General features: G+C 40.5%; 3 protein-coding genes across 3 annotated transcripts; all 3 read left to right on the top strand.

Annotated features, from left to right (window-relative positions):
- The first annotated feature begins 25,377 nt into the window (after window positions 1-25,377).
- wdr81 (WD repeat domain 81) lies at window positions 25,378-42,224 on the top strand. Its single transcript, XM_039818897.1, has 13 exons — window positions 25,378-25,656; window positions 26,429-26,936; window positions 28,307-31,869; window positions 31,954-32,061; window positions 32,212-32,411; window positions 32,541-32,722; window positions 33,000-33,165; window positions 33,506-33,671; window positions 33,794-34,621; window positions 34,768-34,913; window positions 35,050-35,232; window positions 39,214-41,719; window positions 42,142-42,224. The coding sequence occupies exons 2-12, from the start codon at window positions 26,575-26,577 to the stop codon at window positions 39,538-39,540; spliced, it is 6,231 nt and encodes a 2,076-aa protein (XP_039674831.1). The 5' UTR covers window positions 25,378-25,656; window positions 26,429-26,574; the 3' UTR covers window positions 39,541-41,719; window positions 42,142-42,224.
- Window positions 42,225-42,363: 139 nt separating this feature from the next.
- serpinf2b (serpin peptidase inhibitor, clade F (alpha-2 antiplasmin, pigment epithelium derived factor), member 2b) lies at window positions 42,364-45,150 on the top strand. Its single transcript, XM_039789268.1, has 9 exons — window positions 42,364-42,417; window positions 42,536-42,610; window positions 42,882-42,908; window positions 43,058-43,301; window positions 43,476-43,619; window positions 43,785-43,973; window positions 44,164-44,306; window positions 44,446-44,650; window positions 44,798-45,150. The coding sequence occupies exons 1-9, from the start codon at window positions 42,364-42,366 to the stop codon at window positions 45,148-45,150; spliced, it is 1,434 nt and encodes a 477-aa protein (XP_039645202.1).
- Window positions 45,151-46,568: 1,418 nt separating this feature from the next.
- On the top strand, window positions 46,569-79,422 carry rpa1 (replication protein A1). The gene is given in 18 exon segments (XM_039818908.1): window positions 46,569-46,736; window positions 47,158-47,205; window positions 48,212-48,290; window positions 48,662-48,712; window positions 48,715-48,769; window positions 48,950-49,038; window positions 49,220-49,294; window positions 50,506-50,620; window positions 51,410-51,512; window positions 51,649-51,717; window positions 52,042-52,234; window positions 54,524-54,660; window positions 56,101-56,249; window positions 64,294-64,420; window positions 66,621-66,797; window positions 70,254-70,361; window positions 70,677-70,763; window positions 78,614-79,422. Coding segments are annotated over 18 exon segments (1,797 nt in total). The 5' UTR covers window positions 46,569-46,706; the 3' UTR covers window positions 78,719-79,422.
- The last annotated feature ends 64,757 nt before the right edge of the window (window positions 79,423-144,179 follow it).

Below are 144,179 nucleotides of genomic sequence, written 5' to 3'. Positions count from 1 at the left end.
CAGTAATGATTGTTTGAACCCGGCTTATTGGTTGCATTTAAAATACGTTTGGTAGCCAATCAGAGTTCTATGGAAGGCGACGGCAACTTTAAATCAGCCGCCCTCTCTGCTCGCTTGTTGAAATCCGGAGGTGGGTAGCATCTGCGTGAGTGTGTGACAGTTAGCACCCTCTACTGAAACGCTCCAGCAATCAAAGCACCGTAGTAAAAGAACATCCTGCCACCGTTGTTAGCCGTTCCTTTACACATCCAGGAGAGAAGCAGTAGGTAAAGACGTCTTGGTCCTATTGGAACACGACTGTCCCGAGTCACGTAGACACCGGTCCCGAACACTATCCTGTGACTACAGACACTGCACCCGTCCCAGACTCCGTGACTCCGTCCGCGACACTCCAGACACCGGTCCCTGACACAGAGACACACTGTCTCGACAGTCAGACATTGAGACAAGTGCGCATCGCGGTTAATGAAGAGAGAATGTTTCAATGTTGTCCAAGCCGACAGAATTTCGTTATCTTTGAATCATTGGTAAAGCATCTTTGGAACATCAAAAACATCTTGTTTTGTTTTAGATAAAAAGATGTAGATTGTTTTAGATTTTTAATTAGCAAATTGTAATGAAAGAAATTGTTAATAAATCCATAACTGTGCTTTTTAATTATAGTTCTGAGGGCTATTTCACAAAAGCAAGTTATCCCAATTCAATTTAGCCTTCGACTCGCTTTCACAAAAGCAGAGGCACCTGGTTACCATGGATATTTATTCTGTATTGTTAGTTCGTCCAGGAGCCCGTTGCACAAAGTAGAATGAAGATATCTGGTGATAAACAAAAGCGCAGCTTGACTTTAGGTGATTCCGCTTTATCGCGGGCTTAACTGTCGTTTGTTTATTTCTTCAGGATCAGATCGTAGTGAAGCGTATAATGCTTCAGGTGTAGATATTGGATAAGTGCTCGCTCACAGCTTTCTTGCAACAGACCAAGGGTATCGATCACAGATTTAGGTCAATATGCAGAATGGAGAATATAAGGCAAGGCACATTGCTTCACCTGCTGATAGCAAACTAATATGGAAAGTTAGAGGAGGTGGTTTACAATACGGTTAGCAGAAAAGGGCAAAACACAGCCGTTGTTACCGCAACCGAAAGTCGACAGACAATAGAAGGCTCCAACTTTTTTATTATATTATTTTAAAAATCTACTTACTTAGTCAATTCACATTTTATAAAGTTGTACATCTTGTTTTAATTGCTTTTCATTATGCTTGTTTTATGTGTTGGTTTCATCAGCTTTATTCCGGTGTTTTTAATGTGCTAAATGTTGGTTTTTACTGTCTTGAAGCCTGTACTGGCAAAAGCACTATATAAATTAAATGTTATTATTTAGTCATACTTTGCCATAAAATTGAGCAGAGGAATTAACAAATTCTTTTGGGAAATTTTAATCTTTAAAGACTAGGCTTAATTTCAAACCCTTATTCACAATGCGTAGAATATGTTTTTTCAACCATTTGTATCAAATCTCTATGTGAGCTATGTTCTCCAGTTCTAAATAATATCTTCTAAGCAATTAATAATGATCATACAGGTCGCAAAACATGACTCTGGCAAAACTAGAAAAATAAGTGACTTCATCAATACCGTAAGCATATCTGTAAAACAATGTAGCTCATTATTCATGTTTTTTATTGTCACCCCAAGCTCAAGATAAGTGACAGCAACCAAAATAAAAAAGATACAGAAGCTTTGAACACATTTTCAATTCCATCCGTAAAATAATGGATTATCAGGTGCCATTGTCGTTGTTTCAGGAGAGCAGCTGAAAGCCCATTTCTGAGTCATCCCACTTTTTCTCCATACAGGTGCCAGTGCAACCATTTTTACCATCTAAACAACCGTAATAGAAGCGATCTAAATCAAACTCATGACATAATAAGTGCCAAGCAATGCACGCTAATAAAAATAAAGTGGAACACATTCGAAGACACCGACAACTTAAACGCTAAACACTCGAGCGCAGCCAGATTTTAACACACATAAGACTCCAGCGGATTAATCTTAGCCTGCTCCGTGCCAGTTCCAGTTCGAGCAGCTAAGCTGCAAAGAATTAACGCCATGGTTACTTGGTTGGTTTAATTCAATCTCCAAAGCGAAAATCGAATAGCAGATAACTTGACATCTCTGGCTTAATTCCTTATCCCCATTTTTGTGCAATAACAGGCCCCAGACCAGGCGCTACCAACCAGGGATTTATTAACTCGGAGCCTTCCTGTTCATCAGCAGTGGTTTTCCCATATTGTTATCGGGGCCAGAGGGCTGTTGCATCAAAACCAGGATAAGGGATTAAGTCGGATATTCAAGTTATCCCTGGATGAATTTAGCTTTAACCGTATTGCACAATAGTAGAGGCACCTTTATTTTCATTAGTTCGGTAATAAAAGTCACAACCGGGTATACTGATGTTCAGTTAAAGGAATACACCAATCGTTTGTTGAAATACAGTTATTCACCGCCTCTAAATTCTATATAGGTGGGTAACGATTTTTTCAGTGCATGTATTGTTTCTAACCCAGCTGCAACCGTGGCTTAGCTTAGCTTAGCATAGCAATGAATAAATACTTTGTTTCCATTAGCATATCAAGGTGGAAGTATCCCAACAACAACAACAACAAACAAACCTTAATTAAAGCTGCTGGAAAGCAGCCGGCGATCTGGCCCCTCTTTGCTACAGCCGTAAAGTTACCGCGACGCCGGCCTCCTTTGCGAATCCGGTAATTTGCGTGGCACTCAGACACCGCAGAAATCGTCACCAAGAAAAAAGGGAATTCTCACGACAGTAAACACCGATATCTAGCTAAAAGACTCCACGTCATGTGTTCATTATCTGTGAAAGGGGGTAATGGCCAAAGCATAGGGCGTGGGCCAAACCATCACCAATTGTTAAAAAGGGGAGTTCCTGCTGAGGTCTATTGATACCTCACACAAGACTCCCAATCTTTAGATGGGTCAGCATTTACAGCGTAAGGGAGTGTGGCTAAAACATAGGGGGTGGGCCAAACCATCACCAATGAAGAAGGAAGTTCTGCTGAGTTCAATATGATACCCTCACCAATAAGGGTCTACATCAAACGGTCTTTAGTTATGTACAAAGGGCGCCTAGGAGCTTAGGGGAGGGTCATCAAACCATCACCAATAAAGAATGAAGTCTCTGCTGAGTGCAATGATACCTCACACTACTGCTGGGTATATACCTTTAAACGGTGGAAAAAAAGTTATGAAAGGAGGCGTGGCCTGGAGTAAATGGCGTGGTCATATTATAGGGGCGTTCCGTGATCGCTACGTGTAGACCACACATTCTGAGTTCTTTCATGTAAATTTGGATGATGCGTTTGTCATATAAGGCGCATTTCCTGCTGCCAGCGGTGGTCGCTATGACCAAAGTCAACTTTGCCTGTGGGTGTCCCTTGTGTCTGGACCCCTTGTCAATCCTAAGAAATATCGGCAGATACAACAACGTATGCTCGCTACAACAACTTCTTTGTTCATCGGCTAAACACTCAAATGGTTGCCACGCTCACACCATCTGATGAAAAGTTTTTCTTTAATAACTTTTTATCGAGCAAGGTGTTGGGATGGTACAGACCAAGTTTGAAGTCCAACGGATGAAATCTCTAGGAGGAGTTTTCGAAAGTTAAAGTATAGCACCTTGACTTTTAGGGCCTACTTTGTTGCGCCACTTAAGGGCGCGACTTTAAGGAAATATCGGCCTTATTTGTCCCTTAGTGGTTGGACTCCTTATGAATCCTGAAAAAGTTTCTGGAACCAGTTGGACAATGCACACTGAAGTTACACCCACTTCCTGTTTTCGCGCAACACATAAAATGGCCAGCCCGGCCAGCCTGACGCTTCTGACAAAAGTTTTTCTTAAGTTAAAAACCTTTTCATCTTTAATGTCTTAAGTTGGCACAGACCGGTTCTTGAAGTTGGATCTGATGAAATGTCTAGGAGGAGTTAGTTAAATTACTTGAAGTGGAAATGGCTTTTAAAATTGAACTAATTTTCAAACTTTGAAATCAACAAATGGCGGACTTCCTGTTGGGTTATAGGGTGTGGCTCTCTACATGGAAAGCTCTTTTTGTACATCTGACATTGCGGCTACATATTACTTCCTGCTTCGAGTCTCACGTTAAACACACTGTGGAGGGGCTCAATTTTTTTAACTTTCTAGGGGGCTTAGTGAGCTTCTCATTTTTGAGTTTCTTGAATATGTTATGCCCCTAAAAAGTTTCCCACTTCATTTGCTGCTGAAAAAGAAAAATGATAATTCCCCTCAGCTTCCCCTCAATAGGGCCTCTGCCGCGTCTCTAACTCTACTGTGGCCTCGCATTCACATGCAATGTAGTAAAAAATCAACAATGCAGAATTAAGACTAGATGATTTACTAGAGCAGATATTGACTTGAGATAATTTTATTGGATGGAAAGTAAGCTGCATGGTTTTCCCAGCCACTGCTGCCTCCGGCGCCGGTAAGAGATATAGGGCAGTACCTCCTGGAGCTCCGCGATCACCGTTTTAAAGTCACTGTCTTGAGCGGTTAGCCATCATCGTAATGCCGCTGCCCTGACGCTCTGCAGGGCTTCGCTGGCTACATACACTGTTACTGACATTTAACATGAGAGATTACATTACAAGACATGATAGACATTACATGATAGGTGACATTACACTTACAAACATTACATTAGTCAGACATTTCAGACATTACATAACAAACATGACATTACATTACACAGACATTATATGACAGACATAACATTACATAGACATTACATTACAGATAGACATTACAGACATTACAATACAGATAGACATTACACACATTACATACCAGATAGACATAAAAGATAGAAAATACACAGGCTTACAGTCAACACTCACTTACAGACATAACATTACAGTTAGACACTACAGATAAAATCATTACATTACGCAGATAGACATTAAAGGACATAACCATCATGCTTATATTAGTATATGAGCTGCACAGATATTAGCAATACAGATAATCATTACAGATTGACATTACAGCAGTAGATTATAGTAAGACATTACTTGCTACGGGAACCCTTACGACATTATGCTACAGTTGGACCTTTGGAGCCACATTACATATACAAGCAAATTACCAGTCATTACAGAACTACTTGCCAGTATAAAATACAGTGGACATTACATTACAGATAGACATTATGCTAACATTACATTACAGTTATACATCACAGTATAGCATTACATTACAGAAACATTAACAGACATATTACAGTTAGACATTACAGACATTACATTAGTTAGACATTAAAGATAAACATTACTGCTATGCAATAAACATTACAGACATTACATTACAGTTAGACATTACAGATAGACATTACATTCCAAACATTACAGTTAGACACTACCTCATCATACATTACACACATTACAGATGACGTATACAGACATTGTATTACAGAAAGATATTAATACTTGCATTACACATATATTATGACAGACATAAACATCACATACTACTACATCATAATAATATTAAAACTACAGGTAGATCGCTACAGCTTACAATAGATTGATAAGACATTACATCACTAGATAGTACACATGATAGAAAAACCACGACAGACATTACATAGATTACATTACAGTTAGACATTACAGCACATCTCACATTGCCCAGATATCACACGCATTACATCACCCTATCACAATACACCGATAGTACTATCAAAGATAGAAAACACACCCCTACATACAGTCAGCATCTACACCCCCTCATTATCACATTACATTACACCACTACATTACAGCATTACAGTTAGACATTACAGATAGACATCACAGACAAATCACAGACGACATTACAGATTATAGAATCAGGAGATATTTACACACAGACATTAATTAGAGTTAGACACAAGCATTACAGATAAACATTAACATCAGATAAAACATTACAAACATACTACAATTAGGCATTACATACACAATTAGTTAGACATAAAAGATCAACATTATGTTGCACATATAAACATTACATTACACAGTTAGATACATTACAGATATTACATTACAGTTGTAGAGTCACAGATAGGTATTACATCACAAACCCTACACTTCAACGATACAGCACCACATAACAGCAGATATATACAGATAGACATTAAAACATCTCCATCACAGCCGACCTATTACCCAATACACCCACATGGCGTCATAACATTACAGTTAGACACATAGTTGACATTCACAGCTAACTACTACAGACACATACACTACAAACATTACAGCTAGACATTACAGACATTACAGACATTACAGCTAGCATTACAGACATTTCCGGTTGGACATTTACAGATAGACTCAGTTAGACATACAGCTAGACATCACAGTGATTACAGTTGACATTAAACAGAACAACGTATAAATTACTACATTACAGTTAATATACAGACATTACAGCCAACTCACAGACATTACTAGTAGATATTATAAGACACGACAGCTAGACTCACAGGCATAACAGTTGCGGACATTACAGTTGACATCACAGCTGATCATCACATTGACATCAGTAGATGACATTGCACTACAGCCAATAATTACGACACACGCTTACAGATAGACAGGACAGACACTACAGTGACATTACAGCTGAACATTGGCATTGACATCAAGACATCACAGCTGCATTACACCGACATTACAGACACGCAGTTGACATTACAGGTTGGATTACTGCAGCTGATCATTGTGCGAGACACTACAGACATTACAGCTGACACACCCACATTACAGTTGACATTACAGCTGGACATGTATCACAGTGGACCCACACTAGACAATTACAGGTGACATTACAGCCCATTACAGTTGACACAGCGGACATCACAGGGATACAGCCATTATCAGTGGACCACATTACAGACATTACAGCGTGGCATCACAGAATACACTTGACATTACAGACATTACATTATTACACATCTTGACATTACAGACATTACAGCTGACATCACAGTTGATTACAATCTAATCATTATAAGGGACATTACGCATCACAGCCACTTACGACATATCACCTTGACACAACTATCACAGCTAATCATCATTATAACACCATAGACAACAGTTGACATCATTACAGCTGGACATCGATACCGACATCACAGCTAGACACAAGACATTATGACACACATTATCACAGACACGACACACTACATAACACTCATTAACATCATGACATCATTCCACAGTTAATCATGTTAAACGACAGTCAGACCTTATATAATGTTACAGCTTACTCACAGTGACATTACAGTTGACATCATAGACAATCACAACATCACAGTTAGATATCATTACATCATCAAGACACGATGATCATCACTTGACATCACATTGAACATCATATGGACATCAAACATCATTAATTAGATCATCAAACATACGGTTAGATCAACATCATTAGACATCATTAGATCATCACAGCCAGATTATCATCACATTGACATCATACATCATATGATCCATCACAGCGACATCACCATATCACAGCCGATCACGCACATCACATTACATACTACATCATTAAGACATCACACACATCATTGACATCACTACGGACATCACAGACATCACATACATCACCAGCCCATCACCATATTAGACATCACAGCTTGACATCACATCGAATCAATCCACATCATTAGGTGACATCAACTCATCACAGCGATTAAAAACATCATTATCGCGACATCAAACATCATTACATCACAAAACATCACAATACATCAAACATCATCATACAGGATCATCACACATCAATAGACATCATTAAGATCATCATTGATCATCAATTAACATCACATAACATCAATAGACATCATCGACATCATCAATATCAATCCATCATTATACATCATCACATATCGTTATCATCAAACTACTATACATCATTACATCATCAGCGAATCATTATCAGCCATCATCATCAAACATCTATATCAGACCATAAATAACCATCAAATCACATCTACATCATCATTGACATCGACGATCAACATCACACACATCACATCATCATATCAACATACATCACAAACTGATCATCACAACATCACTACACATCATTACATCATATCACTCATACATTACACATCACAAACATCTCACATCACTTCATCATACACACATCAACATCATACACACATCAAACATCACACTCGCATCGCCATCGACATCACACATCGACCATCAAATAACATCACACCTATCAATAGCATCACTATCGACATCATTAACCTCATCACAGCACATCAAGTCAGACATCAATCATACAGACATCACATCAATACAACAGACCACGATCTCATACGAATCGCCACCATCATCATGACATCACGACTAAGACATCACACGGACATCAATATCCACCGTACATCGTAATAACAGCGACTTACAGACATCGACACATACATTACAGCATCAATATCATACAACATACATTACGACATCATCAAGCATATAAGACATCACGTTAGACCCACTGTCACCAGCTAGGCATCACAGTTGACGATCAGTTGGACATTACAGCATCACAGCCGACATTACAGCATCACAAATAGACATTATCAATCATCATTGAACCAGCATTACAGCTGAACATCATAACATCACACAGCTTGACATCACCAACGGTGGTGAAGCAAAGCAACCACATCAATGATAAACAAACTTTTACATCCACCTTCTGGAAACAAAATAACATTTTAGAACCTACATCTTGGAAAACAAAACATCTTTGGAAAACAAATTTTACATTTTAGAAACAAATTTACATTTTGGAAAACAAAAACATTTTAGAAAACAAATTTACATTTTGGAAAACAAATTTACATTTTCAAAAAAAATAACATTTTCGACAACAAATTTACATTTTAGAAAACAAATTTACATTTTGGAAAACAAAAATAACATTTAGAAAACAAATTTACATTTTCAAAAACAAATTAACAGATGCAAAACACTTTTACCAGTCCCTAAACAAATTTTACAAATGACAGATTCTTCAAGGAAGGAATGTACCACACATCACCGGAAGTGAGAGGTTTTGTATCATAGCCTTGACTACTGCAGTTATGATCTATGGCCAATAGAGCCGCCATCTTGAACAGGGGAGGCACTGCCTTATATCCTGTCTATGGGTCGCCCTTAATGCATCAGGCCAATGTAGGTAAAGGTCTAACGGAAATAAAATCACTATAAATCGGTCAAAATCCTTCATCGCGATGTCTAGTTTTTAAACAAAAAGACAAAGAGACTCAATTAATGTGTTAATACAAAGAATATTTATTATAATCAGTTCACAGATATGAGTACAAACGGAAAACTCTCACCCCTTCTTGAACTAAGAGGTTCTGCTTCAAAGTGAAAGTTTAAACAGACTGAAATGTCCAGGCTCACTCCCCCCACTAATGATTCATTTATTTCTGCATGTATTTATTTATTTAACGACCTTTAAGTCGGTGTCATTGGCGTCCACAGTCCGAGTCCCGCCAGACTCCCCTTTAGGAAACCTGTGATTTAAACTTCAGCAGGCTGTGACAGTCCGCCTCCGCTCTGTCCTGATCTGATTCTCCTGGGGCCTCCCCTTCCTCCAGCGGGCTCCAGCACACGGGCTTGGTCTCCAGCCGCGGGCGTGTCGGTTTTGGCTCCCAGGAATGGGCAGTGAGCTCCCAGGTCCTGCAGCTGCAGACGGACTCCAGCTGCCCCCTGCTTGTAAGCTTCCATCCGCCGCGTCTGTCGACATACGCTTCCCCTGTGAGCTCGGCCAGGTCCGCTGGCCATATAAAAACTCCAAACACCACCAAAACGTAAAGTCACCATAAACTTCATCTACCCCCATAAACCCCTCACTCACACACAACACAAATTGACCGGTGCCACCAACAACACCTCATCACTCCGCGTATGTGGTACATTCCCTTCCGTAGGAAGAATCTGTCATTTGTAACCTTGTTTCGGACCGGTAGCGGTTTTGCATCTTGTTAATTTTGTTTTCTAAAATGTAAATTTGTTTTCTAAAATGTACAACTTGTTTTCTAAAAGTTATTCTTTTGTTTTCCAAAATGTAAAATTTGTTTCTAAAATGTAAATTTTTAGGTTTTCTAAAATGTTATTTTGTTTCTCCAAAATGTAAATTTGTTTCTCAAAATGTTTTATTTTGTTTCTCCAAAAATGTAAATTTAGTGTTTTAAAATTTATTTTGTTTTCTAAAATGAACTGTTTTCTAAAATGTAAATTTGTTTTCCAAAATCTAAAATGTTATTTTGTTCTTCCAAAATGTTAATTTGTTTTCCAAAATGTTATTTTGTTTTCCAAAATGTTATTTTGTTTTCCAAATGTAAATTTTGTTTTCCAAAATGTAAATTTGTTTTCCAAAAATGTAAATTTGTTTTCCAAAATGTGCCTATTCTTGTAACATTGCACTTCCCCGCCACCGATGACTTAAAGTTTTGACATTACAAAAATTACAGTTGGACATTACAGAAACACAGTGAGGCATTACAGCATTACAGTGACATTACAGACATTACAGTTGGACATTAACGGATGGATATACAGACATTACAGTTGGACATTACAGACATTACAGGTTGGAACGCATCAGTTGGACCTTACAGTTAGACATTACAGACATTACAGTTGACATTACAGACATTACAGTTGGACATTAGCAGACATTACAGTTGGACATTACAGTTGATATTACTGAAATTACAGTGTGACATTACAGACATTACAGTTGGACATTACAGATATTACAGTTGACATTACAGACATTACAATTGGACATTAGCAGTTGACACATTACAAGACATTACAGTTGACATTAACAGCTTAGACATTACAGACATTACAGTTGGAAATTACATACATTAACAGCCCCCCCCCCCCTTGACATTACAGTAGACATTCACAGACATTACAGCTGGACATTGCCAAACAACAGCTGACATTACAGCTTGGCATTACATTACGTTGACATTACAGAGACAGTTGACTTACGACATTACGTCTCCTTACAGTTGACATTACAGCATTACAGTCCGCGCATTATAGCTGACAACCAGTTGACATTACAGTGACACCAACACATTACAGTTGACATTACCTTACAGGTGCATTAATTACAGCTTAACATACAGTGCCCACATTACACTTACAGCGAACATACAGACATAAAATTTGAATATTACAGACATTACAGTTGACATTACAGCTACGTGGCACTACAGTTACATAACATTACATCTAACAGTAACACACAGTCATTACGTTGACATCACAGACATACAAGTTACAGCTACACATATCATAGACATTCACAGTTGACATCACAGTGACTTACAGGAACACCACAGTGCATACAGTGGCCTTTACAGATGGATCCTTTACGCCGTGGCAGCACAGCACGTTGACTACGCTCAATGCCATCACAGACAACACACAGTGGTATCACACCCTGGACCACAGCACACAGATACACAGTGACATCACAGCTGATCATCACAGTTAGATCATACCATCACAGTTGACATCAGACACATAGCCGATACTTAATCCAATCACCAGTGACATTACAGCATTAAGTTGTTGACGCTAAATACACCTGGACCTACAGCTACACAGCATCACATTACAGAGACACCAAACATTAATCATACACATTACAGCTGACAACACACACGAGTGTACAGATCACTGAATCACAGAGCCAGCTCAAAAGCGAGCATACAGTTGATCATCATATACATCATATCATCACAGTTGGACTCCCGCCCGCCGCCCCCCCGCCGACATATTACATTGACATCACAGACACTCATAGCTCATCATCTTAGACATCACACATCTCACAGCCAATATCTCAAACATCCAGCGACATCACTAACATCTCTCACCATCATCATATCATCACAGTGGATCATCATTATCATTACATCATCATCGACATCATTAGACATCACAGCTACATCTATGTCAGCATCACACATCATCATAGCCGATCATCCTCATCTCGCCGTCATCAATATCATCATATGGATTAACAGACACACCACCATCTATCCATCATCATCCATCATCATTACATCATCATATATCATCGACATCACGCCATCATCCACACCACAGCCCATCATCATCACAGCCCATCACACTCCACCCCACAAGCCTCATCACCCCCATCTCACACACCCCACATCAACTCACACTCTGCATCCCACCATCCACGCCACCACCCTACATCATCACACATCTCACCATCACCATCTCATCGATCTCACATTCCATCATCGACATCTCAATCGATCATTACTCTCTCATCTCATTCCATCACATCATCATCTTCTTCATCATCAACACTCATCATATCATCATGACATCACGTATCAGATCATCCAATCCCATCTTATCATCACATCATATCATCTCATTCATCATGACTCCCATCAACATCCACATCATCACATCTATCATCATCTCGATCATCAATTGACACATCATCATCACAACCATCACATCATCATCACCATATATCATCATCGACACATCAATATCCATCAGTACATCATTACATCATCACAGCTACATCACAGTCCATCAACATCATCCACATCACATCAATATCATCATCACCATCATCACAAGTCACAGCCACACATCAATATCACATCACACAACGACACCACAATCTAACACAGCGGACATCACATCAGATATCAGCATCACATACAGCTACATACAGACATCACAGCTCACATTACGCACACAGTACAAGCTGAACATACAACATTACGCACATGTAGCGCATTACAGACAACAGCTGACCAATACAAACATTGCAATACAGCTGACAACATCACACAGCCGAATACAACATTACAGTTAATACATGCACAGACATTACAGCTGACACAGACATTACAGTCCAACATTACAGCTAGACACTACAGACATTACAGCTGACACACAGCTGACACACAAGACATTACAGTTGACAAGACATTACAGCTGACACTACAGACACTTACAGCTGACACAACTGACAGACATTACAGTTGGACACACAGTTGACATGCACACAGATTACAAAAATACAGCTAGACATCACAGACATTACAGTTGGACATTACTAAAGTTAGATTATCACAAGACATTACAGTTGAACAATACAGACATTACAGTTAGACATCACAAGACATTACAGCTACACTTATCACCTACAGACATTACAGCTGACATTACAGCTTGACATCACAAATCATTACAGATTATACATAGACATTACAGCTGACATCACAGACATTACAGCTGACATCATTACAGACATCACAGCTGACATCATAGAATTACATGATTACATTACAGCTGGATTATCACGAGTTAACATCACAGACATCACAGTTGACATCATACATTACAGTTGACATCATCACATATAGATTATCATAAGACATCATTGTCAGACATCGTTACATCACAGTTGGACATCACATTGACATCACAGTGGACATACAGTTAGATTATCACAGACATCACAGTTGATTATGACATCATATTGATTATCATATAGTAGACATCATTAAGACATCACAGCTTGACATCACAGACATCACAGCTGATATCACAAACATCATTAAGACATCACATTGGATTATCATTTATCATCATATTGACATCATTGACATCACAGTAGACATTACACATTATCACAGTCAATAATCACAGACATCATAATCCAACATTGACATCACAGACATCACAGTTGACATCACAGCCGATTATCATTAAGACATCATTGACATCAATAAGACATCAGTGACATACATCATACATCATATATTGATATATTGTATCTACACATATCTAACATTATCTTACTCACACCAGACATCATAAACATTATACATCACAACATCATACAAGTCACCATCAGTCATCATTGCATCACATCACAGTCAGATATCATCATGCATCATTATTGACATCACAACCACAGACATCATTGCATCACAGACATCACATCCAACATCATATCGGACATCATACATCATTGACATCACAGCCGATCATCATCACATTGACATCATAGACATCACAGCACATCATATCATTGACATCACAGACATCACAGTTGATCATCATTGATCATTAAACATCATTGACATCATTATGATTATCATATTGTTACACATCATAAGATCATCACAGTGACATCATTAAACATCACACAGACATCATACATCATATATTGATCATTATCAATCATATATACATATATTACATCACAGATATCGATCATCATGACATCATGACATCATTGACATCACAGACATCAACATCATTCAGACATATAAACATATTTATATTATTATTAGACATCAACATCATCACATAACGACATATATCGACCACATATATATATAATCAATACATCATATATCATCATGATTATCATATTGACATCATTATCATCATCATCATTGACATCATATCATCATTATCGATCATCATTAAGACATCATTGACATCACAGACGATATCATCACATTGACATCATTAAACATATATCGACATCATTGACATCATATTGACATCATTGACATCATTATACATCATTATCACATCATATCACACTAAGACATCATTGAATATATAACATCACATCACATTGACATCATATCGAACTATTACATCACATCATTGACATCATTTATCATCATAGACATCACATCATTATCGACATCATACAGCTAGACATCATCATACATCATCATCATCATTGACATCATTATTACATCATTATGACATCATCGACATCATCCATCATTATCGATATCATTGACATCATATTACGACATCGACATATTGACATCATAACATCCATCATTGACATATTATCATCATATTAAACACATCCATGACATCATTGACATCATTGACATCATAAGACATCATATCGATATCATGACATCATCACATATTATCGGACATAATAAGACACATCATCGACATCGACATCATTAAGACATCATATCGACATCACAAGACATCACATTGATCACATTCGAATCACTATCGACATCATATACATCGATCATTATCGATCATTAAGACATCATTATTCGACATCATAGACATCACATTAGACATCATCGACATCACATTGACATCATATCATCACATCGATCCACAAGACATCATCGACATCACATCAATAATCGACATCACATTGACATCATTAAGACATCATATCATCATTATTAGACATCACATCTTGACATCATCATTCATACATCATTATGACATCATCACATTCCAGACATCAGACATCACATCGACATCCAGACAAGACATCATAACCGACATCATATCACATCATCATCAAGACATCAATAGAACATTACATCACAAGTCAGACATCACATAATATTACATCGAACATTAAGACCAATAAGACATCACAGCTCGACATCACATCGACATCATCACAGCTCGACACTAACATCATCGACACCAGTCAGACATCACATACATCAGCGAACAGAACTAGTTTACATCACAAGTTACATCATCACATCATCAATAACTTCCAGACAGTTAGACATTACAGGCATTACATTTAGACATTACAGACATTGCAGTTAGACATTACAGTTGGACATTACAGTTAGACATTACAGACATTACAGTTAGACATTAGAGACATTACAGTTAGACATTACAGACATTACAGTTGGACATTACAGACATTACAGACATTTCAGTTGGACATTACAGACATTACAGTTGGACATTACAGACATTACAGTTGGACATTACAGTTAGATATTACAGACATTACATTTGGACATTACAGACATTACTGTTGGACATTACAGACATTACAGTTGGACATTACAGTTGGACATTACAGTTGGACATTACAGATGGACATTACAGACATTACAGTTAGACATTACAGACATTACAGTTAGACATTACAGACATTACAGTTAGACATTACAGACATTACAGTTGGACATTACAGTTGGACATTACAGACATTACAGTTGGACATTACACACATTACAGTTGGACATTACAGTTAGACATTACAGACATTACAGTTGGACATTACTGTTAGACATTACAGACATTACAGTTGGACATTACAGACATTACAATTGGACATTACAGACATTACAGTTGGACATTACAGTTGGACATTACCGTTGGACATTACAGTTGGACATTACAGTTGGACATTAAAGACATTACAGTTGGACATTACAGACATTACAGTTGGACATTACAGTTAGAAATTACAGACATTACAGTTGGACATCACAGACATTACAGACATTCCAGTTGGACATTACATACATAACAGTTGGACATTACAGTTAGACATTACAGACATTACAGTTGGACATTGCAGACATTACAGTTAGACATTACAGTTGGACATTACAGACATTACAGTTGGACATTACAGTTAGACATTACAGTTGGACATTACAGTTAGACATTACAGGCATTACAGACATTTCAGTTGGACATTACAGACATTACAGTTGGACATTGCAGTTGGACATTACAGTTAGACATTACAGACATTACAGTTGGACATTACAGACATTACAGACATTACAGTTGGACATTACAGACATTACAGTTGGACATTACAGACATTACAGTTGGACATTACAGTTGGACATTACAGATGGACATTACAGACATTACAGTTGGACATTACAGACATTACAGTTGGACATTACAGACATTACAGTTAGACATTACAGACATTACAATTAGACATTACAGACATTACAGTTGGAAATTACAGTTAGACATTACAGACATTACAGTTGGACATTACAGACATTACAGTTGGACATTACAGACATTACAGTTGGACATTACAGTTAGACATTACAGACATTACAGTTGGACATTACAAACATTACAGACATTCCAGTTGGACATTACAGACATTCCAGTTGGACATTACAGACATTCCAGTTAGACATTACAGACATTACAGTTGGACATTACAGTTAGACATTACAGACATTACAGTTAGACATTACAGACATTACAGTTGGACATTACAGTTAGACATTACAGACATTACACTTAGACAGTTAGACATTACAGGCATTACATTTAGACATTACAGACATTGCAGTTAGACATTACAGTTGGACATTACAGTTAGACATTACAGACATTACAGTTAGACATTAGAGACATTAAAGTTAGACATTACAGACATTACAGTTGGACATTACAGACATTCCAGTTGGACATTACAGTTGGACATTACAGTTAGACATTACAGGCATTACAGACATTTCAGTTGGACATTACAGACATTAGAGTTGGACATTATAGACATTACAGTTGGACATTACAGTTAGACATTACAGACATTACACTTAGACAGTTAGACATTACAGGCATTACATTTAGACATTACAGACATTACAGTTAGACATTACAGACATTACAGTTAGACATTAGAGACATCAAAGTTAGACATTACAGACATTACAGTTGGACATTACAGACATTACAGTTGGACATTACAGTTAGACATTACAGTTGGACATTACAGTTAGACATTACAGGCATTACAGACATTTCAGTTGGACATTACAGACATTAGAGTTGGACATTATAGACATTACAGTTGGACATTACAGACATTACAGTTGGACATTACAGACATTCTATCGCTAAAGTGCCTTTGACCATTCTATTGCTAAAGTGCCTCATTTTGCAGTGCCCCCAAATGGCCAAATATGGCTCCCTGTTGAAATGGAAACCTGATTCAAATAACACAGATCTTCAGTGTCCCATTCATGCCCAGCATGTCCATATATATCCTGAAATTATGGAGATAACCCAGCTCCATAGAAAACAAGGTATAGACCATTCTATTGCTAAAGTGCCTTTGACCATTCTATTGCTAATGTGCCTCACTTTGCAGTGCCCCCAAATGGCCAAATATGGCTCCCTGTTGAAATGGAAACCTGATTCACATAATACAGATCTTCCGTGTCCCATTGATGCCCAGCATGTCCATATCTACCCTGGAATTATGGAGAAAACCCAGCTCCAGAGAAATCAAGGTATCGACCATTCTATTGCTAAAGTGCCTTTGACCATTCTATTGCTAAAGTGCCTCACTTTGCAGTGCCCTATATAATATCTACCCTGGAATTATGGAGAAAACAAGATTTTGATGATTTTCTTGCTAAAGTATCTTTGACCATTCTATTGCTAAAGTGCCTCACTTTGCTGTGCCCTCAAATGGCCAAATATGGCTCCCTGTTGAAATGGAAACCGGATTCACATAACACAGATCTTGAGTGTCCCATTGATGCCCAGCATGTCCATATCTACCCTGGAATTATGGAGAAAACTAGATTTTGATGATTCTATTGTTAAAGTGCCTTTGACCATTCTATTGCTAAAGTGCCTCACATTGCAGTGCCTCCAAATTGCCAAATATGGCTCCCCGTTGAAATCGAAACCTGATTCACATACTACAGATCTTCAGTGTCCAACTGATTCCCAGCATGTCAATATCTACCCTGGCATTATGGAGAAAACTGTTCTCCAGTGAAATCATGGTTTTGACCATTCTATTGCTAATGTGCCATTGACTTTTCTAATGCTAAAGTGCCCCACATTGCAGTGCCTCCAAATGGCCAAATATGGCTCCCTGTTGAAATGGAAACCTGATTCACATACTACAGATCTTCAGTGTCCCACTGGTTATCAGCATGTCCATATCTACCCTGGAATTATGGAGAAAACCCTTCTCCAGTGAAATCAAGGTTTTGACCATTCTATTGCTAAAGTGCCTTTGACCTTTCTATTGCTAAAGTGCCTCACTTTGCAGTGCCCCCAAACAGCCAAATATGGCTCCCCGTTGAAATCGAAACCTGATTCACATACTATAGATCTTCAGTGTCCCACTGATGCCCAGCATGTCCATATCTATCCTGGAATTATGGAGAAACCTCTACTCCAGAGAAATCAAGTTTTTCAATCAAAATCAATTTTGACCATTCTATTGCTAAAGTGCCATTGACTATTGCTAAAGTGCCTCACATTGCAGTGCCTCCTGTTGTGATATTTAAACGATCCGTCATCAGCGAAATAAAAGCCTCTTATTTACGGGGCTTACAGCGGGGTCGCCGAGTGTGACTGGCCGAGCTAGCGGCCCCGGCAGGCGCAAGCTGGCGGCCGCGTCACTTTATGGAGCTCCGAAAACTCTGGAGCAAATTGTCAATTCGGCAAAGATTTTCGCAAGACTGCCTATATTCGAAATATAAACCACTCATTTCTTGCCTAAAATGTTCTCAGAAGTGAATTCAGTGATTAATAAAATGGCGTTTTTGAGCTGTCTATGTACTGTAAATCCGACCATCGTTGAATGCCGAAATGAATGTTGGGATACAGGTGCTGCGAAGTTCATACAAGTTATCATCCAATGCATCCTCGGTAAAATGGGCGTGTCAAGAACATTTCCGAGAATCTTATCTGTTCTTGGTGAAATGCGAACTTGTGTATTGGGACAGTACTTTGGCAACACGAGATGACGTTTCACAGGGACACAAGACTGCCCAGCTCTGATGTGTTACACCTGTTCCTTTCCCTTGTGTCACCTGTTCCTTGTTTTACCTCATTACCCTGTGTATTTAGTTTCTGTGTTTCCTTGGTGTTTTGTCAGATCATTGTTCTGTATTGTGGAGTTCTGTCATGTCGTGGTTTCGCTTGTCTGGTATGTTTGTTGTCGGTGTTCCAGTTTGTTTTTGTACTTTTGTAATCTCAGTGTTTTTCAGAAACATATTTTGCCTGTTGCATCAGGACACTTTTTGTTGTACCTTTTCCTTAAATTAAATCTTTGAACGCTACTCTGCTTTTGTCTTCACTGCATTTGGGTCCAAGCCTCACCTCCCCCGTGACAGTTTAGCCAGACTCATTTCACCTCATAGTGATAGTACACAACCCCCAGACTGTCACTCGGGTAATATCGGACCATTCTGATGTAGGATTTTAAAATGAAAGGCTTTATAAATGTACTGTTGAAGCTATATTAACTATAGCTATAACTTTTTTTTTTATTTTGCTGCGAATTAAAGCTAAATTTTAACTCTTTTTCAGAATGCTCTAAAATCAAAACCTCCTGTATTAGCCAGACTCATTCCCCTCAGAGTGAGAGTGTACCACCCTAGACTGTCACTCAGGTGATATCGGAGCATTTCTTTTTTTTTTAAGATTATTTTTGGGGATTTTCTCTTTATTTTTGAAAGTGGATAGACATGAAAGGGGGAGAGAGATGGGAGAGGACACGCAGCAAAGGGCAGCAGGTCAGATTCAAACCCTACGCCGCTGCAGGACTCTGTAGGACGCTCTTACTGGGTGAGCTAGAAGTCGCCTCAATATCGGAGCATTTCTGATGTAGGATTTTAAAATGAAAGGCTTTTAAAATGTCCAATTCAAGCTATATTTTAACTCTTTTTCAGGCTGCTAATTAAAGCTATATTTTAACTTTTTTTTTTTTTCTTCAGGCTGCTCTAAAAACGAAACCTCCTGTTTAGCCAGACTCATTTCACTACAGAGTGATATTACCCCACCCCAGAACGAGCATTCTGATGTAGGTGCCTGGGTAGCTCACCTGGTAGAGCATGCGCCCCATATACAGAGGCTCAGTCCCGGCAGCAGGTTCAATTCTAACCTGCAGCCCTTTGCTGCATGTCGTTGCCCCGCTCTCTCCCCTTTCATGTCTAAGCTATCCTATCATATAAAGGCCTAAAATGCCAAATAAAATTACCCATATCTCTTTCCACTGTGGTTGACACTACAATTGTAGCCTACAATTGACTACTACTTCTGCTCTATTAAGTTACCACAAAAATAATGTATGGTGTTTAATTTCTGGAGCTAATGAATGACTCAATTGTGAATAAGACATGGTAATCTGAATGGCACTATTCAAATTACAGGGAACCATGGAACCTGTCTTTGTGAACCTTATGGTATCAGAGACTGAATGGAACATGTGCTTGTTAGTTGCAGGAAATAATATATCAGAGAGATTCTTTTATTCTGGCTGGTGTTTACATCCCACCTCCGGCCTGTGTTATTGAGGTGTTATCACACCTGGCTGATAACTAACGTGGAGAGAAAACATCCAGAGTCCCTACTCATTGTTCTTGGTGACTTTAACATTACAAACCTCAGCAAAGAACTTCCAAAATACAGACAGCACATTAAAGGTGCTCTAAGCGATGTTGGGAGACGTTATTCTTGTTGACGTTCAAAGTATTTTCAAACAAAACGAGACTAGCTCATCCTTCCCTCCTCCTAATCCCGTCCCCTCCCCCTCCCTTCCGTGCTTCAGCGAACTAACCCCCCCAACCCCAACCCTAAATCCTTCTTGTCGGTTATTGGCTGAACGCTGGAACACGGTTTGTTATGTTTTTGTGGTCCTGAGGCCTGTAATACGAATCCAGATCAACATGCCCTGGATTTCTTTCAGTTGTCCGGCTTCACTAACCCTACCAACCGCGTAACCTGTGTCACGATGCTGGTTAACAACTAGTTTAGTCAACCCAGGGTTTCCCAATCCAGCAGCGCGTGCGTTCACATAAAAGAGGCAGTGTTTGCGCACCATGACCAATCACAAACATCTATCAGAGCCGCATGTTTTATATAAGAAGAGCAAACTATAATTCTACATAAATATGAAAAACACAAACACGGTTTTACAGGCAAAATGCAGGAAGGAAAGCTGGCAAAAAAAGCCGACGCTGTTTTACATAAATCACAACGCTTATCCTATCAATATCACTTCCAGTGGTGTAGTCTATGTGATAGTAAGCTCCAGGATTTCTGTATAGGCTACCCACTTAAAAATGCCCAATGACACGTAACAACATAGTCTACATATATATCTAACATTATATTTTTGATACATTTTGAATTGTCATCCGTGCTTTTTTCTTAACATCTATAGGCTGAATAAAGGTATTTTTACCGTAAATTTATGCATTAAAGTGTATCGGAATGCAGGAAATGAAGTCGTTGATGCTCAAAACTTCCCTGGGGGAGGACACCCAGGCCCCCCCACTATGATATGCCCCCCTCCTCCCCCAAAGGCAGATTCTGGCCAATATACAGTTGGCTACAGTACACTCACTATAATAGCCTACATTAGACTACACTGGTCATTCCCCATCAGTCAGGCACAAGATCTCACCATAATTACACTTTTGCTTTTTATGAACTGTCGCTGCTTTAGCCTTTTATTTCAGTTGAAACCCTGGCAGTGGTAAGCGATCGTGAGAGAAAATAAAAAATATCAAGACATAATTCTAACCGATGTGCGTAACACACGGCTGAAGAAGCCGACAAATAGCCTATATGTAATTCCCTCCTCTTAAAATCTATATCTTTCATAAAGGGAATGTTTACGGGGTTGTCGGTCTCTACATTATTTAACTTGTATGATTGCACCCTCTCTCTCTCTCTCTGTGCACCAAGCTCCGCCTGATCTTCTAAGAACGGTGACACCATTATCAATCGAGTATTGATTGGTCAGTAGGTGGTGCTTTAACACCGGTTGATGTCTGATCTCCAACTTAACCTGCTCCCAACCAGGTTAGGTGTTCAGCATGAGTTACCACGGCGATTGAACCCGATAACAACTGATCCACCTTCGTGGTACAGAAAACCCTGGGTTGAACCTGAAGTTAGCTTGTTAAATCTTGCTTCGTAGTACAGGCCTCAGGTTGGCCACTTTGTTTTTGTTGGCGTTTGTGGACCCTGGACCCTATGCTAAGCCTTTGGTCAAGACTGTGAAAAGCAAAGCTGGAGTTACAGGCCTGCTTTCACTGCACTGATTGGAGGGTTTTTGAGGATGCAGCTACTGATCTGGATGAAGTAACTGACACTGTGACATATTACATCAGTTTTTGTATGCCGATTAAAACCTTCAGCACATACAGCAACAATAAGCCCTGGTTCACAGCAAAAGTGGGAACAGGCCAGAGACACACTGAAGTGAGACATCTAAGTAGCAAAGACAAATATACTCTGAAAAGCTGAAAAACAAGTTCTCAGCCAACAACTGTGTGTCTGTATGGAGTGGTCCTATAATACATCCATGGGAGAGGCCTGCCAGGCTTTACCACGGGGGTAAGCTTCGCTTCAGAACCTCCTATGGCGTCATTTTGATGCTACAAAGCGATCACCTCCAGTTAGCATTCCATTGACTGCCATTCATTTTGATGTCACTTTGACAGCGAATAACTTTACATCTGAAGCATTTAAAGACTCTATTTGTCCATTGTTTATTTCTAAAGAAACACAACAATGTATAAAAGGCTCCATTACCTTGTACCTCACGTTATGGCTCCGTAGCAGACGTTTTTGTAAAAATAGGCTAACGATTGTGTCATAACCAAGCGACTTACTGTCGCATAGTAGAGGAATTACCGTATAGTACAGGAGAAGCTCGCAGACAGTTTCGACTTACGTTAGCTGTTTAGGTTTAATTACTAATGTTAACTAGTATTTTAGTTAGCAATAATTAGTCTGTGCCCATGTTATCTCCTTACATATACCTACGTTCTCCGTCTCTGTAAGATTGGGAATGATTGAGATTTCTCTTGGCACAGCTACCAGAAGACTTACAACTTTCAGACAGGTTGCTCACGTCACATTTACGCAGTAACGCAGTAACGCAGTAACGCAGTAATGCTCAGCCCTCACCGGAAAAGTGCTTCTAATATCCTTCACTGGTCTCCGTCCAGAGCACTGGGCTCTGTTGGTCCATTTTATATATGTCACTGGGCTTTACCTCCCCACTTAATGAATACCCCCCCCACACACACACACACACACACACACTGCAAGACCCATCAACTGGCCGACAACCTGAATGGGTGTTACAGGTGTGAGCCTACATTCACACCCCTCACCCACTGATATATCTGCTGTTGTTACTAGAGATGTTACCCGTGAACCCCCTGATTCGTTTTGAGATAATCACATGACCAGTGACGTTCGAAGCTTCGTTTCACACACACCCACGTGACTGCATCGAAGTTGAACGCAAAGCTTTAAAAATAGTGTGACACAGGGCGCGTATGTGTGGGTTGTTGCACTAGGAGAGTCAGGAGAGTTAGTGAATATAGAGATTATTATAGTGATTATTATAGCGAGTAGAGAGTTCATAGAAGGTTTATAGCGAGTAGAGAGTTTATTGCAGGTAAGTTTATAGTGAGTAGACAGTTTATTGCAGGTAAGAAAAGAAATAGCCTAGGCTCAGCCTTGGAACAGTGGAAAAAAATCTGTTTCTGAATAAAAATGACATTTGATGTCTATTCCCACAAGCATTTGTCACCAAGCACAATAATATCCCCCTGACCTGTCCACGAGCACTGTTATTGTCCATAAGCACCATCACTGTGCCAAAGTATGTCCTTACCACTGTAAAAGCACTGCCCCAATCAACTGACTCAAACTATTTCTATAAACGCCACACTGGCAGTAGACTACATGTCAGATTGCTCATATGGCGTATGCCTTCTGCACTGCCTTTCTCACCTATTTGGCTGAGGAGACAATGTTGCTCTAGGCTACGTACTCAATATAATCAAAGAAACGTGTGTACAATGTGCAATGTGTTATTTGTATGTGTAATTTCCCTCCAAAATGTATGTATTTGTTTACAAACACAAGAAACGTTCACAACCAAAATCCTAACTTTATAGTTTTATTTTGTGGAGAAAGCAATAACATTTTCATTGATGCAAGGTCACATAGGCTTAGTTATTTATGTCATTATTTATTTATCCATGAATTCATACACAAAATGTACTCATCTGTTTTATTTTTGTTGTGATCTAATATTTTTATTTATACAATTAACAAACAATACACTGGGACATAACAACCCAGGATTCCTAGGAGTACCTGTGAAAGTTTGTGACACAATACTATTCTTCCTTTCACCACTAGATGTCCTCATAGAGTACTGAAGCTTCGAATATTGAACCTTTTTTCGATGTTCAGAAAGCTTCAGTTCGCCATCACTAGTTGTTTCAGCTTCCATGGGAGAAAAGAACCATGTGGAGAACAGGGCTGATGGGAAACATCTGCCAAACCGGACACTGTAGGAGTTCACTAACTCCAGAAGATGGCAGTAATGCAATACTAATAAGGATGCCAGCTGCCGTTAAACTCAAAGAAGAAGGGCAGCAGCAGTCACATGAGATGGGGTTGGTGTTGTGTCACGTGAGGTGTCTCTTCTTAAACATGGCTCCTTCAACTAGCACATAACAAAAACAACATCGGCTGACTGACTGTCGTCTGTCTGCTGACATGCATCAGTAAACTTTAGAAAAAGGGAGGGAGCAAATGTGGCCCCGCTGTATGTCCTCGTTTATCGAGTTACAAACTCATCATGCGTGACACCGGTGGTGCACCGTTAGCTTAAGGCTAGCTAGCGCTAGTTGTCAACTGCTACAAGTGGTGAGAGGTAAGCAAAATACTAAACAGTGAGCGCTGTTGTTCTGTAATTACAGTGGAGTTTAACCAGTATGGCTGCTCCCGTTTCGCTTTGTGTCAATGATGCTAGTAACTATATGAGGGCTTTCTGCTTGCTTGAGTGGGTTATCGTAACGTTAGCCACTTCGATAAGCTAGCTAACTGTCAAGTTGACGTTACTTCCCCAATAGTCTTCTTAAACTCCCAACTCACTTTCTCCGTTCCGATAAGTAGCTAGGCCTATAACGTGAAATATGTTGTCATAACATTTACACGTGTGGTATTTAAGCTTGCAATTTTTATAGTCTCGGTTGAAACTGGGCGTTTTGGATGTTGGCTATCTATTCCAGACAGTTAACGTTAGTAGCCTAGCTAGCTAACATTATAATACATATCCATTCAAACTTTGAACTACTTGTACTGTATTACCGTCTTGGGAACTTGTTGTAAAGTGTGTTGTACATTTAGTAAGCCAGTGAGTAATAGTTTGCTTGTGGTAAAGTTACTGTTTAAATCCCTTAACTTGAGACTTTTTAGTAAACTTGCCACCAAATAGAGCAAATGTGCTGATGGGGCAGAAACAGTCATGTGAGCAGAGTTGAGCTCAAAATTCAGGGACTTTAAGGACAAGTACTCCATGTGCATTCACCAACATCACATAACTCCTTCATTGCAGCGACCTGCTTTTCAGCAACATTACTGTTAATGAACTACGAAAGAAGCTTATCTAATTATCCATTTATGCTTTTCAATTATTTCCTCAGAGGAATAGGAAGAAGAGGAGATTAGCTCTGCTTTTGATGACTGTGATTTCTTCCTCCATGAATGTCTGAAAGCCATCCTTGTGGAAGACAGCAAGGCATACGTGGCAGGACATTGTGTGTCTCATAACAAGCATTGGAGACTCACCATGGATTGGCTGATGCATACAGTTGAGAAAGACTTGGGGATTGACCGGCGGCAGCAAGGACCAGGTCCTCGTCCCAGGGAGGTCATAGCCCTTGTTCCAACGCGCTGGGTGTTGGGCCTGAGGGAGAGGAGGATCATGCGCTGTGCCCGCTTTGACAGCATCAGTGAGGCAGAAATTCGCACCTACCTTCAGTGTTCCCAGGCAAAGTTGTCTCCTGGCTGGACACGAGTCTGCATTCAGGGTCTGAGGAAAAGCAAGCTGAGCTACAGATTGGCCAGAGACCCATGTCATCAACAAATGGAATTCATGTCACAGGATTCTTATGTCAAAACCATGCAGTGTGTGTCGCAACATAATGTCAGGTACTATACAAACTTTGATATTCTGTGTTTATATATAGTCTCATGTGGCTATGCGTGTCACCATATGTCTCAATCAAATGAAAAAAATATCCTTTTTAAAGACCATGTCATTCCCATGTCAATTGACTGTTATTTGTGAACATTAATTGCTCTCATACAAAGAGCTTAAAAAAGCTTTTCTGCGATAATTGTAGGTAGAGCTGAAACAATTAATTGATTAATCGATAAATTGATCGACAGATCTTTAATCTGCAACAATGTTTAAAAAGGATTGCTTGTAAAATTTATTTATCCAGCAAAAATGCTGCTTTACTGCTTTTGTACATTTTATATTGAGATAAAATGTATCAATGTACGGTCTTTAGGCAATTTTTACTACTTTCTGACATTTTATAAAGTAAATGATTGATTAAAAACCTTTTTCAGCCCTTCTGAGTTTGCAGGTATTTATGAGGCAGTTCACTCTTGCTTGTAGCTTTTGGAAGATTCCCATAGTCAGAAAGTCAAACTATTCTTAAAGTGATGGTGAATTTCAGTAATTTCACCCTAGGGTCCTTTGCAGCCAAACAACCCCCCAGAAGCTTTTTTTCACCTGGATCGAACATTGGGAGAGTTAGCGTTATCAGCTGAATAGCTGATAGACGAGTGCTTAGGGACGTCTACAAATTACAACACCGAAAAGAGATACAACAAACATATTTATTAATTTAATGATTAAATAAGGTAGTGTCTCCAAACTTACCTCAATTATAACTTGTCTCCTGCTAGTTGTACTACAGCACTTACTTTTAAAAAATAAGTTCAATTAATAAATATTTTTGTTGTATCTCTTTTCGGTGTTGTAATTTGTAGACGTCCCTAAGCACTCGTCTTACTGCCGGTAGCAGCAGAGAGCAGAAGCCAGCAGGCAAGTGTTATTTAAATAAACTCCTGGTGTACTTACAAACTTTCCAATCAATTGTTTTATGAGTACATAACCTATTTGTACTACTGTAGTAGTAGTTTGGTATCATTTTGAGCATTATTAGTGAGGTAACTTACGAAATACACAGTTGGATCCATTAGCGCCTGCACTAAGCTATTCAGCTGATAACGCTAACTCTCCCAATGTTTGATCCAGGTGAAAATAGCTTCTGGGGGGTTGTTTGGCTCGAGGTCATGGTGCAAAGGCCCCTAGGGTGAAATTACTCCGAACCATCACTTTAACTATCTTCGTAACTTAACTAATTGAATTCTTGGGATAGATGTCCATTAAATGTCTTGTTTGCAGTGAATTTAAAGTTCACAAGTGTAAGATTTATGTATGAATATAAATATCTAATATATTTGTGATAGCAATAATTCAACTATGTCTTTTCTCTCTTTTTCAGGAATCTGTGGCATGATGCTCATTACAAACTTGTGCAGGCATATGCCGGAGCCAATGAGCAGATGCATGTTGCAGCTGTAGATGCAGTGCGTAATGCTTTACAGAAGCTCTTCAATTCCACCTTCATCTCATCTGACAGAGTGTCACCATCCCTTTCTCCGGCCAGAGAGAAGGAGAAAGAAAACTACTTGCCAACCAGTTCATCTTGCTCTTCCACGTCCCAGTCAGACCATCTGTGTCCTAATGTTCTGCCTGCAGAATGTCTGCTGGAGACAGCAGAAATGCTCTACGTGATTCTACCTTATACTCAGTATTCACTCCATGATATTGTCTCCTTCAGCCCAGCCAAGCTTGCTAACAGCCATGCCAAAGTTTTGTTCATTCTCTACCAGTTACTGATAGCTCTGCAGGGATGTCATGCAGCAGGTCTGTCTTGTGGAGAGCTCTCCCTGCAGGACGTAGCTGTAGATGAGCAGCTCTGCAGCCGCCTCAAGCTCAACCTAGCCCATTATGAGGAACTGGGGACGGAATGGGATGCAAACAGCGACGTTACAGGCAGACAAGTGCCGAAACATGTCCTGCCAAGGAACAATTCATGTGTGAGCCAAGAGAACAAAATACTTTGCAAAGACTGCTTTGATGAGCTTAAGAAGTTGGTTCTGGACTGGGTCCATGGACGAGTCAGTAACTTCCGCTACGTGATGGAACTCAACAGGTTAGCAGGACGGCGAGAAGGAGACCCTAATTATCACCCAGTGCTGCCTTGGGTGGTTGATTTTACTGTGCCATTTGGAAAATTCCGAGACCTCAGGAGGTCAAAGTTCAGGCTGAACAAAGGGGATAAGCAGCTGGACTTCACATATGAGATGACCAAAGAGGCTTTGGCTGCTGCAGTCGGTAATGGGGTTGGTGGTAGCGGTGTAGGTGGAGACCTTGGTGGCTCTGTAGGTGCCGGCGGTGCTGGACAGTCTGACCATCTCCATGTACCTCACCACATATCTGATGTGCTCTCAGACATTACCTACTATGTCTACAAAGCTCGACAGACACCCAAGTCAGTGTTGTGCAGCCATGTTAGATCCCAGTGGGAGCCGAACGAATACCCAGCCAGTATGGAGCGCATGCAGAGCTGGACCCCTGATGAGTGCATTCCAGAGTTCTACACAGATCCCTCCATTTTCCGCTCCATCCACCCCGACATGCCAGACCTGGATGTGCCTTCCTGGTGCAAGTCGTGTGAGGAATTTATTGAGGTCCATCGACGCCTTCTGGAGAGCAGAGAAGTGTCCCAGCACTTGCATCACTGGATAGATCTCACATTTGGCTATAAGCTGTCTGGTAAAGAAGCTGTCAAGGCCAAGAACGTGTGCCTCCACCTGGTGGACAACCACACCAATCTTACTACCTATGGTGTAGTTCAGCTCTTTGACCAGCCCCACCCACAACGCTTATCTCCTTCCCAGTACGCCCCAGCAGAACCTCCTCTCCTTGGCCTTGCTGCTCTTAATGTGCCTTCTCTACACATCCCTCAAATTGACAGTGGGGCTGACACTGTGGATGAAATGGTGCCAGAGTCTACAGGGTGTGAGTCCAGTGGCTGGACCATGGTAGACAGAGATGAAGAGCTTGAACAAGGTATGGAAGCTCTGGACTCATTAGCATCTGCTGGCTCAACCAGTTCTGCGCCCTGCTCTGTGCCAATGCCAAGCATCAGTACGGCTGGAGGAAAGATGGGAGGAGAGCACACAGCACTTAATGTATCTCAGTCCCCGAGTTCATTCCCTGGTGACTTCACAAGCGGCTTAGGCCCTGGTTTACGCAGTGCCATGTTACAAAGAGGTGGGTCAACGAACAAAAAACATGGGGAGGTTAGTGTTACTGCCACAAATGCAGAGGATATCAAGATCGTCCTCCCTGAAGGCTTCAACCCATTGCAGCCGTTGGAAGAGCTGGAGAAGTTGAATAACTTCCTGGTAAAGAGTCTGCACGCTGAAGTATGGCATCCTGCAGGATCTACTGACTGCATGAAGGATGGTGTCATAATTGAATCTCTACCCTCTCTTACACAGCTCTACCAAAGAGACATGCAGGCCCTTGGTGTTCTCATCGCTGAGATATTCCACTCCTCTAAACTGAGAGGACTGAAACCAGGCACCCCCCTGAGACAGCGTTTCCAAGCTGTAATGAAGCTATGTTCTGCCAGCCTCCGTGATGTGCCACTGTCTTTGCATCATGCTCTTGAGATACTGCTTCTAATAGAGAAGCACTCTGGAATAGCACAGAAAGAAGTACCAGATTGCCCACATCCACTTCTTTTCAAATATGAACCCATCTGCGATGGTCTCCCTCCCCCAAACCCCTGCCAATTATTGAACTCAATCATCACCCCCTTTCCTTTCCCTTCCTATTTTGCAGCACTTCATAATTTTATCTTTTCCTACCATGCCAAGATGGAGACCACATGTAGTCTTCAAGGAAGAGATGTTGTCTTTAACTTGTGGCAGCAGCTTGAGACACTGTTGCGGGGTAACATCACAGCTGAGGGTCTTGAAATTCTCTTGCCCTTCATTCTAGCCCTCATGCTTGAGGAGTCCACTGCTGTCTATGCTACTTGGTACCTTTTCGAGCCCATCTCTAGAGTACTGGGTCCCAGAAATGCAAACAAGTACCTACTGAAGCCGCTGATCAATGTTTATGAAAACCCTCACTGCCTAAGGGGACGTTTCTATCTCTACACTGACTGTTTCATTCTGCAGCTGATTGTGAGGCTCGGCCTGCAGGCCTTTCTGTCCAGCCTACTCCCCCATGTGCTGCAGGTCATCACTGGCTTTGAAAGCTGCATCTCAGGCTCGGGCGGGGAAGCTGGCAAAGGGTTGAGGAGTGGCACATGTAATCTAGAAGAGGAAGAAGACTATCAATGTGGCGAGGTGCAGCAATCTTCTGCATCTGTTAGCGGGAAAATGGGAAGTGGCGGTGGTGCAAGTGGAGGAGTCGGCGTGGTGGGGGAGTCGGGTATGGTCGACTACTCCTCTGGCATCAGTCTCAATGACCAGGTTTTTCTCTCAGAGGCAGAGGACTTTCAGAATGAGTTCTATGTCAACAGTGGAGCAGGGGTGGCTGCTGGGAAACCGCAGAGCCAGAACTCTGCAGCCAAGGATCAAGACCAGGAATCTCTAAGTGTGGGGAAACTAAGTGACAAAAGCAGCACAAGTGAGCTCTCACTGGGTGATGGAGACTCAATGCGGGATAGAGCTAGTCTCAAATCAGCTGACAGCAGCCAGGACCTGAAACACGCTAGTGAGGGAGAGGAGGGAGGAGAGCTGGAGGAAGAAGAGGTGACCGAGACTAATGAGGGTAAAGAGCGGACAGACGACCCTACTGTTGCCAACCTGGAGCTCTCTGGCTGCACAGACGTTTCAGGCGCTACAGTTGCCACTCTGGAGGGTGAGTTTATGAATGGAATGGCACTGGAAGAGACTGATAAAGGCATTGTGGGAGAGCAGGAAGAGGATGACCATGATCCATCAGAAGAGTCTCGGGAGAAAGAGCAAAAGATTCTTCTAGGTGAGTGAATGATTGAGGTTTATGTAAATTTGTTTATTAACTGATAATGTCTAATGATTTTAATCATGTCTAATCCACACACAGACACAGTTTGCAAAACCGTTCGGTGGCTGTCAGCAAAGCTTGGACCGACAGTGACGGCTCGATACGTGGCCAGAAATTTGCTGCGATTGCTCACAAATTGTTACATTGGTACGTAAATATATAACATAAAAACTTTAATTGCTTCATGTATACATGATTAATATTTGAGCAAACCATTTTTGTATTTCAAAGTGGGTGTCATGTGTTACTGCTCGTGTTTTCTTCACCCCTTTTCCTCCTCATGTTCTCTGCCTGTAGGGCTTGAGAAACACCAGTTTGTGACCGTTGCATCTGAGGAGTGCAGTCTGGAGAGTGTGGGAATGGGCAGTGTTTATGAGAAGAAACCTGTTCTTGGTGACCAGACAGCAGGGCCTGTGTTGGACTGTCTCATCTACATAGCTCAACTTTATGGAGAGCCTGTACTCACTTACCAGTACCTGCCTTATATAGGATATCTGGTAAGGCAAATGTACACTAGCACACATGCTGTAAAACCTCCTTTGGCCTTTTAAGCTGAATTGCTGTTTTGTGGAAAAATTAAATATGTGCCAAATGTTCTTTAATTTCACAAATATGTTTGTTTCCAGGTTTCTCCACCTTCTTCGCAGCGTCTTAACACGCGTAAGGAGGCAAGTCTGCTTGGAGCTGTTGCACTTACGCAGAAGATCATTGTCTTTCTTTCTGATACCACTCTAATGGACATGCTTATGAAGATCAACCAGGATGTGCTCCTGCCACTACTGGACTTGCTCACCACCCCCCGTATGGGGTAAATAACACACATACAATGACGCAAATACTCTAGATGTATGTTAAGGGAAATAGCTTATGATGGTGCATAATTATTTGAGCACAGCATGTCAACTAGTAGTAATATTGTAAAATATTGCAAACATTGATTTTCGTTTTATTAAGTGAACTGTTCATATTTTTGAAATGCATTGTGTTTTTCATTTTTGTGTTGAAATAGAGTATAATCAGAAAACCGGCTAAAATACATCTGTCATTCATCCTCTGCTTGGTTGTACCCATTCTGCTGTACTCAGGTTCCCCAGCGGGGTGCAGACACGCACTGCCGTCTGTCTCAAGACACTCAGTTTGATGGCTCTCATCTGTCTGCGCATCGGGAGGGAGATGGTGCAACAGCATATGGCTGACACTCTGCATCGGTTCTTTGCTGTTTTCTCTCTGCTGCATTCTCTGCAGCCCCAGGTATTCACACACACACATGAAGACTGACGAGCGTGTTGTCAGTTTATTTCTAGAATGCTTTCAACAAGCAGTCACAAAGAGCTTTACAAAAACAGATGACAGAATGCCAGATGAAAATATGGATGAAAATAAAAACGAGGCAGAAACTTGGAATACAAACTGTATTCCAAGTTCTGACAGACAGAGCAACTGAAAGAGTACTTGCATTTGTGAGCATGGCAGGATGGTTTTTCTTGTTGCATCAGATAATTTTTAGAATTTTCTTCATGTAGTTACACCTATGTCTTTTGAGAATGGAATTGGAAATACACACGTGTTAACTGTCTCTTTTACACTGTAGCTGGACAGCGCTCCTCGCAGAGTTGTGGGAGAAGTCACGGTTGTGGACGTCTTCACACCAGAAGAGTCGAATGTGACCTATGAGTTGGGGGTATTGGAGGAGCTACAGACTGTATTTAACTCTGAGATGGCCCATTCCTCATACATCCCCTTCTACTGCCTCATTGGTAGGAAACTGCCAAACTCAAAATGCCCTGTCCAGCAGGAAGAAGGCAGTATACTCTGCTAAAATCAAATATATTTTTAAACTTCAGTGGTATAAATCAGTGCTGTATTGTGATTTCTGTAGGTGACATGGCTATTCGGAAGCTGGTTCCCAACCACGAGCTGGTCTGGCAGTTGGCCCAGTCCTACCATCAGAGTTTGCGTCAGGGGAGTACAGAGACAAACCTTACAACAGCGTCAAGGGTGGAGTTACCTCCTACTTCCATGGGTCTCTCTGGTTTCGGCAGACATGTGGGTTGCAGCCCATTCCCTGCACCCTCGACTAGCTCCACCTCGCTAGGAGACTCCCTACCTGAGTCGGGCACGTTTGGGAGCCACCTGGTAGGAAACCGCATCCAAGTGTCCCGGGACACTGATTATGATGGTAGCCCGACCCTGGGCTTGGCCAACTCTTGGGGTCGCTCTAGCCATACCACCCCCATCATCACCACTGCCTCCACCTTCACCACTCCGTCAGTAGGCACAGCTTCCTTCTCCTCCTCCTGGGTGACAGGCCCCACCCCAGAGGACAGTGTCCTGAAGCAGGAGCTCCCTCGCAGTGGCCGTTCCCTGCAGGGCAACTGGCTGGCCTACTGGCAGTATGAGATTGGCCTCAACCAGCAGGATCCACATTTTCACTTCCACCAGATCCGACTGCAGAGCTTCCTGGGCCACTCAGGCACCACAAAGTGTTTGGCACCGCTGGCAGGAGAGGATTACTTCCTCTCTGGTAGTAAAGACAAGACTGTGAAGCTTTGGCCTCTCTATAACCATGGGGATGGAACACAGGAGGTGGAGCCCAGGCTGACGTATACTGACCATCGAAAGTCAGTCTTTTATGTTGGACAGCTAGAGGCTTCACAGGACGTAGTCAGCTGCGATGGTAATGTGCACCTGTGGGACCAGTATACAGGTAAGAGAGACAGTGCATTTCTGCTTATTAGAACTGTGCATCTAAAATGTATCATGTCATTTTTTTCATGAGGACATGAGACTCAAATGGAATGAAAATAATAACCGTACTATTCTATATAACTACACTCGATCTTTTGTCCTTAGGCAAGCAGATCCGCTCGTATGAAGCCGTGGATGGGAAGAATCCCATTACAGCTGTCACCACCATGCCAGCACCACACTGCAGTGTTGTGTTTGGCAGTGCAGATTCTATTCTCCGCTTCATCGACCCTCGCAAACCTGGATTGCAGGTAGCAGATTACATTTAGGAAGCTCATTCTGCCATACAAGATTCCCCAATTATATTTAAAAAATGGTAGCACCTTTTACACTTCTCCAGTATAGTTATTTCAGACTTGACTGTGACCAATTCCCCTGTGTCCCCAGCATGAATTTCGTCTGGCATACAACAATGTGAGTGCTGGGCTTATCCGCTACCTGGCAGTGAGCCCTTCAGGGCGTACTGTGGCTGCAGGTTTCTCATCCGGCTTCATTGTTCTGCTAGACGCACGCACAGGACTTATTCTGAAGGGCTGGCCGGCTCATGAGGGAGATATCCTCCAAATGAAGGTGTGTGTGTGTGTGTGTGTGTGTGTGTGTGTGTGTGTGTGTGTGTGTGTGTGTGTGTGTGTGTGTGTGTGTGTGTGTGTGTGTGTGTGTGTGTGTGTGTGTGTGTGTGTGTGTGTGTGTGTGTGTGTGTGTGTGTGTGTGTGTGTGTGTGTGTGTGTGGTGTGTGTGTGTGTGTGTGTGTGTGTGTGTGTGTGTGTGTGTGTGTGTGTGTGTGTGTTCTTGTGTTCTTAGTCAGTGGTGTTCAATACATTTGTAGTCTGGAAAATGTTCTACCATTGACAGTAAAAAGATTCCATGGTTTGACTGTTGACAACAATAGTTGCAATGAACAAGTGCATTTCTTTATTTAAATAGCAGACAACCTTGAACCTTGGATGTTGCAACTACATGGACAAACCTGTAGGGAGCAGTGCACCCCTAAAGTGCATCTCTTACAGGATTAATTTGAAATAGTTATTTCAACTATTTGGGGACACTAGTCATATGTTTTTCATGTTTTCAAATTGTAACATTTGGGGTAGTTACATTAATCTCAATATATTTGTTGAATGCATAAGTAAATGAGTGCTTTCAGAATAGTATAGACCAGAGATCTTCAACAGGGGGTCTGAAACTTAGTCACTGCTGGGGGGCCTCCAAATTATTGTTGAATTTTTGTTTTGTTGTTTTTTCAAAAATGAAAAGGTCTTTACATGAATCCAACATATTATTAGCAAATATAAATCCCCACTGATGATGGGCTTACTTGCCTATAGGTTACGCTGTCATTAAGGTAGCCATCCACAGATACAGTTAATCCCAAAGGATTCACTGTGCCACATTTATGTTGAGAATTAAAATATTATTTATAAAATCATGCCAACAATTATTATTTTGATAGTTGTATTCTATGCACTAAAAATGTAACTATAAAGGCTTTAGGCTGCCCTACATGTTATTGTAGGCCCAGTTTAATATCCAACTTCATGTTCAATATATGTAGTAGGGGGTCCCTGCTTCATCTCTCTCTCAGTTAAGGGGTCCTTGGCTTAAAAAACGTTGAAGACCCCTGGTATAGACAATTAGGTGGTTGGTTAGGCTATGTATCAAAACCACTGTTGGATGCGTAGGAGACTTCAGAGAAGAAGGGAGGAAGAAAATATGAAAAACTCAGAGTGGCTGAATACTAACTACTTTTGTGTGTCCGTTCAGCTCGGAAGGAGAACAGAAATATCAGTGATTTCCTGATAGTAAGGAGAAACATGCCTCGCTTTTTTTTGCTTTAGAAAATGATACCTCACAAAAAAATGGTGGCCAAACACTAACTTGAACCCTTGTTACACCACGCACCAGTATTTTACATGTTTCCCAACACCGGCTGATGTGCGGGATCAACAGTCAAATTGTTGATTTAAGACGTGGGCAGGGGGGGACGCAGCTCATGCAGTGTGTCAAATAAATGGGCAATTGCTCACTATGCTGTAGTCAAACTTTGTGTTCTATCAGATAAATTGTAGTTAAAAACAAGTGGACCACTTTTCCAACATGACTCCATTACTTTGAGTTGTAAGCATGGTATAAATTCTGAAATAATAGAAGGGTTGTATGGGTTTGAGATGGGTTGGATGATTGGTATATGATCAAATAGAACAGGCAGTGTTGTAGTCAAGAACACCTAAACCAAGACCAAGTCAAGACCAAGGCAGGGCGAGACAGAGTCTAGACCAAAACCAGACCAGTGCGAGTCCCACACTGCATGGCACGATAAAATGTGGAAAATGCTAACCGTAGGCAATCCTCAAATTGATCGGAAAGATCCACATTCCCATAAAAAAACACCCACAGAAAACAAATTAATTAATTACTTCTTCATTCACAATTTGGCTGAAATCTCCCAGACAGCCAGAGCTTCTTCTCATGTCTCCTGTATTCACTTTCTTGGGAGTGTGTGTTAAGGGGGTGGGGAGAGGGGGCTACCAGTAACAAATTTAAATTAGAAATGAGTCAAGCTGTTGGTTGCAGGACGTTTTACATCCAATCACAGTAATGATGTTAACACATAAATCAGACAATGCACAGGCAATTGAGTGATATCTCTGCAGTTGTGGTCATGACTGGTTTTGAAACAAATCCTGAGTCCTCTTTAACTGAGACACAAGACAGAGAAATTTGGTCCATACCGACCACACAGACCTTCAGAAAGTGGTCTTGAGACTGGTATGGAGACCAAGACCGATCTTGAGTACTACATCACTGATAAAAGGCCTATACAGTAGGCTTTTACTGTTAGGAAGATCATATCTTTCTGTTGATTTGTTGTTAGTCAGTGTTTAGGTGCATCAAAAACAGCATCCGAATCTGGTGGGTAGTAGATCACTATCAGGCTTCCTGGTAAACAGTGGGAACTTTTGGATGACAACAGCTGTGGAAGTCACAACCCACATAGTGTCAGCCAGTTAATCACTTGTCACTTGTGTTTACTCTTTGACTCTGAGCGACCCACATTACATCCGTATGTCTGACCATGACACCTGGTGTATTGCCTACATGGGTTATAGAATCATTTTACATTGATAAGTGACCTGCTTTTGAATCAGGTTGAGAGATCTTGGTGTAAAAGGGGCATCGGTGATAATTTGTAAACCCCACATTGCCTCCCCCTGATAAAAATGAAAACATGCATTTTATTAAATGCAATAAGTTTGCAATTTTCAGGAAGAGGAATATTTCCGTTTAAGGTGTATTCAGCCTGTAGTGTTAATTTAGTTTCATTTATGTAAAACACCTGAGCTATTGCATGACAGAACTGTCCCCCCAAAAATGTGACACGGTAAAGCCTATTACTGTATTCTTTGACCACATCACATACTTGAGCCAGAAGGTGTGGCTGTTCTCTTCATTAGGCATGTGATACATATTCAAGAAGACGTTCAGCCAAGGGCTTTTTCTTTTGACATTACCCAATGGTAGTGGTTGAGCTATACTAAGCGGTGCAGAGATGGTGAAAGTTGTACCCAGAAAGTCTGTTGTCAACAGTACGCAAGGATGAGCAAACTTTATTTAACCCCAAATTAGGTCAAGGATTGTCTCTCTAGTTTTAAAGGCACAAGTTTAGGCAAATATGGACACAGGTTACTCATTAGAAAGACCACAGTGGTTCCCATTGGCACATTCATATTACTCAGACATCCCCGCAATTCTTGTGTGTAGCAACCAGTGGCTGTTTTCATATTAAGCTGGGTAATTAAAAACAAACTGTTTATTATCTTATTTTGAAGAAGGGGGAAAAATAGAGTAAATTATTTGTAGTAAATAAAGATTATCAAACAAACTGTAATTAATCCCAACTAAAGTTTCTAAGTTTGTGGGTACAGGAACACTACAGGTTTTTATTATGTTTCATTACATTCCAAGCTATGTGCTTTAGAGTGTCAGTAACTGTAGACAATATGAGAGTAAGAAATGGATATACTGTACATAGGCAGTTTGAGGTGTCTTTATTTTAAAAGTATCATATTTAGTTCATTCATTCTCTTCTCATATTCTTTTAGTTTCACGATACTCTGTAGTATTTAAAGCTATAGTGCATAGTTTCTGTCTCCCCCATGAGGAATTCTAAGTAATGACAACAAAACTGCCGGCCTCCACCCCTCCTCCACACAGTTGCTAGTAGCCAAGGAGGACACTGAGGATTAAAAAAACATGATGGACTCTTCCGAAGAGGTAATTATCTTCACTCAAGTTTCTGCACGCGAAAGTCGCCGGACGCCACAATCTTCTGAACATAGCCATACTGAGAAATACAGAGAGTTTTGTGTGGAGCTGATAGTTTTTAATTAGCATTTGGCAATGGCTTAAATGTAACGGACGTTGATTAATATCAAAAATGTACGCACTAAAGCTTTAATCCCAAATCATGAAAAAAGGGTGTTGGAGACTGGCAGAGTTTACTGGGATAAGACATCAGCAGTTGGTGACTTCCTTTCTTGTTTTACTTTTCAGGCTGCAGAAGGAAACTTGGTCATCAGCTCCTCCACTGACTACACACTCGCTGTGTGGAAAGATTTGGAGCACAAGCCTCTTCGCCAGTACAAGTCGCAGTCCGACCCCATCCACGCCTTTGACCTTTACGGCTCGGAGATTGTGACCGGAACAGTGGCGAACAAGATCGGGGTGTACTCCATGGCAGATATCTCCCTGAGCCCAGTTAGCAGCACAAAGCTGAGCTCGGAGAACTTCCGCGGCACTCTGACCAGCCTGGCGGTCCTGCCCACCAAGAGGCTTCTGCTGCTGGGCTCTGAGAACGGGGCCATTCGGTTACTAGCTTAGAGGAAATCAATGGCTCCCAGCTATGCTAAACACTCTTACCTTATTCCTGAAGACACCAGGTGTCTGAGCTCTCGCTGTCCCATATGCTGGGCTCGAGGTGTACTCCTAGGGCAGTCACTCTAAATTGCTTTTTGAATGAAGCAGCACAAGTAAAGGCTTATTGCCGAATCTTGCCACTCTGGCTGTGACGGAATTTGATGAACAGGAAATGCCACGCAGTTAACATTCATGTACAGTAAATCCATGATTTTTTTTTTTTTTAAAAGCCTGTAAGTATAGAAGTATATTATGGGGTTTTCCTATCTTGACTAGGTAATTTATTCTTTTGACTAGGTCAGTTATTCTGTTCAAAAGAATGAATGAGATGACATGCTCAGGAAAGGTGGAACCAAACCTGGTTCTTATGTAGTGTTTACGCTTTCCAAATGGATGCATAACAACACCAAAAAAACATTGACCTCAACTTTCATTTCCCTCGATGTTAGAATACATGCGTATGCAAATGCACTGATTAAACTATGCAGTATTTGTAGATCAAATCATTTGTTTGTGTTAGTGTTAACGCCGTGTTTCGTAAAAGTTGTTTCACAGTAGATTGTTTATACATCATGAACATAGAAGTACACCCGCTGTTTTGGTGCATTTTCTCAGAGTGGAGACGCTTCCGATGTCGTCGCTTTTAAAAGTCAATTACTGATGCACAGCCTTTATTCTACTGCAGAAGTATGGCCAGAATTGTAACATTTAGATTCTCACTCAGATTTTAAATACTGAATGTTTTTATCCACTAATACATTACTTGAAGTTGCTTTGGGATTTTTAAACCGTGTTTAGAAATTCTTGATTTAGCAGTCAGAACCTGTAGCAACATTACACGGGTAGTGTATCTAGGCAAGTGCCACTTTGACTGGGTATGCCAGTTGTTAGACTCACCACTCTCTAATTTCTGTCTACAAAAGCTGACATTGGAACAGTCAATGCCAAGATAAACAGTTTTGTATTTTAACATTTGTATGTAACTGCATATGAATATGTTGAGAGGGAAAAAAAAGGTCAATAAAAAATGTGGTTTAACTTGCTCTTTATTGTGTAATGCAAATGAATATATAGTAGAGATTCCCACAAAACTCGTAATGCCTCGGTCAAAGTTTTCACAGCCCAATAACATCCAACAATCAAAACTCTCCCCTTTTGTATGATTTTCTCACTGCCATGTTGTAAAACAGTTTGCCTACTTTTCTAATTATTTGCCCAAAGCTCAAAATGCTCTGACAAGTGTCTACTACACCTTTTTTGATATTTTGTGTTTTTTGTAAACCAGGATTGAAAGCTCAATAATCATGAAACAACAAACTTTGTTTTTGAAAAGGAAAATTTGTAGTTGCAATTGGTTATGATTGTTCCACTATCTCTGAACAATTTTAAGGAAAATCCTTCAAAGCTTATTTATTAACTGGATTAATAAAAAAAAAATTCCTTGTTTTGTTGTTTGTGTTTCAGTTCTGTGTGATTCACCTGGATTCATCATGATTTCCAGCTTTGCCTCCTGATCTTGGCTGTCACTAGAGCTCAGATTGGACAAAGTCCCCTCTTGTGTTTGCACACGGCTGTCATGTGATCCAGCAGATATCGCTTAGTGGTGAAATGTGACCAAATGCACTGAAAAGTTTTTTTTTTTGTAATTTTTCCCTCTCTTCAGTATTTCCATATCGCAACATAAAACCACAGTTTCTAGACTTTGCAGAATGATCACATCTTTTCTTTGAAGTTGGTAATAAATCAAAGCCAGGGTTCTTTTTGGGGGGAGTGTGGGCTTGTGTTCTCTGACATCAAATGTGTAATTCTGGTGTCGGCAAGCTGTATTTGTTTACCCACACAAAGTTTGATTAACCACAATTTTGCAATTAATCATGTTTTTCTGTCAGACTTAGTTATGTCATATTATCACATGCCCATTCATATGCAAAGTAGATAAGCATATTTAACCCTGAAATTGTCTCGGTAGCCACATTTACAAATAAATAGTGGCTTAAATGAGGCCCCAATCAATGTAAGTTGATGTTTAACTGTTTGCTGAGCAGGCGCCAATCTTTACTATCAGGAATTCTGCCATCCACAGTCACTTAGTCGCTCCTTTTTTGGACTGGACAGCAAGTTTTTTTTCTAATTTAAATTTAAGGTAAGATCACGTTTATTTTATTAAACTTATTGGGATACTATTGTACATCTGAAGACTTGGTGGAATATACTTAATACTAAGTTATTTATGGGTTTTTCATGTTTATGTAAGGTCTGCAGAAGGGTATGGCGCTACAGTTAACACTTTTTTTTTTTTGACTTTCGGACATTTAAAGTTAATTTGAATAAAGAATGTAGACACCACAATGCACTGATATTCAAAATAGTTTCTGCCACAAGTGGATTTTCTGTCCCACAAAGTGCATAGCCTATAACAATGTATTATTGAACAATAAATCTGCAATGTTAGGATGTGGTTCAAGACAGCCTGGATATCATCTTAAAGCACACACTTTGCACTTAGTGTGTGGAAATCTTGGTGCAGGGTCTACAAAACATTTTGTGTGGCTCCCATATTTCCAGATGATCTGGGTTCCTTTCAAAGAGAAGGCAACTAAGTAAAACGAAAGTGTTTGAGACCTGCATACAATACAGCTAAGGAACTATAAACAAAAGGAGAGAGTGTTGCGTTTTAAGAGGTTGTATACACGAGCGGCATATTTGTTTCATAAAAGTGACCAGCTAGGCCACACATTTTTTTTCAGCCAGCATAATTTCTCTCTTTTACAGTTCCATTCTAAGGGCATGGACCTTCGTCTGACACTCCTGTTGATCTGTCTCTACAGCCAAGGAGTCACTGTAAAGCACTGAAACTCCTTATAAATCACTTTTAAGATTATGCTAGATGTTTATAATCTCTGCTGGTTATATAACGCTTGTATAGATTGTTGTCTTATACTATCTTTCTTCTCAACAGAATGCTGAGGTGGCAGAAAATGACTCAATCCCTTTGGTGCCACTCATTCCTTTGATGCCCAGCCACCCCAGAGAGGTTAGGGGCAAAACACAGTTTGGAAGTTTTTTGCCCCCGCACATTGTGCTTGTTGTGTTACTGTTTTCTGGTCATTTCACATTTTTGAAAATGCGCCCTTGTATCTCTCCCAGTCAGACTGAAGCAGCCCTTGCATCAGTGTGTCTGTTCCTGTTGCTTTCTTTCTATTGTGTTTATTTCTTTTGAGGATGGAGGTCTGGTAGTCTAGTTTTCGCAGCTTTGTTTCTTTGTGGGTTCTCCCAGGCTTCTACCCTTCTTTTGTTCTTTTTAGCCAGACCTCCAGACCCCCATAGATTTGGTAAAATCTTCGGTAGTCAACTTATGTGAATATAATTACTTTACTTAAACTAATCTTTGGACATGGTGTTCTTCAATATGTTGACGGTCACAGTTGAGTTTTTTTTTTGTTGCCATAACATTAACATCTTCTCCTATTCCTGCCTTTAGAAAGTAGAAAATGAAAGTGCAGTACCACCAGGAACTACACATACCCCAGAATCACCTCTAATCAACGGGAACTCATCAGAGGAAAAACAAGTTTGTATGTCTGTACAGGCCAGGGAGGCCATCGCTGCGGCCATTCAGAAACTGGGTGTGCAGCTTCTGCAGAACCTGGAGACAACGCCAGAGCAGCCAAACGTCATCATATCTCCTTTGAGCATATCATTAGCACTCTCCCAACTGGCTTTAGGTATGCATGTCCTGCTGCAGTTTTTGCATGACACATTGTACCTGTATACAGCTTGTTCTCAACATATATGCAATTACCACCTCTGATGAATTGTGCTAGCAACTTGCCCAAGTTTATAGTCGTCTGGAGACTGTCATCCTTCTCATCATATAATTGCACCCCTCTTCTTTACAGGTGCAGTAAATGAGACAGAGAAGCTGCTGATGCATCATCTCTTTGTAAACACTCTCTCCTGCTATCACGAGTCTCTGCATAGTATCTTAGGGAAGCTCAGAAACAGCGACCTGCAAATTGCCACACGTATTTTCCTGCGCCAAGGTTATTATTTTTCCCTGGAAATAATTTTTAACTCTACTAAAAGTTAAGACTACACAGCTCCTGCAGGCAGAAAAAATCATTTTCTTATAATTTATTTTCTTATTTATTCGTGCTGACCTAAAGAGTAGTAGAGCCTGACAGAGTGTGTGTTTATATGTGTTTCAGGGTTTGAGCCAAAGCAAGACTTTGTCCATGAATCCCAGCGCTTATATGACTCAGTACCAGCAGTCTTGGAGAGCCTGCAGCAGATAAATGACTGGGTAGAAAATGCAACAAAAGGAAAGATGACTGGCTTCCTGTCTTCTTTACCACCCAATCTGCTCCTCATGCTCATTAATGCTGTTCATTTCAAAGGTGAAATGTTATCATATTCATATAATTAGCCTATTTTCTAAAAAAACAAAATGTTGAGAATACTCATTTCCCAAGATCCCAGTGGAAATAACCTATGAAATCTCCTGCGTTTGCAAGTTTCCCTTTTTCATAAGCTACTTTATGTTGGAATTATGCTCCTGCTAAAAACTGAGACCCATGTTACCCACAGGAGAGTGGAAAGCTCGATTTGACCCGCGCTTTTCCTCTCGAGGTGTGTTCTATCTTGACGACAAGCACATGGTTGACGTTGAAGTGATGGAAGATGCCAAACATCCCCTGAGTTTAATAACTGATAATGAACTGGAGGCTCAGGTAAATACTGTTTCATCATTTACGCTTTAATAACTGTCCCCAAAATACACTTGCCTCTCGTCATACAGTTTGGAAAGATACATAAGTACCTGACATTACCTCAGTTTAATTACAACACAATTTCTTCTTCCGTGTGCAGGTAGCACGATTTCCATTCCAGAAGTCCAAGAGCTTGTTGGTGGTCATGCCTCAGTCCGGCCAGGTGAATGTGTCTTCACTTTCCACAAAGCTGAATATCTCCGACTTGTATCATCGTCTGCCCAAGGAGAGAGCTGTTCAAGTTAAAGTCCCCAAGTTTAAACTGGAGTATGCTCAAGACCTACAGGAGGTTTTTACCAAATTGGGTAAGACCTCATCATTTCTTTGTTGTTGTGGTCTTTGTTATGGTAGTTATTTTCACCACACATACAAATTTGTATTGCTCAATGAAATGTTTTACTATAATATACATGTTGTCCCTTGAATTGACTCTGTCCTCTGCTCTGTGTTAGGCCTCGGAGGGATGTTTTCCAGTCCCAACTTGACTGGGATTGCAGACGGCCCCCTGCTGGTCTCCAGTGTGATGCATAAGTCCTGCATGGAGATAAATGAGGAGGGTGCAGAGGCTGCAGCAGCCACCACTGTGGTCATCTCACGGGCATCTAACCCTGTTTTCCACCTCAGCCAACCTTTCTTGTTTGCCCTTATGGATGATATGACTCAAGTACCAATTTTCATGGGTGTCATTAACAACCCAAATCCTGGAGCTCCTATTTTGCAGAGAGGAGAATTCGGGAGCAAAGATAAAGTGGTATTCCCAATTGATAAGAATCATGTTGGCTCATTTGGAGGCCCACCTAAGTAGGGACTAATACATGCACTGCTGTCCCAGGGAAAACCCAGACCAAGATCTCTGACTGTACATATTAAATGTACAATATCACAGAGTTGTATCAAAATGTGTGTGTGAAAACAGATGCTTCATATATGTCTTTGTTTTATTGTAAAATAAACACACTGAGGAACCGAGTATCCCATGTAAAAAACAAATATTTCTTTACAAATATTACAGTTTTGCTGCATTAGATGGCATGTCCTGGTCAAGCAACTCTGAATAGATACAGGATATTAGATAAAATAAATGGTTTACACCCATGGTCAAATCTTCATCTTTAATTGATTTAACTTTAAATTTCAAAGGTATCAAAATGTAAGGCCAATGTCACAGCATTACTGCATCATTTTGTATCTAGTTGAATTTTTTAATTTATTTTTAAAGATGTCATCTAATGGCCTAATAAATGTAATTGATTTGAATCACAACATGTCAAGGTTATGAGTTTTATTGTCTTCTTGAATGAAGTGAACTGTTATTGTAATGCATTCAGGGGCGTAGCACAAAATTCTGGGCCCTGTAGAAAGGCATTTTCTATGGGCCCACACAGCTATTCATTCTAGCATCTTTTTGGGCCCTCCTCACATGAGGGCCCTGGTACTCAGTCTCCTTTTTTCCCTCAGTCCGACGTCCCTGAATGCATTGACAAAACTGGGAAAAGATTAAACGGAGGCCATTTGTAGAGAGCTGGTAGCAAGTTAACATAGATGAGTGGCACTTTTTTTATCCAAATGCCAGCGATTTGTGGTTGTAGCTAATAGACTTACCCTTTCATGTATTTTGGCAAGTAGGCCTAACTACTGTAACTGGTATTTGGTGGTCCTTCCTAGCCCACCAGTTTTTTCCTTATCTCTGTGACTAAAGTGATTGAAAGTGGTGCCATAGTGATTAACCAAAAGATTGGAGTTAGTCACTTAATGTATTTTTGTAAATACGTTTTTCCACCGGCGTTTTGTTTATATTATGTAACGTTATTGTTAATTATTATTTCCACAGTGAGTTTGTGATGAAATAAGGGAAAAGGTTACTTATTGCATAATTTCCTCATAAACTAATTTTGTCAATGGTAATTAGATGTATATAAGCGTAATCTGATGACCACAATAAAAGGGCATCCACTATACCATATTTCAAAGGTATTAACCCAATGTTAATCATTAAAAATGTACAGCCATCCAAAGTGGATTCTGAACTTCCTAATTTCCTCTGGCTGTGAACGTATCGTAGTAAGCGCCTGACGTCACGTTATGTTTGGCGCTGACATTTATGCAGCTGATCTCCGGTCAGTTTTACAGTGTTTACCATCGATAGATTCAAGGGGCTGACAAACTGCAAACTGAATACAGATCTGTGAACGGAAACGGAAACCGTAACAGCACATACGACGCTTCGCGCGTTTGTCCAAGCTGTTGGCGCCACTGACACAATCCACCGAGTACTGTCAGTGGTAGAAGCATAGAGTTGGCTGTCTTAGTGTACATTTCAGTAAAGTTGTCTTTTTGTAGCTAAACCAACTCCTTACAGACATGACGAAGCTATCAGAGGGTGCGATAGAGGTAAGGCTACGCTTTTCCGTGTAACTAATACGCTAAAACATGATTTTCAAAACGAAAACCTGCCAAAGTTAGTTGTAAGTGCAGTCTTTGTTAAACGTTAGCTGTAGAAGCTAGCTAGCAGTCATTTGTTTGCACTCCGAGCTAGCTAGCTACTTTCTGAAATTAACGTTACCCTAATGTAACATTAGCAATGTTGTTTACGTTCGTTAACTGACAACACATTACAGCCACCTCTCTGTTGTCAGACATAACATTAGTAGAAAGTGAACTTAAAATTAACGTTAGATAATAAAATTGAGTTATCTTTGAGAAAAGAGTAATTTTCGAAATGTTTCCATCTGTAACGTTAACATGATTGAATGTAGAACTTGACCGCAAATGGCTTAACCAGTTAACGCTAACGTTAACCATTTGTTTCTAGGCTCTATCAAATGGCACCGGTGGCAACGACGCAGTGCTTCAGTTGGTGGTGAGTATAAAAAAAAGACTAATATCACACAATCTTTTCTTAACGTTATCGTTTAACCACTAGCTATATCACCGTCACCAACCTTTCCTGTATTTGGTAACAATTAATTGAGCTAAAATGGACAGCGCACACGCACACACCCTCCTTGTCTCCTCAACAGTTGCATTTGTTCGAATCAGATTGAGAAAGCATTCTGCAAACCAAAGCTGAATCTTCAGGGTGGAAAACCTTCTAAAACTAGCTACATTTCAGACCAAGACACAAAACCTATAATTGAAAATACTACAATATTATTAGTTAGTAGCTCTTAAGGGCTGGGTACCACTACACATATTTAACAACAGGAGAGACTCTAGGAAACCGATTCTGTCCTAACATAATGCGGCTCACTGTATAAGAAGTGAAGAGTTTTAACAAAGGAAATAGAATGGACTAACATAGGCAATATCTTATGTACTTCCTTCTTTGAATGTACCATACATCAAACTATACAAAATTAATGCGTTATCTTGTTTGTTTTTCTTTCATTCTGTTTTTCCCTGTTTTATACAACGAATGTTATTACTGTATATTTTTTGTCTTAGAGCTACCCAAGCGTGGGTCACCTCTACTTGTATGCTGTACTGTAGTAGCTCAGTAGAGCATACTTATGAATTGTGTCTCTGTTTTAACATTTACTAATGAATTGTCCTGTTTTTCTTTTCTTTCGTCATGTTTTACTCTGTTTTATATAGCAAATGTTACTACTGTATATCTTTTGTCCTTTTTATTGTAATTTCTACCTGCCTAATGGACTACAAGATGGAAAGCCCTTGGTCTACAATCTGGCACTTTTTAGTGTACTGCTGTACATGTTCATGAAATGTGCATTGTCCTGAAATAATAAATAAAAATAAATAAATGCTGTCATAGGATGCAGAATCAGACGATTAGACAAACATTACATTTGGGAAGACGACCCTTTTTTTTTTATTGAACCGTTTCACTTGTATATCGCCTATTTAAGAACATCCGCAAGATTGATGGAGGAAGCGGTCTACCTCGCTTTCGGGTGATGATGAGCGATGGAGTGCACACACTGTCCTGTAAGTTTTTTTTTTCTTCTTTTGGAGTACATAATAAAAAAAAAAGCAGATTTGGATCGTTAACAGACAATGTGATATGTAAAACAAGTTATTGCAAAATATTGGTGTTTGTTTTGACTGGTTTTATAGGTTTAATTTTCTGATTGTTTATGAACAAATAGTAATGTGGTTGCCAGTATTCAGATGGTAAACCATATTGAAAGATTTTTCTGGATCTTGGATCTCCTAAATAGGTATTATCTATTTAAAACGTGAATGTGGTTGCCATTTAATGTAATGTAGGTTGGGTAGGGTTGCAGACTGGCTGTTTTAGAAGCAGTTATTCTCTTGAATGAACAGCCTGTCTTATTTTCTTTTCTACACATTTGCAGCCTTCATGCTCTCAACGCAGCTGAACTTCATGGCTGAGGAGAACAGACTGGCCCGAACTGCGTATGCATTCTCAAGAAGCATGTAACTAATATACTGAAGGATAAACGGTATGCAGTTTTTCTTTGCATTTATTATCTTCATATCAAGATTTTGCCCACTTTCTGTATAGTTGTGTTAATAATAATAATAATAATAATAATAATAATAATAATAATAATAATAAGCAAATTTAGTAAATGTCTTCCAAAACTAAATGGATACAATGCTATTTTCTGCGGTTATTACAGACGGGTAGTGATCATCTTGGAAATTGAAGTCATCAAGAGTGCTGAAGATGTTGCTGGAAGAATAGGTGAACCCACTCCTTACACTGAGGGTAAGCCTTCAAATCACATTTCATAATATTGGCTACTTACTGAATAATTAATGTTTGTCTTGAAGCAGTGGTTAGTGAATATGTTTATGAAGTGAGATTGATATTTACATATACATCAGTCATAAGTAATCAAGTCACAGTGTCACTGCAGGCTAATACTAATGTCAAATCTTCCTTGCAGGTCAGGGCAAAGGCTCGCAGTCAGCGCCAAACCCTGAAAACCGCCCTCCACTACAGCAGCAAAATAGAAATGAAGGCGAGTGCAGGGTTTTATTTTAACTCTTGAACACAAATTGAAAAGGGTGAACATTCTGAATTTACCTTTTGTTGAAAACACTGTGCACAAACTAGTTCATCAATAACCACAAGAGGGCAGCATTTATCTGCTGTTTTTATAGTTTATGTGACTCAGAGATCTACAGAACACAAGCAATTTTGACAGCCCCATTGAGAAACACTCATTTTTAGCTTTCTCAAGCCTTTCTTGAGAGTTTTTTCATTGTTACCGACACTCAAAATTCTCCGTAGCTCCCCTTTTTCATGTGAACGGTTGGTATCATAAACGTTAACAACTATGAGCATGTGTCTATGGGTAGCTGTCTCTGCCTGTCCCTGTCAATCATTGATTTTTTTTTTTTACGCACAGTAGAATACACAAACAAATGCATAGCAGCACCTGGAGAGTGTATCTTAACCGCATGAACAAACAGATTTATTTTTCAAATGTGTTCATGTCAAAGATAAGCAGTGGATCACAGCAACGCAAATAACTTGGACCAGCAGAGATGTGCAATCCGGCTGTCAGAGGGGTTTTGCAGTCTTCTAGTTTGGGTCATAGCAGGTATTCATCCCTCTAATCTGCCGTGTGGGAATCGAGGTTGTGGCAAGCACCCTCCTCATCAGCACAGTCATTGTTAATTTCTCTGTGTGTGCTGGTTGATCTGGGGGCTTAATTTCCAGAAGTGCAGTGGTTGGCAAAGTGGGAGGACTTAAGTGGACACTTTGAACTCTAATCCTCCACGTGAGACGCACACAAATCAAATGTGCGGCGCTTGTTCAAACGGCAAATCTCAAAGTCAGGCAGCACAGCTCTCCTGGGGAAGAGCAGCTCCAGTTTGTTATAGCATTTCACACTCTGCCCTGATTCTGCAAAATGTGAATCATCCTCACCAAAATGCTGTATCACACATCTCCACCAACTTGACGAGATTTTTGTTTCTTGTAGGATTCTTTCCTCTTGCTTGACTCGAGAGCCAACGGTGGTGAATTTACTTACATTCGTTAGGTATTTCTTTTATGAAACTTTCCTCATGGAGTGAGATAATTACAGTGACCAAGCAGTTGCAATCCAAAGAAATTGGATTTTTGTAATTTGTCTCTGATGAATAATGTATGTGCCACTCTCTTGACTTCTCTCCATCACTGCTCTTCATGGATCATTTATTTCTCTCTTTATTCCTCCGACAGGGAACAAAGGTTTCAATAGAGACTTTGGGAAGAAGGCCCCATCTGCTATGCCCAGTACTCCAGGGGACAGCTCCAAAGTTGTGCCCATTGCCAGCCTCAACCCCTATCAGTCAAAGTGAGTATGTAACCCAGTCAGTGGGAAAAGCCATGTCAGAAGGTTGTGTATTTGCCACGTTTGGGACAGTTACAACCCATCACTGCATAAATTTGTTAAAAAAAACCAGTGTAAGTAAATGCAACAAAAACCTATGAAACACACCAGCAAAACCATGTGAAGTGTTGCATATTAAAGCTAGAAATTGAAGACAACAGAAGGTAGGCACAATATCATGAATGGCAATATAATTTAATGCAATTCTAGTACTAACAGTCCTGCCACATCTTTTTTTTAAGCTTTTGTATTGTCAAGACTATCCAAGAAATGCTGAATCAACTCTGCCTTTAGGAAATATTTTTTGCATTTATCTGTACTAGTGCAGTGGAACGTGCCTGTTCGGTACAATTCAATTGCTTGTCCTGTGCTACTTGCAGCTTTCTCGAGAATCTCTTATCCACACATCTTCACACTTAACACTGCGCTTCCTCCGGTCCTGAGCAATGCTGGAGTACATGCGTCATTTGCTATCAGCTAGCTATTTGCGACCAGTGTATTTCCGGGGAAAAAATTGTTCATTCTAAAAGTTACATCGCGGAGGCTTAAAATGTTTGAGTTTGCTGCAATGCAACGTACATAAGTGTCTAAAGCCCACAAAGGGGCAAATTGTTAAAAGGGTTGAGGTTGGTGAATAAAAGCATAAATTAATACTATAATAATGTGTATGTAGGGTTACATTCTGGGTCCATGAGGGGCTCTCAAATGAACAATGCTGACATAAATAACCTCAGACTTTTCTCTGTCCGATAGGTGGACCATCCGTGCCCGTGTAACCAACAAGAGCAGCATCCGTACATGGAGCAACTCTCGTGGTGATGGCAAACTCTTCTCCATGGAGATTGTGGATGAAAGTGTGAGTGTTACTGTGGTCCCACTGTTATTTTTTTTTTTTATGCTTTTGTAAATTAACAGAATATCATGAGTTTGAAATCCTGTGCTGTCCCTGACCTACTTTTAATATATTAACCACAGTTTATATTTTATTACAGGGAGAGATACGTGTGACTGGTTTCAACCAAGAGGTGGACAAGTTCTTCAGCCTTGTTGAGGTTGGCAAGGTGAGACGCTCCTCCAGATAATGATTCAGTTTGTCGTAATTATCTGTCAAAACAGTTTTTCACTGTGCTGTAAAAGATGGATTTGGCCGCAGACTGTTCTATCAACAGCTGCCAGTACTTTGTGAGTTAAACCACAGAGACTATGAATGAGTCCTCTGCCTGCACTGTAGCCATACAATAAGCGGCTTATGATCATCTGCCAGCCTTTGTTGATCCTCCCGACTGTCTAAAGTCATATCTTGTTTGCACCATTCAGTCAGGTTAAATGCTCCCCATCTCTGATCTCTCTGATTAACACGTGGTTCCTCCATCTGTATGGGCCAGGTCTACTATGTCTCCAAGGGCTCCCTGAAGATTGCCAACAAGCAGTACACATCAGTGAAGAATGACTATGAGATGACTCTCAATGGAGAGTCCAGCATCATCCCCTGTGAAGATGACTGTGATGTTCCTGTGATGCAGTGTGACTTTGTTTCTATCGGTGACCTGGAGAACAGAGAAAAAGATGCCATCGTTGGTAAGGAGCGCAAGTAATGATCTACACAGGCATTTCTGAACCTAACCTGTGTCCTTAAATCCCCAGAACACTGTAACCTATGTTTTTTTATTCTCATGTTCCCTTACTGTATTTTAAGATGAAAATACTGAACAGCCTGCAGCCCCAACTATATATACAAAGACATAGCATACTGTCAAAAATAAGACATAAAGCCCTATACATAGCCCTGAAATTTAGCAGAGTTCAGCTCGAACCTGATGTCTTTATTAGAAAAGTTCAATTAATGTTTCAGGTCACAGACCTCCAAGCACAAGGTTTTGGCTGCTGGCAATTATTATAGGTGCTTTTAGATATGTATAGAGTGAGATAGTGGATGGAATAAATGAGTGGTACTGCCAGCTTTAAACCTTCTAAGTTAAATGTTATAACAAAGAACGGCTGAATAAAACATTTAAGGACTGGCCACGTAAGATGTTAACAAAATCTAGCCTACAGTCCTTACCGGATGAAATATGTGCTGGAGGAATATACATATTGGATCTGTTCATCCCTATTTGGCTTGTTTTCTCTGAAGCCGGCTCAAAGTATTTTTTTTTTTTTTTTTTTAATGGGCCTTAATATGGATAGTTGAAGCCCCTTTTATTCTTCCCAACCAGCCCCTCTTACAAAAAAAGTCTTATCTTGCACTGTAAAATATTGTATACAAATGCTAGTGAGACCAATACATTATTTGAGACTAATTTAGACTTTTACTATTGAGAAACCTTTCAAGCCCTACTACACACTGCCACATTTCGCCCATTTTATGAGACATTAGTTTTGATGTTGTCTTATGTATTTAGTGCCCTAAACTAATGTACAGAGAGCAGAGTTGTGTAACATCGGGTGTGCACAGGGGATTGTTAAAGTCATCACCCCTCTGTGAATGTACCATGCACCAAACTACGGGTAGCTTATGTTTGCATCTGCTATGATTCCTGTTTATGAGTGCCAATGTTTTTCCTTTATAGAGGACTTGGGCTCTATGAGGCCTAAACACATCATAATTCTCTTAAGCAATAGTGTGTTGCAAAAAAGCACTGCCAACCAACAGAAGCTCAGAGCCCAGCTCCTACTGAGGTGTTCCCAAGCAGCCAATAATAAGCTATCATAAGCAGAGGATAAAGTTTGTAGCAGAAAGTAGAGCCGGATATGCTCTGAGGTTAAGGTAATTACATCATACGAGCAGAGAGATAAAAGTGGTATTAATAATACTGATGACAGTAATAGCCTGTAGTGCAGATTGACTTTGGGCCCTGTGGCAAAGCCGATGAGAAAATGAGACCCTGCTGTCACAGGTAAAATGAAGTAGTAATAAGGAGTCTGCTTGTAATTCTTTTAATGAAGACTGCAGCTTGTACTGCTGCTTGAGTCATTTCTCTCCCGCTTACCAGTTGGCATCAAACGATAAGTTTTGTTCCATCATGGTTAATACATTTAAAATCCTTTTTACTCAGCGGGGGAGGGGGTTTATAGACAATGAGTAATGATGGTGATGCCACTATTGCACCTTAACAAACAAATGGCATCTATCATGCTTGATTGCATTAGTCAAAAAAGTATGCTTGATGAAGTACTTCGGTGGAAACAATTAAAGCCGGCCATTTCATGGATTCTCTCCTACATTATGGATGTAAGTGCCCAGTACGCAGGCCAGTGACCTCACACACCTGATTTGAAATAAATGAATCCCTTATTTCCCATGAGCCAATTTGTGTCGGCAGCCATGGGACCTAGAGTGACCTGTGGGCGTAAACACCACAATCAATATTTATGATATGTATATTTGGGAACAATCGGGGGAATTCGTGGTGAAAATAATGTGGTCATAGTCTCCTCAAGACTAAGCTGTATATTAATGCTATCCAGTGTTTTCCCTAGGTTTGTGGAAGACTTAGGTGCAGGGGGTTTAGGGGTCCTCTCTCAAGAAAATGGTACGTTTTTCAATAAAGAATATGTAATTTCACATTATTTAGGACCATTATTATGACCATATCTGTGTCTAAAACGTTGTAAAGCTAAAGCGGATAATAAATAAAACACTCTAAAAGCTTAAAAACAACTTGCTAAACAAAAAGTCCACTGGGGACCAACTACAATTATTAGCTCTGCTAAAAGTTATTAGTAAGTTTTGATGCTCACCGCTTAGGTGGTACCCAAAACGGCTTGGGTGCTGCGCCTAAGCCATATCATGGTAGGGAACACCCTAGGGAATAGAAAAATGGATCCAGTGTCTGCTGCTAATGCAGACTCCCCTTTTTTTTACAGATGTGATTGGAGTGTGCAAGAGTGTGGATGAAGTGACCCGCCTCACCACCAAGTCCAACAGAGAAGTGTCCAAGAGAACGGTCAACCTGATGGACATGTCTGGGAAGCTGGTGACTGTCACGCTGTGGGGAGAAGAAGTGAGTCTTAGCCATTAGATGGAGAGTGAAACGTGTAATAGGGTAGAGGTGTTGTGTCTGGAGCTTTTTTTAATGGCCAGTGAAAATCAAAACCAACCTTGTAATGCATAGACCTGCTTATTGTAATGGTAAAGCTTTGTCTTCAGAACAATTTTCTTTCCAAAGCTAATCATCTGAGAACAACCATTTAGTATAACATACTTTAGCTAAACATAAGCTAGATTTACACATTCAGTGGGTGAACACAATGACATGAGTACCTACAATACAAAAAGCCTGCAATAAATGTGACCTTTGTGAATCTCATTATTTTCAGAAAGGTGTTTAATTAGAGGTTGTTCAACACATTTGCCTCACATCACTGTTCAGCATTTTGAGAAGCGATGGCATTAAATAATGTGCGCAGTGTTTAACAGAGGCATATGTGAATGTTGACTGTATTCCCTGGGTGATGAAGGAGCTGTGCTCCTGCAGTTAATTTTTACCTGTGGCTCAGAGGGACTCTGCTGAGTTTGCCACCATCCCCCCCCTTTCTGACAGGAAGCACAGCGTTCCCTGTTTGTTTGACATATACCCATTTTCCACAGGGACTTCCTGAGGTACACAAGATGTATAGTTTTATAAAGAACAATGGCAATGCCAAAAAGCAAGTATTGGAGATATTTTCCCCCGTCTCTGAAAGCAGTACTGTTGCCCCCCTTCTCTCTCTCTTAGTTTTCCTCAGTTGTTGTCCTCAGGTTATTTCAGTAAAGAGCACTGGAAATCTACGAAACTGAAAATCAAATGACATGACATTTCTTTTGGAATTTTGGAACTGAACTAATAAGAAATGTGTTCATAGTTCCAAACTGCGAGGCTCTAGAGATGGGGATGTCTTGGTCGCTCTAGTCACCACTTTGGTTCAGAATAAAATATCTTAACTGTTGGGTGGATTAAAATTCATGGTCCCCAGATGATGAATCCTACGGATATGGGCTATCCCTAGACATTTCCTCTTGTTCAGTGAAAAAACTCATTCGTACACTCATTCATGTTCCCCACTGGATAAAGTGTAATAACTTTGGTGATCCCTTAACTTCTCATCTTCCATGACCATCATGTCAAAATCTGTTTGTCAGATTATTTGGTTTATGACCAAATGCCTGCAATACTAAATGGCATTCCCATCATTCTCAGCTGTAGCGCTATGCTCAGTGCTAATTAGCAAATCTTAACGTGCTAAACTGAGATGGTAAGCATAATAGCTGCTAATCATCAGAATGTTAACATTGTCATTATGAGCCACCTCACAGCACCATTAGATTCTGTAGGTGCTTTTTCTCGTTGTACGAAGAACCAAGACGTAGCTTGATCTACCAAAAAAAACTGAAGAAATGAAATCCAGACAAATACAAGAGTTATGAGTGTTTGTCCTTTGTCCATATCTCTTGTTTTGTGTAGGCAGAAAAGTTTGAAGCCAATGGACAGCCCATTGTAGCCATTAAGGGGGCAAAGCTTTCAGACTTTGGAGGCCGGTCCCTCTCTGCATCCTTCAGCAGCACCCTGATGATCAACCCCGACATCCCTGAGGCATATAAGCTCCGAGGCTGGTAAGTGAGCCTGACGTTCATAGATAATGCAGTGCAGAAAATTGCTCCTGTGTTCTAGCAATTGCGTACTCATGACAAAGTGTTTTCCTAGAAGGTATGAAACATGGTATACATTTAACGGCTGCAGGCTTTTTCGTATTTATTTCCCCCGCTGTAAACTGTTAACTCTTAAAGTAGAAGAACTCAAAGGATTTAAATGGTTGCAATAGTGCATGCCCTGACTCTCATTATCAAGATTAGTTTTCCCCCATTAGCTGCAATGTGGCGCGTTGCTTCAATTGAAGCATTACATATAAATGGAAATCATAATAAATCTGTGGAAATGCGTTTTTTTATGCCCCTAATCGCCTTTCCAGATTAAATGAAATCCAGACTAATATCTGTGTGATTATGTTGATTGCAGCATTCTTTTTGCCTTGGTGTGTATGTGTGGTTTTGTAGTTTGTTTTCATTTGAACACAGGATTATGTGGAAATTAGCCAAGATAACTTTTGTCTTTTTAAAATCTGAGTGGTTATCTGTGTACATGTTGTCATGCACATTGCACTATAGTTGATTTTTTGTTTAATTTTTTTTAAAGAAGTACTACAGCCAAATGCAGAGTTGTAGGATAGTACACCAACACAATTAAGGCATGTGACTCTATTCCTTGAATATTTCTGGTTGACCTTTTCTACAATGGAATATAGAACATACCTGCAAACTAGTCGCTTTTTGGCGAAAATCGCCGTTTTGAATGGGAAAATGTCATCACGTGAATCGTGTAGATCCGAAGAGTTTTTATTGGGGGCCAATATCCGAGGTGCTATGCGGGTCCCCCCACCCGAATAGCAACTCGGATATTGGTGCCTTATTTAGGTGCCACTTAAATGCCTGCGCTTCTCTCTGATGCTCCGAAAACGGATGTTAGAGGGAACTGAAACATCGCCGTACGGGACGCTAGTTAACACTACACCTGACAGCAGCAAACTCGGCCCTTCTGAGTTTGCAGGTATGATGGAAACATTGAAGACTCAAGCTTTGATCTTTTATTTGGGCTCGTTCCAGTTCTCGATTCCTTATTTTCTAAATTATTACCTCTCCCTGGTGCACAGCATTACCAACCATAATCATGAATGTATGTATTTTGTCAGAGGTAAAAGACTTTTTTTGTTAACTATTTTTAAACCGAGACATCCCCTAGTCGGTGTGTGATGACAAGGTTCATAGGGACACTGATTGATCTGTCCTTATAGAGCCTTCTTAAACAAGCGGTGTGTGCCCCTCCTTGCTGACATGATAGCAAATGTCTGTATTTGTGAGTGGAAATCTAATCGATTCCATCCCAGGAGTTTTATTTATTTACTTCCCAATGCCAGTGCCCGCTCTGCACTGAGGAATAAAAGACAGTAAACAGTTCAAATTTATTTAACGACCAGTCCAATGTAGTCTCTTTTTCTGCCTTGACAAATGTAGCTGTGTGTATTTATAAGTGATCAGAAGACCTGATCTGCATAATCAGAGCAGTGAATGTGACTCTACTTTGCAGGTGAGAAAGAGGCAAATCACAAATTATGCTCAAATATGCCTCCTTTAATCAGTTGTCTTGGCTCACAGAAATATCTGGATGATAGTTTAGCACCAGCATCCGGTTTCTCTGAATATATTTTCTTATTTTAAATTTTGTGATGGGATCATTTTCTATTTGCATTGCGGTAGAAAGTGCTCTATTATCAGTACCACTCCTGGGTCTTCTGCTTTCTTTTACCTGAACACCATTATGGCTGTAATTGCGTTTCCATATCCCTGCTGGAGCATAGACTTTTAATACTTCCTGTGCGCTCTTCTCTTAAATGAAAAAAAGGTTGGTCCCCACATTCTCCCATCACCTCTCACTTGGACAGCCAGAGATAATGACCCTTAAATTCTTATGTTGCTTTATCCACTGCAGAAGAGGTGTTGGCCCATGTGGATCCTCTTTGGACAATGGGTTTCTGCATGTTCGCAGGCATCCGCTAATGAACAGTTTGAAAGTCACAGATGGACGGAGGCCAGACCTGACTCATTACTCTCGATCCATGTGAGAACCGTGGTGAAGAAAAATTTGTTATGCAGCATGTCTGAGAGCTGCGTCCCAGCCAGCCTCATGCTGTGAGGAGGATGAAGACAATAGCCTCCTTAGTTGGTAATCTTTATTTTAAGGCTGCATTACAGCGACGATATCCTGTGATGACAAATAATTTTTTAGTGTGTGCTTTCATTGGAAGACTGCCAGCTGTGTGTTTTGTTGTGCTGCTGAAGTCTAGGTCTCAGGATGGTAGCCGTCCACAAATTGTTCTGTAAGCCAAGATGTGAATTATGGAAAACCAAACAAAGGAGCAAATCAATTTAAACTCTGAATGAATCTTTTGATGATTATTTTTTAATCTCGCAAGAACCCAAAGCTTTTTTCTTCCTCAACCGAACAAAGATATGCCTTCACTGTACAGCCAAGGCTGCTGAAACATCATTGTTTTACTCATGCAGAGGCGTCTTAATTTAATTGTGTTTTGGCGCAGGCCTTTGGGACTTCCTCAAATGAATAGTCTATCCTTGTTGGGCTATTAACTCAAACTCATGCAGAGAATTAATGGTGGCGCTCAGCACTATTCAATGTGCTTATAAATAAGATTGCTGCACTATGCACTAATTATCTTGATCTTGGGTTATTCTGGGGTCTTAGTGTGTTGTAAGTGTGCATGTGCTGCTGTATGCCCTAACCGTATTTTTTATTTATTGACACAGGTTGCCAACTTGACATGAAACCTACACTTAGTTCCTCTTTGTGAAAATGATCAGCGTAAAAATCTAACTTCACATTTTCATCCATCGAGCTGTGAAGATGCAGTTGTCCATTAGGTGGCAACAGCACATTTAGAGATGGTCAGGCTGCCTTTTCCCATACCGTCCCTTTTTTGTTAACCACACTTTGTCATGTTTATTCTTAATGCTTGATGCTGTTAACCTCAGCATTCACCACAGACTCTTTTTACTCACCCAAGTCCAAGATGACATTTTCTGTCTTCCTTATTATGAATCCAGTATTCCACATGTACAGGCCACAGCATATAGATGTGGCAGTAGATATGTCAGCCCAGAAGCAAACAAGCTTTCACACAGCAGTCTAGTGTGCATGATGCCTTAGTATTTAATTGAGTGTTATTTTGGATTCTGGACTGATTGGGGAAAAAAAAAAACGGAATTACTAGCTGATTTACTGGTGTTGAGTTGTTAGCTGAATTGAATTACGGTAGTAACTGACTTACTGAATGTTTCAAACAAAGTGTCTGACAAAGTGAGTAATTCCTCTCTTGTGTGGCTCTTTTCAGTCACTGCTGTTGAAATAGCATTGGGCACTCAACCCCAGATGCTTTACTGGATCTGCAGGGTGGAATACAGAGCTGTCATTTAATTAGCACTAAGTTATTAAGTTAATGTTTTTGTTTGTTTGTCAATACAGCAAAAATGCCCAATTATTTTCCAGTTGCAGATTTGGCATGTATGATAGTAAGCTATATGTCTTTGGGTTTTAGACTGTTGGTTAGACAAAAACAAGCACTTTCAATACTTTAGGTTAGGTTTTGGGAAATTAAAATGGACATTTTTACTATTTTCTGACATTTTATAGACGAAACAATTGATTTGAGAAAACCATGGACAGATTAATCGATAATGAAAATAATTGATAGTTGCAGCCCTATACCAGACAGCCATACAATTTATAACTTCAGTGCTTTTCTAACTCAAGATACTCTGATGGAAGCTACATTTTAGGTTGAAGAACTTACAGAAGGTTTAGGCCAGGTTTACACACACTCAGCCAGTCTGGCGAAAACGCAAGTCTTACTGTTCAATTTTAATGGTGATAGTGTGTTTAGGCTGTGGCGGTGGGGGCCGCAGGGGGGGGGACGAAATAAGTTTAGACGGATTCAGCTTTGGGGAGACGCAAATCAGAGTTCACGCTGCGGTGGCCAATCATGTAATCTTCAATCAGACTTGGCAGTCCGTTTTGAGGCGTTGTGAGAGTCCTTTATGGTAAACAGTAAACATCTCTGCTGCCACAGGAAAGTTAAAAAAAAACAACTATGAGGGTAAAAAACAAAACGCAAACATTTTACTGCCCAGGAGTTTGTATAACAGCTGACTTGTTCCTGCAAAAAGCTCCAGGCCAAAGCACAGTTTCTCTCTCTCTCGGAAATGTTGAGATCTATAAACGATCTGATGGAAAACAATAATTGTTAAATAGTCTACCTGTGCCATGTTGGGGGTTAAAAATCACAACAGGACGTCACACAAACGGGCCATTTAAGTGACACTCCCGCTGCGGCACAACCCTGCGGTGAATTGCTGGACAGACTGATCTAGTCTAGATGAAGCCTTACAAAGCTGTGAACTGTAACCCCTTCTTAAAGAGATTCATAACTTGTCCAATATGATATTTTATTATTTTATTTATTTTATTCATACTGGTATGCTGAGGTCAAATAACAGGTTAGCAGGATGTTCAGTGTGCCTTACTGCACTAAATCCTGTTTTGCAAGAAAAATACTGTAGCATTGCAATAACTTTCCGGTTTGTTTTTCCATGATATACATACTCGGTGGAGCTCTATATATCACAAACTCATTAAAATTCAACTATTGTGACACAGTGGTGAGTTTACTGATGCATGCAGAACTGTCCTAGGGTGTATGAATGACATGTAAACATTAGATTGCTGTATTCTCGCCTTTTATATTCTACAGTGTTCTTACACAAATGTTATAATTGCAGCCTGTGTGATCTGTCCATTATAAGGGGAAATAAACATTTTGCTTTAATTCTTTCAAAATGAGAATAAAGGAAAACGTATGTTCATCCGTGTTTACTAGTGATGCACTGAAATGAAAATTCTTGGCCGAAACCGAAAAAAGAGGAAACCAAGACCGAAACACCGAAAGAAATTAAGCCAATTATTAGTACCATTGCATTTATGGCTATGACTGTGTACTAACTTTACTAAAATCAAGGCATTGCAATTGTGTAAATTAATATTAAAGTTTAATTAAAAAAATATCTAGAAGAAATATGGCTACAATCTGATAGTCACATACAGTAGCCAAGAACAGAATGGCTTACCTATTATTATTATTATTATTATTATTATTATTATTATTATTATTATTATTATTTGAGGCACTTTCTTGCAGGATTTCACTGAACATACAGTACAGGCCAAAAGTTTGGACACACCTCATTCAATGTGTTTCTGAGTATTTACATTGTAGATTCTCACTGAAGGCATCAAAACTATGAATGAACACATATGGAATTATGTACTTAACAAAAAAGTGTGAAATAACTGAAAACATGTCTTATATTTTAGATTCCTCAAAGTAGCCACCCTTTGCTTTTTTTGATAACTCAGCAAACCCTTGGTGTTCTCTCAATGAGCTTCATGAGGTAGTCACCTGAAATGGTTTTCACTTCACAGGTGTGCTTTGTCAGGGTTAATTAGTGGAATTTTTTCCCTTATTAATAAAAATGCAAAGGGTGGCTACTTTGAAGAATCTAAAATATAAGACATGTTTTCAGTTATTTCACACTTTTTTGTTAAGTACATAATTCCATATGTGTTCATTCATAGTTTTGATGCCTTCAGTGAGAATCTACAATGTAAATAGTCATGAAAATAAAAAGGAAACGCATTGAATGAGAAGGTGTGTCCAAACTTTTGGCCTGTACTCTATCAGACAACGAGGGTGCATGCCCCTCATCTGGTGCAGAGAGAAGAGTCTTTATTTATTTATTTTTTTCTGCGCTCTGATCTCCTCCTGCGCTGGGTGCTGCTCCGTGCGCGCTCCGTCTCCACGCGGGTTCTCCGCATCCATTGCGGCCTGGATCATTTCTCATGCGCCCTGCTTTATTTCTGCATCCAAGTAATGGTCTTTATAACGCGGATCAAGTACAGTCGCGATGAAGTGCAGAGGATCCGAATAGATCTCACTGAAACGTGTGCTGACAGACTCTAAGAGTGTACTTTTCATTGTTTTCACTCCGTGGTCCGTCTCAACCTCTTTGCTTAGGAGACGCTTTGCAGGTGGAACGGATCGGGTACTGACACACGTGCAGGTCGCGGTTTCTGTTTGCGTCATCACAACATTTTTGGCCGTATTGTTTCGGTGATAAAAGTATTTTGGCCGAAAATGCCCTTTTGGGCCATTTTCGGCCGAAAGTTTTCGGTGGCCGAATATTCGGTGCATCCCTAGTGTTTACATTAGATGAAACAACTTCTGTGGTGTTATTTAAGTTACTGGTAGCTCACTCTTTGACCACATGTCACTCACTTCAGATGAAGTGGCTCCCACCATGTGACACACAACATGGAGTAATTGTGTTTGTGGTGTATTTGCATAAAACTTTTAGCCCAGAGCCGAGAACACTGCTTACTGAGACTTTCCCATCATCCCCTCATGCCTCTTGCCTCTTGCTCTGACACATCTCTGCTCCTAGCCTGTCCTTGTTCATTGACACACTGACATTTGACTTGTCTATGGCATGCACATGCATGTCTGCCAACCTCCAGTCTTCTATCTCGGTGTTCCTGCAGATAGTTTGTCTCACTGAAGCCACGCTAAGCTAAGCTGGGATCTGCCTGCTTACAGTTGACTGTTGCACATTTTCTGCCAGGTCTAATTTGTCCTCTTTTTGTCTCCTTCATCACGATCGCTGTCAGCCGTGCCATTTCTGGCATTTTCCTGTGCTCCTCACCGTGTCTATGATTAACAGCAGCAGGTCCAAACCTGGATGCTGTCACAGGGGTTTCTCGTTGAGTGTCTTACAGTCCTTTTGGGTACCTGTCAAATCAGATGTCCAGATCAGCCACGTAACACACCAGCCTTTCTAGTCTGCAGTCTTATCTTCTTCTTTTTTTTTTAAATGCAATGCATTTTTAATTATCTCAGCTATTTTGTAACTGCATTGTTCTCCTCTGTAAAACCTCTGTCTTTGGAGAGAGGTTGAGCCATGATAGAAAATTGCATCTCCATTTTTTGTCTTGATTTGATTTGTCAAAATACATTTTGTCTGATTTGATCTGTCATATCTTTTTTCAAATTCCTAACTGGGTGCAGGCACAATTAAAGCAGAGCAGTGCAGGTACACCAGTGAGCATTCTGGTGCCAACAAAGATTTGCTCACATTTGTCAATAGGTGTGAGAAATTGGCAGCCTGTGTGTTGCTTTGGCCACCGTCTGAACGGTTAATGGGGAAATTTTCAATTAGTCATGCCTCCAGGAGCAAGGCATGCCCTCGCTGTATTTACAACCCGACCTCCCCATTGTGCGCCACTCTGCCTTGTGGCCAACAGATTAGTAAGCTCTATTGATCCCTCTGACCATTTTAAACTGTTACACCCCCCCCCCTCAACTGCATTTTACCTCCACCCATCTTTCTTCTCCTTCTACCCTTCTATCCCTCTTCTTCTTCCTATTGTCTTCCCTGAATTACCGAGAACATTGGGAGAAAATGGGTTCCTGATATCCCCGTAAGAGCCCTGACCCTGGCCAGCTCATCTGTCCCTCTGCTGTTGATTCATTTCACAAGCCTCTCAGCTTGCCTTGCTCTCAGATGAGGCATCCTTGCTTTGACAAACACAAATGGATGCTCTGCCTGGGACAATCATTTTTTGTTTTTTAAGCCAACTGTTAAATGCACAGCATGCAGTCTGATGAAGGTCATGTAAACAGCAGAGTATTGTCTCCTGCTCTGGTTTGGATGTATAGAAAAATAAAACAAAAAGTCCAAAAGTAGGCCTCAGCATACCAACATCATTAATCTATCAAGTGGAAAAAATTATTCTAGGTAAATGTGGTACTGTACTGTATGATTTATTTACTAAAATATATATAATAATCTAGCATTTAAGACAATTTCTTTTTGTGTGAAGTGAAAAGGCCAAATATTCCACTTCTCAAATGTGAATTAGCTGTAGTCCTACAGCTATATTTGGTTGACTGTGACTAAGTATTTGTTCTTTTTCACATAGGTATGACAAGGAGGGTCATGCCATGGATGGACAGTCTCTGACAGAGGTGAAAGGCAGCGGGGGAGGACTAACCAACTGGAAGACTCTGTCTGACGTTAAGACGGAGCACCTGGGACATGGTGACAAGGTATACACATGCTCAGCTTTGCCTTGATGCACTCAAACATTCAAGATATGGTAACCCCAGACATATTGTTATTCAAGGATGATCCTATGAAGATATACAAGGACAAACTGCAAGACTGGCATTGAATTCCAAACAACAGATATAAAAGTGCTCGCAGTCAAGCTGCATTTGTTATTGGAAAAACCCATGGTACACAATGCGTGTCTCTACAGTCTGGCTACAATGTAACCTTGTCACTCGTAGCTTTGCTTTGCGACGGTACTTTTAGCTGAGAGCCAACGTGATGAATCTTCATAATCATTGACTCATATAATCACTGCACCACCGGGTATGTGTGCTTAAAAATCGCACTCTGATCTTCTGCTCATTAATCACCCTGTATTGTGGGTGTCCTCTCACAGTCTTTGGTGTATGTTCATGGTGAAAGTCACATTTATCTCTAGTATTGATTACTAATATTGCATAGGCTCTATTATTTGCCCTCTGTAATGAAATTACTGCCCTCGGAAGTAAAGTAATATGTGTTCTTTAAATTCCCCCTTTTTTCATTTATACTGTGCAGGGAAATTGTGCTCACAGAAGTGTATAAACTGTCTAGAGCAGATAATGTGACCTGTGTGGCGATCTTAACTTGTGTAATTTAATATAATTTAACATGCTCCGCATTAGAAATCATCACAGTATGATGAGAATATCCCGTTAAGACTAGGACACTTAATGCAAGGGATTATGATAGGGCAACAAAAGACACAAGAAGAACAATTTTGCTCTATTTTCTATTTGGAAGCTCAAAAAAGATGTGAGGGCCCATAATTCCTTAGAAAACAAAGAAAAATGCAAAAATACATAGATTAAACCAAAGTAGCCATTATCTGTAAGTCTCAATTAAGTGAATTTCAAACCCCAAATCCTGACTGTTACCATTAGCCTTCTGTCAGGTGAAGGGCTTCTCGTGGCATTGGCTCCCTGCTGTTCAGGAGGAAAGGTTTGACCTTAGGCTATGGCGACTCTTGCTTCTCATCAGCATGGCGTGTGATAAGGCCTGGTACTGACAAAGGAGTTGAGCCAAGGCCACCCTCAACCCCTCTGAGACATCCCGTACACAGGGGCATGGAGGTCAGCCCCCTCTTACCAAAGCCTGTTGCAATTATTTGTGCCTGTCACAAAGACTTTGTGTCACAATCACAATCTCAAGTTTCCACGTTGCTCCCGTGCCCTCTCTGACAGTAAGTGGTCACCCTCCTCTCGTTGGCTTGACACTGCATTTGTAAAGGCCTCTGACAGTGGCTAGAAACAAGTTCTTCTGTCATCTTCAGCCCTGGTCAGTCACACACTAATTGAAGAGGTTTTAACTTGATTAATTGCACCTCCTTTTGAAAAAAAACAGAGGTTGATGTCTGGGTTGTTTTTGGTAAATCAAATCGGTAATTAAAAAAACAGCCAGTGGCTCCTGGTGTGGGCACAGGATGATTTTCTCTTATTTTGTTGCTGTCATTCACTACATGTAAGGGCTTTTTAGTTATAAAAATCAATAGACTTGTTTTGGAAGTTAATTGGGGTTGAATGCCTTTCGCATACTAACGCAATGATAGGGTTAGTAGGAGGGGGGAAGGGTGGTGGGGTTTTAGGGTGCAACAACTATCTTGTACATTAGGGCCTGCCAACTCTTCCAGAGGAGGAGAGGTAATGTGACTCATCTGCAAACATGTTGAAACTTTCCCCCTACATTTAAGCACATCCAGAGCTGCTTCTTGTATTAATCTATTTTTATCTAATGTGAAATTCATGTCACTTGGTTGGGGGTTTTCCATTCCGACTAGGAATGTTTCCTGAAGGCTGTTTATGTGCAGCCGATTTCAAAAGTCTGCCTGTTTCCCCCCCACAAGCGCAGCAGCTCGCTAACTAGTTTGCATTTGTGTCAGAGCCATTAGAATTCTGGTTGGGAGTGTAACTTCTGCATCTGCTACACAAATGTCGCTTTCTGACTGTTTGCATACACCATTACATGTTACTTAAAATGTCATCTTAATGTTAATGCCATGCTGTTTTATTCCTGGTTTTCAGCAGTCAACATATTTAACATACAAAGCACAAAGGTCGAGAGAGAGAAGACATTGAGCAAGCAGCACATTCCAGTAACATTATTCTGCACTGAACCTTTTGTTTATATGCATCTTTGTTTGTTTATATTCCCTTTTAGGCCGACTATTACACCTGCATAGCTACCATAGTGTACCTGCGTAAGGAAAACTGCCTTTACCAGGCCTGTCCCAGCCAGGAATGCAACAAAAAAGTGGTAGACCAACATAATGGCATGTTCCGCTGTGAAAAGTGTGACAAAGAGTTCCCCAACTTCAAGTACCGCCTCATCCTTTCAGTAAGTGACTAAGTGGTGGCTTCCCTAAAACTTTTCCAGTTGTGCCACACATGCACTCCCATACAAGCATCAGGGTTCGTACGGGTGCCTGAAATCCTTGAAATTGCTTGAATTTTGATGTTGTGTTTTCAAGGTTTGAAAAGTGCTTGAATTTTGGATAAAATGCTTGAAATTGTAACTGTATTTCTTTCACAACAAATACCTATCTGACTGAATTGGTCGTTTATTAAATGTAGAAATAAAATGTTGGAGAGCCTAAAATTACACCTGCTCGCTTGTGCATGTGTGACTGCGATCTGCCACCACGCCAAGACCCCCTCCTAGGAAGCAGCTTGATTGATTGGGGTAAGGCATTTCACCTCGAGAGGTTAAGGTTAGGATAGCCAATTGGTCAGGGGATAGGACCTGTACAAATGGGTTTACGTTACCTTGCGTAAACATCATGGACACCTGGCCAATAAATGCTATCGAAGGGCGGGTATTGGCGTGGCCATAGTGGGATTCATAATATCACTGCCGGCAGGTTGTCGTTTCAATGAATGTTGGTGATGAAAAATACAAATTATGGATTAAACGGGGACAAACCCTACGAGTTGCCTCTTGTAAATCTGCAAAAAAGACTTGCAGCTTTTTACTATGGGCGAGTCTGTGCTCTCAAGTCACATTAAGTAAGTTTCAAGTAAGCCAACTCAAGTAGCCTACTGTACACGTTAGCGCCAGTTAACGCCTATTTGTTGACGCTAGTAACTTATAGCTAAGAATTCGCAGGCTAAGTGACTGAGAGTACTTTGTGTGATAATGTAATGTAAGTATTGTATGTCTGTTATAGCAAGTTCATTTGTGGAATATGCAATGAATATAGTCAAAGTTACATCACAGTAACGTTAACTACCCACAAATTAAAACCTGCTAACGTTAGCCCGGTTGCATATCAACAATCGTTGATTGCTGAATAGAAATAGTGTCAGATGGAGTGTCATACAAGTAGCCTACTGTAAGGTTGAGGATGGCCTTATTTACACTGCTCTCTTCCAGTAGATAAATGTATATGTCTTGGCAATGAAATATATTTATTTTTCAATTAATATATCAGGCGGGTGCCTGTGCACTGTCAGTCTTCTGGGTTATAATTGAAATACAGGTCTCAGATTTAGTTCAAACCTTGTATATATCAAGAATGTGTCCCAAAACCAAGGCCTGTAAAATATTTCTGTTCAAATCCTATGTCTTCGTAGTTTTTAAATTACTTCAGTTTTACAGCCTGAAAATCACATTATCTGGGAAGCAATATTTGGACATTAATTCATAGGCAGCCCAAACTTTGTAGGGTGGAAGACAAACATGTCAATATGACTGAACCATTACAAGTTTTTACAGCATGCCCTAGATTTGGAAAAAAAATGGTGAAAAGACTGACGACTTATTGGGAATTTAGCTTAGTCACCGTAACCCCCAGAGTTAGACAAGTCGATACATACCCTTCTCATCTCTTTGCGTGCTGTAATACTGTCTGACGGCTCCAGCGGCATCAGGCCAGCACAGAATATGCAGGTGACTGGTTCCAGTAATCCTACTGCTCCGAATAAGTGACAAAATAATGCCAACATGTTCCTATTTACATGTTGTGATTTATAGAGTCACAGCGTGTACAAAAAACAACGTAACATGAGACACAGCCGTCTTCTAACTGTAAACAAACCGGGATCTATATTCTCAGGGGGAAGAATATAGTACTTGCGGCGGAGGGATATGCGCCGCAAGCGCCTGTCTGAGAATATAGTTCCCGGTTTGTTTACTGTTAGAAGATGGCTGTGTCTCATGTTACGTTTTTGTACACACTATACTATACTACAAATCACAACATGTAAATAGGAACATGTTGGTATTATTTGTCACTTGTCACAATTCGAGCAGTTAGGCTAGTTGGAACCAGTTACCTGCAGGATCTGTGCTGGGCTAAGCTAATGCTGGAACCGTCAGACAGCGTTACAGCACGAGATGAGAAGGGTATGTATCAACTTGTCTTACTCTGGGGGTTACGGTGAATAAGCTAAATTCCCAATAAGTCGGCGTGTTCCTTTAAGGGTAGCATAAACTTTGAGCAAAATCTAAGAGGCTGCACCAACAGTTTTCCTGGATTGTGACCCAGAATGACCCAGCTGCATGTTATTTGGCTCAGATCCTCCCACTCAGTGCTACTCTCCATAGCTGTCTTGCTGTATGTTATGTTATGAACCACAAAGAGATTAAACATTTTAAAGGTGATAATTCAGGGTTAGTGAAGTGAACCTGTCGAGTGATTTTTTATTTTATTTTTTTTTACATTGACTCAGGCAGGTTAGATAGCAAAGTCTCCTTAGACAGTGATACATTTTGAAAAATAAAACTGTTTTGCTTAAATATCTGATCCTTCTGCTATTACGAAACACAATTTTGGCTGTTTATAGCATTGTTTTTTAATGTGACAAAAACACTAAATAATAATTTTGACTATGTATTGGTATATATTTTACGTGAGGTAAGGTGCTGGAAAAAAACTTTAAAATGGACCTTGAAAGTGCTTGAAAAGTGCTTGAATTTGACCTTGGAAAAGGTGTACGAACCCTGAAGCATATATTCTAATGCACATATTTTAAATGCTCTGCTCTTCCTGCTTTGTCTTGAGCAGATGCCTCTGCTGAGGCCATGCGTATCATCCCTCCAGTCCTTCTCATTGCCTCATCTTTCTGTTCTCCTAACTTAGTCTCCTTATTCTGTCTCCCGAGACTCTAGCCCCTTTCTCCCCTTATGGCCCACCCCCTCTGGTTCAACATTGCCCCAGTCTGCTTGTTGCAGTTAAATTTAGAGACATTTAAAGGCAACTCTGCCATTTCTGTGACACAACGCAACAAGGAATAAGTTTAGATCTTACATGTTTGGTTAATTGCTGCAGCTTTCCATACTCTGCTGGTAGTCAATTTACAGAAAGTGCAGCGAGGAACACAAATACAGGCCTTTTTTTTTTTTTTTTTCTCTGCTTGTTCGCAAACAAACATTATTTGGAAAGAACAAATGACAACATTTAAATACAAAAACTCTATCCGTCAGCAACAGAGCAATTGCAGCCAGGCATCTGAAATAAGCGGCTTTTGTTTTGTACCACTCACCAGTCAACATTGTTATTCTTCACAAGCTGTAGCATAAGCTGTGAATTTGCTTCCACTGTATGCATCACAAGAGCACCGTGACTATGCTTGTTTTGCCAAGCTTGCTAACAGTGTAGATGCTAATAAAGATATAATGATTTCTTAAGAGCAGAATGTGTGTTAAGTTAGCATACCATATTTAAGCATCCAGCAAATGCTACCAACAAACAAAGATAATTTACACACAAATACATTGATCTATATTGGTGTATATGCATGTAACTTTTCTTGCTATTTAAGTTTGCCTTTTGTTTTCTATATAATCCGACAGGCCAACATTGCAGATTACGCAGACAACCAATGGGTGACTTGCTTCCAGGAGAGTGCAGAGGCCATCCTGGGCCAGAATGCAGCTTACCTTGGGCAGCTCAAGGACTCGGTGAGACTCCTTCCTGAATATAATACTGACCTCAGGAAATGGCGAGGGCACAAGCCAAACCTCAGTCTTTTTATATTTTACTGCCAGTCATGCACACTAACACACACTCCTGCAAAGACAAATTTGTGTTAACGACACCTACTGTGCTTTGTTTCTTCCAGGCACAATTACTTAGAAAATCACTGTTGTTTTTCAGTCTTCAGTTATCAGACACTTCACTTTATTTGCACTTAAAACTTTGATGAAACTAACGTTTGATCAAAACAATATATGTACCTCTTGAAATTGAGCCAATTAAATGTTTCTCACTTACAGAACGAAGCTGCCTTTGACGAGGTCTTCCAACAAGCCAACTTCAACACTTTTGTCTTCCGCAGCAGAGTCAAGCTCGAAACTTATAACGTAAGTAAAGCATGAATGGTAATTGGTGTGATAAAATGCCTACGGGTTTGTTGCCGTCATATAATGCTTTGTAGACGGACCGTATTGCTGTACAAAAATAGAAAATATGCTTTTTATAAAGCCGGGAGGGAAAGAAAGTTATTCAGCCTCAATCCCCTTACCACGATCATTCCTATCAAAATGCATAGCAGGTAAACGGGTTCTTTATGTTTTTAGCTGTTTGTGTCTTTCCTCCTTGATAGTTTCCCCGTTCATTAACAAAACTACCGTGCTTTCATTTTGACTGACAGAACAGTCTCTAAAACAAAGCGCGTCTTGCGTGTTTGTCCTAGAATGCTGCTCATTTTCTGTGGCTTTGTGAAGGGTGCACACACAGATTAGTCGCGGTCACTGTTTCCTGTAGGCCACACAGACAGAGGTTTGTTTTGAGGCAAGCACATAAAAGAATTGATTGGGCTGGGACTCTGAGCAGGAAGTTTGGAGCCGAGCCAGAGGCTGCATCCGCCTTCAACACACAGAAGAGGCCACTGTCTGTCACATTCAGCTCAGCATCTTAACTGCCAATGGCACTGCTGCAAGCATGTATTGGCTGCTGCCTCCAGACCCCACACTCCGTCAACAGAGACACCTGCAACCCTACTTTTGGTTTATTCTCACATTCTCAATGCTGCAAGCCACCCATTGTGTCGTGCTCTCACGTGTTGTAATGTGTGCAATGTTGCTTATGTTTGGTGTTGGACAAAGCAGGTCCTTAACAGTTAATGACCCCTATCCATCCTATTGCATCACACTTTTGACAGAAACTCTAACAAGGTGCATCAGAACAGTTGAGGAAACTATATCCTTCATTTGCAAATCTATCAAGAACCTGCAACAGTGGCATGAGGAGGATGAAATGATCCCTCATGATGACATGAAAACAATGTCAGCACATTTAAAGGTCGCCCTTGCTGTAGGAAGGTAATAATAGCAATAATGACATCACAGTTTTAGCCTTATGCACACATATTCAACTTTCAAGCCAAAACAATTGATCAATTAGTTGGTCAAAAGAATATTTGGATAATCCATAAATTTTTTGTGCAAATTAGCATACCTCGTTCCAGCTGTAATGGCACTTATCCACTGCTAGTACCAGCTCTGCTCGGCTCGGCTGCGCTGCCCCATCCTCCTTTTTACCATTGCAGATTTAGTACCTGAGGCGAGCGTGGCTGGTCGTCATAGCGATGCCGCTGGAAAACTGCCCTGACCTAACGTCACGCACACACGTCACACACACACACACACACACACACACACACACACACACACGTACATCAAAGGTGTGTTGTTGTTGATTCTCGGCACAGAATCAGTTGCCACAGCCAGAAGACAAATTTTGTTTCAAAAGAAGCTGGAGGCAGCAAACAAAAAACACAGTTGGCTAAACTAGTTAAAAATGGTGGGTTTGTTCAGGACACCGCCGTCTGTCACTAGCAATGATGACGCAGTGATTAGCGAGGATTCTCTCCAACCGATCAGTAGATCTGCAGGTTTTCACGTCACCTTTTGGTATCCCCTCAGCTCACTTGGTACCTCGACGGAGGTGATACTAAAAAAAGTACCTTGGCAGGTACCAGGGACTTTTTTTTTTCTTCTTCATAATGGAAAAAAAAAGACGAGGTGAGTAATGGAAAATCACCATAAAATGTGACACTTCACTATAGTCTATAAACGTTCATTAGGTGCAGTCGTTTACAATACATGACCTATCTAATTACGGAGGGTCTGGCTAGTCCACAAAACCTTCCGGGATTGGAGAAAAACTTGGTCTGGTTTTTGGCATTCTTTAAAGGGGTGATAGAATGATTATATAGGGTATTTCACACTGTTCCTTATGGTCTCCTAATGGGGTATGTAACATTGGTTGGGCTGAAAATGGCCTGGTTGATATTTTATTGGCCCTTATGCATCCCTGTGTGTTGGCCCTATTTGTAACAAGAGCTTTTCTTCCAAATATGGTATGCTCATGAATATTTAGATGAGCTGCGCGCTGCTTGGTTGAGCGAATCCCCAATACACACACACATATTAGAGACGCGACAGAATCTCATATTTCAGACACTGCAATGTTTCGTTACCAAATTCACTTCTGAGACTTTTTTATGCGAGAAATCAACTATATAAAGCTCAAATATGGGCCGTTTTACAAAAATGTATGGCTAATTGCAAATTTGGTAAGACGTGTCAGACTTAAAGTGATGGTTCGGAGTAATTCATCCTAGGGTCCTTTGCACCATGACCTCGAGCCAAACACCCCCCCCAGAAGCTTTTTTCACCTGGGTCTAACATTGGGAGAGTTAGCGTAGAGTAGCGTTATCAGCTGAATAGCTTAGCGCAGGGGCTAATGGACCCACGTTTGTATCTCGTAAGTTACCCCACTAATAATGCCCGAAATGATACCAAACGTCTACAAGTAGTACAAATAGGTTATGCTCTCATAAAACGATGGATTGGAAAGTTTGTAAGTACACCAGAAGTTTATGTAAATAACACTTGCCTGCTGGCTTCTGCTCTCTGCTGTTGTTGCTGCTGTAAGACGAGTGCTTAGGGCCGTCTACAAATTACAACACCGAAAAGAGATGCAGCAAAAATATTTTTTTATTTAACTTTTTTTTTAAAGTAAGTGCTGTAGTATAACTAGCAGGAGACAAGTAATAATTGAGGTAAGTTTGGAGACATTACCTTTATTTAATCATTAAATTAATAAATATTTTTGTTTTATCTCTTTTCGGTGTAGTAATTTGTAGACGGCCTAACTTAGCACTCGTCTAACTGCAGGTAGCAGCAGCAGCAACAGAGAGCTGAAGAGAGCAGGCAAGTGTTCATAAACTTCTGGTGTACTTACAAACTTTCCAATCCATCGTTTTATGAGGCGCTGAGCACCTCACGGAGCAACAGTGCCTCAGCAAAATAGCCTCGGAAAAGAACTTGTTTTAGTGGAACATGTGTACGTTCAAAAGTTGTTTAACTTTTTCCTTTTTTGTGATCAATTATTTATTTTCTTACAATCATTCATACATTGGAGAGGAAGCATCTTCACAAAAAAGAAACCTTAGGCTGATTACATCATCATTGAAAATACAACAAAAGCACAATAAAGTGTTGCTTAATTCTGATGCTTGTTTTTCTTCTCCCCTTATCCCCCTCCAAATCCCACCTCACCCCCAACAAGATTCGCTCAAGGTATTAAACAGTTAAAAAGAAAAAAAAACAACACATATACACACACACACACACTACCTCTCAACCCTTTCCCATTGCCACCCGTCCATCCTTCCTCCATCATAGAACCCAAAGCGGGACATTGAACATACTTGAAAATATCAAGCACATCCTGATTTCCTCCTTCATATTACAAAATCCACAGAAGTCAATACAATATTCTAGATAATAATAAAAAAAAAACTGAGTGAGGTATATGCACAACATTTAAACATTATACATTGTATACATTAGATGCACATTCCGAAAAAATAAAATATAAATAAAGCAAATGTATAAAACGAATCAGAATGTAAACAATAGAAAAAGTCTGACCTTGTCTACATTATTTCATTTATTTTCTCTAATAGCTCTGACCAGCAATCAATATTCGAGATTTTGGCATAATGTAAACGTGCCGTAGAGAGCTCTAGCTGAGCAATATCCCGGTAAGAAGAGAGCCATTTCTTTACTAACAATGTATGTGGTGGTTTCCAAAAGTTGTTTTACTTGTGCAACATAAAACTCAGATTGAACAGATAGTTTAGCTAGCTGTCTGGATTTACCCTGCAGAGATCTGAGGAGCAGTTAACCATAGTCCTCAGAAATCCACTGCAGTTTAGAACAACAACACAAAGAAAGAGGAAGATGACAGACAAGATCCCATGGATCTTCTGGTGGCACCGGAGCAATCTCGTAAATGAATCGTCATCAATAGAGACTAAATTACTGCTAACTTGATTATTATCCCTCTATTACATAGAACAGTGGTTCCCAACCTGGGGTCCGGGCACCCCTCGGGGGCGGCAAAGATCACCGGGGGTGCGCAAGTCTTTATCTGGTTTGAGGTTGAGGTAAAAAAAATAAAAAATTATACAAAAGTCTGTATAAAAACTATAATTTTTGTTCTTGCTTAAAATTGTAGGCAGGCTACTTAGTAGGCCAAACCTCAGCTTTTCTTAGACATGAGTAGGGGGGGCGCCAAGGAAAAAAGGTTGGGAACCACTGACATAGAAGATACTTCTTTATAACAACCACAGAGTCATTATCAGGATTTATTGGACCTTAGTATCAAAATGAAGGTATTGTGATGCATTTGTTGCTCGACATCACACCGAACAAAAAACTCAAACATGCATGACGTTTTTTATAAGCAAAACCTAAGCTACTGTTGAAAGAGCAGAGTGTCCCATTAAGGATCAAAGCTACATTCAAGCTTAATTAATGTCATTCTGGCATCAAAATTCTCAAATAAATAAAGCCTTTTAAGGATAAATATGGGGTGCCGCTGAGAACCAAAAGCTCTGCCACTTGATATAGTTTCTTGCTATTAAATTACACAATGATTTAGTGTATTTATCAAAACTAAGTGTAACAAAAGTGAGAGTAATGCATAATGTAATTATTTTCACACAAATCAATAAATCAATCAAAGTTGCAATGTGGGCATTCAAAATATTTATTATTTTGATATTGTGTGTAGGTAATTGAGTTGTAGCTCTCAAGATGTCAGTGGGTGAATGACTATCCCTATACATGTGATGTTGCTGTCGAAAAGCAATCTTTTTAATATTGCCACTCAGAAATGCTGATATTGAACATTTAAGGCTTTTCTTCACAGCACTGGCCCACTGCAGGCCCAGTTTCAAATCACTCAGCTAATATTATTTATATATCTGTTGGCACTAATTCCTTTTCTGTCTTACAAGATGTGATCATCAATTATCCCATGATAAATTCTTACATACATTATTCTGGGGTGACCGTGCAGGGTGTAGACAAGCCAAGTGGTTCCCAATACTGGTTTTCCTGAGTACTGCTCATTTTCCATCCCACCATACAGCCACTGGTGTAGCAGTGTGTGCAATAATCAAATATACAGGTAGCACCAATGTTAGGGATTTAAAGTGAAGATTTGACTGTTTTTTGTGTCACTCATCAAAAACTGGTGTCTGAGCGTCTGTGCCCAATTTTCAGTTGACTGCATCCCTGCTGCTCTTGTTTAAAGGCTGTAATCTTGTTTCGGGTATGAAATGGTTAGTTTCCTTGGCTTCTGTTTTCTGTAAAGTGTTTCTGGCAAGTTTAAAGCTGTTAGGGGAAAAAAAAGGTCCCAATGGAACAAATGAATGTGTGTTGTTCCTCTTGTACTCATGTGTATACACACACTGGCAGTGATAGCGGTAGGGGGGCCAGCACAGGTCGTCCAAGTGTGGATCAACACCCAACTTGGCTGTGTGATGCTGGCTGCTTACAGATTCACACACACTTCTCATCTTATTCATCAACTGCAACCATAACTATAGCCTCCACTCATGTCCACAATGATAAATGCCGAGCTTTGCGTGGAAATGACCGTACGACGTATTTACGCTTGTTTTCTGTCGTACATTCGTTTCGTAATGAGCACCAATGTGTGTATCCTTGAGGCCTGACAAAGCTGACCCCCAATATTTTAAATCTTATTATGTTTATATCCATGTTTGCTAGCTGTTGATCAGTGTAATTGCAACATTGTAACAGCTTTAATGGCCAAGCGTAAACACATTCAATTAATTTGACTCCATATTTTCATAGTTACTCATGGTAACAAATTCCACAGGTTACCTTAACCCCTTTTCTGAGGATATTGCCATAATCCCCAATGGTTGTTCAGTCCATCTGAATCTACACATATTCCTTCTTCTGCACAATAAAGACGTGTTTAACCCTGACTCACACCAAGCTAGTAGCCAGAAGTGACACATTTGTTTTGTACAATGCAATGCCAAAGTTTTAGTATCACGTTAATTTATCTATATCATGGTTTAGCATGACAGTTAATTCTACTTTATGTCAAACTATAATGATAAAGTCTTTCTCTAATATGTCCATATTTCTCTTGCATCATACAAAACGAGCAAAGAGATTTAGAACGGGCTATTCTGAAAGAATGTGGGCACAGTCCAAAGACAGATGATTTATAATTAAACCAGTTGAGCTGCAGAGGATTAATGGAGATGAAATGAGTGTAACCTCTGTGCAAATGCAGAGAATAATGGCCTGGGTAGAAATGACCTTGCCCTGTCTAGACGGCTGTGGAGGTGGATATGGCTTTAAAAGCTGCCTCTTTCTTGTGCCAAACGCAATTCACATACTCAGTCCAAACGTGTCACATTAACCCACTTTATCATGGGGGAAGGGAAGATGCCTATATATCGTAGGTTTCCAGTGGGTGGGTGGGTGGGTGGATAGAGGAGTATATATATATATATATATATATATATATATATATATATATATATATATATATATATATATATATATATATATATATATATATATATATATATATATATATATATATATTAGTGCTGCAGCTATCGATTATTTTAGTAATCGAATATTCTACAGATTATTCCATCGATTAATCGAGTAATCGGATAAGAAACACTTAGTAAGAAATACTTAGTAAGCAGCAATAGTAAATATTTATTATTGCTGTTTACTAAAAAAAAAAGGAAACCTGTCGCTTCTATATATACAAAAGACAGGTTTCCTTTTTTAGAAAAAGCAAAAAATGTTATTGCCAAATTCCAAGACCCTTAAAAACAAAATACATTACAATAGTACATTTTTGGTGGGCCAAATGTTAATATTTTTCACCCCATTCCCCTTCTTGCCTCTGGGTCTTTGCGCATTTTCAGAAGCCTAATGCACAGTGAGGAGCATAGATATATCTATGGTGAGGAGAGAGAATAAAGAATGCATGATGACGTCATTTACGTGCATATTAAGTAGCCATGCTGTGGGGAGGAGCCGGTTTGTCTCCGGCAGCAGCTAAGTTTCCAAAGATTAGAAGCCAACTAATAAACAGTTAGACTACAAACCGACAGCTTTCGTTTTAGCTTGTTGGTAAAACATCGCTATTAGCAGAGTAGTATGCTGTAGGCTAGTTGTGTAAACAGCGTGGAGGACGAGAGCAGCAGAGCAGACGTTAGCTACCTTGTGTCGGGTTGGCTCCGTGGAATGGATGGGTACACTGGATGTTTGTTACAGAGGTGATGTAGCAGCATGTTTGCATCTTTAAATGATCCCAAACTTTCTGTCGTTTTCTCTCGCCTGTCTCTCCTCTTAGACCCTCGCTATTTTCGTCTTCCTTCATTTGTATTCTGGGCCGTCAGTCTTGTGTTTATATACTGTCTGTGCTTGTGTTGTGTCCGCAGAAGCGCAAACCTCTTGTGCGCTAGTAATAATCCTCCGTGCGGAAACACAGTGAGCCGTACAACCTTAATTACATTGATTTAACGAAGCTACGAGGCAAAGAATTTTGCTTCGAGCATTATTTGTAATCAAATTATTCTAGTTATTCGAGGAATCGTTTCAGCCCTAATGGATATGTAACCTATAGTCTTAAATCCAAGAAAGCTCATACAAGCTCATTTTACATACTATGAATTTTGTTGGAAAAATCAGCTGTATTAACATCATATGCCAACAAACATCTGTGTGATTATGTGTGCAGTGGGACTAGCTTTGTTTGGCCCAGCGGTGACACTGAAAATGCGTCGGAATGTGCTGGCCTGAAATGTATGTCCTATGAATGAGTTTTCTTATCGTTTGCCTGACAGGATGAATCCAGGATCAAGGCTACAGTGATGGATGTGAAGCCTGTTGACCATAAGGACTACAGCAAGAGGTTGATCATGAACATAAGGAAACTGGCTGCTCTGTAGGATCTTTTCATTTATGCCAAGTATTTTGTTTCTGCTTGTTTTTTCTTTTTTGTTTCTGTACAGTCAACAAACAGCTCTAAATGTATGACAAAGTTTTGCTTACAAAAGTATTTGTGTGTAGTTTTCTTTTTTGGTCTTTTTTGGTCTTTTTTTTTTTTAAATTCCCCGTGAATGAGTTATCCTCAAATTCATTGTGACTGTTCACTTTTCCTTTGTGAAATAATGAATAGTGGCATGATTTATTTTTTGTTGGTGAACATAATGGACAATGACTTTTTCCTTTTTTGTGTTATGTGGGGGAGCAGAGAGTGGGTCAGTAAGCCACAAAAGAAATCCTCACTGTGTCTGTCTTAAGTCAGCCAGTTGTTCTGTACTGTGGTTATGTGTGGGTTGCGGCTGCTTTAAGCAGAAGACCGCTACAGTAGCTAGCGCTCTTTTCACTTTCTGACATGAACTCAAAACGGCTGGGCTGGACCTGCACATCCCTGATAAGACCGTTTACTCTCCCACTCTTTTTTTGCTCAGTCTCTCACATACTTGCATACACATATACACATGCACAGTGCAGACCTAATGGGAAATGTACTGCAGTCTATTTAAGTTGATACAATGTGTTGTCCATATTTACAATGCCTGCAACTGTTTTCTGTGTTGTGTAATTCAGTTTTTTTGTGATAATTGTGAAAATAAAGACGTTATCAAGTTATTGTCTATTTTATTTTGCTCTCTGTCAGATGTCTATTTGTATTAATTGAAGTCCATAACAGTAATGTATACATATATTGAGCTGAGACAACTATCCCTTACAGCACCTGATCCTAACCTGTGCCAGTCAAAAGCAAACAAAAACATGCAGAAATGTTATTTTAGGAGTTGCGCTATGTGTAGGGGATTTATTCAAGGGGTGGTACACAATGCCCTCTATCTGCTCAGGTTTTGCTCAGATGTGCAACACATTCCCCTGCAAACTTGACTTTCATGTTGTAATAAAGCAGAACATCAGTGAGGCTGCACCTTCCCATTTTTCTTGTGATAGCATCTCGTTTCTGCTGAGCGCTGGATCTGTTGCCTGTAGTGTGCTGAGATGGATTAAAATCTTTAAATGGTAAGGAAAGGTACGTTGTACTTATTTATTTTTATTTTGCCTGCCATGCCTCGAGATATTGATTTGAGTTTGACTGTGATCGCCTTCCTACATCTCCCTGCTGGCACTGTTATTCTAACATTAAAATGCTTTCTCTTTGTCCTCCTAGGTGTTGTAATATATCTATAGATCTTTTAATAATGCCACAAGTCAGTTATTGTGGTAGATAGTGTCAAAGGTTGCCAGTGATGCCTCATCCCATTACTGCCTCAAGCTCCCAGTCAACATGCAGCAACGAAAGGGCCTAATATGACCTGGTGGCTCTTTAGCTATCTAAACTGAAACATTTTAAGCAGTGATGCACAGATTTTCTGACATTCCCTAAGCTTCTATTTGAAACTGGAAAACTACTATTGATCAGGCCTCAACTCGTGCAAAATCACTTGATAATTCAATTCTTGCACCTGTTTTGTAATTTTGATTAAGTTGATTACACAGTTCTAGTTAAGTGAACATGAGCTTGTAATGCATTTATAATTGATTTTGCATTTGTTAGAATACGATTGGCTGATTACCTGGACTGAATTGTGTGTGTTTTGCTCTTGCTTTCTTATTAGCAGTAGATGAGCATGGCTAAATGGAATAGTCACACAACATGGTCAAATGGCACTGTGCTGGGGTCATGGGTTTGTTTCCATCCCCATAACCAATTACAGCATACTGAAAATGTAAAGTCATGTTTATTAAAAGCCCTTCTAATAAAAGTTTTGACCAAATGTCTTAATAATCTATGGTTGTCAACCAACCAAAAAACCTGTGCTGGATGTCAACAATGAATAGGTATCCAAGGGATAATTGCACCCTAATATTTTCCTGTTATTACATTTTTGATTGTATTAAAAAAGTGGCATATCATATCTTCCCTTGTGTGGTTTGACAAGAGATCCCAGCAGAGTTGTGTTTTGTATGTGTCCCTGAAGCGAGTCTGAATAATGTGCTGAACTAAACTTGTTTTCATTAGGGGCCCAACAATAAATGACACATAATAGGATTCAATTGCAGTTACTAATTACAATGCATCTTTGTTGACCACAAATTATGCTTTAATGAATATATTCAAATGCATTTAGTTTTTCCAGTATTTAGGATACTTTACGAAGGATATATTGCACATTTTCTGGGTTCTTTTTCTGACATTTAAATAATGTAAAGAAAGAAAAGAAAATGTAGAATGTGACCTTTACACCAGTCCCTATGCTAAGCCAGATAATTCAAATAATCGCCTTAACATATGCACAATTGGTCATCTGTTTTGAAGAGAGTATACATGTTGTCCTAAGTAACACTAGACTTGGTAAAACACATGCATTGCTGCTGCGGTATCAACAGATGCCACACTGTTGACTCAGTTTGCTATGTTGGTGTGCTCATCTGTTTTACTGAGGTGTTAATGGGTTTGACATTTTCAGTCTCAGCGTGGGAAAATATCATTTGTAAGTTTACATGTCCGCCTTAAAGAATGACATAAATTTTATTCTAAATGCAATTGCCCATAAGATTGACCACCTAGGGCACATTGTAATTCTTGACGGCTCCCGCTCCGCATCCGTGTTTGTCGTTGCCTCCCTTTTTAGATGTGTTGATCTTGAGCCTTAGCAACTGCTTCAATCTTTTCAAGATTAGATACCTCTCATTTTAATCAACTTTACCTCATGTTGGCTTCCAACACTTCACGTAACAGGTGTGTTGAAGGTTTAAAGCTTTCGGTTTCATTTTAACCTTTTCATATCCACCTCTTTTTGTTTGATTTTGTTGATATGTTATAATAATAGAATACAATAACTGAAAATTCATGTAAGAGGCTTCATTAGAAACCCACGTTCTTGTAGTTTCTGCAATATGCCTGATTAGCATTTGATTTTCTTTTGGTCCTTGTCTATAATAAGTCACATTTGAATAACAATTACTAAGACGTGTTATGCCATACCATACCAAACATACATTTTAAAACTTGTCAACAACACCTGTATAAAGTTTCAGACCTCCAGGCCTAACCTTATGGGAGCTAGGGAGTTTTCAGTATGGGTGTCACTGGAGTCCCCATACCTTTCCAAAACCTCTCCAAGTGACCAAATTGTGCTTGCTTTTACATTAACATTATGACATTAGAAAAAACAAACAAAGTGAAACCTTTAGGTGAACATAAAACCTTTTTTCATTCATTCAAACGTTGTTAATCATCTTTTTTTTTCCTCTCACAAAACTAAGGCTTGTGACGGCTGGCTCTGGGAGGAGGGACTTAGCTCTGTTAATTGGATGAATTTGATTGGCTAAGATCGTTATGATTGACGTGTTGAAAACCAATGACAGCTCGTTCTAACATAACTGCTCATAGACGTGACACAGCCCGATAAAACGTAGCAACCTCCTTTTTTTTTAAACTGAAACGGGGTGCGTTGAACACTATATCTATAGTATATACTGTCTATGGTTGAACACCCTGTGTGTGCAAGCGCTCGGCCTTTTTTTTACCACACGTTTACAGACACGTCTCTGCTAATTGGGTAGCCTATCACCTGCGACACAGCCAATAAACGAGAGACAAACCCACCAAAGGAGAGAAAACATAACTCAAAGCCCTTTGCACACCGTTCAGATGAAACACGTCCTTCAACCAGGCAACCGTAGCAAAACGATGCACACCTTTTGAGATTGAACGTGCCCCTTTATAGACCTTTTTTCACGGCAGACATGTTGACATGTCATAGGAAAAGCACAGGTGTATTCCAACCATTAATGATGGCTGCATTCCACTTAGGAGAGGCCTCTGTATGGTGCATGCTGACTCACTGAAATAGCTTACTGGGACACTTAATGGAATTGAGCCATGTTAAGGTTATCCATTTCAGCTGTGCTTTTCCTACTGTGACGAGTCAAAAATGTCTGCGGTGAAAAAGGTCCATTGACCTTCCACACTGGGAGCACTTGCTGGAAGTTAGGGGTTGTCCCGTGGTAAAAAACTAAACAGAAAAAGGTGGGGATAGTTTCATTGTGTTTAGGCAGCGACATAATGAAAACAAACATACCCAGCAACACGTGCAGGGAGAGGAGAAAAGGCAGAACAAGTTCGACAAACAAGTTAACAGACAGTTAGCAGACAGTTAGCAAGGACTCTATGAAAACCCCTTTGATCGACTTGATCGGTTGACACTTAAGGACTAGAGGAATATAAACAAATCAGGAATGGACCCCGATTCAGAATTTAGGACCAGCTCACAGGTAGGGATAATCGTCATGATTTCTCTCTCTTTTTTTTTTTTTTTCTTTTTTTTCTTTTAATTTTTTAAGCATGAGCACTATCATGCTTTGGTGCTTATGCCTATCAAATGAACTGAATGATTGAATTGCGAAGAATCTAACCAATCTAGATGTGTAGCATGTCCACATTGACCCACACTTTTGTGGTTAAATGCTTAATGTGAAACATGGCTGAACAGTTATGTAAGCATGTCGCCAGCGACCTGCAGTGGATATTCCAGTCATCACCAGGAGGAATTTAAGGTGTTAGGACCCACAGCTAATTTACAGTAAAATATATATATATATAATATATATATATATATATATATATATATATATATATATATATATATATATATATATATATATAATGAGGGTGTACCAGCGGATTGCTAAATAAAATTAGGCTAATGTCACAGGCTTTTTATTATTATTATTATTATTATTATTATTATTATTATTATTATTATTATTATTTATTTTTATTTTTTTTTTTGGGGGGGGGGTTTACCTTTTTAATCTACAGTGACAGTGGATAGACAGGAAAGGGGGAGAGAAAGAGAGGGGATGACACGCAGCAAAGGGCCGCAGGTCGGATTCAAACCCGGGCCGCTGCAAAGGACTCAGCCTACATGGGGCGCACGCTCTACTGGGTGAGCTAGAGGTCGCTCCACAGGCATATTTTTTATGAATAAGCCAACATTGTCTCCCATGTTACATGTCATAAGCTAATGTGTGCATGTAACCTTAGCTTACATACAGATCTCCTGTCTTTTTCTTTGCTGTAAGCACATACCTAGTCATTTTGGAAATGAAGCAGTTAATCCTATGCAAACTCAATAATGGAAACTGTGCAATGGTGCCATTACAGAAATTGAATTCATATTGCAGTTACGTGAATGTGGAACCAAGGGGTCAGTGTCCGAATAATCACCAGTCTTTAATCTTTAATATTATGGAGTGCCTCGATGCTGACAATATAGTCCCATACTGCAGGATCTTTTTAAAGCAGCATACATGCAAATCATTCAGAGCTATATTGTGCTCAGAGGCAGTCAGCAGTTCCTTGCCCAGTCTGCTGGTTGTTATAGCTTTATTGCGTGTGCTTCTCTTTTGGACTCGTGGAGCCCGGCAGGTAGAGACTCTGCGCTTTGCTGAAAGTAGGAAAGCCCTGGGCCCTGACATCGTGGAGACAAATGGGCAGGAGGAAGACCCCTTGGGTACTGCTGTAAGGAATGGGAGTAAGCAGTGTGTGTCTTTCTAAGGATTCATGGATCTCGTTCCTTTCCTGAGCCAGGGGTATTTGCTTATGTGTACAAGAAGGGACAGGTGTGTGTGTGTGTGTGTGTGTGTGTGTGTGTGTGTGTGTGTGTGTGTGTGTGTGTGTGTGTGTGTGTGTGTGTGTGTGTGTGTGTGTGTGTGTGTGTGTGTGTGTGTGTGTGTGTGTGTGTGTGTGTGTGTGTGTGTGTGTGTGTGTAGTCTTGTCTAGGGACCTGTTGGCCAAACACTGGCCACGTGGATGCAGCATAGCTCTTTTCCTCTGACTGAGCTTTGCAGGTCCGAGAGAAAATAAGTGTTTCTGGCTCAAGATCTGTGCTCTTTCTTCAGATGGGCTGCGGAAAATTGCACTGACAGTCACCATGTCTGGCAGGTGGAAAGCTGATGGTTACAATAATTGTTGCAATCAAATAAAGTAATAATCCATTGTAGCTTTTGAAAAGCAGTGCAGATTGAATCTGTAGATACAAATGTGTCTTGGGCCTCTATCCTATTTCCACTTTAATTGGATTTGGGTATAGATAAAGTTGTTTTTGTTTCTTCTCGAGTACTAGATTATAAGGTCATGTAGAGAGTTTGTATTGCTATTTTCTCGGCAGTGTCTCCTTGTCATTGTCAGGGCAAGATGTCCTGAAGAACACACTTTACTGTGATTCAATTTCAACGAATCGTTTTCATTTTGGTGTTTTTGTTTCTCCTTCAACTATTCTCAGTAAAAAGTCAGACTAAGGAGAAAGTTGCTTTGTACAATTCTCATGGTAAGCGTGGTAGCAATCTCCAAAGATTATATACTTTTATGCGATGCATCTTTCTCCTATACACTAAACAGTTCAGGTAAAGGCATGAAAAGTGGACAATGTGTGGTGGTTTGATGTTTTAGGGCCGGGAATGAGGCGGATTTGATCTCTGGGCTGACACCGTCCCTGACAAAGTGTTAGATCGTTGGATTTTAAAACCAGCTACTTACTTTTGTCTGCCTTTGTGCCATCAAACCTCCACTGAAAGGCACATGAGGTAACCTTAGTTATTCAATTGTTTAAATGATTTCCTCCTTTTTAATTCCACATTCAGTAACCTTTATCTTGACCATGTGCGTGAGAGGAGCTTATTCATGTACCTAGGTGACATGAATTTGGCTCTCAGTCTAGTTTACCTCAAATAGTGCTTTAGGAAAGAATAGGGTTAGATGTTACAACCGTTTCAGCTATAATACATACAACACAAAGGTCTTATGTTTAAACAGTGTACAGCTATCTTTTTTTTTCTTGTCCTTTTAGTCCTACAGTATGACCATCAAGCAGACAGTGTGTCTTCGTTCAATCGCAGTTCTGTAACCTGGTAATTTGACTGACATGTCACTTAGTTTTTCTTATTTAGTTTATCAGAGCATATTCTTTGCTTTTTAAATCCCTGATAAAAAGAGGAGGAAATGTTGTCAGCAATTCAGAGGTCTGGAGTCAGGCTGTACACATCTGAAGAGGTGACCTTTTTTTTCTTCTTCATTTAAAGACAATTCCAATATTTTACATGCTAGTGCATCCTTATGATATCCTCTAACCAGTATCCTCGTTGAGACTGTGAACACAACTAACAACGCTGGACTTTTGAAAGCATTTTGAGGTTTTGTCGTCGTTTAACGTCTGTCTGGAATACAACCTTATTTTAACATATAGATACAGTATATTGGTCGAGAAAGCAGACAGAATACTGTGCCAACCAAATCATGTACTTAGTAATGGATTGGTTATCATGCAGTCAGGTCGGCTGTACTATGTGCCGATACGAAAAACTAACCACTATGCCAACTCATTCATTCCCTCTGCTATAAGACTGTTGAATGAACATCATACAAGACTGTTAAATGAATACACGTAACTATTTATAACCATTCACGGGGGATGGGGAAATTATACAGGCAATGGAAAAAAAAACATCTCAATGTCAATCGCGGTTAACGTTATTCCTTTATTCTGCAAGCTTCGGAATGATTCAGATTAGGGCTGGGCAATATGTTGATATTGTATCTATCGGGATATGAAACTAGATATCGTCTTAGATTTTGGATATCGTAATATCGTGATACAACATAAGTGTTGTCTTTTACTGGTTTTAAAGGCTGAACGCACCAGACTGTTCTGTTTTGAACATGGGAATTTCTTATTTGAATTACTTATAATAATTTTGGTAGATTGTGCTGAGAAGTACATGTCATTTTAATTTTATATATATGTATTTATATTTTATTTTTTACATGTTCAAATAAACTACTACTATTCTAGCTGTTCTATTATTTTCCTTTTCCCCACTTAGACACTATGTCCACATTACTAATGAGTATTTATCTAAAATCTAAGTGTGAAGATATTTTGTTAAAGCACCAATTGTCAACCCTAGAATATCGCCGCAATATCGATATCGAGGTATTTGGTCAAGAATATCGTGATATCGGATTTTCTCCATATTGCCCAGCCCTAATTCAGATTTCTCTTCGCACAGCTACCAGAAGACTTACAACTTTCAGACACATCTCCGTCGTCAAGCTCAGTTTGAGGCTGCGCAGAATGCTCAGCCATCACCGGAAAAGTGCTTCTAATTGACTTCCCTGGTCTCCGAAGTCTATGGTGTCGCTGTGTCCATTTCGTTTACTGTTTATGTTAAAATATCATCTCGTTCTCGTGAACCCAATCTCGTGTCTCGTTACACTACTGATATAAGCAACCTTTTCTGCATTGCCATTGAATCAGGCATTCACTATCTGCAGGGACGTGCAATATGCATTTTGTAGAAGAGGCAATAGGAATGTCCCCTTTCTCTCTGAAATGACCTGTGTTTGGCCAAAGTCTTCAGTCACCGGCAACATTTTCTAAAGCCTGAAAAAGGAGCAAAGAGGAGGTGCAGAAATCTAGTTATCTCTCAGACCCCGTGAATTACAATATGCTGGAAGGTTATGGAATCTTTGCCCAGGGGGGGGCCAAAAAAAAAAAACTACCCCGTTTTTTTTTTTTTTGGGTTTTTTGTTTTTTTGTTTGTTTTTTTTTTTTGGTGGAAAAATCCCTTTTTTTTGTTTTTTTTAAACCTCCTAAGGAGGCCTTTTGTGTTGTATGCAGTCTCTTGGCATAATTACTGTATGTATATATACACTACCGGTCAAAAGTTTTAGAACACCCCAATTTTTCCAGGTTTTTATTGAAATTCATGCAGTTCAATGTCTTATTGTACTCTGAAATGAAATAATAAAAAAAATCATGGAATCAATTTATAAACCAAAATGTATTCTAAATTTTTGACTCATCAAAGTAGCCCCCTTTGGCAGATATAACAGCTGAACACACTCGTGGCATTCTTTCTTCAATGGAAATCAAATATTCTTCAGAAAGTTCTTCCCAACTCTGTTGCAGAAGTTCCCATACATGTGGCACTTGTAGGTTGCTTTGCTTTCACTTTTCTGTCCAGTTCATTCCAAACCAACTCAATGGGGTTTAAGTCTGGTGACTGTGCTGGCCACTCCATGTTTTTAAGCTTACTATCTTGTTCTTTTTAGCTAAGGTAGTTCTGGCATATCTTGGACTTATGTTTTGGGTCATTATCTTGCTGTAGGATGAACCCCTGACCAACTAGGCGCATACCAGAGGGTACTGCATGGCGCTGCAAAATGCTGTGGTAGCCGTTTTGGTTCATCCATCCCGCTTCCTCCTCCATGTTTGACAGTTGATGTCACACACTGAGGAACCATCCTTTCGCCTACTTGACGGCGTACAAAAATCCTGCGTGATGAACCGAAGATTTCAAATTTTTATTCATCAGTCCATAGCACCTTCTTCCAGTCTTCAGTAGTCCATTGACAGTGTTTCTTGGCCCAGGCAAGCCTCTTTTTCTTATTCTGACATCTTAGCAATGGCTTTCTTGCTGCAACTTGACCTATCAAACCTGCAGCTCGAAGTCTTCTCTTTACAATTGAAACTGAGACTTGCTTATTACGACCACTATTAAGCTGTGCTTGAAGCTGTTGTCCTGTGAGCCACCTATCACGCAAGCTGTTGACTCTCAGAAACTTGTCTTCTGATTCTCTTGTGGCTTTGGGTCTGCCAGACCTCTTCCTGTCAGAGTTTCCCCCAGTTTCTAAGTGCCTTTTGATGGTGAAGAATACTGTACTCACTGACACCTTGACTTTCTTCGCAATTTCTCTGTAGGAAAGACCAACATTCTTAAATGTTATGATGGTCTGTCTCTCTTCCATTGTTAATTGCCTTTTTCCCGCCATTTTTATGGCAACACACTACTTTCTGCAGTACAATACTGTTCAAATAATGCCGACGAGGGTATGGTACCACAGTGTGTTCCAACCAGGGCATGAAGTTAACTTTTTTGACCACCAGCCACTTTGGTGGATTTAAAAATCCACCTGCCACAGTGACTTTTTACCAGCCAGTTTTTTTTTTTTTTGCCTCATTAAGGTGAAAAACAGGACTTGCTGTGTCTCTATGATTCTATCCTGTCCTATTCATGGTAGCCTACTCATGGACATTGCGCCGTCATCACGTGCTGTAGTAGGGGGGCTACTGCATAGGGGTCCGGTGTTGGCTCGTTACGCCACTGCATATAAGAGATGAGATGACTGACAAAATCAGGAGTAGCCTACATGCACCACAACAAAAAAACACTGGTGAATGTGCACCATAACATATGAGTTGTTGCAAAAAAGTTGCAACTTTTTTGTATAGTTCTTAAAAAGGAAACTTGTTTTGGGGAGAATAATAATTAGTACTATTAATTAATTACTCTGGGCTGAGATTTCCAGGAACCTTACCAAAAAGGCTCAGGATGATGATGTTGGTATAATATGAACGGCTGGTGGATTTAAGACACTAAATATTTGGTAACACTTTACTTGAAGTTTTCTACATAAGAGTGACATGACACTGTCATGAATGTGTCATAAAACATTATAAACAAGTCATAAACGTTTATGACATAACGCTTTTTTAGTAAGTGTCATTCGGTTCTGTCATGACAAGTTATGGTTAGGGTTAGAGTTTCATGACTGTGTCATGACAGTATCATGTGAGTGTCATGTGTTCATGACAGTGTCATGTCACTCTTATGTAGAAAACTTCAAGTAAAGTGTAACCAAATTATTTATTGAATGAATCAAATATGAACATATCTGTCAGTGGCTTGTTGATCTTTACATTGTTAGTTAATTTCCTATCCTGGGCTGAGACTCACATTCATACGGTTTAATAAAGTACTTATTGGACTTTAACTTATCATTGCACTTACAATAAAGTAGGCCTAGCTGTCCTCAATTTAGGTCATCCTGTAGGTCTCATTTGCGTTTTTTCCTGCATCCACCGTATGTGATAGTGTGTTTCGTACAGATCCACTTGTCCGTGCGACGCTATTCCTATGGGTGATGTCAAGCGACTTCAACGCTCCTGCAAAGCATTCCGGGAAGTGTGCGTGTTAAAATCCACTAAGTAGGCAAGGAGAGGATTTAAAAGTTTAACAAGTATTTATTTAAGTAAAGTCATAAGAGCATAAACGTGTACACGGGTCCGAGTTGAGCAGGCACACAGGCTTCTCTCATCAGACTGAATTTTCTGGCTTATACATGAATTCATATATCAGTCTCTAAGAGCATTTTGATTTGTTTATTAAAAGTTGGAGGAGTACCGTGGTTTAGACTTGGCGTCCCCTGGTTGGTGCACAGACTGGTCCCAGTCTTTTGGCACACGCCCTCTTCATCAGTTGTTAGGCAGACTTTAACTATGCTGATGGTCAGAGAGAACAATGCGCCGCTGTTGCCTGTCACAGGTTGAGGAGTAACTTATTTTCATGGTCAAACTGATATCAAACTGATATTAACTTCGTTGCTGCACTCTTGTTGCTTTCTGACCACCATCATACAGTGCTGCTTTCTGCACAGTATCCTTTTCTCATTTTGCATGACTAAGCTGTCCCAGTGCTCTTCCACTAAACACACTAAACACACAATACTATTCAATTATAATTTGTATCCTCATACAGCACAGCCAGCTTGACTGATTATTTTTATTTCTTACAGAAGGCGGCGCTGCATTTGAGAAAATATTGCGCATCAAGAAGCTGTCCGATGCCCAGCTTTACGGTACAGATCCACTTTTGCCACACGACTTGACGGGTGGTGTCGCGACGTCATACAGCCATGGTTGATTCTCCACGCCCCTGACCAGCAGCTGATTGGACGAATGTGTGACGTGGGTGTGGCTACTCGAGAATTTCAACAGAGTGTCATGGCGGCTCGTTGAGAATACGATCTCGTATTTTACAAAAATAGTTGACCAAAATGTGTTTCTGAAAACATTTTAAGCGAGAAATAGGCCATGCAGTTGCTGAATCTGTCTTCATATCAGATCGACAAAGGTTAGTTTGAAAGATTTTCGTCTACTTCTACTGGATAGTCGCGTCGCGTTCAACGGATTCATTTGCATAAAGCTGGGCATCGGCCAGCTTTTTGACGCGCAGCATTTTTTCCAATGTAGCGCCGCCTTCCCGGAATGCTTTGGAGGAGCGTTGAAGTGGATCTGTACCGTTATGCAAATGAATCCGTTGAACGTGACGCGACTAGCCAGTAGAAGTAGACGAAAATCTTTCAAACTAACCTTTGTCGATCTGATATGAAGACAGATTTAGCAACTGCATGGCCTATTTCTCCCTTCAAATGTTTTCAGAAACACGTTTCGGTGAACTATTTTTATAAAATACAAGATTGTATTCTCAACGTGCCGCCATGACATTCTGTTGAAATTCTCGAGTAGCCAAACCCACGTCACGCGTTCTTCTAATCAGCTGCTGGTCAGGGGCGTGGAGCATCAACCATGGGTGTATGACGTCGCGACACCATGCTTCAGGCGTGTCGGACATATGGATCTGTACCGATAGTGTGTGTGTGCGCGTCAGTCGCGGAGGAAACGGAGCAACAGCCCCGCCCGCTGCAGACAGCTGACAATATTGAAACAGCAGCAACTTTAGAGTGAAAAATCGTTACAGCGTACATTGATGTTACACTGTATACATTGGCAGGACAGTCTGAAATATTTTGCACGGTCTTTCGCTGTACGTTTTGTTGGTAATGTGAGATGTTCGACCCACACACATGTCTTGTCTTCATAACAGAAACAAGGAAATAAATTTGGGACTGCTGGGATTGTGTTAGTAATGAAAATGCGATAGGGAGCACCGGCTGTCAATCAATGTCTTCCAGTGATGTGGGCCCCTGATTGGACTAGGCCCGTAAGCAACCGCGTACCCTGCTTACCGATAGTTACGTATCTGAATCACTCAATTCTCATTGGCTACCTGCCAAAGTGGCAGGTTGATTGACAGTGTTACCCGCCAATTGCAAAATTCACCCGCATGGCGGGTGGGCGGGTGTTAATTTCATGCCCTGCTTCCAACAATACTTTTATACAAACAGAGGGGGTTGTAAGTAATCCAGACAAGTTGGAACACCTGTGGGAATTGGTAGCACCAACTTTCAAAGCTTGATCAACCTCCATTGCTGCAGAACAGCTTTACGTTGTTAACCCATTTCTTGTTCCCTGAAAAAGGCCTTTTTGTAAAATTCTGAAATGTACATTATTTCTCAGTTTTGGGTAACCTTACTTTTTTTTTTTTAACCTCAGGCAGTTCACCACTTACCTTTGTACCATTTCAAGCTATTCATTGGACTTGAACTGCTAAAATTTCAATAAAAAACTAGAAAAACTTTTGACCAGTAGTGTATGTATGTATGTATGTATGTATGTATGTATGTATGTATGTATGTATGTATGTATGTATGTATGTATGTATGTATGTATGTATGTATGTATGTATGTGTTCTATTTCGTATAGGCTTCGCCCTCTAAGGCTATGCTATTGGGTTTATCTCTTCGCGCATGCGCAGTCGTGAAGATTTTCTTTCCCGCCCTTGCATGCTGCACGGGCTTCAACTACGTCCGCAAATACTGTATATAAACAGGGCGGACCCGTTGCTCTGCTCCCACTTTTTCTTCAAGCAAGAGCAGTTATGAAGTAGGTTATGAAGACTACCAGCTCCAGCGCCGTCCGCCTTTGCCCCTCCTGCGAGGCCGGCTACATCTTCTCGCCGGACCTCCACCCCCGCTGCGAGACCTGCCTCGGTGCCTCTCACGCCGGCAAGGCTCTCACCTCCGACGCCTCCTGCCCGTTCTGCGCCCCACTGCCTTCTAAAGAGCTTCAACGGCGGGCGGACGCTTTTCTGGCCTTTGAGGTCGGAGGAGGGGCGACGCAGCTTGGCGGACCGACGTGACACCGTCGACGCCCTGGAACCGCTGGAAGAGGGCGTCTTCGACGGGCACAAGTCCGATGACTCGTCTCCCCCGAACGACGACTCTCTCACCGGGTTTCCTTCCTCCCCACTGGGAGGACTGGATCTAGAGACAGGGATCGATGCCTTTCCGCTACGGCTCTCCCAGTCTCCAGAACGGCCAGGGGCACCGCCTCAGCGTTCTTCCCCTCTGCCACAGGTGGCTCCACCCTCCACCACCAAGGCTCTTTTTATGGACCTGCCGGAGAAGTAAAAAAAGCGGACCCGAGAGGGGGCATAAAGCTCTTCCAGCGGAGCCTCCAGCCCCCTCTCGCGGCCTCCTGAGCAGTGACATTTACTCTCAGAAGCCGCCGTCCAAACGGGCTCCACTCTGGCCGCGCTTCACAGAGCTTCGGCCATTCGTGGAGGAGGCTCTCTCTCAGCCAGGGAAACTGAGGGCGCCAGTCTCGCGCTATGCCCCGTTCACACGGGTTCATGGCGACACAGAGGCAGGCTTCCCTTCGGTCCCCCATTTGGAGCAGAGCCTGGCGTCGATCCTGCTTCCGAAGGCTACCTTCTTCGGCCACCGGAAGCCAACCCCGTCCCCGTCCCCCCAGGTTTGCGCCCAAGTTACTGACCGGTCTCACCAGTGTGCGGCCCAGGGCTTAGCGGCGCAAAACAACATAGCCTTGCTAGCCTCAGCCATCTCCGCCATGGCCACCAACCCGGAGGCGCTTCCCCCGGAGCTAGCCACGGAGATCGGCAAGGCTATGACCGCCATCCTCACCCTCACCACGGCTACCACGGTGGCGTTGTCGAGGATCCAGGCGTGGCAGACTGTGGCCCAGAGAAATATCTGGCTCCACGTGTCACAGCTACCCACGGAGGTCAGGCGTGAGCTTCTGTACGGTCCCATAGCTCCCGATGAACTATTTGGACCTCGTCTACAGACAGCCACATCCCACCTCCACCAGGCAGCCGAAGAAGCGGAGCGGCTACGGCGGCTTGGCCCCTGGAAGGCAGCGCCTCAACAACAGCGCCACCGCTCCACCAACCGCCATAAGAGGAAACGCCCCACAGCCTCTGCTGCGGCTGCGCCCTCCCAGGCCTCGACCTCCGCCCCTCTGCCTGCTCCACCGCAGCGACAGCCGGCCCCTGACCAGCAGGCTTCACGGGGCCGAAGGATCATGAAGGCGGCTCCCACCTGGTCTAACCCGCCCCCGGAGCCACCCACTAAGCAGCGGTGACGGTGGCAACGGCCCTTTTAAGGGCCACTCAAGTCTTTCTAAAGAGCAGTTTCCCCTCAACCGAGCAGCCCTTGTTCCCACTGAACATTATGCTGATAATATGACAGATGTTCCCCACACAAGCACACACCAGGTCACCGCTGCTCGCGGAGCTGCACCGCTCTCTCACTATACAGACAGCGGGAGCAGACGCCATACCGCTACATCTAGCGCTGCTCAGTTCTCCTCCTCCCCCTGGCTATGCCAGCGGAATGAGGACGACGATGACCCGCCACCCTTTCGACAGGGCCCTACCATGGGCTGGGCGACACGTTCTACCCACGTCTCGCCCAGCGAATGAGGGATTTTACTCCCGATACTTTATCACTCCAAAAAAGTCAGGCGGGTTTCGCCCCATCCTCGACCTGTCCCAGTTCAATCAGTGCGTCATGGTACGTCCATTCCACATGCTGACTATCAAACATGTGTTGGAATGCGTGCACCACCAAGAGTGGTTTACATCCGTGGATCTGAAAGACGCATACTTTCACCTCCAAGTCATCCCCAGACACAGGAAATTCCTGCGCTTCTTTTTCCAAGGGGCTCATTTTCAGTACAACCGACTGCCATTCGGTTAATCACTGGCCCCCCGCACTTTTTCCAAGTGCATGGAGACAGCACTTCAGCCATTGCGGAAAAAAGGCGCCAGAGTCGTGTTTTTATCTGGACGATTTGCTCATCCTGGCTCCCTCTCGGGAAACTGCGGCGCTGCATACCGTGACAGTCCTGCACCACCTGCAGACACTCGGTTTCGCCATAAACTGGCAGAAAAGCGCACTGGTTCCCACACAATCGATAGTTTATCTGGGCGTAGTGCTAAACTTGATTGTTATGAGGGCCAGGCTGTCAATGCTAAGGCAAGACGCGCGGTTTTCTCTCCTGTCGCGCACCACGCCTCGCGCAAAGGTGTCAGCACTGTCTGTCATGCGCCTTCTGGGCATGATGTCTGCGGGCTACATGGTAGTACCCCTGGGGCTTCTCCACATGAAAAAATCCAGAGGTGGTTCCTTTGTCAGCGCGTCGACCCCATACGCCACAAGTGGCGAATGCTGACTATCCCTCCTTCTCTGCAGTCAGACCTGTCATACTGGGGAAACCCCCAGACCTTATCAGCTGGGGTTCCCCTGGGCAGAGTGATGTCATACGTGACAGTGTACACGGATGCGTCCCTCACTGGCTGGGGAGGAATGTGCGAATCACAGGTGGTGGGAGGGGAATGGCCTCCCCTCCCGCACATAAACTGCCTCGAACTGTCCACGGTGCAGAAGGCGTACGCTTGGCCCGGCTATTGGAAATAGCCAGGAGCCTCCTGCTGTGGTCTCACAGTCATCTGCTGTCCCTCAGGGCCGTCCACATCCCCGGGATACTAAACCGAGCGGCAGACCTAATGTCGAGGCGGGGACCCTATCACAACGAGTGGAAATTGAATCCCACTATCGTTCGGAAGCTGTGGAGCAGGTTCGGGAAAGCGGAGGTGGACCTGTTCGCCTCACGAGAAAACACACGGTGCGCTCTGGTTTTCCTTGAGGTCATGGGACAACCCACCCCAGGGCGCGGACGCTTTCTCCCACCATCCCTGGCCCAGAACCCTCCTATACGCTTTCCCCCCGGTCCCTCTGATTCCTCGTCTCCTGGAACGCATCCAGGAGGAAGGCCTGTCGGTCATCCTGGTGGCACCGGAGTGCACGAGCGCATCCTGGTTCCTGACGCTGGTCCAGCTGCTGGCGGCTCCCCCCTGGCAATTGCCGTGGCGAGGACGCCCTGTCACAGCTGGACGGCGCGATAGCCCACCCCCCGGTGATAACCCAGCGACTGTGGGGCTGGCTGCTGAGCGGGAACGCTTGCAGAGGTTAGGCTTGCCCCCTGCCGTGGTGCGCACCATTCAGAGTGCAAGAGCTCCCTCTACAACAGCGTGTTACGCGGCGCGTTGGTCCGCTTTCCAGCGCTGGTGCACGGAGAGGGAATCAGACCCCATATCGTGCCCCCTGCCCCTTGTACTGACTTATCTCCAAACACTGGTAGATAACGACTTGGCTCCATCCACAGTCAAAGCCTACGCGGCGGCCATTTCATCCTGCCACGAAGGCTATGGAGAGAGAACGGTTTTTGCGCACCCCCTAGTAAAACGTTTTTTGAAAGGGGTCAGACAGCAGAAACCCGCCGTGCGCTCTCTCACGCCCCAATGGGATCTGGCCCTGGTACTTGGCTCTTGGGAAGCCCCCTTTCGAGCCCCTGGCACAAGCCCCTCTCAGGTTGCTGTCTCTAAAAACGGAGCTACTCCTTGCCCTGACATCAGCCAAGCGAGTTAGCGACTTATGTGCGCTGTCAGTCTCGTCGTCCTGTCTCTCAATCAGAGGGGACGGGAGCGCAGCCACCCTACAGCCCAACCCACAGCAGCTGTTTGTTCACTACAGGGAACACTCCCAAGGAGCGGCCCTGTCGAAACAACGCCTGTCTCACTGGCTGTGCGAGGCTATCACCCAGGCCTATAACACGGAGGGGGCGGAGCCCCCCCAGGGCATACGGGCACATTCTACACGGGCTCTGTCTGCATCGACAGCCCTGTTCAGAGGCATGTCAGTTCCCGAAATCTGTGCAGCGGCCTCTTGGGCATCCCCATGCCCTTTCATCCGCTTCTATTTGCGGGAAATGTCTGAGCCCTCCCTGACTCACTCGGTCCTATCCTCTCACAACGACGAATGAGGCCCCGTCGTATGTATAATTGTATATATTATGTACTTATGTATATGTGTTGTCACTATTGTACAATCACGATATGTGCCGCTTTGTTTTCTTCTGCCCCCCCCTACTCTGGGTGGCTGGGAGGAACTCGGACGTCCCATAATTATCAATCATGTATTGATAATTGTGTATTGTAAACATGTATTTCCCTCATCAATCAAATCATGCACGCCTGCATTCTTGGCTTGGGCCTTCAGCCAGCTAAGCAGGTCGTTGCCATGGCGGCACATGAGAGAGAAAGTGACAGTAAGGGAAAATAAGAATCTGTCGCAGGTGGCATTGACTACATCAGCTTCGCCCTAACCCAATAGCGTAGCCTTAGAGGGCGAAGCCTATACGAAATAGAACGATAGTTACGTTATTGTAACTCCAGATTCTATGAGTATAGGCGTAGCCCTCTAAGATTCGGGCCACCTGCTCCTATTGCATTAGCTGAAGAAAAAGCTTATGTTGGGAGCAGAGCAACGGGTCCGCCCTGTTTTTATACAGTATTTGCGGACGTAGTTGAAGCCCGTGCAGCACGCAAGGGCGGGAAAGAAAATCTTCACGACTGCGCATGCGTGAAGGGATAAACCCAATAGCGTAGCCTTAGAGGGCTACGCCTATACTCATAGAATCTGGAGTTACAATAACGTAACTATCGTTTATCTTCTTTGCAAAATTTGAAAAAAACAACTCTTGAGCACGTGTTTAAAGCAGCAACAAACTAATTCAAATAGTTATATTGGCCAAACCGAGCCATTTTCTCAGCCCTAAACTACCATTTATTTTTTACCTTTTTGCTTTTTTTTCCCACATGTATTAAGAAGGATGATGGGGGGGGGGTTGTCCTGTAGCTGTCAGTTTTTTTTCTTAAAGGAACAGAATCAGCACCACAGGGGCGTTTGAACGGTGCCGGTAGAATATTTTTCAGATTCTCATTACATCGGGGGGGAGAGAGCAAAACATCAAAGGTTCAGCACGTCACTGAAATTACTATTCCTAGTACGCTTTCCGATATCAAAATAACTTTGAAGTTTCATGTTGCTTTTTTGTAAACCTCACAAAGGAACTGACACGCCACGCTTTGAGATCCGCTGGTCTTCATTCTGTATGTACAGGTGCGGCTGACCTTGGTCAAGGTCTTCTTTAATTGGATGACCCATTGCTTTGAATAAGGGCTGCTTATCAGTGAACACTGAGGAGTGGTATCATCTCTGAGTTCATTGAAGTGTCAAGATAACAAGTGATTAGACAGTGTGAGGAGACATGGTGCGAGACTGTCAGAGCCCATCGCCACACGGAAAATATATCAAATGTGTGTCCTTTCTCAAGAAATATCGCAATAACGATATTTCTTGCGAAAGGACACACATTTGATATATTTTCCGTTAAATAAACGGTTTCAGTAGGCCTATTCTGCTAAAAGACAACAATTGCTTGTTGAATTTAAAACAAATGAAAGGAAATCATTTCCAACATTCTTTTATTGAACAAATTGAACATTGAATTAAATATAAAGGCACCATTAAAAATAAGAGTTACTTTTTAAAGTGCAGTTTTCTGCTAATATTTTCTTTTAACTTTTGCGATACGTCACGTGTGTGTTTATTGCCCTAGGGGGGGTGTGTGTGTGTGTGTGTGTGTGTATATGTATATGTATGTGTATGTGTGTGTATATATATATATATATATATATATATATATATATATATATATATATATATATATATATATATATATATATATATATATATATATATCTCGTGGGGCGCTGCTTCCCTAAGTGTTGAGCTCCCTGTCTGATTAAGACCCTGCCAGTCGGGAAGAGCGACTGGGCGTCGTGATGACGTTCTATCATGCGGCTGCCACTACCGGAAGTAAACAAACAACGGGGGTGAAGAAAAAGAAGACGCTAACAAAAATGTCCACCTGGAGAGACGAGATTTGGAAACTTCTGTCTATAACAAGGGCAAATTCAAGGAACGAAAAGAGTAAATTACAAACTGCTCCGTGGTCGCGGTGTAATCCGCGGTAATAATGTCCTTCCTCTTGCACACTCTCCATAGATAGATAGATAGATAGATAGATAGATAGATAGATAGATAGATAGATAGATAGATATGTTACATTATTTTATTAGTTTGTTTTGTGATGTGTAGATATGTAAAAACCATGTTTATGTTGAAAGAAAATAAACCTATACAAGTAGTTATGTGCACATTGTATTGGTTTGCCCTCTTAGGGACATAATGCGCAGGAATAGACATTTGAATATATTCAAACCTGTGTGTTTTTTTTAGAACGAATATTCAAACATCATCATTTGACCAGTTTTGACAGCCCTTCTGGCAACACTTCTGTTTCCGTGAATGAACAGAGAGAGCATTATAAATAGTCATGTATTGTGATGCTGATACTGTACAGCTCTGTTCTTGGATTCTTGTGCATCATCACTCTATCCAGTTCTTTTCATCCCTCCCTCCCTGCCTGTCCACATTCCCACCACTTTGCTTTGCTCTCCTTTGCAACCTCTATACAGAGACATTTTTAATAGTCCCTGTGTTGTGGGATTTGAACAGGCATTTTAGTAGGGGTGTGCATTGGCACTGCCCTCACAATTCGATTCGATTACGATTCACCAGGTAACGATTCGATTCAATTCTACGATGCATTGCGATGCATCAAAATTCTACTGCATACAACAAGGCAAATTTTTCATCAGTCACGAGGCAATCAGTCAGATATCCTGTTAAGATTCGGCTGAAATTTCATGCTTTTTGGTCTAAACGACATACCCAAATTAAAAGTGGTACAGCTCCCACATACTTTGACACTCTGGGGTGTGACTGACATCATTGGAAACGAAACACTCTCTTTTCTCTTTTTTGTTACAAGTGTCAGGGTGATTCTAGGCCTTACTGACACAGAGTTACAGAGGCTAGAATGGAGGTTTTTTATTTCCGTCCAAGTCATACATCTGTAAAATGATCAAAATAAAATACTGTAAACACATCTGGTGATATACAGATACACCCAGGCCATAGCAACATGTCTCAGGTTATTATAGAAAAAATCCAGATGCCAAAAGACTCAAAAATTGATTTTTCTACAGAAATGTCTGTCCGTTTTGCTGTCATCGGCTTGTCCGCTTTCATTGGCTATATCAGAGGCAAACCTGAACGGATTGCTCATATGAGATGTCTATCAAAAGCTTAGAAGCTAAGGAATGACACCCACTTTGAGCATGTAGCAAGCTGGGCAGAGAAGCTAGCGGCGATAACAAGTGCGGAAATGGTAAATTGTTTCGCGTTTTTTCGTTGTGATTCGGCCAGAAACTTCAACATTGTGAGGCGAACAGATCGTTTTGGAATATAAAGCTTGGATATTACATTTCCTTGGACTCTTGGGGATTTATGAAAATCAAGTTTTGGGCAACATACCACTTTGTTGCTGAAAGGACAACGAAAACCGGTATGGATGCACTCTCGACAGCTGCGCAGATTATGGCTGAAATGTTTTAGAGGCTAAGCTTTCAATTGGTATAGGCGGTATGGATGCACTCTCGACAGCTGCGCAGATTATGGCTGAAATGTTTTAGAGGCTAAGCTTTCAATTGGTGTGTATATTTGGAAGATTTAATGCTTTAAAGTTATAAAAACGCTCATGAGTGGAAGTTTTATCGAGGTTACAGCGACGCAGTGTCCCTTAAACGGGACAATGATCCTTGAGAGGATATTGAACAACAGATTTTATTGGCTATGTGTGTATTATCACTCGCCTGTATCTTTGATACAGAAGTAATTGAAACTTTACAACTTTATTGTCCACTCAAGGCCAGAAAATAAACAATTACATAATCGATTATGGCACTTTGCCGCATTGATGCTGAATCGTGCATGCCCCACATTGCAATGCATCGCCGAATCGATTATTGTTGACACCACTACATTTTAGTTCTGTAACTGGGCCTTGCTTGTGCTGCTTCTGTGCCTCTATTTCCCTCCCTTCTTGTTTTCCCCTCTCCCTCGTCTTCACTTTTTCATGCATTGGGGCTTTTAATTGTTTAGAAATGCTGGTGGAGTTCCCTTAAGGCTTGAGTGTGTGACCTGTCCTACGTCTGTTTGTGTTCCTGTGCCCGTGCCTCCAGTTCTACATGAGTTCAGGCCCATCCTCTGTGCTTCTTTCTCCATCTTCACGAGGGTTCTACATTTATAGTATAGTATTCCTCAGTGTGGAGTTTCTCTTTAAGCATTTCCATTTTTTTTCCTTTTACATTGTTGTCCTATGTTAGTTCAGTCTATTTTCAATGGGCGCCTGCATCATCTCCTCAGTGCAATGGGAGTCCAAGTGTAACTCATGCATTCAAACACGATTGTTGGGCTTGTTGGGAAAACCGAATTTGCTCGCTTTGCTTCCTCGTCTGTTCCTCCCCGGGATACAGATTATATCTCTGTCAAGTAGGCCAGGCCGAGAGAGGAGTCACCCCCTGAAGGGAGGCCATAGCCTCAGGCCCTGCAACAATACGTCTCCGTAGTCTAGCCCTCTTCATGCTCTGGGTGATGCACTGCAGTGACACAGTCATTTTTCTCCCGCATCTGCAGAATACTCCATTTGCACAAACCCTTTTGGGTTTCCCCCCTCCTACGAAAGTGAAAAGCAATTGGCTTATATTTACTTACTGTCAGTGGAAGCTTTTCCTGTTCCTGGAACAAGATGAAATAAGGGGAAGTCAGGAAGAGCGACTGTGCTGTCTCAGGAGCTGACAGAGTGTCTGCACAGGCAGCTTTACACACTTCCTGCTGGAGATGATATTTTGACATCTTTCTACAGACCTCCTTGAAGATGAGGCAGAATCTGGAGAACCCCTTTAGTCAGTCATGTTAATGTAATGGAAAAAGTAAAGGCTGAAGTTAAATGAAAAAAAAAAATCTTCTTGTAACTATTTTCACTTTTTTTGTACGTTGCCCCACTCATATGACTGTCTCATTTAGAGTATTCCTACAGAAGTGAGTGTGAGTGTGTGTGTGTGAGAGAGAGAGAGAGAGAGAGAGAAACTGTCAAATTACTCAAATAACTAGGTTAAAAAACACAAAAACTAGGGTTGCAAAGGGGCGGAAAGTTAAACTGGGGAATTTTGGAAACATTCCACTTTGGAAACTTTCATGGGAATTAATGGAAATTATGGGACTATATGGGAAATTTGGGGAATTTATGAGAATTAACTGGAAATGTTGGGTAATTCATACAAACTCCATCTTATACAAACACACATTTTGGTAGCATTTATTATTTAGGTAGCATTTTGAATTAATATTTGCTAGTTCAATTAAAACCATAGATCATTTACCTCAGTAATACAATCAAAACGTACTTGACAGGATGTAGTCCTTGGGCTCAAATGCAGTACTGTCTTCAATCTGTCTTCAATCTGCTGTAGAATGTTGGATTCTAGAAATGATCTGTGCAGTGGGTGTGGCCTCAATAGCAAGTAGTAGCCCAAACAAAAAAAATCAAATATATCCAGTTTATTCCCATATATTCCCGTTAATTCCCATGGAAAGTTTCCAACTTTGAAAATTCACGTAATTTTGCAACCCTAACAAAAACTGGACATTTTTGTGCTGTCTGCTTTTTGGTCGAAGGCTTCAAGTGTCAGTTTGAGAGCTCAATACTGTCTTCAAACCAACACAAAAGAGCTGGTACAGTGGTAAAGTCTTGGCAACACCAGTGACTCTTTGTTTCATTTTCTGGAGTGGGGCTTTTACATTGTAGTGTCTTCCTCTTCCTCTAGCTCTGCCTCTCACATTATCATATTGGAAAAAAGAGAAAGACACTCTGTCCCAAACACAACATAGCTGTCAATGTGCGTCAGCTTCTCTCCTGCCAACTCCATGGCTTTACCTCAGCAGATGCCCTGCAGCTATCAAGTCACATCATTACTTAAAAGCCATTGTGCCTCATGTTTGACTAATAGAATCAACAAACTGAAAGCAGGAGTAGAGGGAGAAACTAAGGGATGCTTTATCGCAATCATTAATGAGGGAAAATTAAGCTAATGTGCAGAATTACTCTGACGAGCTATAATTAAACAACATCCTATGCCAACTGTGTATCTTCTGAAGAGCTCCAGGCAATGCATGCATGTCTGTAGTGGGAGAGATAACGCTGCTGTGTGGGTGGGAATGTTTCCTCGAGCCAGTAGTAGCCCGAACTAGCACCCATTGTTTTTGCCTAATTGAAGTCCTTATTTGGCCAAGCAGTGACCTATGTGTTTCCTGGCCGGTGTTTGAAGTTGGTGAGGCAGCCGCAGGAGGTAAATTTAATGGTCTGTGTGTGTGTGTTTGTGTGTGTGTGTTGGGCAGTATTTGGACTGTTTATCCCATCAGCAGCTGCACCATTGAACCACACAGGAAACGTAACAAGAGCAGCAGGAGGAAAATATGTCACAGTTGAACCCGAGGATGTGTCTTTGACTGGGAGCTGTGCTGGAAGCTTTACAGCACAAAGCAAGGTGGTGGGACAGTGTGATACCAGGCCTTACTTGCAGGCTTCAAAGCCAGGTGGAGGGATGTTTGGGTCATCATCTAAATCCCTTCTTTCATGCCTGTCAGTCCTGGAATCAACAACACCCCCTTAAGACTGGGGTTTACACTGCATCTAAAGACATGGGGCCTGCTGTTGTCCCATGCCATGTTCTATACTCTGAGTTCTCCCGATAAAGAAATAAGCCCAGGATCTGGTGTCACCAGGAGCAGTGCTGCAATCATCGGGGGATTCTGTAAGATTGTTTACTGTGTTACGTATAAACGGTGTGGTACAAGAGTTTAAAAGAAAACACAATTTCTGGTAGGAATAAAAAGAAACCGAAAGAAGGACATGATATCATTTTCAGATTGGGAGATGATACAGTATTTACTTTATGTAGAAATAACAGGACTCTCCCGGATAATGCAATAATAACAGTCCTATAGGTTTATGTTATGGCTTATTATTTCCAGTTTTGTCTCTGAGAAATAAGGGTGTTACGATTTCGATTTTAATTCGAAATCGACCGAGTCACAGTCTCGAACTTCGAATAAAAAAAATGGAATAGTCGATGCTGCCATGCCCCAACGTCACGTCTGGTCGGCTTGCCAAGCGGGAAAAAGCACACACGTCTTGAAGTGCTGCGAGTCAACCTCCTCTAACTTAACTAGAGCCAGTCAAAAGATAGCATGGCAACTGCAGATGCTGGAGACCCATCGACAGAACATGAACCCCCTCCTCTTTCACTGAAGTCGCCGGTGTGGAAATATTTTGGATTTCCAGGGAGTTATGTTGACATTGTTTGTGTTGTCGGCAAAAAAGCCACAGTTTGTGCGTGTACCATATTCTTCCACTGGCAGCACGACTAACATGGCAGGGCATCTCCGCAGGCGCCACAAAAACATAGATTTATCTATTAAACCATCAACTGTAACACTAACTACTCTTCTGTCTTCATTTGGAAGATCCTTTACCTTTTCAGATGCCATACTAGCTATGTGTTTATTTATAAATGTAAGGTTTTGTGTTAAAGTTGTTGATAACATGAGATATTATGGACTCCAAAGTTATTCTCCTCTACTTAACGTTATTTTGCAACATGGCAATTCAATTGAAAATGATAGTATTGTTTTAAAGTTTGAAATAAATGCCTTTTATTTGCATTATTTATGGTATATTCCCGGTTTTTCTTTCACTTCTATTCACTGGTCTGGATTTGTCAGCAGAAAGTTTTGCTTGTAGTTTTTGTTTTATTTTGTTTCGAGGTAAAACCTATAGTTTGAAACTAGATGGCAGGTTATTTTGCTTAAGTTCCCAATTGACTGAAGATATAAGTTATTGTTACATTATGTTGCTAATAAATGTTTTAAATTTGACAATGTAGTGTGGTACATTGCGAACAAAGGTCAGATATTATATTGCATAAAAGTCTAGTCTAAAAATGGCATAGCAACCTGTGCTTTAAAAAAAATAAATGTAAAAATCGAGAATCAAACTGAACCGTGACCTTAGAATCGACAATTTAATCGACTCGAGGATTTGGAGAATCGTGACACCCCTACTGAGAAATCATGTTTTGTACTGTATGTCAGTTTGGCATGGTATGGCTCTAAATACTGTGCTCTAAATACTTACCTTGCACATCATGCTGGCTCATTGGAGCTGCTTAGTGAAACCGGTAATGGAAGTGCACCATTCTTTGTTATTACTCACACCTGTGCGTTCCTCGTTCAAAATAATCTGCTGTAAAAATGGCCTTTTGGGACCACAAGCAGTTAACGTGTCTCCAGGGGTCTGTTTCAGAAAGCAGGTTTAGTGAAAACTCTGAGTTTGTTAACCCTGAGATGAGGGAAACTCTGGGTTTTCTGTTTCAGAAAGAGAGGTTATTTAAACCTGAGAGAGAGAGAGAGAGAGAGAGAGAGAGAGAGAGAGAGAGAGAGAGAGAGAGAGAGAGAGAGAGAGAGAGAGAGAGAGAGAGAGAGAGAGAGAGACGGGGGGGTAACTCCAGCCCATTTCCGAAAGAGAGGTCACTTTTCTTTCTCGTCTCCTCCCTCTGACACAGTGCTCTTTCATTTCCTCATTCATTCAGTCTGTATCAGGTGCATTTTAGCGCAGTTTATCTGCATGAATAAAAAAACAGGGTTGGTTTATTCACTGTCTTAGGCAGACTATAAAATGTTTTTTTTCTGAAAACATGGCATTTCCTTTTGTCGACGATTCCGTTGATGAAGAAGCTGTATTACTTCACAGGGAGTTAAACATATGTTGGGAGATGATATTGAGGCCCTGACGCATTTTAATTTCCAGATAACTACCTATTTGAGCGGTATTGTTTTTCTTCCCAGTCTATCAGTTATGTAGCCTACATAACCTTATCCGTCCTCCTATCACTAACATCACCCATCATGGATATGCTCTACATCCCAGCAGATTCTTTGTCACATTACGTTTTTTTTGCAAATGGCAGTTTTCTTTACAACATTGGTGATGTGGAGCATATTAGTAAAGCCACTGTATAGCAAAACGATTCATTTTTCAATTAATCTAACGATTCATTTTTCAATTTGCGATTATTTTCCCATTGCTCAATTATTAACAATTTACACAAAACAAATTTCAATAAGGTTCAAATCTCTATTTATTAAAATTGTTTAACACTGCACTGTTCAAGTAAAATGAATTTGTAGTGCAACCTGAAGCCAAATGTAGGCTATCCAACAGCAAAATAAAGTCCCTTTCAGGAGGAATACAATAATAAAAACTTAAAGGTCCCATGACATGCTGGTCTTTGGATGCTTTTATGTAGGCCTTAGTGGTCCCCTAATACTGTACCTAAATCTTGTCTCTTTCCCAAAATTCAGCCTTGGTGCAGAATTACAGCCACTAGAGCCAGTCCCACAATGAGCTTTCCTTAGTATGTGCCATTTCTGTGTCTGTAGCTATTGAGGAGGAGAGAGAGGGGGGGCAAGGGGGAGGGTGGGGGTGTGGCCTTGACCAACTGCCACTTTGCTCGTTTGAAAGCCATGATGTCTCTCTCTCGTGGTTGGGCCAAATTCTCTGGGTGGGCAAAGCAGAGAAAGGGGAGGTAACCTTCCTCCTTATGACCTCATAAGGAGCAAGATTCCAGATCAGCCCATCTGAACTTTCATTTTCTCAAAGGCAGAGCAGGATACCCAGGGCTCGGTTTACACCTATCACCATTTCTAGCCACTGGGGGACCATAGGCAGGCTGGGGGACCACATATTAATGTTAAAAAACCTCAAAGTGAAATTTTCATGCCATGGGACCTTTAAAGTAAACAGAGCAAGTGCAAAAAGAGTAGCCTGTATTTGCTTTTTTTCACAGTTGTAGGTAAAATAATGAATAAGCTCTTGTTTAACATCCAAGCTCTTCTCCCTTTAATCTTACAGTAAAATAAAGTGCAATTTTAGCAACATATGAAATCAGATGTATCTAATAAATCCAACATAAGGCAAGTTGCAGAGTGTTTAATATAACAGTCTGTAATTTATTGGGTCACTCATGATGATGGTAAACCAAAAAAATAACACTGCAGACTGACCGTGTTTGAGAATGCTTTATGTTAAGTCATAGTGGGGCATTAAAACGAATCAACGGACTAACGTACCGTTGGGCTACTGCTGAGAACACATTCCGTGTCACTATGTTGATAATCGCACATGCTTGGGAATAAAGCTTAGATCGGGCCCAAAAAATCAAGCCCGACCCTACCCGAGCCTGTGCACGTTGTGTCCGAGCCCGGCCCAACCTTTTTCTCAGCGTGTTGTTGAACTTGCGAGGAATCCATACTTGCGCTGTTGCTGGAGGCAGCCATGTTATTTTTAGATTTCTACATGTCGACGCAAATTATTTGTGTCGACACATTTATGTAATCGATTACGTAGACGAATCATCCCAGACCTACAAACCAGTAAGAGCCATTAAAAAGGAGTCCCACAGTATTGCAGGTGAATGATGTAAACCCTTTTGAAATATAAGATTATGAATTATAATTCTGTTAATAATGGTGCTGCAGCCTCAGAATAGGATTAGTAGGCCTAGTACTTTTTCGCCCGCAGTATTCCACCTAAATTAAATAGATTATAGATTATGATTAAATATGATATACACTATATTGGAATATACGCATTTACTCTAGCAGCAATTTTCTCCCACGCAAATTCTCTCTTTTGCAGCAGCCGCGGTGTTGCATTTTTAACGAAATACATGTTCAACTCGCTGTATGTGCGCATGAGTATTTCCGCCAACCAGTTTGTTTGTGGTTGTTACCATGGTGAATCGTAGTATCATGGCTCCATTCATGCTGCCTTTTTATAGTGGTGGTGCACGCGCGTGAACCTACTCTAAGTTGATTGAACCAACTCAAATCAGCTATTCTGAAACCGAAAACTCAGAATTTCCCATCTCAGGGTAAATCAACTCCGAGTTCAGGGTTAGACTTAGAGTTTGTTAAACCTCCTTCCTTGTTCTATTTTTGTTATAAAACCATTTAAATGTTTATCTGTGACTTGCCAAATCATATAGACCAAATCATATAGAAGAGTCATAAAGTCTGCTAATTGACTAATTGTCTAATTGCAGTACTTTTAAAGTATCGCCGTTTCTATGTTTAGCCGCAATTAATTGCTAACATTAGTTAAGGTTCTAAGGGGTATGATTGATTTTATCAGTTTCATGTTCATTTAAGAAAAAAATACAATATTTTATGATGGAAAAAAAGAGGCGTGGTTTACTTGCAAGGCACAAAATTAGCACCATCTACCAGTCAAATGCCTGTTTAATATGAAAGTGGCTGGCAAATTTGCTTCACTCACCAGCCAAAAAAACAATGATGTTGATTGAGTGACTGGTAACATTTGAACATTCACTAGCCATTTGGCTGGTGGACGAAAAAGTTAATTTTGGACCCTGCTTGTGTTTGTCACATAACCATAATATAACAAAAAGATGTATCCTGGCATTCATTCAAAAGTTTAATTTGTCTGAAAAATAAATACATGAATAGATATTTTAAAATTTGACTGAGAGACAATTATATTGTTAATCGCAATTATTTCTGAGACAATTAATTGTACAGCAAAATGTGGAATTGTTACAGCTCTACTCAGGAATGTCAGACAGACACAATCAGGGGTCCGTTCCAGGAAGGAGGTTTAACAAACTCTGATACTACGTTTACACGTGGCCGGCTATTTTCATAAACGGACATTTCAACCTCTTGGTTTTCAGAAAAGTGTTCGTTTATATGTACCCGTGTATATATGCCATCAATGCAGTCAAGAGCACGCCAGACCTGTAGGTGGCAGTGTAACGAGAAGCTCAAGCCCACGTTAGCCAATCAGAATCCCGACAATATCAACAACAGCAACCAATGACGTCCTCTTTCTCTCTCTCGGCTGCCTAAACCTCTGTTTGTCTCAGTTTACATGCAAACGAAGATTTCAAAAATCTCCACTTTGGCCGGAGTTTTTAGAAATAATCGTTTTCTGTGATAAAAACGGGGTTTACGTGTAAATGAGAGGCCAAACCGCAGGAAAATATCTGCGTCTTCCCTTCGTGTAAACGGGGCTTGAGTCTAACCCTGATGTCTGAGTTGATTTACCCTGAGATGGGAAACTCTGAGTTTTCGGTTCCAGAACAGCTGATTTGAGTTGGTTCAATCAACTCGGAGTAGGTTCACTCAGGGTTACGCACGTGCACAACCCCTATAAAAAGGCAGTATGAATGGAGCAGTGATTCTACGATTCACCATGGTAATAACCACAAACAAACGGGTCGGTGGAAATACACAAACAGCGAGTTTGAACATGCATTTCGTTAAAAAAGCAAGACAGCGGCTGCTGCTGCAAAAGAGAGAGAATTGGTGTGGGAGAAAATTGCTGCTCAAGTCAATGTGTAAGCCTTAACAGTGTATTGATTTCATATTTAATCACAGTTAACTTATAATATTACTGGTGAAAACTGGAATTGTATTACACCTATAATTTCACTTAGGTGCAATCCTGCGGGCGAGAAAGTAAGCTATACTAATCCCATTCTGAGGCTGCAGCACCATGATCATTAACAGGACTATAATGTATAATCATTTATTTCTTTTTAATGGCTCTCACTGGTTTGTGTCCAGGGAACACTACAAAAACTTTTAAAAAACGTTTCAGAGTGAGTCGGCTCTGCATACAGTGGCTTTACTATTACAGTATGATCCGCTACGCTGTTATAAAGAAAACTGCCGTTTGCAAAAACATAATGCGACACAAAGAATCTGCTTGGATGTTAAAGCATGTCCATGATGGTTGATGTTAGTGATATGAGGACGGATAAAGTATCTACATATGTGATTTGTAGATACTGTGATTAAAAAATACCTCTGTGATTAAAAAACTGTGATTAAAAAATACCTCTCAAATCGGTTATGTGGAAATGAAAATACATCCATAGTCGGGACTCAATATCATCTCCCGGCGTAAACTCTCTGTGAAGTAATACAGCTTTTTCATCAACGGGATCGTCGACAAAAGGACGACATGTTTGAGAAAAAAACGTTTTATAATCTGCCTAAGATAAACCAATATGTTTTTTTATTCATGCAGATAACAAACTGCATTAAAATGCGCCTGATACAGACTGAATGAATGAATGAATGAGGAAATGAGTGAGAAGAAACCTCGAGTTTCTTGAAGAAAACCTGCTCCCGACCAGGTTAGGTTCACAGGCTCAGTTACCATAGTAACTCAGTTACCATAGTAACTGAGTCTGAGGTTAAGTTACCTCTCTTTCTGAAATGGAAAACCCAGAGTTTCCCTCATCTCAGGGTTAACAAACTTTAGTTTTCACTAAACCTGCTTTCTGGAACGGACCCCAGATCTTTCCACATTCATGTATTAGCTAACATAAACTACTAGGTGTGTTTTGACAATTTGTGAATTGTATTATATAACTTTTGATTTTTAAAGGGACGACATAGTCTTGCTTCAAGGAAAATGTTGCGAAAAACCGTAGGCTTTTATTGTTTGAACAGTTTAATGGGGACAATGTTTTCAGGAGAAAATAGTTTAAATGAAAACAGTTCACAGTGAGGTCTGACGATAAACCCAGAGTAACCCAGGCATTGTTTTTGGAGAGGCACATTGCAGCTGAGTTTTTCTAATTTCATTATCAATGTTTTGAGCACCACAAACAGAATCCCATTCACCCCCATTATTCTGGGGTGAGGCATTAGTCTGTGCAATGGATACTCTAAAACCTTGGCAGATAAAAGGAAAGCTATCTGCATGGCTAGACCTTAAGGAGCAAGTGGGAAAAATGTTTTGTTTTTTGTGATTTGGTAACTGACCCTTTTTAAGCATATGGGGGGGCTGAAAAGAAAAGATTAGTAAAGCAGTGAAGAGTTTTCCAGGGAGGTCTTTCAATGTTTTGTTCACCTTTTTTATTTATTCAAGTGCCAGTATTAACATATTTTATGCATTTTAATATAATGCAGTCAAACACCATACCACCACAGAATACAGCCTCAGCAATTACAATGGAGTTGAGTTAATATCCTTCTTATACAGTAGTGCCAAAAAAGAAAAGCTTGATAAAGGATTAATTTCAGGGCTGAAATGCATTAAATTGTATAGGTGTGGCTAATAAACTGTCCACTCACTGCAGGCTGTTTTCACCATTCGTACATTTAGCTACGGAAAAGTAATGGTCACTGCAAACAACGGAGTAGTCCATTAAATATGGTTTCTAAATAAATAAAATGCCACATGGAGGTCCAAAAGTCCAGGGAACCTGTTACCTGCAGTAAAATACTCAGAACCTGATGTGACAGATTCAGTCATTGCATCTCTCAGTAGTACACAGCTTTCACTGAAGGCTTGTCTTTTGGGGCTGATATTGCTTCTTTCAGGATAAATGGGAACCTCACATGCCATTGAGAGTGGCCTTACAAATATTGACGTATCTGTCAGCCTGTCTAATCCTTAATGATGGCTCTCTGAGCCTACAGGGACGTCAATTTTTTTACCCAACCGCATGACAGTTTCTTCTGAAAAAAGCAGCTAAAGCGAGCTTGTGGAGTGTGGACTTTTATTTTCAGGTTCCGTCAAGCAGTGCGAATGATATCAATGGGCAACAAGTTGTTCCAACCATAGTAACGCTTCACATTACACTGGTTTGATGCTGTCATGTTATTGGGCAACCCTAGAGCAAGCAGTTTTTACTTGTATTGTCCTATCTTCGAGTGTTATGCATGAAAATTACAGCTGTGACAATTCCATACCATACAATTAATTGTCTCAGAAATAATTGCGATTATTGTCTCTTTCATTCAAATTAAAAAATATCTATTTATGTATTACTTTTTCGAACAAATAAAGTTTTGAATTAATCCCAGGATACATCTTTTGGTTATATTGCTGTAATGTGAAGCAGATAATGTAGTAACACAAGTAAACCACACCTCCTTATTATCATAAAAGTATTTTTTTCTTAAATGAACAAAAAAAATGAATTACCATCAGTCATACCCATTAGGACTTTTGTTAAGTAATTAATTGCAGTGAAACAAAGAAACTGCGATACTTAAAAAAATATTGCGATTAGTAGGGATGTGACAAGACGCTCAGGAGACGAGTCACGAAATTGGGTTCACGAGAATGAGATGAGATTTTAACACTATTTTAAAGATTACTTTTACTCAGGGAACCAGGGTTACAACGTAACAAAGCGTTTTACTGCAGAGCAGTAACAAGTAAACAAGGAGGTAGGCTGCTCTTGTATTGATTTATGCCCATTTTAAGATGAGAGGAGAACATTTCGCTGTTTACTATCATTTAAAGTAAAGTTCTAAAGTGCTTTCTGCTTAAAAAAAAAAAAAAAAAAGAGAAAGAGAGAGAGAGAGAGAGAGAAAGAGAGAGAGAGAGAAAAAGAGAGAGAGAGAGAGAGAGAGAGAGAGAGAGAGAAGATGTGATTGATTGATTGATTGATTGATTGATTTACCGGCAGCTTTGTACAATTGCAACTCCGCTATCGCTCTTCAAAAGTGAACTCATAGCCAACTTTGGCGAACGGGCAGCGGCTCTTCTAAGCTAATTTAGAGCTCCAAGCCAGACTCCTCATCCTAGCCAGATGTATTATAAGACCAACCAGGTTAGACTCCATCTGCTGGCGGCTGCTCTGCACTTGTGACCGATATCACGAGACAACATTTGACTTTGAAAAAGATGACCCAGTCATCCCATATGTCACATACTGAATCCATTGCAACCTTATTTCCATTATCATAATTAAATGTAAAGGTTATTACTGCTTCTATACATTTAAGACTTCTTTTTAAACAACACGAGGGAAGCTTTTATGGTTGAGATGAAGACGTGTTTGTGTTCTCGTCTTCACAAAAACCACCAGAGGCTGTGTACATTCTGTATCTTCTAACGACTGTTAGATTAGCTCATTTTTCTCCTAGAAGCTTCATGCATATGCAGGCAAAAGCAAATTATTTATGCGGCCTCCATTAACTCATAGTGCACATCACACTGGCCAAAACCCACATTATCTGTCACTGAAATACTGCAGTGGCAAATATGATCAACAAACTTCTTTCCCGCAAACATCAACATTTCTTAATGACACAATTTTAATCTCCAGCTGTTTTTGCCGCTTGCCAGTCGGAGTATCAGGAGCAAATGAAACAAGAAGCTAATCCGCCAGCTGTATGGCTACGCTGCTCAATGAGAGTGAAAAAAGTAAACATATTTTGTATTTCCCAGAGTAATGGGGTCGTAACAACAAATGTCAACGCATAGATGTGATTAAATCACATCTTTTATTGGTTTGCAAGGAATGTTGATTTTTTAACAGTATCTTGTGTGCAGTGGAGCCGGGAAGTGAGAGTTGATAAAAAGCAAGCGGCATTCAAGGTGGGATGTAATTAGAATCAGCATGTTGAGGGTGAGTTTTGTCTTTTAATCGTTTTTAACTGCTCTTTAATGTTTTATGTAAAGCACTTTGAATTGCCCTGTTGCTGAAATGTGCTATACAAATAAAGCTGCCTTGCCTTGCCTTAGAAGACTGATGCGACGGTGCCACTGTGCTGACATAATTGTGCATGTTGTGCTCGTATGTGTGTACTTGTTGACTAGATAACATCAAGCAGCAGACAATAGGGCTGAGCCAGATAACCGGCAATAGTGACAGATGGAGCAAACTGTCTGAATGACAGTATAGTTCCCATGTTCTCTCTTCTACCAGGAGTTATTGATTTAGCTCAAATTGATTATGACTTGAAATGGCTTTTCAGTGGACAATGGGCTTAGTAGAAATGGAGTGATTGGGTTAAGATGTATTATGGGTCATTAGGCTTGAATAAAGAGATGTCCCTGCCAAGACATCAAGTGAGCAGAGGCCATTCTGACCGTCCCAAGCAATGGCTGAATGATGAGTGCAGGGCGAAACCTGATGAGTTTCTTTTTAAACATTGAATCAACACAAAAGAAAGCCCTTTTTTTTCAAATTTGATTTGCTCTGCGATCTTTCTTTCTCTTTGATTACATAGCCAATAGGAAAGGCAACGTCCAGTAATGATGGAGCTGCCACACAGTGACCTGACCGGCCCTACTGATCAATGGGAAATGGGCTCCAGGCTCATTGGCAGCCATCGGGCACCTGGATTGGGTTGACTGCATCTATGTTGTTACTGTAAACGCTCCCTCATTAACCAAAATCATTTATGCAGAGAATTAGAAAAGCTCTGCCAAAGCCACCCCTTAATGATTGCTACCATTGATTCATTTGTGGCATTCTTCAGGTGTGTGTGTGTGTGTGTGTGTGTGTGTGTGTGTGTGTGTGTGTGTGTGTGTGTGTGTGTGTGTGTGTGTGTGTGTGTGTGTGTGTGTGTGTGTGTGTGTGTGTGTGTGTGTGTGTGTAAAAGAGTATACACTCATGTGTATTATGGGATTGATTAAATGCCTGTGGTGCTCTGGTACCTGGCAATGTCTCCAACAGAGCTTAACCCAAGTCATTTTTAACTTGTTTTTACTTTGGGGCATTATATTTTATAAATTCTTTTTTTATGTTTGCCTGCAATAACTGATTTTATTGGCCACTTGGGAGCAGTGCAAACAATATGTTAACACTGACATATTATCACCTTTTAAGTTGATGTGGCTAATTTGTCATTATGCAACATTAGCATTCATTTGTAATCATGTTTCTGACTACCTGGAGAATGTAAGTCCAATATTCATTCTCCTTTTTAGCACTGTTTTTGGTCTACACCAACCCCTGAGAGTAATATCTGTCTCTGTAGCTGCTAATTGCTCAGCTATTTTCACCGACTAGTTGCTAACATTTTGTGGCTGCTGTTAAGTGTCGGCAGGTAGTGTGCAGAGGGTTTTTAGAGATTTTTGGCTGGGGGAAAGAGCAGGCTGGAAGCAATGCTCATTCAAAGGGTAAGAGTGAACCGATACAAAGTTACGGGCCATAAAACTGAAACTATGATCTGAAAGGCATTAAAATGCATTGCAGGGCTGAAAGGATCGCAGATTTGGGTGATAATTATCCCTTGGTTCATCACTAAATCACTAAACAACTCAGTCACACAAAGTCATTTGATCCATCCAGTACAGTATAGCAGCTTTAAAGGCCCTGAACACCCATACAGGGGTTTTCCGTTAATGTGGCTGATTGGGCCTCTTCCCGTGACTGTGTGGGTGTGGTTAGACTGATTGAGTGACATCTTCCTGAGTCCCCTGTTAGTGCTGTTGCACCTGTTAGGGATGGACACCGGGAAGCTAACGTTAGTTTAGCTAACAGCTAATTCGGCTAACCGCTAGCTGACAGCTTGATTCAGTCTAAAATAATGTTAACTCAAACTAAACACTGGGAAAAGCAGGCTACAGCTAAATTAAGACTTTACAGTAATAACAATAAAGACAAGTATTGATTGTATTTTAAATGAGCACAAAGTAAAGTAGAACTGACGTAACAGCTGTTATATATTTCAACGGTTATTTTCAGGTTTTATTTTGAGGGTCTTTTATCAGCAATAAATCAATCAGCAAATGCATTACTCTGCCGAGATGTATTTCTTCTTCTGCCTGCTGTACATTTTTTGTCATTATAAAACATGCTTCTCTTAATGCTTATGTACAGTTTGCAGTTAGTTTGACTAAAAAGCATTACTTAAGACTTGCATATTTACCCCATGTTAGAGTCTGCAAGTTGTAGCGGATTCTAAACACAGCTTTCGCTTCACATACTAAAGCTACTTCTTTTGTAAAGAAACCTAAGTAACCATGTTGCAACAATTGAAGCTAAAGTTTGGCACTGATGGAATTACACAAAAAAAGGCTTTTGCCAGTGCGCTTAGGAATGTATTGCAGTCACATTCACGACACACAACTACAACCTCAGTGCTCCTCACTATTAAAACATGGACAAATAAATCCGCTGAATTGGTGAGCAGTAGGCTTAAAAAAAAGTTGCAGACGCTTTGTTGTCACAGGAAACTGAGCATAGAATTTGTTTATGTTTATTTTTTACTTAAATTTCCTTCTTGCTTTGGGGAAAACGTTAATCCTTGTATTTCAGATGTCAAGAGTCCATGAAATAGGTAGAGGAGGGGTGGGCACAAACTGTCATAGTGTTTTTCTAAAAGGCCCATGAAGAGAACTGAGGACTCACATTTTTGTACGGTGGGAATACAGAAAGCTCTTCACTCACGGTTTACACATTGTTGCCCCTTCTGAGAGAGGAATAATAAGTAAGCTGCTACATACAGTAAGCTACGGCTCATGACTCGGAATAAAATGCACGTAGGCTCGTTTTTAGCCCTGTCCCATCATTTTAAGGGGTTAATGTCTGACTAAAAATTTGCATCACAATGAGCGCACATTATTATATCTTGACCCCATACATCTTAAATAGGGCACATTTGAGTTATGAGTGGCAGAGATGAAACCTCTAACCTCTAAGTTGGAGGCCTCTGTCATGTTATATGTATGTTTTCATGACACGTGCTGACAAAATGCTTCGTGCTGCGTTAGGATGCAGAAAGACATTTGACCTGATCTCTGTCATTAGTGCGTAAAGTAATGTGTCCCTCCCATGATGTCCTCCAGGTGTGTCATTGTGTGTGCATTGCCGTATGGGCTGTGGGAGGAAATAAAGATGCCCCCAAACCCACAACCACCCAGGTTTTTAAAATTATTTTTAAATTCTTTGTGGATCTTTATTCTTAAACAATTTGCCAAAGTCAAATTCTTGCTTCCTAAAAATAAATATGAATTTGGCATTATTCATTCAGGAGAACTCATAGCTGATTTTAAAGCTATTTGTTGTTTCATTGTTTCTCTCTTAAACAACATTTGATTTGCTAATTTAAGAAATCTAGACTATATGACTGTTGGAATATGATCTAACCGAATTACAGCGGATATCAAACGTTTGACAGAAATTTTTTAAACAATTGCTTTTTTTAAACTTCTCACTGTCCACTGATCTCATCTGCCAGCCTTGTCAGCATAACAGATGAATCATTATGTACAACAATTAAAAATGTATGTAGGTCTTTTATTTCATCAATGTTATGGTTTATATTCACTCTCAGTAGACTTGACTCAAAATAAAGTGTCTGTTTAATACTGGCAGTTAAGTGATTAAGTGATAAAATAGGGTAAAGAGAAGAAGGTAAATAAGTGTACGGTGTATCTTTCCCTGACCTTCCCACAAGAAGCTCCTCTGTGTCTTGTGTATTCCTTTTGTGAGAATTTACAAGGCCAAACAAGGTCCTGAGTTAATAGATACAAATATTTAACCAGTGGTGCATTTAAAAACATTTGCCTGCGATAATGGAAAACCATAAAATGTAATGCTTATAATACTCATTATGCTTATAATACTATATACAACTAATTGTTTGGAAAGTTTTAAAAAGGTTTAAATAATGTTGGATTCACGTAGGGTACAGATTTGATCATTGGCAAATTATCAAATATGTTTTATCAATATTAATAAACTTATGAATATGGTTATTAATAACTTTATCAAATCGACAAACAATCAAAACGGGGCACCACCCTGCTTGTCAGGGACCAATAATCAAACTGTGGAACAGTCTCATTTCTGTAAAAATCCTTTAAAAGGAATTAAAGGAAGGGGTGATTTCGAGCGCGACCCGTTCGACCAGCAATTATCACAACAAATACACAAATAATCACCAGCAACTGCTAATTAAGTATAATCGAATTTATTAACGTCACAATTATCAGTAGCCAGTCAATAATCCTTCAATAATAAAACGTATATACATCTTACAATATTACAACCAAACAAAGCAAAAACAAAAGCAGCATGTCTTGTGGACACGTCTGTGTGTGTGTGTGTGTGTGCGTGTGTGTGAGTGTGTGTGAGAGAGAGTGAGTGAAAGAGGAGGGGGCGGTGTCGAGATGTAGTTCTAACACAAAAACAACTCCAAAAATGGCTACTCCTGTGAGCTGCACAAAACCATTTAGCCTCAAGAGGGCGGTAGTGGTGCTGGGTGCACGGAGGGGGGGCTGAAGAAGCCGAGGTGGGGGTTGCTAGGCAACGCGCACGTTTATACCATATGCTAAATCACCTATTAGCTCTATACAAACCCCACGTGGTTAACGTGAGCAGCGGCGAGCCCGGAGCTACGGCGAGCTTATATGTCCGTGTGTGTGAGTAAAGGAAACAGAATAAAGAGGAAAAGAAAAGAAACACTCTGATCTTAGTTATAGATAATGGCCAGCTCCCTCAGCCACCCAGGTCTGGACCCCACGTGTAGTTAGGACAGACTGAGACTTTTGATTTATCGAGGGAAACGGCCACTATAACCACTCTAGTGGCTAACAGGTGATTCACCGCGATTATCTCGCGGACAGTAACTAACTCCGTGAAAGGAGTGGTTTCGCAGGTAGTGCTTACGGTTTTAACCCAGCTACTTAACACAACAAAATCAAACGGTATAATGATCAGTTATACATTCACAGCAACAGATTAGTAACCAGATATGGCCAATACATGATTACAATCAGATCACATTAATGGCACCAGCGGTAGCGAACCCTTTGCTCATTAATAACAAACCAAAACGCACTAGTTCTAACATCTGCCCAGAACTGTGTAAAGCCTTACGGTGTGCGTTGTTTGTCAGTTAAATCTCTCGCCAGAGTTTAACGATCCGTTTCGTCCGGAGCAAGGGACGGTACGTGATCCATGTCGACAAGCAAGAAACAGAACGCCGTCCTTTTCTTGAATCCAGGCTGATTAAACCCGCTGCAGATAGAGGGAATACCCGGCCAGTATTTCCTCGGATCCCCTTTGTATATCAGACCGATATAAAATTGTCCCAGCTCAACTCGACCAGCGAGGTGATGCTGGCTAGCTAGTCCGGACTAGTGCTTCCTGTCAGCAACCGGGGGTTACCGTGAAAGACGAAGAAACACACAGTGCCGACAGCTTTTATCCTACCTCCGCCTCCTAGTGGTGGGGTGGTGCATTCAAAGACCTGACAGCCAATGGGAAAGCGCAACCTTCTCACAGGTGTGAAGCAGTTCTTTGTCTCACCACCAGTCTGCCTTGCCCTCCACGTGTTGAATGTAGAATCTCCATCTTAGGGACTCTGCTTCCAAGTAGCAGCCTGTAGGAGTTTTGGCTGGCTTTGGGATTCACATGTAGGCCAAGATCCTTTGTCTGTGCAGTCAACTCAATCTGAGCCAAGTCACTGTTTAACCAGCTTCTTGGTCCCCAACAATAATTAAAGGGGTGATAGAATGCAAAACCGATTTTACCCTGTCATAGATGAATAACGACAGTTCGGTGGGTAAATGGGACATACATAGAAGCTCAAAATCCCATTGACACCCCTTTACTATGAAAATCTCATATTTTGAAACTGCCGCTGAAAACGGGCGAATCTCAACAAACCTGAAAGCTTACGTAAGCATCTCAAGACCTGTACCTTTGTCACGCCCATGGGTCTATTAAGAGAACAGTCTCGCCCCAACATTTACATAGGCTACACAACTGACCTGAGATCAGGTAGTCTTCTGAATCTAGGTCGCGCAGATCTCTGACCGCGCTCTCACTCTCACACACGGGCCAAAAAACGGTGACTTTGCGCGTGTATGGAGTGCTGTGGGCTGCCAGCCGTGACTGAGCTCCATCTACCTCACAGCAGACCGGGGTCTGTGAAGGAAGGCAGGCCGGGCGGCGAGGCAGCAACACAGGCAGCACCGGCCACTGAACTCCGACACACAAGCTATGTTTCCATCGACCCGTTTTTATCCGAATTAAGTGATATCGAATGAAAAATGCCTTATGGAAATATGAATTTCATGAATATCGACTCAAATGAAATACGTTCGGTCTCATCGGATTTTCTCTTGATCGATATACGGCTTATACGATAAACGCTGATGGCAACGTTATTTGCCGAATAAATAATGAATTGCGATTAAGTTTTAGGTCATTTTATGGTTGCAACCCGCAATAAAACGAAGAAGAAGTTTCAGTTCATTTCCGCCCAGTATTTCCGCTCTGTTTGCAAAACAAAAACAGATGTAAGTGGACAAACGAGGAGACGAGATACTTTTTAATTTAATTTACCAGAAAAATATAACAGCTATTTTAGATAGCAAAAAACTAAGAAACGCCATCATTTATCAGGAGCTCGCGAAGGAAATGAGCAACAGTTACGACAGGGACATTAAAAGCTTAACTTGAAAAAGCCTAACGTGATGATCATCACCAGATTTATCATGGTTATATCTTGTCATGAACACTTAAGCCTGTCAAAAAAAACTAAATCGAAATCCAACGATTATAAAAGTTATCTCACGTAAATATTTTCTTCATCAGTGGCCGTATTAATATTATTAATATGGCGAGGAAAAAGCTTAACGTGGTTTAAGTTACCTAAACAATGATCAATCATCACCAAATTTCTCTCTCATATTACCCATCATACCCACGGAAAACTGTCAAATAATCTAACCCAAAGTCCAATTATTATGGACGTTATCTGACATAAAGCGTTTCTGCTTCAGGGCAGCGGAGCCGCCGCGGGTTTTGACTCCGGTTCCACGGTTCTCATTGGCTGAGTTTACGCCCTATTTAAAAAGCTTAACGTGGTTTAATGTATCTAAACAACAATCAATCATCACCAAAACATCCTCTTCTATATTGCTCATCATAACCACTTAAAACAGTCAAATCTAACCCAATGTCCAAATATTATGGACGTTTCTGACCCACATTAACGTGAGATAACTTATAATCATTGGATTTCGATTTAGTTTTTTGACAGGCTTAAGTGTTCATGACAAGATATGACCATGATACATCTGGTGATGATTGATCATTGTTTAGATATTAAACCATGTTAAGCTTTTCACGCTAAGCCGCTTTAGAATGTCCCCTTACGAGAAGCCGTGGGACGTCCTGCCGGAGTAAATGGAAGGCCCCAAACAGCGATACACGGCTCAAAAAAGAGAGTTGTCTCGCAGCGGTGCCGGAGGGAAAATATAAGGCAAGTTCCACCTTTTTGATGAGCTGGATCATATCCTCAGCCAAAGCTCCATCGGAGCTTAGGCTATAGCTTGGCTTCTAATATTAACAACTACTTTTGTCTAGCAAAACTTTGTTCGCAAAAGTTCGCTTGAATCTTGTGCGATTCAGTTAAAAAATGAATGGAAACACCATAAAATGTCTCAAATCAATTTGATATACCAATTTAATCGCAAAACGGCATGTGACGTCATTACGCACAGGTTTTTATTCGCTTTAAAGCTGTTGGATGGAAACACACTTTCACTAGCTTTATTCGCATGAGTTTTTTTACCGAACTTCAGATAATTCGATTGACAAGTGGATGGAAACTTAGCTACAGTCTCACCAAATTTGCAATTGGCCATCAATTTTCGTAAAACGGCCCATATTTGAGCTTTATATAGTTGATTTCTTGCTTAAAAAGTCTCCGAAGTGAATGTAATAACGGAATAGCCCGACAAACAATGTATAACTTTGCAGTGAGACCTGCTGTCGAGTCTCCAATGTGTTTCTATGTAGTTTGCTCAAACCAATCAGCGCGCAGCTCATTCTAAATATTCATGAGCATACCATATTTGGAAGAAAAGCTCTTGTTCCAAATGGAGCCATATTCACAGGGTAGTTAAGGGACTAATAAAATAGCATTCGGGCAATTTTCAGCCCAACCAATGTTACATACCCTATTAGGAGACCTTAAGGAACAGTGTAAAATACCCTATATAATCATTCTATCACCCCTTTAATATTAAAATAGGGCTTACGTAAATCTGCACATTAGCTTATTCGTGATATTTGATTGTAAATATATTATTACATGTGTAATTTGCCCATCAGCATTCTTCCCACTTTCTTTTGGTTTAATAGCAGTTGAGAAAACAATCCGGGGATCAAACCACCAAATCTGCATTGTATGGGCAATACACTCTACCTCCTGTGGAATTACAGTTTAAGTAAACAAAGCATATAACTCATTTTTGAGTGAAAATATGAATCCGAGAATTTGGTGAGCGACTTTGGCGTGCTATAGAGATCTTGACAGATTACACTTATAGACCAGAAACAGTAGTGCAGCCATAGTGAGGCAATTTTGCAAAAAAAAAAAGAAAATGTGTGACATTGAAAGCATCAGTATGTTTCCATCTTTATAGCAAAGGACTGTCTGCCTACAGTATGTGTTCTTGTGCTCGTGGGTGGGTGAAAAAATATATATATATATATATATATATATATATATATATATATATATATATATGTGTGTGTATGTGCCTCTGTGGGTGTTGCACAGTAAATGCTGAGCCATGTCCACAGCATATAAAAACAGATCAAAGGCTTTCGCGGCGCATGTTGTTAATTGAGTGTACTGGACAGTGGGCATGTGCCTCACAGCATTTCTGGGCAGAACCGATGCTTGTCCGCAAATGTCAGCTTTCTTCTCCTCACCGTGAATTAAAGGCATCGCTTCACTTCCTTGTGTCCTTGTGGGGGGGGGGAGGTTGTTATGCGGAAAGGCAGAGGAAGCCTGTTTGATCTGACAAGCTTGAATTTAATTGACTGTGATGGGGCTACCGAGGACACATAAGAAGAACGGACAAGGAGCAGAGGTGGTTTCCAGTTTTGCTCAGCTCTTTCAGTGTTGACAGAGAGTAGTGCAAAGACTGGGCTGGCCCCTGTCAATTTAAACCTTAAGAACAGTCTGTTCAAGTTTATCTGTAACCACAGAGCCCCTTGGTGGCCCTGAACATGTTTACCAAAGACAGCTGAAGCTGTTTTCTTTCCCACCCCCTGTATTCACAGGAATCTACTGCGTTCTTTTTACAAATGCATGGCATCACAGCCTTCCTGAAATATTTTGAATTCTTTGATCAGAAACCTTCCTTCATGAAAAGACCTTGGAAAGATGTATCTCCTGCACACCACCTTCCACGCTGACTGATGTGAAGCTACAGAGTTAATAATTTCAACGTGTACCACAGCTTTTTTAGATTCTGACAGTTACCTCCCGAGTGCTTGTGGGATAGAGAAGAGTTGCACCGAAGCTGATGGGTTAGATGGAATCTCTCAGTGTCTCCCTTTTGAGACGACTTAACAAACCAAGTGGGATGGGTGGCAGTTTTATTTCGAGGGGTTTAACATCTCATTTTTAGCGGCGAGGATATAACGGCACGCTGGCATGAGTAGCGGCACCACTAGTCCCCTGTGACGGAGTGGCACTCACAATGCCGCCTCACCGTTTGCTGTCAGTGCGGCAGGGATGTGATGTGGAAGCTTGATTCTCCAGCTCAAACCCCCAGGGAGATGGCAGTGGACATTGTTGGGTACATTTTTACATTTTTATAGCACGCTCCACCAACATTATTTCTAAGATGGCAGGCCATTCTTTGTCATTAAATTAAAATGAAAAAGGAAGTCCTTATCATTTTTCATTTTCTTTGTGCTCTGCTTATCTGTTCATCTATCTTCCTATTTATCACACTTGTCACTAAGAGGTTTCTTTTTTTATGTTTTTCTTCTAGTCAGTAAACCACCTGCCTCCAGTAAAAATTGACAATCTAAATCACTTTTTCTTATCGTGGTTAATAGCACGGAGTCAAAACTTTTGTTTTTAAACATTTTGTTTCTGAGACAATTCAATTACTCAAAAACATTACAGTGGAGCCATTACAGGGAAATTAATAATTCTTTTATATATTAGTATACAAAGAATGGACAAAACAACACAAACACGTTGCAATCCGGCAGATGCAGCACAATCTATGGCCTTTAAAAGATTAAAAAGGTTCATCAGTTTTTCTCTCCAGTGAATTGCACTCATTATCTACAGTACCTATCTACATAAAAGATAGATGGAGGTGGAGGATTCCTATGGCATGCCAGGTGTTAGAAATCCAGAGGGCTGTTGGTATTCCTCTCCTGTACTAATATCACTTACTGCATTAGATGGACTTTAGGGAGCACACAGAACTCCTTTACATGTTGGTTGCACATCTGTGCAGGCCAGCTGAGCTCTCCCAAAGCCAAGAGAAACATGCTGGGCAAGGTCGGTAGGGGTTGGACTGTGCAAAGAGAGGCTACGATCCAACTCTACACAAGAGGAGGAGTTTTTAACCACTTGTGAAACTACTGTATGGAGCAATGTTTTAATGCATGGGTCTGTGTTGTGCACACAGGCAATTAGCTAGTAAACATAGATGTAAACAATACATGTTTTTAAAATATATTTTTTAAATTGGCTTTGCAAATGTTATGTAAAGAAGGAGAGGCACTGAACTCATTTGTTAGGTTTAATATAAAAATGTGTTTTTCGAAAGGAAGCATGAATGACAAAGAAGAAAACTCCCCAGGATACCTTTTACAGTGTAACTTAACACCAGGCTTAAAAGCACGTTTTCACTTCCCCTCTCTTTAGTTGAAAGTCTGTTGCACTGCTGGAAACCCTACTGCTGGTAGGGTCAGTCATGTTGGAGTTTTTATAGTTGAAGGTTTTAGCTTTAAAGAGTTACTTTGTAATGTGATTAAATGAAAAAAAGCTTTGTTATTGCATTGAAGTAGCAGTTTTCAATATGTATTTATGTCTAAAATGTTTGAAGTTAGAGGTGCGGGATTCTTTAGAGGCCGATGACCTCTGTGCCTAGTTTTCATTGGATAATTGACACAGATTGCTTTTGATCATTCTATAAAACAACCTGACAAAGGCCCTGTTGCTAAAGGTGTTGGTTAAATAAAGAGGAGACTCTTCCAGTCAGCTAGTAGGGCTGCACGATATGAGGAAAACATGCAGTAACGTTATTACTTGCGATAAATAAACAGATCCTAAATTGGGTAACACTTTTAATTAATCTTTAGTTAACTGTCATTTAACTGTTAGCAAACTGTCATTTTACTGTTAACAAACAATAAAATTATAATTGTTTACTAATTATTATTAGTACTGTAAATTGACAGTTTATTGTTACACACATTATATCCCTCATACTATATTAGGTGTCGGTAATGATTAAAAAATGTAAACTTTTAAGAAACCAATTTTAAAACCTCTATAAACATGACATCGATAGATCGACCACATATTCCTAACACTTTAAGGGTTACCAGTTGGTTTATAAACCGTAAACAGTGTCTGGATAAATTTTTTGCCCTTCATTAAATTATATTAAAAAAATATATATATATATATATATATTTTTTTTTTATGAGCACTACTAATAATTAGTAAACACTATTAATTATAATTTTATTGTTTGTTAACAGTAAAATTACGGTTTGCTAACAGTTAAATTACAGTTAACTAAAGATTAATTATCAATTTACCATCTATTAATGATGGTTATTATAAAGCGTTACCCTAAATTGTACCCAGTTCTGCATGTCTGCTGCTTTCATTATTCTGCTAAAATACAACAAATTGCTTGTTGAATTTAAAACAAATGAAAGGAAATAATTTTCAACATTCTTTTATTGAAAAAATTGAACATTGAACTGAACATACTGTAAAAGGCACCACTAAAAAAGTGACCGTTACATTATAACGTGCAGTTTTCTACTGATATTTTCTTTCAACTAACACAAAACTATGTGATATGTCGCAGCCTTTTGTGATGTGTGTATTGCGCTAGTTGATATTTTGATAAGAGAAGATATGTGCAGCCGTATCAGCTAGTGTTTCCAGGTTCTAAAAATATGTATATTTTTTGCACCAGTAGCCACACCTAACAGTGTCATGATGTACTGACACACCCTGGAGTACACTTCTACATCACTGCAGCATGGAGAGAAGTCAGCGGTGGAGGGTCAGCACAGACCATTTTCAGCTGCTGTTAAGTTGCTCTTTAATAGTAGGGTTATTTGTATTCCTTTTGTAGCTATATCCATTCTGTGTATATAGTGGGATGAAAACTGTACCTAAAGATCAATTTTGCCACATCCGTTGACTCACTATCACCTGCAGCGGCCTATTACAGTACTTACACTAACAAGGATGTTTTTCTGACTTCACGCATCAACTATTGACCAAAACACTTGCCTCCCAGGCTGATATTGGCGTTACAATGTTGTCACACCAGAGACACATCAGTGCTAAAACAGGGCCGGTCCTCTGCCACCAACCTCGAGTGATTATTCAGACTTTGTTGGCTGTAAAACCAGGCTGCAACTGTTGAGTATCACGCCGGTCCGGTCCCAGCAGCACGTCTTGAGCTGCCATGGCCTTGAGCAATTAGCTTGGAGGACTGCAAATGCACATGTCCAATTAAAGCAGAGCCTGATTCACTTGTCACAAAATCAATGCACATCTGTCCCCTAACGTGAGAGGCAGCAGTGCCTGGATAGTGTGAACAAAGGGACGTCTTTCCTGCGTTTACCATCATTTTCCTTCCCTCTGCTCACTGAATTTGACAAAACCGCATCATAGTATTGAAGTACTGTCATGGAGTAGCAAATGAATTGTTATAGCAACTGCAGTGGATCACATACAAGTATTCAGTTTTTTTTTGTAGTTATTGTTTTTGTAGAGATGGGCATATTTTGTAAAACAAAAAAATGCTTTGGATATTCTGGTCTTCATGCAGCCTGCCATCTCCCTTCCTGCACAAGTCTGGCACATTTCAAAAGTAATGAAAATAAGCTGACAAGCATCTCAAAGGAATATTTCACTTTGATATAACATTTTGTTTTAACTGCATGCTTACTCAACTTTTGACGTTAGTTGCCCCGTAAGCTTATTCAGCTTATTCAGTTTTACTCAGCAAATCCCTTTTATTGGTTATAAACTAAATATAGCTTTTTTTCCTTGAGCAAAACAAAGTCATTAAAATCAACACTAAGTAACACAGAATAGCTGTGTGATACATCACTTCTCACATCCTGTTTTCTACCAACAGTCAACAATAGTTTCTTTTAACCATGACCGTGATTGTTTCCTAACCTCAACCAAGTAGTTTTCTGTGACCTATCTGACGAAACATTAACCATGGTCATATAAATCGTTCTTTAACAGTCGTATGTACCCTGACCCTGTTCAGATAAAAAAAATTTCATGTGTCATTTTCGAAGGTATTGAGAACATAACTTCTAGTTTGGAGACCTTGTCGAAATACCGTTACTCAGTAGGCGATGCCATCCCCCTTGTTTGCAAAATTACAATGTATGCTCCTTGTTAACCTTCCATCCCTGCTCTCCATACTCTAGTAGCAGAGAGAGTGCAGTTAGTCTAGTCTGCCTGACTCATTGAGTATGTTTGCATGCACACTAATATTGCCCTATTATTCTGAATGATAGGATTTGACAATATTACAAATTTGATACAGATCATGTAAACAACATTCACTTGAATATTCAGCATAAGGCCCTTTTCTGAATGCATTTTCCGATTAAGACATGTCGGATATTCCGGTATTATTCTGGTTTTAGAAGCATTCTTTGCACCTGTATACAGCAGGCGTGTAGCCAGTAATGGGCCAGGGTGGCACTGGCCCGCCCACTTTACTCACTGGCCCGCCCAGCCAAGTTTGATCAATAAGTTTTGTTTTGTTATGAAAAATATTCAAATGTATGTAAAAAAAGAAATAGTAACATAACTAGTTGTTGTGTGTGTGTGTGTGTGTGTGTGTGTGTGTGTGTGTGTGTGTTTAATGTGTCTTCTCTTCTGATTAAAACGAAACTGTTTAAACCACAGAATAAGGATCAAACAATTAGGAAACCTTGGAATGTAGGTGGTTGCTATGGTAACAACAGGCAGACTCTCCGGGCTTCCTTTGGCAGCTAATGTTAGCTAGCTGGCTGTTTAGACAATGTACCATGGATGTGTTAAGGAATGCATTGTTAAAAGTTACCGTGACAACAATGGCTTCTCTTTAAAGTGGTATGGACAGTTTTCGTGGATGTAATCCAGTGTAAATAAGGACGCGTTTTTCTGCAACATGTGCAGACATTTCCCCAGCGGAGCTGACAGCCCTTCAGCCAGAGTTTGTTTGAGTGCTGGCCCTCACAGAGGTAACATTAAGTAAAACGTATTTCATGCTTCTTGCGTTATTATTTAAGTAACCTAGTAACCTTCCTATTTAGTAAGAAATGATGAACACTGATCATGGCTTCTAGCTGAAACACGTTTGTGTTTTGCCCACATTAAATAAGAAGATAACTTATCTGTGAGGGACGTAGTTTTTAGTTTTCTTTGATCCTGTCACTGCCGTGGACTCGATACACTGTCTAAGATTTGGCGCCTTGCTGGCCACTTTTCATTATATCTTTCATAATTCAAACAATGCTAGGCTGGAAGTTTTCATTCTTTGATTTTCTTTTACTGCTGGTAGCCAAGGGGGCAGAGATGGGTAGAGTAGCCAAAAATTGTACTCAAGTAAAAGTACTGTTACTTCAGAATAATATGACTGAAGTAAAAGTAAAAAGTAGTCATCCAAATAATTACTTGAGTAAGAGTAAAAAAGTACTCGGTGAAAAAACTACTCAAGTACTGAGTAACTGTTGAGTAACGTCTGATTTATTTTTTAACACAAGCATTCAATCAGACGGACAAAAATACTAAATAATCATCTTTAGGCAAATTATAGTTCATCCAATCAATAAAATAAATAAAAATTAATTAATTACAAAATAGCTTAAATTAAAATAATCCAGGTAAATTCAAACGTACTTAAAAAATAAAAATCCATAAAATAATAATACATAAAAAATAAATAAGCTACAAGTAACACATATTTCCAAACCTACTTTTTACAAGGCTCTGCAGGCAGAACTAGAACAAGGTAATGGAGCTGCTGTTTGGCACTTTTACTAAGGTAAACATGCTTTCATTATGAGGCCAGATGCCTGTACTACGCAGCAAGATTTGGGGTTAACGAGCTAACTTCAAGTTCAACCCAGGGTTTTCTTTATCACCAAGGTGGATCACTTGATACCGGCCCTAATCGCCGTGGTACCGACGTGGGACGCTTAACCTGGTCGGGAGCAAGTTATGTTGGAGATCAGAGATCAACCGAGAAAGCGCCCTACTGACTAATCAATAGGCCTACTCGATTGATAACGGCATCATTGTTCTTATAGAAGATCAGTCGGAGCTTTCGGTTGGTGAGAGAGAGAGAGAGAGAGAGAGAGAGAGAGACAGAGAGAGAGAAAGCGGGAGAAGAGAAAAAAAAGTGTGCTCATAAAAGTTAAAACAAATTTAGAGACCGACAACGCCGTAAACATTCCCTGATGGGTATATTTATGAAATATATAGATTTGAATGGGAGGGAATTGCATAGTATCGTTTTCTCTGCTTCAATGCGCCATGCGCGGCCGTTTGAATTATGTTTTTATATTTTTATTTGCTCTCCCGATCGCTTCCACTGGCAGGATTGCAACTGAAATAACAGGCTAATTACGGCAGTTTATGGAAAGGACAAGTGTAATTATGGTCGATCTTGGTCCTGACTGATGGGGAAGTGATATTGATAAGCGTTGATTTACGCATCAGCGTCGCCTATTTTTTGTTGCCATCTGACGAACTCCACAACTACATTTGATTGGTGAAACACAGTCACGTCGTGGTAGAGCCTTTGGCGGAAGTCTCTTTTTTTTTTTTTTTTTTTTTTTTTTAAAAAACATTAAAATGAGGCGCACGCGGGGGGAATACAAACAATGACGTAGGGCTGCACGATTATGGCCAAAATGATAATCACGATTATTTTGATCAATATTGAGATCACGATTAATTATCACGATTATTTGTTGATTTTAGCCAAAACAAAATTTTATTGTCACATAATTATATAATTATAACTGCTTTTACATCCATATTGTGCTACATTCCTACTAATACATCCATATTGTGCTACATTCCTCCTTTAATGAAGGATACTGTAAAGAGGTATGCCATTTCAGCTGTTTGCGACCGCTTTCCACACATACATGTTTGCCGGAAAGATACAGGCAACGCAATTTTTCTGTTCACGTTAACGGCGCATGTGGTGCCCAGTATCTACCAGACGAAATTAGCTACGGATTTCTGTGGCTCATTACACTGCCACTTACATGTCTGCGTTGCTGCCTGATGCTCCGAAACCCACGTTAGAGGCAACATAAACATCACTGCATGTCACGCTAGTAAACACTAATAACACGTTATACAGCAGCTATAACGTTAGCCTACCGTTAGCCACAGTAGTAACTGGATTAAACACTGCTAAAATGCTGACTGCTAAACAGTGTAGCGTATCTGTATTTCACTGTAGGTTTCCAACAGCGGGACGTCCAACAGTCTGCTGCTAAAGCTATGAGCTAAAAGACACAAACTAGCACTGGTCACTGCAAAAACAACACAGAAGGGACAAAACGTTTGCGTTTTACTGGTAAACTGGTAAACATCGTGACCGGGCTTATGATGACCGACTGCTACCTGTTGTGGAATATTCCTCACGTTACTCTGTCCTCTGTGACTGTCTACATCTAGAAACTAAGCTGCGCGGTGCAGGCAGGGAACAGCTCTGATTGGCTCATGGAGACATGTGATCAAACAGTGGTTTATGGAGCGCTAGATTGGCTTTGCAAAAACTGTTCTATGAACGGAATGACGCATTTTAAATATCGCTCGATCACGCAAATTTGATCGTGGGAAGCCAAAATCGTGATCGTGATTAAAATTTGATTAATTGTGCAGCCCTACAATGACGCGTAGAATACCAAAGAGGTAAAAAGAAAAGTAACGAGCTCATTGTAGCCCAATGTAGCGGAGTAAGAGTACAGTTTCTTCTTCACAAATCTACTCAAGTAAAATTAAAAAGTATAGTGATTTAAAACTACTCCTAGAAGTATAATTTTTTCAAAAACTTACTCAAGTAAATGTAACGGAGTAAATGTAACTCGTTACTACCCACCTCTGCAAGGGGGTAAGCTTCGCTTCAGAACTCGAACCTCCTATGGCGCATTTTATTGCTACCTGGCCATCACCTCCCGCTAGCATTCCACTGACTAGCATTCATTTTGGCGCCACTTGACAGCGAATAACTTTACATCTGAAGCATTTAAAGACTCTATTTGTCCATTGTTTAGTTCTAAAGAAACACGACAATGTATAAAAGGCTCCATTACCTTGTACCTCACGTTATGGCTCCATAGCAAACGTTTTTGTAAAAATAGGCTAACGATTGTGTCGCATAGTAGAGGAACTATCGTATAGTACAGGATAAGCTTGCAGGCAGTTTCGACTTACATGAGCTGTTTAGGATTAATTACTAATGTTAACTAGCATTTCAGTTAGCAATAATTAGCCTGTGCCCATGTTATCTCCTTACATATACCTACACTCTCCTTCTCTGTAAGATTGGGAATGATTGAGATTTCTCTTGGCACAGCTACTAGAAGACTTAGAACTTTCAGACATGTTGCTCACGTCACATTCACGCTGTCTCTCTCAGTTGGAGGCTGCGCAGTAAAGCTGGCCATCACCGGAAAAGTGCTTCTAATAGCCTTCACTGGTCTCCGTCCAGAGCAACGGGGTCTGTTGGTCCATTATATACTGTCTATGCTGGTAGCGCATTTGCTGCTCATGATCTGACCATAGTCCTGAAGCATATGGATAGGATATGTTACATGTGCGATTTTAGTCTGATGTAGGCCATTCTATGTCATGCAGTATGTAATTTAGATGCCTTCTCTGCTGTTTGGGTTCATGTTTAGTTGCCACTTTGTGCAATAAAATGGTTAATTTTACAACAGTGCTGTGCAGAGCCAATGCTGCTGGTTCTGCCGGTGCAAATATATTTTAGCCTGAAAAGGTTCAAATCGACAGGTTTTTAAATCTATATTTTTGTGTACAAACTTTTTAGACTGAGTTTTATTGGTTGAGCATGTTGGAGACAGTACTGCTATTGCCGTTGTAATGCAGTATGTTGGAAGGTAAAATTGTTGCTGTTTTTTTCAGATTGGCCTTTTTGCTACTTCTACATCTTTTTGAAAATGGCCCACTCACTTTTGTACTGGCCTGCCCAAAATACTATTTCTGCCTACGCCACTGGTATACAGCACTGAAATATGTGCCTCAATTGGGGTTTTTACCGCTGGATGGACACTCTTGTCTAAAAATGCAATGTGTCAGATATTAATCTAGGCAAAATACACATCATAATATACAAATCTTTAAATTTGGACAGCTTAAAATAGCTGTTTTTAGTTTTTAAAGTCACAGCACAATATGATTTCTGTTGGTTTACTCCAATCCTGCTGGTTTATCAATTTCCTGTATATGAACCGCAACACTTTATGCTATGAAGAGTTGTACATAGTGTGTTTAAATACAGATATAGCATTAATACACACAGAAGTTTGGCTTTTGGCCACAGTCTATGAGATCATCAGCGGGGTTTGTTTTCTGTAAACACAGCTGGGGTCTGGTGCTTGCGTGGGTGGTACAAACCTACTTGGAAGCCATACAGGCGCACTGATACACCCATGTGTGCTGTTGTATATGTGAGAAAAGGGCGATGAGCATCACATGTAAAAATGTGTTTTAAGTGCATGTTTGTGTGAGTATTATTGTAATGTGCTGCGTTGCGTGTCAGTGTGGGTGTATGTTTATCTGAGTGATGCCTGTGCCGCTGGGCAAGCGCACGGAGCGAGGGAGTGAGACAAGCTTGAACTCAACCTCAGACACCCTGCAGCTTCCCACTGAGTGGGAGCATGTGGATGTGGGGGACACACTTGGTGGTGTCTTCTTTTTGTTGGAGTGGCAAAACTTTTAGCCACAAAAGTGTAATCTAGGAAGCAGCAGTAAAGCCTCTTTACACAGAGAGGTTCACTCCCTACACTTCTTCTCTAGTTTGTAAATTAGGCTGGGCTGATACACAGGAGGTTGTTTGATTCGTTATCTCTGTTGACTTCGTTAGTGTCGATGTTGTTATATTCTGCTGTAATCCGCAAAACAGTGTGAATCGCAATGTTGTTTTTAAAGGCAAGGAGATGAAGAAACAAAACCCTCTTTGATTATTAAACTCTGTTCTATTGTTGTGCATAATCCGTACACAGATTCAAAGTATTGGCTCTGGAAGTGTTGCTTCCTTCAGCTGCAACTGACGCCCTTCGATGCATTTCAAATGCTGAAGAGAGAGGAGCGCCCTGACTGCTCTGCTAAGTCTGTGCTGTTTCTCTGTACTGAGAGAGGCAGAGAGGACTAAGTGGGTTTGTGAGGGTCTGTCACTGGCTAGCCTCAAGGTGAGTGACAAAATTGCTACAACTTCAGCATATTTCATTCTCTTTGTACCCAGCGGTAAAGGGAGCAAGAGAGCAACTTTGTCAGTAGATCAGAACAGAGTTTTATTCAAATTAAAAAGTGTGAGATATCTTGACATGGACTCCCAAAATGTACTGTGAAAAAATAAATAAAAAATTTAATTTTCCCTCTCTTGCTCCATGCTCACAGAGAGCAGCTGTATGTCAGTGCCTGAGAATTCCTCAGGATGGATTCAAATACGACATCTTGCAACTAAATCTGTCTTAATGCAGAAACAATATGGTCTTGCTAAACCAACAGAATCAGTATTTCCATTTCAATGTTTACATCGATGATGTAAACATAGAATGATAGATTTATATATTTTTCCTCTATATTCATTAGTGAGCTTTAGAGGTATATTTTGTCACCTTTTGGATAGAACCAGTCTAGCTGTTTCCCTTTCCAGTCTTTATACTGAGCTAACTGTCTCCTGGCTGTAGCTTCATATACTTTTCAATGTACAAACATGAGAGTGGTACCAAACATCTCATCTAACTCTCGGCAAGAATTATTAAATTTTTTTCCAAAATGATGAACTTTTCCTCTAAACCCAAGTAAATAAATCATTCATTATTCATTTGTTATTGTCAGCTTTTAATTCTATGAGTGTCTGTAGGCAAATTTTCACATTTCTTTTAATATTCAATGAACCTGCTGTGCACTAACTGAAAGACTGTCTAGGTTTTGCTAGCAATTAATTGGAAGTATACCCATTGTACAATTTATTTTAACACTTAATTGTACACTGTATTTACCAATAAGTAATACTAAATTACAAGGTTCTACCCAGGAACATTTCTGTGAATTTAGTCATGCGCTTGCACACAGGCTGTGCTCTAAAGCATTACAGCAACATGCTGTATTTTACTTCTCAGTTTTTTTTGTCTCTTTTTATCTCTGATACATTACAATGGTCATTGGATCATTTGAAGATGTGTCATCCATGTATCATCATTTATATTTTGGCTTCTTGTGATCACAGGACTATCGCAGACCTACAATATTATTGGCACATCATTTCCAAGACTGACAGATGCACACTTTGATCTTATGAAAGGTTACGGCAGTAAGTGGTTCTTCTAGGCTTTTGAATAAAATACTGTAAGTTGTGGCCAAAATCACCTTCACATCCAACACTATAAAAAAAAAAGTGGATGGAGCAATTCATATGAAGTAATTGCCTCCTGCATACTGGGTTGCTTTAACCCTAACACATCCAGTGTTGGGAGTAACGGTGTTTAAGTATAACGGCGTTACTAACGGCGTTATTTTTTCAGTAACTGAGTAATCTAATTAATTACTTTTCCCATCGTTGCAACGCCGTTATCGTTACTGAGAATGTAAAGTGGTGCGTTACTACAATTTGGTTCAATGAAGCGCGAGGTGTCAGGCTTTGGCTACACACCAGCTGCCTGGAGAGAACAGGTGTGGGGATGATGACACCGTTGCAAATGCGATGATTGGCTGGGTGGGCGGATGCCCTGCTCACGCTGTCTCACTGCACACTCCGACTACCACTAAACACAAGACAGCGACAACTGCAACGAGCCAGGGAAATTCAAAGGTAGCGTTCTCGAACTGGAAGTACCGGCACTACTTCTCGCTCATTGAAATTAAAGGCAAGAATGTTTATGTAACATGCACGCTATGCCCAGGAAAAAAGACTTTATCCACGTCTGCCTCAAGCAACTCGAATCTTTTGAAGCACCTCACATCAACACGACGCTTGTTGCTGCTGCTAACCCAACCCCAAATGCAGCTAGTGTGTGAACATTATTCATTTTCAATATTTAATTTCGTTACTGTACTGAATATTTAAGAGTTGGATAGTGTTCTGTTTATTGTGCAATATGCCTAATATACAGTTACATTTGTGTGAATTAATTTTGCACTTGAATTTTATTTTCAATATTTGTTTTTTATATGTTTTTATTTCTATGCATATCATATGGTATGGAGCCAGGACAGTGACAGTAACCTGTGGTATTGAAAATAAAAATTGGCATTGAAACAACAAATATTGGAACTGAAAAATTTTGAACTGAAATATAAAACACAAACATCAAAAAGTAATAATCTCACAATGCTATTATTTTATTTCACTTTGACATATTTTTGCATTATGATAGGTTTTTCAATGCCAATCTACATTTTTTCTTGATGTCTGACTTTTTCAGTGACAGTTTTTTTTTTGCGCTGTCAGGATTTTTACAATGTCACTGTTTTCAGTTTCAACTTTCTGTCACTGTTTTGGCGTAGGGAGGGGCCTGAGGGGGAGGGACAAAGGCGTGGTGTACAGGTAATTTGCATAGGCTACTGGGAGAGACCGCAGCTCCACAGGCATCCTCACAGATTACCCATATCTGCAATGGCTTCCACAAGTTCACCTGGAACCTCCAAATCTGAAGTAAGTCTGTTTATTTCTGCCATTTCTTTTCAGCGTAGAAGCAGGCTGGTTTAGTGTTAACTTTAAATGTAGGCCTAAGCTGTGGCAGAGGTTAGAACTGTTCTCTTAATACATCCATGCTTACCCCACGTCCAGCTAACTTGTGGCTAATTGTAGCTAAACGTCCCGTTGAACAAAAGCGCTAACGCTAGCTAATACCACATCAGCTAGCCCACTTGGGGGTTTAAAGTGATATTAATAGTGCACTGATGTGTCAGTCTTTAAAAGAGGTCGCCTGCTAAATCCCTCCAACAGTCTGCATTTATTTTGTACCCACTATATATTTGTACCGATAGACTGTATAACAGTCTGTTTGTACCACGCCTCCAGAGGGACCTTGACACTACCAGACTTGTCCAGGACCCTGTGCAGCTTCAAAATGTTCAATTAAACCTTTTTTTTCAATTTTGTTTTGGATGCTTATTATGGCCATATGTGCATAACAAATTAAATGCACACCTAAAGTGTACCTGTACACCACGCCCCTTTGTCCCTCCCCTCAGGCCCCTCCTCCCTACGCCAAAACAGTGACAGAAAGTTGAAACTGAAAACCAGTGACATTGTAAAAATCCTGACAGCGTAAAAAAAAAAACTGTCACTGAAAAAAGTCAGACATCAAGAAAAAATGTAGATTGGCATTGAAAAACCATATGCAAAAATATGTCAAAGTGAAATAAAATAATAGCATTGTGAGATTATTACTTTTTGATGTTTGTGTTTTATATTTCAGTTCAAAATTTTTCAGTTCCAATATTTGTTGTTTCAATGCCAATTTATATTTTCAATACTACAGGTTACTGTCACTGTCCTGGCTCCATAATATGGCAGGCTGCAATCTATTGAGTTCAAATAAATACCAAATGTTCTAAAATACTGTATAGTGTTTTTATTCTTCAATCAGTTAATATAAACATCTTTGACGTTAAAGATGTTATAGAACGTAATAGCGTTATAGAACGTCAGTTACTTTGCTGAGTAACTAATTACTTTTACTTACTAACTCAATTACTTTTTGGGAGAAGTAATTTGTAACTGTAACTAATTACTTTTTTAAAGTAAGATGACCAACACTGAACACATCACTATTAGATATAGTTAAAGTTACCTGCTAATTTTAAAATTCTGTTTTAAGATAAATGTATATAATCATATGTATATATAGTCATTTTATTCTGCATTATTTGTTACAAATATGATTATTGAATATCTGTATACATTCAGTGCACACAAACAGACAGAGGCACATCTCATCAGCCACCCTGAAGAGGAAGGAAGAGGATAACCTGCTGCTGCGGAAAGGAGTTTTAGTTCCGTCAGATCCGCCACAGGAGTGATTAATTGTGGGGGGAGAGAAAGTGCTGTGTGTGTCATTAGCCTCTTGACTGGAGCGTGGACCCCTGCAGGAGTGATGGCTCCGCGGCTGCTTCGCACTCAAAGGATGGCGTCTGTGTTCCTCAGGCCTGCTCGATTGATAGCGTGTGTTAATTGTAGGCATTGATCAGAACAAAAGCAGACCAGAGAGCCTCTTCACGTGGAATGTGAGCTCAGTGGAAGAAACGGAGAAGTGCTGCTGTCTTAAACGGGGATTTTGATTTTCTACAGCCCTCTTTTTCATCGTTTTAGCCATCATTATGTATGGCATGTAATATCTGAGTATGTTCCAAACCGTTCCATTAGGTTGTTTCGCGCTGGCCTGCAAAATGTACCAAAAATGGCTTATTAAACGTTTGGTGAAGCAGCGTTCTATTGTTATGCACCAAAGGTTTGGAACAAACACCCATCACAAATAAGACGACTTCTGTTGATATTTTTACAAAACGGCTCAAAACTTATATTTATGATTTTGGTTTTTCATAAATTAGACTCTAACATCATCAATCATATTCGCCTCTGAAACACTTTCAGCAGGCATCCAGGGCATCTTCAATTTTAAACGGTTGGCTTGCTGACAACCTGCTTGATTGTCTTGACTGTTGTTGATAATTGCTGAGATCTGAGGCCTGTACTACGAAGCAGGATTTGGCGTTAGCGAGCTAACTTCAGGTTCAACCCAGGATTTTCTGTATCACGAAGGTGGATCACTTGTTATCGGGTTCAATCGCCGTGGTAACTCATGCTGAACACCTAACCTGGTAGGGAGCAAGTTAAGTTGGAGATCAGAGATCAACCGGTGTTAAAGCACCGCCTACTGACCAATCAATACTCGATTGATAACGGCGTCACTGTTCTTTAGAAGATCAGGCAGAGCTCGGTGCGCAGAGAGAGAGGTGTGCGCTCATAAAAGTTAAAACATTTAGAGACCGACAACCCCGTTAACATTCCCTGATGGGTATTTTTATGAAATAGCCTATATATATTTTAATGGGAGGGAATTACATATCGGCTATTCCTCGGCTTCTTGAGCCGTGTGTCGCAAATTTGCGCACATCGGCTTGAATTATGTTTTTATATGTTTTATTTGCTCTCACGATCGCTTCCCACTGCCAGGGTTGCAACTGCAATAATAGGCTAAAGCCACGACAGTTTATGGAAAGCACAAGTGTAATTATGGTCCGATCTTGGTCCTGACTGATGAGGAAGTGATATTGATAAGAGTAGGCTAATTTATGCTTTTACAGCGTGATCGGCAATTTTTTTTTTGCCAGCTTTCCTTCCTGTTTTAGGAAGCAGCGACTGTTTTGTGTTTTCCCTGTAAAACAGAGTCTGTGTTCTTCATATTTATGTAGAATTATAATTTGCTCTTCTTATATAAAACATGTGGCTCTGGTAGATGTTTGCGATTGGTCGTGGTGCGCAAACACCGCCTCTTTTATGTGAACGCGCGCCCCGCTGGATTGGGAAACCCTGAGTTGACTGAACGAGTTGTTAACCAGCGTCGTGATACAGCTTATGCGGGACCGCGGTTGTTAGGTTAGGTGAAGCCGGATAACTGAAAGAGATCCAGGACATGTTGATCTTGCTTCGTAGTACAGGCCTCCGGTCTCAAGTTTCCTGATAAATGGGCTCATGCCATGAGCCCTACATACAACAGTCAGCGTTCTCCCCTGTAAAACAAGGGAATGTGATTCACGGAAAGTAATACTGCACTAATCAGCCCCTCCCTCCCTCGTCCACCTACCAAAAACAAAGGAAAATATTTAACCTAGATCAATTGTTATGGAGGAACATGCCACGCTGACTTTCAGTCATTTTTTTCTGCATATTCTGTCTGACTTGAGGTCAAACCTGAGAGGATTAGCAAGCCTCTAATCCATGCAGGTGATGATGTGGCCTTGGGCTGCTCAACTCCTCTCAGTTTAGTATGCAGGCTGGCTGGTTTGGAGAATTGGAGCACACCAATGCTCTGGGGAGGGCTGGATTTTAAGCTAAATAAATAGACAAAATAAAAGAGCTGGAATAAGAAAGGTTTTATGGAGAAAGAGGTGATATTAGCTTTGTGATTGGTGGAATGGAGAGTCCCACTCGGCGGAAGTGTTGGAGGCATTTTGTGGTGTGTCTGCTCTTAATTATCATATCCCCACGTGTGCTGTCTCCCTTCCCAGCTCACCCACTTTCTTCATCTCCTTTTCAATTTTCTAATTGCTTGGTTTTAATTAAAGCCACACAGAAGTGACAGCGAATCAATTAAAAGCCAAGAAATGGGCACGGATAGTCAAAGGCTGCACTTCTTTCTTTTTTTGGGGGGGGGGGTATTTCTGTTAGAGAGCATTGCTTCGACAATACTGTCACGCCTTGGCTTAGATGAATCAACAAGCTGCCTCTCTCCTGCATGAATAAGTGATGTGAAATGCTCATGCAGGTGCTATATTGGGAGGCCCGTAGTGTGTTGTGGTGATGTGGGATAAGGGCATTGTGGTGCTTATGGTTGTATCTACATACATGGTAGTTATACCAAGCCACCTGGAGTGTTGTGACGTATCAAACCCCTCTTTTATTTAATTTTTTCACTCTTTCTCTGTGCTTTCTTTTCCTCAGTTTTTTTCTTTCCCGTTTTATTACTGTGATATCACATGTCTGATTATATTCCCTTTGTGTGTCATTTCCTCCCCCATGAATCCCAGCCAATTCCCCTCCCTCTAACCGCTCAATTACTGATGTACTGTAGCCTCCCGCTCTCTCTCCCTCCGCTTCTCTCATTTTTCTTAATGATACCATATTCTACATTTTAAGACTTATTTCTCCTCATCCTATCTTTTAATTATGCAGCAGCTTTTGGCTCCGGCTTCTAACGATGCAGTGGGTGTCCTACCTGTTTTTACACAGAGGATCTGCCAGCTGAACTGGGTCCTCACTGTGCGCTGATCGCTCCTAGGTTTCCTCTGCAATGAGACAATTACAATTACGTCCCTGCCTTTGATGTGCTTTCCAAATAACTGGGTCAAGTCAGATGAGAGTATCTGTGAGTCAGATACAAATTTAACTCAAAGTTGAGGAAAATCAAACAATTCTGTGTAAAAACTCTCCAAGACAAGATACCTCTGGCTGGAAATAATCGCAACAATAGTGCCCATTAGGGATGCACTGATCCAACTTTCTCTATCACAATTATTGTCTGGTACAGAGTACCGATCCGATACCAGTGTTTAATTAACAAGCTGTATGCCTAACTGTGTGGAAGAGACTGGGATCATTCTTTTATGTGCAAGGCAACATCAGGCTTGACTTAAACATTGCAAACAAATAAATACATAGATATAAAATTACTGAATTGCAACTTGGTAAAAAAAATCTTGGAGATTAACAGGAATTACAATTCAAGTGTAAACCTTTTAAATGCAGCAACAAATTGGTCAAAACTTAAACGGAAATAAAAATTCCAGTATATAAATGTATTTTTTTTTATATTTTATAGTATATTAACATTAGGGATCAACCAATACTGGGTTTTTCAAGGCCGATAGCGATTATTAGTGTTTAATAAACCTGATAACCGATATTTGGAACCACTATGCATACAGTGAAAATGAAAATATCTAAGTCAAAATTAAGATTTTGAAATGTTACAAAATCCAACAAAAAACGTTGTTTATTTAATGAACGAGAAACTTTCAACATAATACAAGTAAAAGAGTAACATTAAGCGACATTAAGTCAGACTCTGAAGCAGAGGGACAGACACAGATCTGTAGCCGAGCCAAAGTAGTGGAATTTTGAATTTATTAACTTCGTCGAGCAGGCAAATAAAAACCAGATACACATAATCTGCAAACAGCCAAAAAAACGGCCCAATAATCGTCCAGGGCCGATAATCGGTCAATCCCTAATTAATATGTAATTGAATTGTCACTGATACCAGATCTAGCTATTTGAGTCAGTATCAGCCTGATGCATCCATAGTTGTAAGTGCCATTTATTTTTATTTTCAGGTTATCAGTATTTTCTTCCAGCTGCATTATTCCAACAGTAAATGTAAATAGCATGTTGAGAAAAACAAAGGGGATATGTAGTTCGCTCTGAAAAAGCTTAATGATCTTATCAGTGATTACTTAATTGAACTAGACTTTATTATAAATCGATTTCACAGCAAAATGTGTCTGTTTTGTTCCTAATGAGTCGAAAATTAACTTTGATAAATGAAAGTTCAAAGTCAAATTTTGACCTTAAACTTTCTCAAGTCCTTAGTTTTTGAAATATTAACACATTTTCAAAAGGTTATATTTGCATATGGAAATGATTATCAGTTTAATACCATAACTCACCTTAGGGTTCACTTTTTAGCTTTGTTATTGCTTTATACATGTCATGGTCTTTACCAGCCAATGGAACTGACTCAGTGGTTAAAACCAGACCTACATTAAGTGTGGAAGGCCGGTGAGATAATAACGGTTGTCATATATGCAAGATATTCAAGAATGCTCACTGGTGTCGGATGTGAATGGCCTCCTTGATCTTTCCCCGGCTGTGCACTCCTGGTCAAAAACTGTGGTCTCTTACCAGTCGTGCTTTTGGTTTGACAGACAAATGATGCTTGGAACATGTTGTTATCACATATCAAGCAGCCAGCACTCTAAAACGTTTAACACCTGAAAGGAATAATTCCACATTTTGGAAAATACGATTATTCACTTTCTTGCAGAGACTTAGACGAGATGTTTGATGCCACTGTCATGTCTGTCTGTTAAATATAAAGCTACAGCCAGGAGACCGTTGGCTTAGTTTAGCATAATGACTGGAACAGTAAGCAAAAATCTACCTCTCCCTCTGGCCAAGAAATAGAAAATGACCCCCTCATAATAACAAATTGTTGTTTTTACTTTTAGTTTTTTTGTACAGATAAAACAAACCAGATGTAACATGTTAATGAGCTTTAGAGGTGCTGGCAAGCGTATTTTGTTACTTTTGTAACCAGTGTTGGGAGTAACGCGTTATAATGTATTCCTTTTTGCTATAACGCAGTAATATAACGCATTACTAATTAAATTTCGGTAATATTATTACCCGTTAAAATTTCAGTAATGCGAGTTAGAACGCATTTTAACGCAACATTTTTTAAGAATTTCCCAACACCGCGAAGCATTTGTTCACAGGAAAAAAAAGCCCTGAGTATTATTTCATAACATCTGTGTCCCAACAGGTGACGGTACGTCAGTTCGGACAGCAGTGTGTCCGAGCCGCTGACAGATTTAAACATGTCGGGAATTAATGTTTAGGCTTGCTTACACGTAAATCATTGCAGTTTATCAGCCGTGGAGAGTAACTCTGCCTGTAGTGGAATGGCTTGACGACCAAAAACGCTTGTCTTTTACTGTGACCATTTACTGTTCAATATGTTTCTGTCATGAACGGTAGGCCTAATAATTATTACAGTTGCAGTTTTACAAACAAGAAAGTGAGCAACTTAGCTTGACGGACATGTTGCATCCATAGGTTGCATCCATAGACAGTATTTGTTGCATCAACAACATGCATAACAGTCGCATCTCAGTAAGCTAGCAAGAGTACACAAGGTACACAACCGACAACTTCCGTGTAGACTACTTCAAAATAAAAGCACTTCCTGTGACGGTTCGCCGTAAAAATAAATTAGTGTTAAACAAATGAGGTTGTGTACCTTTTCACATATCAGCTGTAAATCAAGTACTGTAAATAATGTAAATAGTGAGTTTTAATCACACTATAATTGACAATTATCTTTAGACTGTTTTAAACTAAACAACATGAATTTCTTATTCAAGTGCTTTAAACAAACATTTTACAACAATGCCGTACTTCAATACAACTGTAAGGTACTTTTGAGAATTTCATTTTCTCCTACTTGCCTATTGTACGTTTTACTTATCTATTTTTTATAGCTTTAGTTACTTTGCATATTCATATTAATTATACAAAATATTATGAATAATCTGTGATGTATTAAAGTGGATAAAGATGAGACTTTATTGATCCAGTGGTGAAATTCACAAGCTAGCTGCCAAGTCAAACTTCCACTGTTATTTTGGTGAAAGTAACTCAAAAGTAATGCAAAAGTAGTGTAACGCATTACAATTCAGAGACCGTAATATTGTAATATAACTAATTACTCTCAAATGACAGTAACTAGTAATCTGTAATGTATTACATTTTGGAAGAAACTTGCCCAACACTGTTTGTAACAGGGGAGGCCACGCTTCGATCAATATATATTGCAATGTCAAGAAGTGCTATTTAAAATAGTGTACTGGTTGGGATTCGGGGGGGCGCGAGTCAGGCGATCTGCAGGTTGGACCAGGCAGATTTGTGGCAGCTGGAAACTTAAAGACTTCAGTATCATCATTGCATCAAAATACACAATAGAATTTCGGCAGATAGGAGATTTTCACCGGTAAGGGAGAGGTACAGACATTTATAAAGTACTAGAGACCCAGACTTGAGTATAAGTACAAGTGCTCTATCAAAAAAGTGACTAAAGTTGAAGTGCTCTTTAAGCACCACACTTAAGTTAACATTTTTTGTACTTAAGTGTAGTTTATTTTAAAATTTACTACTCAAGTACTGAAAGTAAAAGTACAAGTATTGTGTTATAGTTATTAAAGAAAGCAGTCAAAAGTTTGAATATCATAATGTTTATATTATTTCAAATGTTTAGCCTAAAGGACACTCACAATTCCTTTGGCTGTAGCAGCAGTACAAGGACAGGAACGTACAACACAGCGGGTAGCTCGTTAGCTAGCGCTTACTGATAGCTCAAGCTGGTGTGCCATTTGTGTATTATAGTTGTAACTAACCTTGATATGTTTCTTCAGATTCGACGGTGAATTTTTGAAGGCCATTATTTCGCAATCTTTCGGGAGGCAGAGTAGGCACTTCATTCAGGGGTGGTCTCCTTCCTCACCCTTACCGCCACGATCACTCAAAGGTGAAGGTGGTGTTTCTGGTTCTTCCATCTCGAAGGAAACTAACAAAGCTCAAGTGTTCTCAATGCAGGCAGGCAGTGGAGCGAAAGGCAGAACGGGAGCACGAACGGTCTTATTAGCTTGATTGCTTGATTCGCTCAATGATGAGCCAGCTTCATCAAACCTGGTGACAGAGCCATCTACCGCTCTGGCAGTGATAATGTGGGTTTGGAATGATGCGTAAAGTTTTTAAAATTGTAACAATGCAGCACATAAAAAATGTATCGGAGTAAAAGTATTAAACTCATCGAAAATATCTACTCAAGTAAAAGTGGAAGTGGGAGAAAAAAATAATATTCTA

This window comes from Perca fluviatilis, chromosome 2, assembly GCF_010015445.1.
Source record: "Perca fluviatilis chromosome 2, GENO_Pfluv_1.0, whole genome shotgun sequence".
In the NCBI taxonomy this organism is placed as follows: Eukaryota; Metazoa; Chordata; class Actinopteri; order Perciformes; family Percidae; genus Perca; species Perca fluviatilis.
The sequence above is the reverse complement of the archived record's forward strand: the minus strand, read 5'-3'. Positions and strand labels throughout refer to the sequence as shown.

Coding starts and splice junctions, on each gene's coding strand:
- wdr81 (XM_039818897.1), top strand. CDS start 26,575: ATGGATTGGCTGATGCATACAGTTGAGAAAGACTTGGGGATTGACCGG. Junction 32,723..32,999: donor CTCACCACCCCCCGTATGGG/GTAAATAACACA, acceptor TGCTGTACTCAG/GTTCCCCAGCGGGGTGCAGA. Junction 34,622..34,767: donor CCTGTGGGACCAGTATACAG/GTAAGAGAGACA, acceptor TTTTGTCCTTAG/GCAAGCAGATCCGCTCGTAT.
- serpinf2b (XM_039789268.1), top strand. CDS start 42,364: ATGGACCTTCGTCTGACACTCCTGTTGATCTGTCTCTACAGCCAAGGA. Junction 42,418..42,535: donor TCTACAGCCAAGGAGTCACT/GTAAAGCACTGA, acceptor TCTTCTCAACAG/AATGCTGAGGTGGCAGAAAA. Junction 44,651..44,797: donor GGAGGTTTTTACCAAATTGG/GTAAGACCTCAT, acceptor GCTCTGTGTTAG/GCCTCGGAGGGATGTTTTCC.